The following is a 126095-nucleotide window of genomic DNA, read 5'->3' on the forward strand; positions in this document are numbered from 1 at the left end:
AACCAGTGTGCACCCAAGACTCGAAGATATAGTATCTAATCACATGAGAAGTTTGGATATTCTCTTGAAAAGTTTAGGTATTTTGTATATTGTATTGCATTATGCTTGGTTTAGGAATGTATTAAGAAAAATTATTTTTTCATATTAGGTTAATTTCATTTATCTCTCTTAAAGTTTTGACTAAATATATATAACTTTTATTAGTTTGAAATTTCATCAAATATCTTTCATATATTTTATATTTACTATTTTCATTCACCTCTCATTTCATCCAAAATAAGAAAGGTGTTTGGTAAAATTTCAAACCAATAAAGGTCAAGCGTATTTGATCAAATCTAAAGGAGAAATGAGTGAAATTAATCTTTCATGTTTGGTTTTATCATAAAAAATAAAAAAAATATAATTAAAATTAATTAAACATAAAAGGTATGTTTAATGTGGAATAAAGAGGTAAAAGAGGTAAAGAGAATAAACGAGAAGTATATTATGTATGAATTGGGATCTAAAAAAATAGTACATTGTATCTATCTTGCAAATGTAGTTTGTAAGTATCCTATATGCAATATAATTTGTTGAGTCAAATACAAAAACATGAACCCTAAATTAACATACGAGTATTTGAAATATTAAGGATGGCCAAGGATTGGTTTTACTTCATCATCTAATATTTGGAATTGCTCACTTAACCCAAGATGTGCATTAAGAAGGCAGACATGAGTGAGCAGCTCTCCACCTCGCCTAAGCTGATGGCTGTGTTGAACCTATTCACAATGAGTAGCCGCATAGAATAGCATCTCCATCCACACATGACTTATCATCTCCCATTTCTCCTCTGTCCCTGCCATTTCCGGTGATTCTAATATTTTGGCAAGCCTATATGCCTCGAATAATACGGACTTGCTTTTATCTCCTTTCACATCTCTAGGTAGTAGTTGCGTATCACTTTAAGCAACGATGTGCAAGCTTCATCTCTATTAGATATGGCCTCCCTTTTTTGGCTGAAAAAATCTTTTGGCCTCTGAGCGAGTGTCTCGGAATCTCCCCTATTCCTTTTGGAAGCATAAATGGTCATATGACTAGGAGATGGAACATGTAATTAGATAATAACTTGCTTATATTGTACCTTGATTTAGGATCAGGGTCTTTATGATCAAAAGAACTGCCATACATATCTGTAGCAATATGCCAGAGAAGGAGGCTGTGAACAAATTCCACATCAACTATACTCCAACCAAGTTCATTAATAAACCCCTTTTTTGTAATCACATAATTACCTCTGTGTTTGAGTAGCTGCTTGAGATTTCCACCTTCGTTTATCATCTCTAGAAGCCACCAGAAGATGGATTCCTTCATATCATCCACTTTCTCCCAAGTCATGTACCAGTACTTGTCCAAGAATTTGTTCAAGTCGATGAACTTGGGAACCCGATCAAACTTGGTTTTGTCTCTGAGGCAAGAATCAATTAAGTTGTTCTGTGCGATGCGTCTAGACCACCTCCTGTCACTGGATACAACTGATCGAAAAGAGGAGATGGCTCGACCAATGGAATCAGCCAGGGGGTTCCTCTTACTGCTCAACCAGAAAATGGTCCAGTGGGACAAAATCAGCATAATGAGAGCATATATAAATCTCAAGAACAATAGCTCCAAACAGTAACGTGTAAGTTATGCCGATGTCAATGTTTGGGAACTCGTGCTTATCATTGAAGAAGCAGAAGGCCACTAAAGTAAAAATTGTGGAGAAGAAGCTTGTGGAGCGGAGCAGAAGGCCTAGTTCAGAATAAGCCACTGCTGCCTTGGTGTGGAGCACATCATACATGCATAAAACCGAGCTCCATCTCTACCACTTCGAAGGCATCTTCAGATGGCAAGCACCTGATGATGCTGTCACTGATTTTTTGTTCATCCAAGCTGAGGATGAGGTCTGCATACAGATGCCTGAAGTGCCCCTCGAATAAGAAGTAAGCTTTATGAATATATTTTGCATCAGGAATATATAGTAATGTCATCACCGACAGTAGGTGGTGGAAGGGGACATTTAATCGCCACCTGAAATCCCACATCCTCTCGTTTTCTTGAACTATAATCCTCCATGAATTTATCATAATCAGGTCCAGGATCAGGGGGTCGGAGCAAGGAGTCTCTGAATTGCTTGCTGCTTGCAGACCTGAGAACCCAGGTCCTCTCTCCATACTTGATCATTCCAGCAATAAACATTAGAATGAACAGAAAAGTGAGTCCAGTTCCTATCCAGTACCTTAGAAACACAACCAGCCGCTCCAACTTGGACGACTAGTCCAAGCAAGTGCCTCCGCCCCAACTCGCTGTCCTGTAAGGAGTAGGCAGTGATGCTATCCAGCCCACCAAGGTGGAGGAGAAGGAAGGGTGCCCAAAATGCCATGAGCGAATAGTTTGGATCCGGGGAGCTTCTGGAGAGAGTACCAAGCGAAACAGTTTGCCATCAAGTCTGCTAACAAGTATGGCAGCCAAATTAGAATCCTGATCCAGCTTCCAGCTATACGTTTTCGTTGGTTGCCAGAGATGACGAGCATAATTTGTAGCAACAGACTGAATAAAACCATCACACGGATATCCCATTCGTCCCAAAGTTTTTGCACCTTTGAGAAAATCTCCATTGCCTGCCTCTTCTCACTACGTAATTATGAGATTAATTCACTTGCAGTTTTTTCAGATTCTCCAGTGCCATATTTATTCCCTAATCATTATTTAACTATCACAAACTTACAATAGTAGGCAGAGAAAAGATACGTGTGGCATATATATAATATATGAAGAAATGTGTTGTGATCAAATTCTATCTCATCTACACTCCAAACAAATTGGTAAACTTAATTACCTCAAACTATATGCTTCTGTGTGGCTGCATGTGTAATCGTCTCATATAATTCCCTTCAACCTTCAGAAATCACCTAGTTTTCCGTATGATCTACTCGAACTAGTGACCATTGGGGAGCAAACCCAAGGTCGGACCAACTGAGCTACCCTCAGGGTTAAAAGAGGAAGTTGAATTATACACGATTAAAAAAAAAATACGTGTCTTTCTAAATTATTTGTAAAAGGAAAACCATTGGGCATTATGGGCTTCTTTAATCATTTGGTTGAGAAACATATTGAAGAATAAGAATTGTCCTAAAAGAAAGAAAGGTGGCTTAGACAAATAGAAACGGACAAAAGTGGTGTTGTTAACAAATCTTTCCATATTTCCATAATTTATTTAAACCTATTATTTTAAGATGATCATGTGAGTAAAACATTTATAGATTTATATAGTTTAAGGTCTTTTTGGTAATTTTCTTTATTTTTTATTTGAAACAACTATATAAAAAAAGCAATTTTTAAGAATATTTCCTTGATATTTTCTAAAATAAAAATTTATTTGAGAACTTTAAATATTTTTAATTTATTTTGTATATTTTTAAATATTTTTTAAAATTAAGTTTTATCTGCCGGCTTTATTTTCAATTATTATCCATTTTTTAGAATTATTTTTAAAAAATATCATTTAAAAAACAAATAAAAATTATTAAAATATGTCATGAGAAAACGTCTCATTTTTTCAAGGAAAAAAAAAATAAAAAATTAACAAAATAAAATTCGGATTATGTTAAGAATAATGTGACTAAGATCGGAAGACTTTATAGTGGATTTGTATTGCCTAGGTTAAATCATTTTGAGAAAATTAGGCTAAAGAGACTTCACATGCATTATTTAGAAAGAGGTGTTAATTAACTTTTATTCATAAAAAAATAAAAAATAAAAATATGATTCTTTCTAAATTAATTGTGAAAGGAAGACCATTGAAAGTTGAAACACCACTGTGGGCCTTGATCCCACCATTGATAACTGTGGAGATCTGCCAAACTTAATTGGAGATGGTGAGGGGTTTTGAAAGTTGGAGTGATGGAGTTGAGTTCAAATTTTCGAGAGACAGACATACTCTGCTTCACCTATTATATATTCAATTTTTTTGTCACCTTCTTTCCTCAGTTTTCTTCTAATTTTCTCCTCTGTTTTTCTTACAATTTTGGTAACTACAATAACACTTAAACCCAATTTTTCAATTAAAATTTAAAATTTAAAATTTTTCTATGCAATTTAGATGAAAAATAATTTATCATATATTAGTAAAATTGTCACTAAAAAAAGAATGAGTATGACTAAGATAGACTAAGATAAATTGTTTTTTTCCCTCATTTTGTTCTCTTATTTTTGAAGTAAATTTAGAATTTATTTAATGAATTCTTACTAACAAAAAAAATCAAATAATAAAAAAAAAATCACTTAATTTGATAAGAAATGAATTTAAAATAAATCTACAAACTTCCAAAATGAAATTAAAATTGAGGTTTAATTACATGATATCATAACTCATCCAATTGTCAATAAAATTATAATTAATTTTTTTATAATTATAAAATTTTAAGTTTAGCTCATTATAATTCAATTAAAAAAAAATCAAAGTATCAATTAAAATTGTAGAGAATAATTCAAATTGGGCTAAATATCCACTAGAGTTAATAATTTTAATTAATTTTTAAAAATCCAAATTTAGGAGGTAGTTTTTTTCCCTAAATTAAAAAACCAAAAATTAAGGAATTAATTTGAATAATCAAATATACTTTCAATCACAAATTCATAAATTTAAAGATGTATGTGTCACATAAAAACCACTAAGTAATTAATACAACTTAGTCTAGAAAATTTTCAACACATTTGTTAGTAATCAAACATAATTAAAGAACCCCATGACCACTAGCTAATTATCCATTTCTTAACCAACTATATAATTAATTATTATGAACTTTTGTTTTTATAATAAATCTTGTTATTTTGAAGTATTTAGAAATATGTTAAATTATGAATTACATAAACTGTTAGATATGGACTACCTTATTTGGAATTTTCTCCTTCCTCTGTTTTGCTTGCATTTCATTTTTTGGGCAGTTGCAACCATCCGGTAACTACAATAACACTTACACCCACTTTCTCATTTAAAAATTTAAAATAAAATAAAATTTAATCTTAAAAATTTTGTATGCAATTTAGGTAAGAATTAATTTGTCATATATTAGTAAAATTGTCATTAAAAAAGATTGAATATGACTAAGATAAGTTGTTTTTTTGTCCCTATTTTGTTCTCTTATTTTCAAATAAATTTAAAATTTATTTAATGAATTCTTACTAAATAAAACAAATCAAATATTATAAAAATCTCTTGGTTTTATAAGAAAAGAATTTAAAATATATCCAGAAAGTTCCAAAATCAAAACCGAAATTTAACTACATGATGTCTAGCTCATCCAATTCTCAATAAAATTATAATAATAAAAATTATATTATAAGTGAATTTATTACAAAACTTCCAATTTAGTGAAATTTCTATAATTAAAATTCTAGACTATAATTCAAATGCATCTAAATATCCACTAGAGTTAATAATTGTAATTAATTTTGAAAAATCAAATGTTAGGTGGTGATGTTTTTCCCTAAATTAAAAATCCAAAAATTAAAGAATTAATCTAAATAATCAAACATTGGATTCAATTACAAATTCATAAATGTATCACATAAAAACCACTAAATAATTAATACGACTTAATCTAGATAATTTTCAACACTTTGTTAGTAATCAAACATATTTATTATAAACTTTTGTTATTATATTAAATCTTGTTATTTAGAGAAATATATTAAATTACTTTTTTTTTTGTCCAACTCCCTCTTTCCTTATAGGCGAGACGAAGGTTCTATCCTCATCATGTGAATCTGAAAATTCTCTAATCACACTTTAGGTAAAAAAAAAAAAAAAAAGAAGAAAAAAAAAGAAAAGAAAAGTAAAGAGTGTTTTATGGACCTAATCTGTTTTTAGAAACTTTTATTTAAAATAAATAAATAAAGCCTAAATTTCCAATTTAGTGATCGGGTTTAGTGCTTGAGGGAACATAAGGCCGAGGAAGTGTGGGCCATAGAATTGGGCCTTCTTTCTATATTCTTATTTTGGCATTTCTTCACCCTTCTTGAATCCCATCCCACATCGAGCAGTCACGAAAGAAATGAGATGTTCAATTTACAAGCTTCCTCGTGATCAAGAAGCGGCATCAAAGTCCCAGGGAAATAGGGGGTTGGGGAGGGGGAGCCGGGGGGAAAGGGTCCCAAAACTCCCAGTTGGAGTTGGAGTTGGAGTGAGGGGGAGGGGGAGGGGGGGACGGACAACGTAGGGCGGGGTCAAGAGGGTTTCACCTTCCAGTATTTGGAATTGCTCGCTTAAACCGAGGTGGGACATGAGAAGGCAGACATGAGTGAGTAGCTCCCCGCCTCGCCGGAGCTGCTGACCGTGTTGAATCCATCCACAATGACTGGCAGCATAGCACAACATCTCCACCCACACCTCACTCACCATCTTCCATTTCTCTCCCATCTCCATATTCAGTGATTTCAACTCCTTGGCAAGCCTACATGCCTCGAATAACACTGACTTGCTTTTATCTCCTTTCACCTCTTCGGGCTCAACTTGTGTGTCAACTTCAAGCAACAATCTGCAAGCTTCATTTCTGTCAGATATGGACTCGCTTCTTTGCTGGAAGAATCTTTTGGTCTCTGAATAAGTGTCTCGGAATCTAAACTCCCCTATCCCTTTTGGCAGCATAAATGGACACATGACTAGCAGATACAACATATACTCAGACAAGCATTTGCTTATTTTGCATCTTGATTTAGGATTGGGGTCATCATCAGAATAGCTACAGAGATCTGTTGCAACATGCCAAAGGAGGATGCTGTGATCAAATTCCACGTCAACTATACTCCAACCAAGTGTCTCAATAAACCCTCTTTTTGTAATCACATAATCACCTCTGTGTTTGAGTAGTGACCTGAGATCCCTGACATCATTTGTCATCTCTAGGAGCAAGCTGAAGATGGGTTCCTTCATGTCATCCACCTTCTCCCAAGTCATGTACCAGTACCTCTCTAAGAATTTGTTCATGTCAAGGAACCTGGGAACCTGATTGAACTTGGTTTTGTCTCTGAGGCAAGAATCAATTAAATTGTTCTGTGCCATGCGTCTAGACCATCTCTTGTCACTGGTTATAACTGATCTAAAAGAGGTAATGGCTCGGTAAATGAAATCTGCCAGGGAGTTCATCTTGCTGCTCAACCAGACAATGCTCCAGTCGGACAAAATCAGCTTAGTGAGGGCATAAACCTCAAGAAAAATAGCTCCAATGAGTAATAAGTAAGTAATGTCGATGTCAATGTTTGAGAACTCGTGCTTATCGATGAAGAAGTGGAAGGACGCTAAAGTAGAAATAGTGAAGGAGAAGCTGGTGGAACGGAGCAGAATGCCAAGTAGAGAATAAATCACTGTTGCCTTGGTGTATAGCACATCATACATAAAATTGAGCTCCATCTCCACCACTTTGAAGGCATCTTCGGATGACATGTACCTGATGATGCCCTCACTGGTTTTTTCGTCATCCAAGCTGAGGATGAGGTCTGCATATAGATGCTTGAATTGGTTCTTGAATAAGAAGTAAGCTTTGTCAATATATTTTCTACTAGGAACAGTAATGTCATCACCAACGGTAGATTGAAGTGGCTTTTGAACGATGTCTTCTTTGCTCATTTTAGCAACCTCCAGTTTGCCCTCCCAATATTCCTTCATGAAATCAGCATAATCAGGTCCAGGATTAGGAACTGAAAGCAAAGAATCTCTAAAGTGATTCTTGCTTGCAGACCTCAGAACGCAGGTCCTCTCTCCATACTTGATAATTCCAGCCACAAACATTGGGATGGATAGAAATGTGAGTGGAGTTCCTGCCCATGACCTCAGAAACACGTAGAAAGCCACTCCAACTTGGACAACTAGTCCAAGCAAGTGCCTTAACCACAACTCATTATCTTCTAAGGAATAAGCCGTGATAGTGTCCGGACCACCAAGGTGCAAGAGAAGGAATGGCGCCCAAAATGCCATGAGGGTATAGTTTGGATCCAGAAGTTTCCCTTCCGAATCTCCTTGGCTGTTTGAGAGGGTACCGAGGGATACTGTCGCCACCCAGTCTGCGGACAAGTAGGCCGACCAAATCAGGATTCTGATCCAAGGTGTGACTGTGTACTTTCGTCGTTTGCTAAAGATGATTAGGACGATTTGTAGGAAAAGGCTTAGTAGAACCATGAAGCGTAGCTCCCATTCATTCCAAAGTTTCCGCATACTTTCTGGGAATATCTGCATTGCTCTCGCGCCTGTTCTCTGTAAAAAGATCAAACTGAAAACAACTAAACATTCAAAAATATTAGAGCCAAAAATGAAGAGTAAAAGAATAAATTTGTGAAATAGAACTCTTAAATTCATACCAATCATTTTTCACTTTCATTCATTTGCCACTTGTAGCCTTCCAACATTTGTAACTCAGCATTAAAGTTTAGCACTTAATTTTTAATCTTCAATTTTATTAAACACCTTATGAATAGCTTCAATTTTCACTTAAAATTAGAAAGATAGGTTGTTTCACCATTTTTTTATACTTTTTTTTATAAACTATTTTTAAATTAAAGAATAAAAAAATAATTTTTAAAAATTTTATTAAAAGAAATAAGGGTGTTTGACAAGTTTTTAAAAAACAAAAAACAAAAACTTGTTTCCATAAATTATTTTTAAAAAATGATTTTTTTATTGAATTAATTAATTAAATGGACAAAATAATATTTTTGATATAAATGTCTTGTACTATTTCAAGTATTTATATATATATATATATATTGAAAAAAGGTTATTTTAATAAGAAAATAATAAGGGTATTTTTATCAAAATAAGGCCAAAAAAGGGTAAAGGGTTAGATTTCAAAAATTGAGCTTCAAATGATCCTTTTAACCAAATAACCCTTTTCTATTTTGATTTTATAAAAACATTGTAAATTTTAATTTATATAATATTAATTAAATTTAATTCAAGTCTTCTTAAAAATAAAATTGGTTTTTTAATTACAAATAAATTTAAAAAACTAATAGATTTTAGTAAAACAAGAAAGTAATATTATAATAAAATAATAAATTATATTTTTTTATAAAAAAAAATACTATGTTAATATGTATTAAAAAAATATGGATATTAACATTTTCGTAAAAGAGTCATTAATTTCTTTTTCTTTTTTGTTAAAAGTGAATAATAATAATATTTAATGATAAATTGTTAATAATATCATATTTAAAATGAATATAAAATAAAGTTTAGCTTTTTTAACATGTAAATGAACCAAAAATTTTCATTACACGCACACATTTAGTCATCAATTATAAGCACAATATTTTAGAATGTTTGGATTTAATATATAACTAATCAAATCAATTTTTTGAACTTCAAATTATTCTCAAAAATTAAAAGGTTCATCAAATAATTTAAATTATTAATTATGTGTTACTTAATTTAGAATCTATTTATGTAATAAAAAAATTAAAACATTATAGTTGTGTATAAAAAAGAAATAGTAAAGTCGTAATTCATGATATATCAATTTTCATCTCTTATTTTTTATAATAATTAGATCTATTTTTTGAGTTTCAATTATAACATTTTTAATACTTGAAAATTTTTATTATTCAAAGTGTTAAAAAATAGTAGAATCACATTAATAATTGTAAGGGAGAAGCCTAGAGTGTAGGACTTGATCACAAGTTGAGGAACACATGCTAATTTCGCCTTTGATTTTGTAGAACACTGTTATGGCTGCAATATTGATGGGTTGATATCTAACCCAAATTCAATTGGAATAAAAAACAATTGATCAAAATCTAACCCAAATTGACTTCATACCCAATGTTTTATTTTAGGTTAATCGAGTTATATAATTCAAAATCCTTCTACAATGTTTTATTTTCTTCTTTTTTTAAACAAAATTTCTATATATTTATATGAAAATTTAAATAATAAAATAAGACAATTTAGATATAAAAACAAATTTGTGTATATATATATATATAAATGAAAATGTATATTATATAATATTAATTTAACATTTTTCACAAAAACATAAAAAATGAATATTATTGTACAAGATAATATATATTATAAATATTAAAAAACATTAAATTGAATTCAAATTAGATTTATTTAAACCCAAGGAAATATAATAATTTTTTGAGTTATATAATTCAAAATTCATTTATAATTTTTTTTTAATAAAATTTTTATATATTTATATGAGAAATTAAATAGTAAATAAGAAAAAATTTATATATAACAACAAAAAGTAAAAATAAATTTATATATATATATATATATATATATATATATATATATATATATATATATATATATAATATTAATTGGATATTTTTTCTTAACAATCTAAAAAAACAAATATTACTATATAAATAATATACATTATAAATATTATAAAAACATAAAATTAGATTCAAATTAGGTTTATGTTATCCAAACCTTAATTTTAACCTGGGCACAAACCAAATTGAACTTGATTTGAAAACTTTAACTCAAGCTGAATCCTAATAATAAAAATGATTATCTAAACCCACCAAACATTTCAAGTTTAGATTGAGTCGAGCTCACCCATCGCAAATTGCACCCTAAGCACTATCCAATGCATAATGAACTTGTGTATTCACTTGAAAAGTTCCCTATCATCAGTGACAGAACAGTACTATATTCACTGAATATGGCTTAAACTTTCTTTTTCCTTTTTCACACCTCACTCGTTAATTTTCTTGTTTTTCAGATCCTCCTATGCCACATTTTATCTTCTAACCATTATTTCTTAACTTCGAAAAACTCACAAGACTAGACAGATGATTAGCACAGAAAGATGAAGCAGATTCTCCATGGCTTGCTCCTCTTTTTCTCCTTAGACTCAACTCATGTGTCATTGACCAACTCAAAGATCAAAGGGAAATAATAATTTGTTTAAAAATTAATATTGCATAATTTTATGTTTAAAAATGATATTGTAATTGCATATTTTTTAATTGATGGATAATTATGATATTTAAAAAAAAAAATCTATTATGGTATTATTGTCTTGATCATAATGAAGACATAGAGGATCATTACCTTGTTCATGGAAGCTAATATACAAATGTCGGTATCTTAGGTCTGCAACATAATATCTTTAGATCTTTGAAAATAATGTCTCAAATCCTTGGGATTGTAAGCTACATAAGGGGATTAGAGTGCTCAAAAGCCTCAGAATGGTAAGCCTGATTATAATGCCATGTCAAATGTTACAAAATGGTGAGACTATGATTGCTAAGGTGGTGGTTCACTGTGTCAATTTTTGGAAAAGGTTTTATTTTCTATAAAGATCTCGATGACCGCTTAATTCATCTGTCCTTTCCCGCTTCTGAATGAGAAGTGGTTTTTTTTATTCCCTGATCTACGAGCACCCTGAGAAAAGTGATCTATGAAACTTACAGGCTTTTGACTGAAAAGTGACCAATGGAATAGTAGCTCTTTCCAAACAGGTCGGGAAATGAAATTTTAAGGAGCTCTCTAATTGGGATTCATAAGTGTAAATAGAATTCAGGTGAAACATAGGAATTCCAGAGTAAGAATAATAGGCAGAATATCAGATCAGTTCACCTTAGGAGCTGATCTTAAGCCTATGTTATGATCTGGTTGGAATTCCAGAGTAAAGAGCTGGTCTTAAGCCCATGTTCGCACGGTTAGAAATAGAATTGTAAGGAGAATAAAAGTCAGGATTGTTTCAACCAGCCTAGACCTTGATACAATTTAAGCCGTTAAACGAACTCAATATCCTCCGAGTCAATCAATGCAATCTAACGTCTCGTGAATTTTCAACAATTTCTCAGAAGAATAAACAAATAAAGCATAATTAAAAAGAAGAAGAAGAAAGAAGTCGGTTTGAAAGCAAAATAAGAAGGGAAATGTACCAGAGTATGACGGTGGTGGGTTGGTTGGAGCTGTTCACGGTGTTCAGCTCTTGAAGATGGGAGTCGTGTACTGGTGAGAAGGTGGATGGCCGGAGATGGTGGTTGACGGCAGTGAGAACGGTGACTTTGTGACCCTTGGCTGGTTGCTGTAGTAGTTTTAACCCAAAGGAGAGAGAGTCGCCTTGTGGGCTAGCCGAAATATAGACTCTTATCTGGATTTTTCCCAGAGATTTTCCTGATTTTATCGGGGGGCTTTTAGATATTCCCCCCCTGCTAGCAGTTAAACTCCCGCCCCCTTCTAAATATTCCCCGCCTGCTAGCAGTTAAAATCCCGCCCCCTTCTAAATATTCCCCGCCTGCTCTCAGTCAAACTCCCGCCCCTTTTTATATGTTCCCCCCCCCTGCGCTCATTCAATCTCCCGCCCCCTTCTAAATATTTCCCGCCTGCTCTCAGTCAAACTCCCGCCCACTTTTAAATTTTTCCCGCGCTATTTCCCCTTAATTATATACGTACAAGTTTGTGGACCCCGCATTTCGGCTCATGCGTTTCCCACTCAATGGCGAACTCGATTTTTATTTATTAAGAAAATGATTTGGAGTCGCCACTTATTTTTGTTTTATTTTTTAAGGGTAAACAAAATAAGAAAGAAAAACCCTAAGTGTGACTCCTTGTTTTGGAAAAGGTGGTTAATGAAAAACCGGATCGGGTTCGGAGGTCAGGTTACTTATCAGGAAAGTACGGTAAAGATCGTAACACCCCTCTAAGTCCTTAAAGTCGGGTCTCTACTAACAAAATGAAGCTGACATGGCAATGGATGAATAAATCAATGAATACTTAGAGCGAAACATGCACATACAGGAGTCAGAAAATGCATATAGACTAAACAGAGTAGGAATGAGTGTGTACCTGAGCAGTGAACCACTATGCGCTATCAAGAGAGAGGGTTAGTGCAAAATAAAGAGCATAAACATAGTTCACATGTCACTAAATCGAGTACAAAATCATCAAAGGCACGCATGACACTCCACTCAAAATTCATTTTTATTTTAAAGAAATTTTTTTTTTGATAAGTAAAGGATATTCATTCAAAAGGCACAACGCCACAAGGTATACAGGGAGTATACAAGGCAGCTAAGGCCTCAAAAAATAGCAACAAGAACAAAAGAATCACCTCCCTTTAACTGGAAGCTATCCACTCCAGGAAACCTATAAGGGAGAACGCCTCCTCACCTACATACAATTTGACCCAGCTCCAAAGATTACAAACAAAAAAATTCTTTAACTTCTGCACATTCAACACACCTCCCCTAAAAGCTAATCTATTCCTCTCCTTCCACACCGTCCAAAAAATACACAACGGAATGGCGTCCCAAATCTTTTTCCTTTTCTTTCCCACAAACGAGCCCCTCCAGCTAGCTAAGACCTCCTTTACACTTTCTGGAAAAACCCATTTCACATCAACTAAACCAAAAACAATATCCCATAGAGCTCTAACCACTGTACAATGAATAAGGATATGATTTACACTTTCTTCCTCACCACCACATAGGAAGCAGCGATTTGGAAGTTGAAGCCCTCTTCTTTGAAGTCTATCCAAAGTGAGCACCTTACCCCAAGTCGCCTCCCACGCAAAAAAAAAGCAGCTTTAGTAGGCACCCGAGCCACCCAAATGCTCCTAGAAGGAAAATCTGTATCAGCAGACCTCGCCAACAAGCTATACGCTTCCTTGACCCTGAACTGACCTCTTTTTCCTTTCCTCCACAGGACTGAATCTTCCTCCAGAGAGGGCTTGTGACCCCTCAATATATGTAGAAAATCCCCAACCAACTCCATCTCCCAATCATTGAAATCCCTCACAAAGTTTAGATTCCAATTTCCTTGCCCCGAATTTTGATCCCACATTTCCTCAACCGTTGCATTCCTTTGCACCGTCATACCAAAGATATGAGGGAAACAATGGGACAGCGCTGACTCTGTACACCACACATCTATCCAAAATCTGATCTTGTTGCCCTTCCCTACTCTGAAAGTCATGTTATTCCAGCACCAATCTGATTCTTTCCAAATCTCTTTCCAAACCCCTACCCCCACTGCCCCATTAGCCTTCTTTGGCCTCCACCCAAACTCCTCCTGCCCATACTTCACCTTGATCACTTGTTTCCAAAGATTGTCTTTGTCACAAGCAAATCTCCATATCCACTTACCAAGCAAAACTTTGTTTAACATGACTAGCTTCCTAAGGCCTAGCCCACCTTTGTCCTTGTCTGTGCAAACCACCTCCCAATTAACCAAATGAATTTTCCCCTCCATATTTCCCCCTCCCCACAAGAAGTCCCTTTGCACTTTCTCAAGTCTTCTAGCAACAATCTTGGGCATTCTAAAGATGGACATTTGGTAGATTGGCATGCTAGCCAAAATACTCTTTATTAGAGTAACTCTTCCCCCTTTAGAGATATATTGCCGTTTCCAAAGAGCTAGTCTCCTCCTGACTCTCTCTTCCACCCCATCCCACATATAGGGCGCTTTATTAGGAGCCCCTAAGGGAAGACCCAAGTACTGAGAAGGTAAGGACCCCACCCTGCATCCTAGCTCAACAGCCAACTCCTCCATCTCCACCACTTCTCCAACTGGAATGATTTCACTCTTGGCTAGATTAATCCCTAGATTATTTCTCCAAGCCACAAGAAGTTCGAGGCAATGGCTAGATTATTTTAAAGAAATTTTATTTGATGTTGGGCCCCCATCAAAGCCCGTTTCATTTTAGCATGAATTAATTTTGTAAATTCCATTAATTAGAATTACAAAATTAAGTCATTGCTTATTTCAAAACCTTTTTTTTTAAAAAAAATAGAGAAAATGTGAAAGCGACTTGCCATGAAGAAAAATGGTGGCAAGATATTATTGGAAAATAGGCTTTTGGGAACTTAAAAATTCTAAGGAAGAAGAGAAACTTAGAGTTGGGGTTGTTTAAAGACTAAAACCCAGAAATTTATTTGAGGAAAAGGGTTTAAAAAAAATATTTTTAAGAAGTCAAAGATGATAAAATAGGGAAAGGCCCTTGGGTCAAAGGTGGCCATGCAGTGATACTGTACAACCTTGTCTAAGGCGGATGAATCCAGAGCATGAAACTCCTTAACAGCAGCAAGTCCAAGCTTCACGGCATCACCATGGCTTGGTGCCTCAATGTTAAGAAGAAGAACAGGGTCATGAAGCGAGAGTCTTAGAAGGAACCATCTTCCAAAGCCAGAAACTCGAACTTCTTCATAGTTAACTGGGGCTTTCTGTAACTTAGGATCTAAATCAGTCAAGTTCTCCAAGAGTTTCAACACTGCCTCTCCATATTCTCGGAAAGATCCTCCTTTAAGATCTTCATGGCTCTTATCAATCTTTAGCTCCAGTTCGACTGCAACAGCTGATTCCATGAGGTGCGCACCACCATCGAGCCACTGTATGTTAACAGATAGTTTTGGATGTAATGGAAGCTCGTTATAAGGGCCTGTGCTGACACTTCAACCACATTAAGACTAGGTGTAGTATTTGGAAACCCAGATATCAGAACAGGAGCGACAATCTGTTGAACGGATGAGGATCCCGTGCTATTGCTTCCAGCTATCATGAGTGCCTCTATCACAAAAGAAGACCGTCTCATGTGGACAGGAATTATAGTGACCTGCATTATCTGGTCCTTTAGCCCAAAATAGATGACCCATTGCCTCTACTGCCTTTGTCAGACTCTTTGATAAGCACTGGTCATAACGCTGGAATTCACCAATACCAGGATATTTCCAACCATGGTTTACAGGATAAGAGGGATATCGTAACTCCCCACATGGACCAAGTCCAATTTCAATCTCAGATATGTTTCCTTTTTCAACGAACTCATCAAATTCAACTCGAAAACTTCTCATGTAGTCAAAGTAAACCTCAACTGCAGTTCGGTCTTTTAAAACCCGCTCCTTGTCAGTTCCTTCGTTTGAGCTTCCTTTACATGACAGACTCCTCTCAAGTGGTTCAACTTCACCGAGCAAAACAACCTTTTCTGGTATTGCCCATACCTCTGTTTTTTTGTGAAATGCTGCTGGCGCTTGAGGTGGTCTGGCTCTGAATTCTTCCACATGCTGCCACAAAGTGTTTTGGACCAGCCAGGTGTCCAAGTCGCCAACCAGTCATTGCAAAAGTCTTTGAAAATCCATTGACAGTAAGTGTTCTCTCTCACTTCCAGCATCAAATTCGGTTGGATACTAGAAAAGTGTCCAATCAGACCCCGTTCTGAAGACTCCAGAAATATGAGAAGCAGGTGGCTTGCCTTCAAAACTGTTGAGACGGCTGTACCGATCTGTCCGTGGGCATCTTGCAAGCTGTTCACTGCATGGAAATATATACATCTGTACCCTGGCACTCTCTGGAACTCCTTAACATCCTGAGTGTTTCAGCCATGCATTCTTTTGAACATGGGTGAGTGGGATAGTGTGAGGGAGTGGTGTGGCGACGAGCATTAGAAGATGGGTAACATGGGTATGCAAATGAGAATGGGTGGTAAGAAAAAATGGGTAAGCTGATAGACATGATGAAGTGAAGACATTGGAGATGGTGGGCAAAAGAGAAACGAAACGGGGGTATGGATGTGGCCCCTTGATTAGGTATGATCTCTTGGCACTCTCCCATCATTTTATGTACTTTAATTGTTTCACTTGCAGTGTCTCTGACTTAACACCAGAACCATTCCCACCAAGCACTTTAGTTTGATCATCTTCAACTGCTGTCGTTGACCTTTGAACAGAAGATTCAGCATCAACAGACAAAAGCTTTGGCTCTTTTGTTGGCGAACTAATACCAGTGGCATCCCCAGCGAGCAATCCGGTACAATCATCCTTAACAGCAACTGAACACTAAACACAATATTCAGCATCTCCAGATGAAAGCATGGGCTCTTTCATTGATGAACTAATACCAGAAGCTTCCCCACCAAGCATTTGAGTATGGTCCTCTTCAACAGTGGTCGCACATTGAACAGAAGATTCAAAATCTCCAGTCTTCTGCATTGACAGGTTTTCTGCATTGTGTTAATCCCTCACCATCAAGATTTTGACTCAGCAACTCTAGAGACTGCACCCAAACATTGCACTTTTACCTCATCATGCTTACTGATACCAAGTCCTTGAGAACCTTTATCCTGGTTTTAAAGGCAAGAATGTGTTTCTGTTATATCGATTTCAACTCTGCTTGGATTTGAAACTTCATACAAATCCTTGTTTTCAGTTTCAGGTAAGTTCCTCACAGGCACATTCATGTCATCCTCTGCAGCAACCTGGGATTCAGATAGATTGCTTGCAAATTCAGGGACACTCATCATCATATTTTCCTTTCCTTCCCAGCTTTCCTTTTCTGTTATCTCACATTTTGTTATCTCAACCTTGTCATTGTCTCCTCAAGAGCTTCAGAACAGAGCTCCGTCCCAAGCTCATGTAGGTCGATGTGAGCATCTGGATCAATACCAACATGGGTTCTCAATAGTTGCGTAAACCCAAAGAGCCAATCATCCATCTCCACCTTCTTGGACTCAGGGTCCTCCGAAGCTCCAGCTTTCTCCTTTGGAGCTTCCTTCTCTGCACCTGCAGTGTCCAGCACTGAATCACCTAGTGAAGAATGAGAGCCGTTATCCTCTCCCTCAAGCCCCTCACTCTCAGGAGGCCTCTTCTTCTCTGTTAACACTCTCAGCTGAACATCCAAACCCTGTTCTCGAAATGACAGTATCTCATATCTGATGGGTAGGCAACAACTTCACCCTTGTTGAGGCTCGAATATGTATCCAGAATCTTCAACAGCTGAAAGATGGCATTAATGCTCTGATATGGCAGTCACTATTTCTGAGCAGAGCGACCGAGCAACTCCATGAGCAAAGCAACATTATCTACTTAAATCCAGAAACCGGGCTCATAAGAAAACCAATGACCATGCCAACCAAACCCTTGTTTTCAGTCCAAATAAGTTTGAGTGACAATCATCTTCCAGATTAGGGGCAGCCAAAGCTTCTCAAAGGGTGATACACAGTCCAAGGCATTCTCACAATTCAACACATGTGAGCACAAAAGTATGGGGAACGAAATAGCTAAAACAGAGCAAGAATGAAGGACTCAAGAAATCATCAGTCAAAACATCGTCTCATGAGTGACGAACGAAATACCAACTGGTGGGACGAACAGTAAGCTTTTCCGTGTTTAATCAAACATCAAGCTCAAAGAAAATAAACCAATAACCCAGTCATTTGAGAGAGAAAACAGAGAAACCAGAGAAAAAAGCAAAGCAGAACAGATATAATAACAAAACCCATCAAACTATGCTTAATATCGATGATGCCAAGTGTGGAAAACCAAGAAATGCAAAGTGAAAATGCTCATAATGGTCATACCTGAGTCCACAAGCGAAGATAATATGGCTTGCTTTCCGCTCCAACTCTTTTCGGACACCCCTGGTTTTCTCCTCAAGGAACCAGCCTGCAACCTCCAGCCAGCCCCCAAAACAGCCCCGCCTCCTCTGTCGATCTCCTTCTCCAGCTTGCTTCCTCCCCCCCAGCTCAAGAAATCCCCCTGAAGCTCTCTCCAAATCTCACCCTCACCCTCTATCTGAAAAAGCACCTCCCTTGACCTGCAGGAGACGCTCCTCTCATAACAAACTCTGAATCCTCTGCATATCCTCCAATAGGTGTCGCTTTCTCATTCGTCCATCAGCTCCACTAAGCTGATTCCACAATAAACAACCAGGAGGCAACACTTGGCTTTCAAAGAACCCTCCAGCTGGCAAGTGAGCTGCAAAAAAATGAAAGAAAAAACGTGCCCCAAATGGGGGTCTACAAAGTTATATTGAAAACCATTATTAAAAAAATATTTTAATAAATAAATTAATTATAATTCTTTTATTTTAAAATTTTTAAATTGATTACTAAAAGTACTAATTATCAAAAATATAAATAGACTTAAAACAATATATAATTTTGAATGTTTTTATTTAAAATATTAAAAATATAAATTTATTCAAAATTTGCTAAAATATAAAAAGAATAATAATAAATTTCTAATATTTTATAAATTAAAATTAATTTAATAAGTAAAATTATTAATATAATTTTTAATTACTTAAATAAATTAATGTTAATATAAAAAGTTATTACCACATATTTGTAATAAGATTTTAAAATTACATTTCAAATAAAATATTTTATATAAATTAATTTAATTTTTTATTTAAAATATAATAAAACATGTTTTTTTTTTATTTTTTTAAATAAATAAATTTAAACTAATTTTTTTTATAAAAATTTGATAAATATTATTTTTAATCATACTTATGTCAATTACACTTATAAAATAATTTTAATATATGTATTCTTACTTATTTTATTTTTTTTATTTTAAGTTTTTGGAATATTTTTATGAATTTTAAACAATTTCTATTTTATCCATATTTTTGTCAAAATATATATCAATATTTCTATGATATTTTCGATACATATGTATAATTTAAATACCAATATATTCATATTTATCAATATTTCAAACATTGTTTCTTATTTATTCAACTATGGAAATATACAAGAGTACAAGTAATAAAAAAAAGATTAGATTTAGGCGAACTAGTGTAACAATGCAGGCCAATCAACAATAGTGGTGTTGTCGGAATTAATGGATATTTAGGGTTGTAGGTTTCAAAAATTGTTTAGGCTAAATTGATTTTCCAAACCTCTTTGGGATATTTAGGGTTTTAAAATATAAGTAAAAACAATTATTATTACATAACTTTATGTTTAAATATGAGATTTTCAACTTTTTTTTTTTAATTTAAGGATAATTATGATATTTATTTTAAATTTTTTTGCTCCTATTAGAAAATACACTATTATTGTCTTGGTCATAAGTAAAAGTGCTCAACCTTTTTTGAGCTATAAGAGATCACCTTGAAAGCCAACAATGATATCCAAATATAAATGTTAGTATCTTAGGTTTGCGATATAATATTGTTCTTTGAAAATGATTATCTCAAGTCCTTAGGGATTACAAGGTACACAAAGGGATTTGTTAGGAATTTAAGGCTAATCCAAACTATGGTAATCACCCTAGAGCGGGGGGAGGGCGGGTAAATAGGGTGATAGTCCATTTTTCACAAATTTAAACTATGCAAAAATAAGAGACAATTATATGCAAATATATAATAAACACAATTGCATATAATTTAAAAGAGTTACGGAAGAGAGAGTGCAAACATGAGAGTTTATAGTGGTTCGATACTTCCTTGCCTACGTCCACTCTCCTCAACCTCCTAACTGGGTGAGGGTTCCACTATCTTGAAGCTTCAACCAAGCTTCCAATCTCTTTACAATTGGATTATGGTTCCAATTCACCCTCTTGGACTTTTGGCTCCAAGTACCCTTTACACTTCTTCAAGAGATATCCCTCTCTTGAACAACCTCTCAAGTGATACCCCTCACTTGAGAAAATTCCTTACAAAGATATACAAATAATGATCTCTCAAAATCCTAGTAATAGAACTTTAGGTTCAAAGATATAAGAAAAACTAGGATTGAATGGTGCACTAGATATGCAAGTTATGAAACAATGATGCACTAAAAAACACTCTTCCAAGGCTCAAATATAATCAAGAATGATTTAGGAAGGTTTAGCTTGTGAAACAATGAAGTTTGGAGCCTTTTTATAGAAGAAAAAAGTCATACTAGCCGTTGGGGGTTCGATTGGTCGAGCTAGGGGTCGACCGATTGACTAGCTGTTAGGAAAAGTGACCATTGGGCCTCAACCAGACCTCGACTGGACCTCAACCGGTTGTGGTTCAACCTTGACCGGGAAGAGAAGGCCATTGGGAGAGAGAGAAACTTTTTGGCCTCCCTCAACCGGTCCTCGACCGGACGAGCACAACCGGTCGACCGGTTGAGCCATATTTTTAGCTCAACACTCAACCTTTTTCAACTTAAAACCTTTTAACACAAGTTTGAAAATCATTTAACACAAGGTTTTAGTTGAAATCATGAAATCATCCAATTCTTAAGATATTTAAAACAATATTACTCTTGAATGATTTTGGTGCATAAATAAAGAATGAAATGCATGAAAGTCCTAGTGCACCAACAACCTTACAAAGAGATCTTAAGAAGCTTTGGTATTGAAAAACTCTTCTCTTTGAGGTGGTCTTCTTCTTCATGATTTCTCCTTGGCTTGATTTGTCTTTGGATTGCCACTTTGGAAGTCATCTTGCCTAATCACACTTGAAAAATGATCATTAGTTCTAAACCTTGTTTTGTTATCATCAAAATCAAGATTAACCAAACCTTGGTTTCACAGGATTGATGTGTAATAGAGTCTTAGGATGTTAAGTCTCGAAAGTTAAAATAATGCAAAATTGAATGTATAAAAAGGTTTTACCTCTCTACATTAATAATCAATTTGCTTTAAAATGAGATGACTAAACCCTTGAGCTTAGCAAGTGGTCTCAAGTTATGGATTCATGTCACCAAAAGCTCATGTTCTCAAATTTTAAATTTGTGATAATAGCGCTCATTGGATTAATATGATAGCATAAACATTGAGCCCCAAAATAAGCTTCAAGATGGTTGTGTTGTACCTGGTTTTCAATCATAGGATGGAAGTACTATAAAGCGCTAGCTAGGTAGTAAACTCCAAGTTTTCAACATTAGGATGGATGTGATGTAATTCTCAAAGATGGTAAACTCAACAACCTTATTGTAAGTTGTCTTAGGTTTTCATATCTATGATGGGTGTGTGGTAAAGTCTCAAGATGGGCGTGTTCCAAGCCTTTTAAAGTAAGCTTTGGAACGTAATCATGTCCTCCTCATAACGATAAGCCTTGAGATATTAGTATTATAAAGCATTAGGATGGTCGCTTGGCCTAGAATGGTTAAATTGCGAGATAGATGCACTACAAAACCTTAGAATAGGTATATTATAAGCATTTGGGGGTGTTATTGCTTATAGCCAATTGACTTGGGAAAGTGTGTTGTGAACCTTGAGATAGTAATATAAGGGTTCATTTGGTAATGATTTCAAAAAGCGTTTGTAATCTAAAAAATATTTAATAATAATAATAATTAGGTGTTTGTAAAAATTTAGGAAACATTTTTAACAACTTGAAAATCACTTATAGTATTAAAAAATTAGTGATAATATTTTCCGAAGATATATTTAATAGTGATTATTTTAAAAATACTTTCAAATAAAACACTCTCACTAAAAAACTTTAAATAGAAACATTGTCGAACACATTTTAAAGCATTGGAATGAATGAGGTGAAGGCAACCTTTGAGTTTAATGTGTATAAACATTAGGATGGTAAATCCTAGATTAAAGTAATATCAAATGTCATAAAAAAGTTTTCTTCTTTTATTGATACCTAATCAATGAATTCAACTATCATGATGAAAATCTTAAATCTGACAATAAAATAGGTCTTAAATGAGAAGTAAGTGTTATGTACACATTTTGGATTAGGAATAGTTGTACATGTTTCATTTACGAAGACTGTAGCAATGGTTTTTTTATGATTTTTTTTTTTTGAAGTACCATGCCTTTAAAATCTTTAATTATTGAATTTTTGAAAATCAATGTCAATAAGTGGACATTGCTGGTTTTGGACAATGTAAAACCAATGTGCACCCCAAGACTCAAAGCTATAGTATCTAATCAAAAGAAAAGTTCAGGTATTCTCTTGAAAAGTTTAGGTATTTTGTATATTGTATTGCATGATGCTTGGTTCAGGAATGTATTAAGAAAAATTATTTTTTCATATTAGGTTAATTTTATTTATCTCTTTTAAAGTTTTGATTAAATATTTATAATTTTTATTGGTTTGAAATTTCATCAAATATCTTTCATATATTTTATATTTACTATTTTCATTCATCTCTCATTTCATCCAAAATAAGAAAGGTGTTGGGTGAAATTTCAAGCCAATGGAGGTCAAGTGTATTTGATCAAATCCTGAGGAGAGATGAGTGAAATTAATCTTTCATGTTTGGTTTCATCATAACAAAAAAATAAAAAAAATAAAATTAATTAAACATAAAAGTTATGTTTAATGTGGAATAAAGAGGTAAAGAGAATAAGCGAGAAGTATATTATACATATCATACAACTTTGTAGAGAGAGATGTATGAATTGGCACCTAAAAAAATAGTACTTTGTATCTATCTTGCAAATGTAGTTTATAAGTATCCTATATGCAATATAATTTGTTGAGTCAAATACAAAAACATGAGTATTTGAAATATTAAGGATGGCCAAGGATTGGTTTTACTTCACCATCTAATATTTGGAATTGCTCACTTAAACCAAGATGTGCAATAAAAAGGCAGACATGAGTGAGCAACTCTCCACCTTGCGATGACCGTGTTGAACCCATTCACAATGAGTAGCCCCATAGAATAGCATATCCATCCACACATGACTTATCATCTCCCATTTCTCTTCTGTCCCTGCCATTTTCGGTGATTATAATACTTTAGCAAGTCTACATGCCTTGAATAACACCGACTTGCTTTTATCTCCTTTCACATCTCTAGATAGTGGTTGCGTATCAACTTTAAGCAACAATGTGCAAGCTTCATCTCTATTAGATATGACCTCCCTTTTTTTGCTAAGAAGCTTTTATCTCCCTTTTTGGTAGGCCACTTATTAAACAAAATTTAATGAGAAGCTTGACATTACCAAAATAAAAATCAAAATCAAAATTTCCCATAAAGTAGTGTAGGAAATCCATGGACAAAAGATTTTTTGAAAAAATTGTATTAGAAACTATAGCTTAAATTCTATAAAAATAGGGAGAAAAAAACAAAAAAATACAATTTAAGTCCTTAATCAAACTCAATATTCTCCGAACCAATCCATGCAATCCAAAATCTTATGAATTTTGAACAATTTCTCAGAAGAAAAAACAAATAATAATTATAAAAAATAAAAAAATAAAAAAGAAGAAGAAGAAAGAAATTGGTTTGAAAGCAAAATAAGAGGGGAAATATACTGGAGTATGACAGTGGGGGCTTGGTTGGAGCTGTTCACGGTGTTCAGCTCATGAAGGTGGAAGTAGTGTACTGGTAAAAAGGTGGATGGCCGGAGATGGTGGCGGACGCCAGTGAGAATGGTGACTTTGTGACTCTTGAATGGGTTGCATTAATAGTTTTAACCAGAGAAAAAGCCAGAAAAGAAAAAGAAAAAGAAAAAAGAAGAGACAGAGGAGCGTGACTGAGAGAGTCGTTGTGGGCCGGCCGGAGCGTGTGGCTATAGCAATAATTCAAAGAAAGGAATCCATCTCTTTTTCATTTTCCTTTCAATCTCTTTTTTGCCGCCATTAATCAATTTTCTGTCAATAGTTGGCAACAGTGCTTCTCAAATTATTCAACTATGGAAACTTACAAGAGTAAGAGTAATAGTGTAGAACTGTTTGATCATTGACCAAAGAGGAAAATAAGAGAGGGTGTGGAACACCATTAAAATAACGAAATGGGTGGGGGGTGGGTTGGCGGCGGTGGTTTTTTGGAAGAAACGATGGAGAGCCTATTGAAGTTGGTGGGGGTGGTGTGAATTTGGAAGATGTGATGTTATTAAGGTTTTTTTAAAAGCTATAAGAGAGTAGAAACATGGGTTTCTTAGTTTTTTCTTTGGGGTATTAACTTACTCATTTGTATATGTCACGGTGATGGAGATCTGCCAAGCTTGATTGGAGATGGTGAAGGGCGGCTTTGAATGTTGGAGACAGTGATGGGTTGGGTTGAGTTCGAATTTTCAAGAGACGACAATCTGCTTCACCAATTAAATATTTAAGCTTTTGTCACTTGTCGACTTCCTTCCCTGTTTTCTTGGAATCTTCTCCTTCCTCTGTTTTGCTTGCATTTCATTTTTTCGGCAGTTGCAGTCATCTAGTAAATACAATAGCACTTACACCCACTTTCTCATTTAAAATAAAATAAAATTCAATCTTAAAAATTTTATATGCAATTTAGATCAATGAGAAATAATTTATCATATATTAGTAAAATTGTCATTAAAAAAGATTGAGTATGATTAAGTGTTTGCTTTTTTTACTTAACATTAACATTAAGTGTTAAATTATTTGTTTTTATAATATTTTATTTTTATTCAATATTATAAAATTAAAAAAAATCAACATATTATTTTTTTTATTTAGAATTAACTAAAAAAATAAACAATTTAAAATCTGAAAACAAATTGTTTTAAGCCAAAAGCTAAAAAATAAACACCCTCTTAAGTGATAAGTTGTTTTTTGTCCTCATTTGCACTCTTATTTTGAAAGTAAATTTAGAATTTATTTAATGGATTCTTACAAATAAAAAAAAAAAATCAAATATTATAAAAATCAATTGATTTGTTAAGAAATGAATTTAAAATATATACACAAAGTTCCAAAATCAAAACCAAGATTTAACTACATCATGTCGTGACTCATCCAATTCTCAATAAAATTATAATTAAAAAAATTCTATTATAAAACTCCAACGATTAAAGAATTAATCTAAATAATCAAACATTCAATTCAATCACAAATTCATAAATTGAAAAATGTATCACATAAAAATCACTATATAATTACTATAACTTAATCTAGAAAATTTTCAACACTTTGTTAGTAATCATACATAATTAAAATACCCCCTAACCACTAGTCAATCATAAATTTCTTAACCAACTATGTAATTAATTATTATAAATTTGTGTTCTTATACAAATCTTGTTATTTTGAGGCATTTAAAAATATGTTAAATTACTTTTTTTTTTCAAATGATTAATTTTTGAATATTTTTATTTGAATTACATAAAATGAGAAGATACATAATCATTAAAATCTTCATATAACAATAAATAGATTTAACATTTAATTTTCAAATATATTAAATTACTACTTTTTTAAAATGATTAGTTTTCAAAATACCTTCATTTCAGTTGTATAAAATAAGAAGAAATATAATTATTAATATCATTTTGGGTGTTTTTAGCATATAAAAATAAACAAATTTAACATTTAATAACATTCAAATATTAATAAAATAAAAAAACTCTAGTGCCTAACAATATTTAAATATATAAAAGTTGTAATCTTCAAACGAACGCGAGGACTTTTCGATATTTTCAAAGCTAGATTGGTCATTGAATCATAAATGTTATCCCATCATATAGAATAATATTCACTCAATGTCATAAATATATGATTTTATATTTTATTAAAATAATTATAAGAAATTATATATATATATATATATATATATATATATATATATATATAATTATAATTATAAACTTAATAATATTTCTTCTTTTTATATTTAATATCATTTGATTAAATCACGGTAAAAATGAATATAAATATATTTAAAATATTATTAAATAAAATATTTATAATATTTAAGTGTAAAAATATATTGATGGAAAAAATTTTATTATTTAATTTTATTTAAGCGTCAAAAGTTATATACTTATTATTTTATACTTTTAAAAACGTGGTGTAACTTATGGAACAATTTCACCTCCCAATACTTGGAATTACTCGGTTAAGCCAAGGTGAGACATAAGAAGGCAGACATGAGTGAGTAGCTCCCCGCCTCGCCGGAGTTGCTGACGGTGGTGGAGTAGTTGACGGTGTTGAATCCATCCACAATGACTAGCAGCATAGCACAACATCTCCACCCACACGCCACTTATCATCTCCCATTTCTCTCCTGCAGCATCTATTTCCAATGATTCCAACATTTTGGCAAGCCTACATGCCTCAAATAACACCGACTTGCTTTTATCTTCTTTCGCATCTCTGGGCTCAACTTCCGTGTCAACTTCAAGCAACAATTTGCAAGCTTCATTTCTGTTAGATATGGAGTTGCTTCTTTCCTGAAAAAATCTTTTGGCCTCTGAACAAATGTCTCGGAACCGAAACTCCCCTATCCCTTTTGGCAGCATAAATGGACACATGACTAACAGATACAACATATACTCAGACAAGCATTTGCTTATTTTGCATCTTGACTTGAGATTGGTATCTGGGGATTTGTCCACATCACAAGGATAACAGAGATCTGTAGCGATATGCCAAAGGAGGATGCTGTGATCAAATTCCACATCAATTATACTCCAACGAAGCGTTTCAAAAAACCCTTTTTTTCTAGTCACATAATCACCTCTGTGTTTGAGTAGCTGCCTGCGATCCTGGCATCATTTGTCATCTCCAGGAGCCAGCAGAAGATGGGTTTGTTCATGTCATCCACCTTCTCCCAAGTCATGTACCAGTACCTCTCCAAGAATTTGTTCATGTCAAAGAACCTGGGAACCGGATTGAACTTGGTTTTGTCTCTGAGGCAAGAATCAATTAAATTGTTTTGTGCCATGCGTCTAGACCATCTCTGGTCACTGGTTACAACTGATTGAAAAGAGGCAATGGCTCGGCAAATGGAATCAGCTAGGGAGTTTCTCTTACTGCTCAACCAGACAATGCTCCAGTCAGACAAAATCAGCATAATGATAGAGTAAATCTCCAGAAAAATAGCTCCAAAGAGTAACGCGTAAGTAATGTTGATGTCAATGTTTGAGAACTCATGCCTATCGATGAAGAAGCAGAAGGCCGCTAAGGTAGAAATAGTGGACAAGAAGCTGGCAGTGCGGAGAATAATGCCTAATAGAGAATAGGCCACTGTTGCCTTGGTGTAGAGCGCGTCATACAAGAAACTAAGCTCCATCTCTACCACTTTGAAGGCCTCTTCGAAGGACATGCACCTGATGATGCCCTCACTGGTTTTTTGGTCATCCGGGCTGAGGATGAGGTCTGCATAAAGATGGCTCAATTGCTGCTTGAATAAGAAGTAAGCTATATGAAGATATTTTCCACCAGGAATTTCGATCTCTACTTTTGTGATTCTATTAATTAACCTGCCTTTCGTCTTTCCTTGAACTATATCCCTTCAAGAAATCAGCATAATCAGGTCCAGGAAGCAAAGAATCTCTAAAGCGATTCTTGCTTGCAAACCTGAGAACCCAGGTCCTCTCTCCATACTTGATAATTCCAGCCACAAACATTGGAATGGACAGAAATGTGAGTGGAGTCCCTGCCCATGACCTCAGAAACACGTAAAAAGCCACTCCAGCTTGGACAACTAGTCCAAGCAAGTGTCTTAACCACAACTCATTTTCTTCTATAGAGTAAGCTGTGACAGTATCCGGACCACCAAGGTGCAAGAGAAGGAATGGTGCCCAAAATGCCATGAGGGTATAGTTTGGATCCAGAAGTTTACCTTTAGAATCTCCTTGGCTGTTGGCGAGGGTACCAAGGGATAATGTTGCCACCCAGTCTGCGCACATGTACGCCGACCAAATCAGGATTCTGATCCAAGGTGTGGCTGTGTACTTTCGTCGGTTGCTAAAGATGCTGAGGACGATTTCTAGGAAGAGGCTTAGTGGAACTATCCAGCGTAGCTCCCATTCATTCCAAAGTTTCCGCACACTTTCTGGCAATATCTGCATTGCTCTCGGTCCTCTTCTCTGTAAAAAGATCGAACTGAAAAAAACAAAACATTCAAAAGTATAGCCAAAAATAGAATCAAAGAATAAATTTGTAAAATAAAATTCTTAAATCAAATTCATACCAAAAATTTCACTTTTATTCATTTACCACTCGTAACTTCCCAATAGTTTATAACTCAACATTAAAGTTTAGCACTTAATTTTTAATCTTTTATTAAAGACCATCTAAATGAGCTTCACTTTTCACTTAAAATTAGAAAGTTAGGGCATGTTTTTTTATATTTGTTTTAAATTAAAGAATAAAAAATGGATTTTTAGAATTTATTAAAATAAGGGTGTTTGAGAAGTTGTTCAAAAAAAAAAAAACTTATTTAGATAAATTATTTTTTAAAATAATTTTTTCTATTTTGATTTTATAAAAACATTGTAAATTTAATTTATATAATATTAATTAAATTTAATTTAAGTCTTATTAAAAATAAAATTAGTTCTATAATTATAAATAAATTAAAAAATAAATCATTTTTAGTAAAAGCATAATAGCAATATTATAATAAAAGCATAAATTTTATTTTTCTTATAAAAGAATATACTATTTTAGTATGTGTTAAAAAAATTATATCGGTACTAACATTTTCGTAAATGTGTCATTAATTTCTTTTTTGTTAAAAGTTTACAATAATAATAATTTAACAATAAATTATTAATAATATTTTATATAAAATTGAACAATAATAATAATTTAATAATAAATTATTAATAATATTTTATTTAAAATGAATATAGAATGAAGTTTAACTTTTTTAACATGCAAATAAACCAAAATTTATATTACATGTACACATTTAGTACTAAATTACAAACACAATATTCTAAAATGTTTTGATTTAATAAGTTTTTTTAATTACAAATTATTATTAAAAATTAAAAAACTCATCAAAGAATTTAAAAATTAATAAATTTTATGTATAAAGTATAGTTTGATTTGAAAATTATTTAATTAATGAAAAATTATTATAAAGTTAAAGAAAATTCATAAAAACACATATAATTTAAAGAAATATCATATTTAAAGATTTTTGATATCTGTATTGGATCGTGAAGAGAAAAACAATGATATCATGTTCTTTTTTTTTTAATTCTTCTATATTTTTATTTTTAAAAGAGAAATAAATGAAAACAACTTTTTCTTATTCATTGAAAACTATTCTTTATTTTACTTTATTTTAAAATCTACAAATAAAGATAATGGCCAAATAGTCTTATTAATTTTTAAAAACACTTTTTTATTTTTAAAAATAGAAAATCATTTTTTAATCACACGGCCAAATAGACTCCATGGTTTATAATTTCTATATTGTAATATTGTCTGATAAATTTTTAATATTGACACTTGTAATAGGCTTCACTGATGAATAATTTTTGTAGTTTTTAACATATATGGCTTAGAGTCAATAATAATTTTTTTACGTGTTTGGATTAATAAATTTTTTTTACGTGTTGGATTAATAATATTTTTTTTCCATGTTGGATTAAAATATTGTAGTAGATATTAATTATGTTTTTCTAAAGTGGGTTATGCATAAATTTATAATAAAATATTTTTTATTCATATTTGTAATTCTAAGTACAATTTCTAAAATAAATTGTTTTTAGACTTTTTTTCTTTTTCCAGTTTTATCAAATATTAAATTGAAGGTAGGACTTAAATGTCATAAGATACTTTTACAATACTTAGATCATGTTTGATAAAACTTATTACTTAATTATTTAAGTTGATTTTAAGTTCAATTATATTTAAATTTTAATTTAACACTTATTATTCAATTTTTACTTTAAGCATTGAAGTTATTTGTTAAAATTAGCTTAAAATTTATTTTAAATCATCCTATTGATATATTTATCCTTATAATATATAATTAGATATAAAAAAAATCAAATAATAGTGAAAATTGTGAAATAGTAAAAGAAATCATTGAGGTAATTATGATAAATAAAGATAAAAAGATAAAATAAAAATATTGACTTAAAAAAAAAGTTATTTGTTTTTATTTATTACTTTAAGTCATATCATTAGGTTATTTTACCCAACATACTTAATTTACTTAATAATTTAAATTAAACTATTAAATCACTTTAAGTTATTAAATTGATTTATTAAACACTTACTAACACTTAATTCATATACAAGGGAAAAGAATATAACAACAACAACAACCTCTACATGGGTTAGCGCAAAAAAAAAAAAAAAAGAATAAATAATTAATGGTTGATGGGAAAAGAATATCATATTACAGCAATAATAATAATAATAATTATTAATAAAATAAATAATAAATAAAAACCATAGAAACAGACTAGTGACTTTGGTAAACCATACATGAACTTACATTAATAATTGTAAGGAAGAAGCCCAGACTGTAGGACTTGGTCACAAGTCAAGAAACACATGCTAATTTGGCCTTTGATTTTGTGGAGCAATATTAAGGCTGCAGCTTTGACGGATTTAATTTGAAGTACTCAATTCAAGTCTAATATAATCTTATTTCTCAAAGACGAGTTGAGTTCAGTGTAGTTAAGGTTAGTCTTGGGTTAATTGAATTGCATAATTAATTCAAAATTTATTTATAATATTTTTTTAACAAAACTTTTATATATTTATATGAAAATTTAAATAATAAATAAGACAAAATTTAAAAATAACAACAAAAATAAAAATAAATTTATATTTTTTAAAATGAAAACACATTATATAGAATATTAATTTGATAATTTTTTCTTAAAAATGTGAAAAAATGAATATTATCATATAAGATATTATACATCGTAAAAATTATAGAAACATTAAATTGAATAGGTTCATAAAACAAAGTGAAGTCGATTTGAAAAAACTTAATCCAAATCCAACTCCAATAATAAAAATGATTATCCAAATTTGCCCAAGCGAGATGTTGGGTTTAGATTGAGTCGGGCTAACCCGCCCATATTGCACCCCTAAGTACTATCCAATAAATAATGAACTCGTGCATTCACTTGAAGAGTTCTTGATCATCAGTGAAAGAACAGTACTGTGTTCACTGTCTATGGCTTAAGCTTGTTGCCAACGAGAAAAGCACTCCAAATTAAATCAGTTTCTTTTTCTTTTTCCTTTTTCACACCTCACCCATTAATGTTCTTGTTTTTCAGATCCTCCTATGCTACATTTTAATTACTTTCTAACCATTATTTCTTAACTATGAAAAAACTCACAAGACTAGACAAAGAATTAGCACACAGAGAGATGCAGCAGATTCTCCATGGCTAGCTCCTCTTTTTCTCCTTAGACTCAACTCATGTACCATTGACCAACTCAAAGATCAAAGAGCAATAATAATTTGTTTTGTAATTTGGTGAATTTTTTGGTTGAAAAGAAATTTATATACATTTAAATTATTTAATATTTATATAAAAGAGTTAAAATAACTATAATGAGTTTAAAATAATATATAAAAATTGTTTTTTGATTTTAAATCTAACTTTATTTTTATTTTTATTTTTCAAATTTTCTTTTCATACTTTTTAACCTAGCATGAATGGAAAATTTTTGACAAAGAAAGAGAAAAATCAACCTCAAAATTTCTCCTCATGATTTGGCTTAAAATCCAACTAATGGTTTTGAAAATTTTGTAAAATTTAGCCAAATACAAGAAAGAAGCTTTGGTTGTCCAAAAGTCATCTCTTGCATTCAAATTCAGCTTCTGAATTCAAACCTGCAAATATGACAAATCAATACATCAACATTCACTAAGTATGATAATTGTATTCAAATCAACAAAATCTAAGAACATTTGATATTCGAGCTTCAATAAATCTCATAGTTTAAAATTTCCTAAATGTCAGTGTGCGAGTTCTTTTAAGAGAATAAAAAAAAAATTAATATTTTGAAGCCTATTTTTTAACAAATATTTAGTGTTTTATAAATTTTTAAAAACCATTTTTAAAGATTCAAAAAATTACTTTAAATGATATTTAGGCCATCATTCAAAGGGTAATTCTTCCAAAAATCGCTTTGACCAAAATCACTTCCAAAATGGCTCCATTGTCACCAAATACTAGGGGCTTGCTTAGATCTTCAGACTAGGATAAGAGCTAGGTAAAATATTATGTGGAGCAAATTGTAAAGAGAGTCAATTAAGCTATGACTTGAATGGGAAGATGCCAGCAGCCCAACTGGAAAAAGCCTCTAGGCCACAGTCATGGAAGTCTATGCTTGAATACCTTTGGGCTAACGCTACGTACCTTCATTGACCAGGGCGGCTGTTGACTGCTAATCTCTAGTCTCTACAGATGGTTTAACCTCAATTAGTCCCATACAGGCAGGAAAAGCTTGGTCAGAAATGCTTGAAGATTAATCTGACAATATGGGAATGGATAATGTTATGATGTTTGGTTGTGGCCTTTCCCTGATTGCTCCTTGAATTATGCCATTGCCGCAGTTTCTACGACTAATCAGCATAATTTTCCTTGTCGTTTCTTTTATAACCGATTCCCCTTTCTCCCTTCTGAATTATATTCACTCTTAGCTCTAATGGACATTAGGCCCATTTGGTGTAACTGGAGAAGTTTATTTCTTATAGTTTCTCGGGTCAAGGGCTCAAGTCTTCTATTGCTTAGAAAAATGACTTTTTGGATATTATCGAAAATTGTAAAGAAAATTAAATATAATTAAAATTAGTTAGAAACTTATTAAATGGTTAAAATATATGAAATAGGTCTAAAATAACATATAAAAATAATTTATTAACTTTTTTCCACGAGGTTGGTTTGACATCATTGGATGAACGTGAGTAGCTTTTATTAGCAATACTAGTACATAGTAATCTCACCCTGGAAATCAAATTTAGACTACATATACCATTGATCCAAAGAACCAATAGCTTGACAGACCTAGTCATGAGGTGAACGGACTGAAGTGATTGCAAAGTAAAGGAGCTGCATGGCCAAGCTTAGTTAGCTAGCCAGACCCCCCAAGAAGAGCCTTGAGCCTCTTCACTTCATCATCATCAAGAAAGGTGGTCTTCTCTATCAATTCAGAAGGCAAGCTGCTGCTAAACAGCGCATAGCTCATGATCTGCAGGCCGGGGTTCGAGCTACTGAAGCTAACCCAAATGAGTGCCGGCGTCCGGCCAGTATTCACCTCGAAATGCAGCAAGCCTTGAGGGAAAACCATGATATCTCCCTCTTTGAGTGTCTTCGAGTAGACAGTATTATCTGAAGAGACGAAAGCAGCAATGACAGAGCCCTTGGCCACAAGTAGCGTCTCCGAAGCACCAGGGTGGCTGTGCATTGGAATCGCACCGCCGGGGGCCAGGTCCACCCGAGCCATGGAGAGACCAAGACCATTTAGGCCTGGGAATTTATCAGCAAATGCTGTGTTTATGGAAGCTTTGATGAAGTTTGAGGTGTTTCCAGCCACACCTAGGCCTGAGTACACGAAGTCATCAACTGTTACTTTTGCAGGCGTCTTGCAGGAGTAGCCTGCAGGACCTTGTGGGGCTTTCAGGTCCGCCACGCAGAAGTCTTGGACTGCTGCATGAGAGGAGGACACAAGGAAATAAAAGAAGAGAAGAACGTGAAGCATTTTCACTGGTGACTTTGGTGTAAGGGCTGTGGTGGTCAGGCACATATGTAACAGTGGGGGGGGCTTTGGGTATAAATAGTAGTAGGCTTTGGTGCAATTGAAGTGGTTAGATCCATGCCTATATATACAATGAGCAAATGATAACCATTCGTTTCATGCCATGATGAATTTTAGTCCTGGGTGAGCCCCATCTTTTGACAAAAGAGCATGGAATACTTTTCCTATGGAAAACTCTCGTTAGGAAGGTGGTGGGACTTTGTGGGCATTTGGGAAGTCAATTTAATGAGGTAATATGATCTAATAACTTAATTTAAGTTGAGTGAGAATATTTGATAAAATAATTTAATTTTATAACTTAAAAGTAAAAAAAAAAAATTATTAATTAAGTAAAATAATTAACTTAATCTAAATCTTAAATTTCTTTTACCTTATATGCAAGCATATATTGAGTCTTTTTTACATCTATAATCCCTTATTATAATTCATTTCCTATTATAAATATTTTGTAGTCTTTTGTGAGCCCCATTTTTTTACAAAAGAAGACTAAATACTTTTCTTATGGAAAACCTCTAAATGATAGGGAAGTGATGAGACTTTATGGGTATTTAGTACATCAACTTAATTAATGATTTAACCCAATTTAATAATCTAATTTAAGTTAGTAAATTAATGCAGAACTTAAAATTAAAAATAACTTCAAGTATTAAATAAAAATAATTAATTAATTTATATAATCTGAATCTTAAATTTCTTTTATCCTATTTATCCTAATGAATGTTTCTTTTACAATCATGACTTTATATCTTTGACTCATTTTTTATAGCAAATATTTTATGTGTTTATTACACCTTTAATACAAATATTTAATAAAAAAATTATTATTTAAGATTAATGAAGATTAATATTAATTATAATTATTGAGGGTAAATATTAATTAAAATTAAATATATCAATTAAATAATTTAGATAAAATAAATAAATAAACTTTATCAAATAACCTTAATATAAAAAATAAAAGTTTCACAATCTTAAAGTACATTCGAATGGAAAATATATTATACAATGAGCAAATGATAACCATTCCTTCACGCTAGCTTTGAAGCATTTTAGTCCTTGTTGAGCCCCATTTTTCAAGAAAAGAACATGAAATACTTTTCTATGGAAAACTCTCACTGATTGTAACGTTGTGAGATTTTGTGAGTATTTGATAAGCCAATAAATTTTAAAATAATTTTAATTAATAAATCAAAATAATTAACTTAATATACATTGAGAGTCTCTTTTACATCCATGACCCATGGTACAACTTGTTGAGTATAAAAAAAAAACAGAAAATCAAGAAAGGGATGAACTTTTATTTTCCACTGTATTTTGTTGTATCTTCATATATTACGGATAAGAGGTTCGTTAATCGTGTGGAGCAAATTATGCAGAGAGTCAAGCAATGACTTTAGTTGGAAGATACCACCAGCCCATATGGAAAAGCCTCTAGGCCACTGTCATGGAAGTCTATGTCTGGGTGCCTTGAAGCCAATGCTATCTCCATCAACCCACTTCTAGAAATGTTTTTGGTCAAGGGTATGTATGTTAAGTTAACCAAATCACACGCACGAACGATTGGAAAATAAAGAAAAAAATAACATTTCTAACGTGTTTCTGGAATTAATGTGACCCTTATATATGTCTACAAAATGCGCATCAATACTCAAAAATTCATTAATTAAAATAAACGAGAAGAATTATAATAATGAAGCTCTCAAAAAAATAGTTCTCAATTACGATTGTATTCTTTAAAAACATGAAACTTTAAAATATAAAATGATTTAATATATAATAAGCTTAATGGAGTTGTATGAAGTGCAACTCAATCCCCATGAGCTTAACGGAAAGATCAACTCCCGACATCCTAAGTGAAGTACAATAAAATTAATTCAAACCTCACAATATAACACATTAATCTTCCCCAAAAAACAAAAAAAACAAAAAAAAAATTGATATACCCCTCATTGATTTTTGAATTATGGCAATATATAAGAAAGAAGAAAAACAGGTAACACTTATGCTCTACATTTGTCATTTGATGTTGCAAAGCAATATACAAACATTATTACAAGGTAATCTCACACTGGAAAACCAAATATAGAACTCCACACATGCCATTGATCCAAAGAATCAATAGCTTGAAAGACTAGTTAAAGTGATTACATACTTAATGGAGGGTGACAACAAATTAACAAGTTCTTGCCAAGCTTAATTACCCAGAACCACCAAGAAGAGCCTTGAGTCTCTTCACTTCATCATCATCAAGAAAAGTGGTCTTCTCTATCAATTCAGAAGGCAAGTTGTTGCTAAACAGCGCATTGCTGAGGATTTGGAGGCCAGGGTTCGAGCTACTGAAGCTAACCCAAAAAAGTGCCTGTGTCCGACCAGTGTTCACCTGGAAATGCAGCAACCCTTGAGGGAAAACCATGATATCTCCCTCCTTGAGTGTCTTCAAGTAGACGGTATTATCTGAAGAAATGAAACCAGCAGTGATAGAGCCCTTGGCTATAAGAATTGTCTCTGAAGCGCCGTGGTGAGTGTGCATTGGAACCACACCGCCAGGGGCTATGTCTGCTCGTGCCATGGAGAGGCCAAGGCCATTTAGGCCTGGGAATTTATCAACAAATGCTGTGTTGATGGCAGCATTGAAGAGGCTTGAGGTGTTTCCAGGCTGACTTAAGCCTGAATACACGAAATCGTCTGCTGTTACTTCTGCAGGCGTCTTGCAGGAGTAGCCTGCAGGGCCTTGTGGGGCTGTCAAGTCCGCCACACAGAAATCTTGGACTGCTGCATGGGAGGAGGAGACAAGGAGGAAGGAAAACAAGGCAAGAATGTGAAGCATTTTGTCTGGTGATTTTGGTATCTGAAGGATGTGGTACTCAGTACTTGATTCAATTCAATTGCACCAAACCTTAATTATTATTTATAGTACGAAGCATTTTAGTCTTGGGGGAGCGCCATTTTTGTATCAGTCAAAGAAAGGGGACTACTTATCGTGTGGAAAACCTCTTACTGATCAGAAGTTGGTGGGACTTCAAATTCAAAATGGTCTTCCCTTCTGATTATTTTCATGGATAAAGATGCAAACGAATGCTTAGTCATCGATCTTCATCATTCCAAAGAAGACATTTTTTTTTTTTTGGAGAGTTGATCAGGTAATTAAGATGACGACCAAGTCATGGCATAGCATTAATGTTGAAGAAGACAAACCATTTGTCCAACTTGTGGGATCACACGAAAGCTAGCATTCTACGTTTATCACAGATTTGTTTGGTCAAGCATGATCTTGCATGAGTGGCCTACAAGGCTTGTGTGGGGGGCCGTCAAGTCTATAATGCAGAAGTCCTGGATTGCGGTATGGGAGGATGATAGGATGAAGAAAAGAGGAGACGATGATCGGGTTTTGGGTCAGCAATGGCTTAATTACTTATTAATTACTTATTGCAGAAGTCCTGTCATGCCTAAGGGGAAGAAGGGGTTAACATTTGAGCCACTCAACCTTTCGACTTCACCTTCAAATATTTGGATTTGTTCACTAATTAAACCAAGACATACGGTAAGATCAAGCAAGTATGAACAAGGAATTCACCACCTCACGTAAACTACTGTCTTACCATGTTGAATTCACGCACACTATTACATTCCAATGAGAATAAACACATGTTTCCCATTTTATCTTATCATATGTTTAGATAACTTAAATGATAATAGGAATGAAATAAAAAATAATTTTGATAACGAACGAAATCTCAATGAGAAGTGGGATTTGAACTCATCTATATATGATAAGAGATATTTTAGTTCTTTTGGTATAAGAAATATATAACATTTTAAAATTATTATTTTATGATTAATTTTTTTCTTAAGCAAATATTATTTTTCTTAATTTTATTATTTAGCAAAAAAAAAACTCTTAAATAATGGTTTTTTAAATAAAAATAAATAATTATTTTAAACTATGTGTAAAAGTATTATTTTCATTTATTATCAAACAATAAAATATAAATAAATGATCATTCTAACATGACATTTCTAAGTGCATCCAAATACAAGAATAAAAATCACCAAATTCATTCTTATTTAAGAAAAAATTGGAACAAAAATAAAATATTCATTTCCACGTACCAAACATAGTCTTACACTTATCCTCAAAGATTTTATGGTGGTCAAGAATGTCACCTTATGATTTTGACCTTTAAGTTACTTATACTCTTACATGAATATAAGATAATTAAGGGATGGAAGTAACAAAGTAAGGAATGGTGCCCAAAACACCCTTATTGTATACCTTTGATTTAGAGATTTATAAGGTAAGGTCTTGTGTGAAGACTATTTTCTAAAACAGTTTTCTATTCTCCAAAATTAAAAATTAAAAAAACGTGTTTGACAATCAAAAAATTATTTTTAATTTTTCATTCTTAAAAATAGAAAATAAAATATTTTTAAATTGTTTTCTAAGAACTATTTAAAAAAATAATTATAAAAACATGTAAAATGATTAAAAATAAAATAGTAGATATAAAATTTATTTTTTAAAAATATTAAAAGTAGGTTAAAAACAAGCATCTAAATAAACTTTTATTTAAAAAACATCAAAAAAAATAATTTTCTGTTGTTTACAACTACCTTTTAAAACTATTTTGGAAAGCATTATCACACGAAGCCTAAATCTCCTTGGCTGTCGGAGAGGGTACCCCTAAATCTCCTTGGCTGTTGGAAAGGGTACCCGGTGAAACAGTTGCCACCCAATCTGCTGACGAGAATTAAACCAAACAAGGATTCTGATCCAGGGTTTAACTGTGTACTTTCGTCGGATGCCAAAGTTGATGACGACAATTTGTAGGAAGAGGCTAAGTAGAACTGTGGCACGACCTCCCATTCATTCCAAAGCTTGAGCATACTTTCTTGGAAAATCTGCATTACCCGCCTCGTCTCCATGAAAATCAAACTGCTGCCAGTTAAACATTCAAAAATATTGGAGCCAAAAATGAAGAACAAAAGATGGTATCTGGGAAAAGAATATCATATATACTAAAAACTTAAAAACACCAGTTACTTGGATGTCTATGAGCTTACATGTAAATTGTAAACAGCATTGTTGGCTCTCCTGGAACTGATTTTTGATGGCATTCTGATCTCAATGTCTAACAATTGTAACTCTTTATGCCCATTTATAAGGGAAAAGCAGAGAGAGCGAGAAATCAACATCCAGTTAAGATGGAAACGAAGTGTTACTTTGAATCTTTAAAGAACAGAAAGTGGCAGGAATCTTGTAAAGAAAGTACTTGGTTAAATTGGCATACAAGTAAGGCATCACCAGCAACAACATAATAAAGCAGAAGGCATATTTATGAGGGAAAAGCAGAGGGACCGAAAACCGACATCCAAGAAAGACGAGACCATGAAGTGTTGCACTCTTTTAAAGAATAGAGTTCTCCAGGAATCTGAGAATGGGAAGGAGTGAGGCCTTGGTCATAATATATGGCTTAGAGTAAAGGCCTGAACAGCAAGCCTCATAATTGGCAGAAGTGCAGAAACACTTTTTTCTTTCCATTTTATTCACAATGTTCCTCTGAGCATGCAGGCAGAAGATTCAGGTGACTAATTGAATGTATTTCTTTTCTAGTTAAAAGTACTGTTCTCTCTAAGCAACATCAGAGGAGACAGAGACAGGACTTGATGATGCAATGAAGAGTTGGGTATTCTAAAATTTGAATTAATATCTGAATTTAGACACATGTTACGAATAGCAAGAGAGAGATCTGTTGCATTATCTTAAGAATTGTGTTGTTCATACTACTAAGATTTTGATGTCAAAATCATCTGATAATATCAACTTATATTTTACTTTATATGGTCTAATCTCTACAAATGATTCACCTCAATATCACATTGGGCATCTACCCTTGTATAGGATAAAAACCCCACAGAGGCATTACAACTTTTCAGTTAGAAATGTTTGAGGGTCAATGACATGGAAATATATATGACAATGAAACACAATATGGTACAATAATCCAAAAAATACAACAGGTATCAATTCTGATCATATGTGAATGGATAATGGATAATGTTTAAATGTAGCTTGCCATGGTTTCTACTGCTAATCAGCAAAATTTTCCTTGTCAGTTTCTTTTTCAACATGTAGTTGGTTCTCCTTTCTCACTTCTTAATTATATGCTAAAATCATTTTTCAGTTCTATTCACTTTCTTAGCTCTAAGGGGCATTATGCCCACTTGGTATAACCTTTATTTCTCCTCTGAAACTTATGCCAAAGTCAAGTATATACTGAGGTTGGTTTCTGCAGTAGTTAATCATAGGATGAAACCCAAGTAGATTTTAATAGTTGTGATAGAAACTTTAGTACATTGTAATCTCACACTGGAAAACCAAATATAGGACTCCACACATGCCATTGTTCCAAAGAATCAATAGCTTGAAAGACTGCAGTAAGATGAACAGACTAAAGTGATTACATACTTAAGGAATGGAGGTGACAAGAAACAAGTTCTTGCCAAGCTTAATTACCCAGAACCACCAAAAAGAGCCTTAAGTCTCTTCACTTCAAGTTCATCAAGAAAGGTGACCTTCTCTATCAATTCAGAAGGCAAGTTGTTGCTAAACAGTGCATTGCTGAGGACTTGTAGGCCAGGGTTTGAGGTACTGAAACTAGACCTGAGTAGGCCAGGGTTTGAGGTACTGAAGCTAGACCTGAGAAGTGCTGGTACCGGACCAGAATTCACCTGGAAATGCAGCAACCCTTTAGGGAAAACCATAATATCCCCCTTTTTGAGTGTCTTCGTGTAGGCAATATCATTCGAAGAAATGAAACCAGCATTGATAGAGCCCTCAGAAATAAGTAATATCTCTGAAGCACCAGAGTGACTATGCATTGGAATCACACCACCACAGGACAGGTCCAATCGTGCCATGGTCTATTTAGGCCTGGCAATTGGTCAACAAATGCTGTGTTGAACGCAGATTTGGGGATGTCTGAGAAGTTTCCAGCCACATTTAGGCCTGAATACACAGAGTCATCAACTACTACTTCTTCAGGCACCTTGCACTGGTAGCCTGCAGGGCCTTGTGTGGCTTTGAAGTCTGCCACGCACAAGTCTTTGGCTGCTGCAAGAGAGGAGGACCAAAGGAAAGAAAATAAGAGAAGAATATGAAGCATTTTCACTCGTGATTTTGGTATCTGATGGCTTTGGCTATCAATACTAAGCTTTGGTGCAATTGAAGTACTTAGATCCAGGCTCATATATATACAATGAACAAATGAAAACCACTTGTCATTTCAGTTTTTGGTAACCCCCTTTTCACATCAGACAACAAAAACGATTTGTTTCGTATCCCTTACTGATCACAAGTTGGCGAGACTTCAACTTCAAAATGGCCTGATCCCCTTCTGATTAAGTTCATGGATGAGGATGACAACGAAAGCTTCGACTTCCTTCCAAAGAAGATTTTTTTTGGAAAGTTGATTATGTTAGAGTTAACATCACGACATAGCAATAGTAAAGAAGATAAACCATTTGGCAAAGTTGTAGGAGACTAGTATTAGTTTTACATGGCATCATTCCAAATCTAACACACAATTGTTGAATGCTGAGAAAATACAAATGTTTCACATGGCTATAGTACACTAGGGTAGAACTGAAAGGATATATCAGTGAGAAAATTATAGGACTTGTGGAGGAAGAGCACATGGGGGGAGAGTGAGAGTGTAACAGATAACAGTTTGACATCAAGAGCTTCAAGGAAAATAGAAATCAACATATTCAAATGCTGGTTCCCTTTGAATGGGAACCATGGAAAAAATCGAGTGAGCTATAGACATTCCCTTCTCCCTTTGCAGTACATGGGGCACTACTCAACATATTGTTTGGTCTCAGCATATTTAAAAAAGAAAAAAGTGTAGTCTATTTAGAAGGCTCACAGCAATTAGGCCAATTAAGGGTCCATCGAATACAACACTCATGAGACTGCAAATTCACTTCCTTTGATCACTCTTCTTCATCTCTTGAAACAGAATAGTTGATATGGATTAGGCTAATATCATGTGTTGATTTTGTTCCAGAAGTGTTGACCAACACAAAGTTCCTTTCTGTACACAAATCACAGGCATATTAATCTATTATGTATTATGAACCTTGAATCAGAAGTTTACATAGTACTTGATCTAGTTTGAATCACATGGATTTGGCTGGTGAGTAACTTCAAATTGAACATTGGATCCAACAGGGAAAAGACTCACTGATGGGATTACCTATGTGTTTCTGGATAATCAACAATATCAAGTAGGGCCAGAGAGCTCTTTGTCTACTTGAGTATTGAATGCTATGATCAACTATGCTGGTTCAATCCAAATTTTCTCATCCCATCTCAATTTTTCCATTCTGAAACCATGATCAATATTCAAATTCAAGGACAAGCTCTAAAGATAAACAAAGATCTGAAACTAATACATTCAACTATGAAGTGTATCCAGCAGGGGTTTTGGCTCTTGTGATCAATTCCCCAACCAAAGACTGCTATAGAATTTATGCCTTCAATTAGGAGGATAACAATGTGGTTGTAAAGGACATGGCATTGAATTTTTCAACAGATAACAAGTAACCAATTCATATCACTCAAATTTTCCCTAAATTATGCAGTAATGTTATTCAACTGAACCCGAAAAAAAAGACAAATCAGAAGAATTAGTCCTCCGTGTTAAGTTTCCAAGCACCATCCCCCCTAAAGCCTATCAGACAGTGAAGAGAATGAGCTCCAAAAATGATTGTTTCAAGAAAAACTTCAGCCAGGGGAACAATAAATTTTCCCTTTTTTACTTTATAAGTGCATCCAAACACAACAACTGAAATCATATTCATTCAGATTAAAAAAAAAAAATAGGAACAAAAACAAAATATTCATTTCCACATACCAAACATAGCCTTGCGCTTATCGTGAAGGTCTTAAGCTAGTCAGGGAATGTCACCCTTTGGTTTTGAGCTTTAAGTTACTTATATTCTTGCATGAATTTAAGATAATCAGGAGATGGAAGTAAGACGCTTCTGAAGTAAGGAATGGTGCCCAAAACGCCATTAGCATGTAGCTTGGATCTGGAGATTTGCAAGGTATATCTCCTTGGCTGTAGCAGAGGGTACCCGGTACAGAAACAGTTGCCACCCAATCTGCTGACAAGTATTATAACCAAACAAGGATTCTTATCCAGGGTTTAACTGTGTGCATTCGTCGGATGCCAAAGTTGACGAGGACAATTTGTAGGAAGAGGCTAAGTAGAATTGTTGCACGACCTCCCATTCATTCCGAAGCTTGAGCACACTTACTGGGAAAATCTGCATTACCCGCCTCTTCTCCAAGAAAATCAAACCGCTGGCAATTAATTAAACATTCAAAAATACTGGAGCCAAAAATGAAGAACAAAAGATGATATCAGGGACAAGAATATAATATATAATAATAACATAAAAACACTAGCTAGTTACTTGGATGACTATGAACTGATTTTTTATGGCATTCCAATCTTAATGTCTAACAATTGTGACTCTCTGCGCCCATTAATAAGGGAAAAGCAGAGAGAATGAGAAATCAACATCCAGTTAAGAAAGAAATGAAGTGTTACTTTGAATCTTTTAAAGAATAGTACTTGGGTCACATCGGCATACAAGGCATCACCAGCACTCTACATAATAAAGCAGAGGCATTACACTTTGCCTTCAATTTATTCTCAATTTTGGCTTGTGAAGAATCATTGGATAACTTGTGTGTACTCAGAAGGCATATTTACAAGGGAAAAGCAGAGAGACTGAGAAACCGACATCCCAGAAAGACAAGATCATGAAGTGTTGCACTGAATCTTTTAAAGAATAGAGTTCTCCAGGAATCTGAGCATGGGAAAGAGTGAGGCCTTGGTCATTTATGTGGCTTACAGTAAAGGCCTCACCAGCAAGCCTCATTACTGGCAGAAGTGCAGAAACACACAGATAGAAGTTTTGCTTTTCATTTTATTCAGGATGTTCCTTTCTGCATGCATGCAGGCAGAAGATTCATGTGAGTCATGTGACTAATTGAATGTATTTCTTTTCTGGTTAAAAGTACTGTTCTCTTTAACCAACATCAGAGAAGACAGACAGGACTTGATAATACAATGAAGAGTTGGGTATTCTAAAATTTGATGAATTAATACCTGAATTTAAAGACATGTTGTAGTATGTGGCTCATATTGAGTGAAAGACATATATGGAGAAGAAGGGGCAAATACCATAGTGGAGCGGGGTGGAATGAGGGAAGCATAGCACACCAAGTGGAACGACACATTTGTCATTCAAGCTTGTATTTTTATTATCAAGGACGAACGATAGGTTGGGGGGTGCGGGGGTAACACCCCCTCATGGTACAGTTCAAGGGCATTTTTGGAATTTTTCAATACACAAATACCCTTTCTTGTAACCCTAATTTTTGGTGTAGTAAAAGTCTTCAACCCTGCTTCCGTGGACATAGGCTTTCTACCAAACCATGTTAAACCTGTGTTTTATTTTTTTTCTTTGTGTTCTCTAATTTCTTCATTAGTAACTGCTGCAGGGATAACAACACATGTTAAGAACGGTAAGAGAGATCTGGAGCGATATATATCTTAAGAATTGTGTTGTTCATACTACTAAGACTTTGATGTCAAAATCATCTGATAATATCATCTTCTCTACAAATGATTCACCTCAATACAGAATACTAGAGCATACAGCAAAATTCTAGAGCACAATCATATACCATCACATTGAGCATCTACCCTTGTATAGGATACAAATTAGCCCCCACAGAGGCATTACAACTTTTCAGTTAGAAATGTTCGAGGGTCAATTATATGGATTTGTGACAATGAAATACAGTATGGTACAATCATCCAAAAAATAGAACAGGTATCAATTCTGATAATATGTGAATGAATGATGGATAATGTTTAAATGTAGCTTGCCATGGTTTCTACTGCTAATCAGCAAAATTTTCCTTGTCGGTTTCCTTTTCAACATGTAGTTGGTTCTCCTGTCTCCCTTCTAATTATTTGCTAAGTCATTTTTCAGTCCTATTCACTTTCCTAGATCTAAGGGACATTATGCCGATTTGGTATAACATTTATTTCTCCTCTGAAACTTATGCCACGATCAAGTATATACTGAGGTTGGTTTCTGCTGTAGTTGATCATAGGATGAAACCCAAGTAGATTTTAATAGCGGTGATCGAAACATTAGAACATGGTAATCTCACACTGGAAAACCAAATATAGAACTCCACACATGCCATTGATCCAAAGAATCAATAGCTTGAAAGACTGTAGTAAGATGAACAGACAAAAGTGACTACATACTTAAGGAAAGGAGGTGGCAAGAAACAAGTTTTTGCCAAGCTTAATTAATTACCCAGAACCACCAAAAAGAACTTTGAGTTTCTCAACTTCAAGTTCATCAAGAAAGGTGACCTTCTCTATCAATTCAGAAGGCAAGTTGTTGCTAAACAGTGCATTGCTGAGGACTTGTTGGCCGGGGTTTGAGCTACTGAAGCTAGACCAGAGAAGTGCTGGTACTGGACCAGATTTCACCTGGAAATGCAGCAAACCTTTAGGGAAAACCATAATATCTCCCTTTTTGAGTGTCTTCATGTAGGCAATATTATTCGAAGAAATGAAACCAGCAATAATAGAGCCCTGGGTAACAAGTAGCACCTCTGAACGGCCAGGGTGACTGTGCAGTGGAATCACCCCGCCAAGGGATAGGTCCAATCGTGCCATTGAAAGACCAAGACCATTTAGGCCTGGCAATTGGTCAACAAACACTGTGTTGATCGCAGATTTGGGGATGTCTGAGAAGTTTCCAGCCACATTTAGGCCTGAATACACAAGGTCATCTACTACTACTTCTTCAGGCACCTTGCACTGGTAGCCTGCTAGGCCTTGTGTGGCTTTGAAGTCTGCCACACAGAAGTCTTTGGCTGCTGCAGGAGAGGTGGACAAAAGGAAAGAAAATAAGAGAAGAATGTGAAGCATTTTCACTGGTGATTTTGGTATCTGATGGCTTTGGTGCAATTGAAGTACTTAGATCCATGCCCTTATATATGCAAGGAATAAATGAAAACCACTTGTTATTTCAGTCCTTGGTGACCCCCCTTTTCGCATCAGACAAAGAAAATGTACGTTTGTATCCCCTACTGATCACAAGTTGTTGGTAGCAGGGCAGGTTAACACACCAAGCAATAGAGAACAAAGTTGTGCTGCTACTGCTCTAATTTTTTTTATTGGATCATAAGGTAGGATTTATACATGATATTGTAACATATATGACCTCAAAAAAAGCAGCAAACCAAGCTACTTGTTGAACAAACAACTACCTCCTACAAAATAGCATCAGAATTTGCAGCAGCAAAACAGAAACATAAAAATAGCATCAACACTCTAGCAATCTCGTTGACTTCAACTGCATGTGGTTGATGATTGCAGCCTTTCTTTCAGTAGATACTAAGGCATAAGTCTCAACACTCCTCCTTGACTTAGGAGTTGAAAACTCCAAGTCTTTCTCGTAGAAACTCAAATCTTATTCTAGGAAGAGCTTTAGTCAGAATATTTGCATTCTGACTTTTTGTATTGCAGTAGACTAGCTGTATATCTCCTTCTTTCTATACTTCCCTCAGAAAATATAATTTAATCTTGAAGTGCTTTGTTTTACCATGAAAAACTAGATCATTTGCAATGGATATAGTGGCTTGGTTGTCTTCAAACACCTGTGTACTCACTTCTTGCTTTATATCCAAATCTGTCAACAACTTTCTAAGCCATAAGGTTTGATTTACAACTACAACAGCAGCAATATACTCTACCTTAGTTGTGGATTGAGCCACGACTTCTTGCTTCTTTGAACTCCATGAAAAAACACCAAAACCAAAGTTAAAACAATAGCCTGAAGTACTTCTCATATCGTCAACACAACCAGCCCAATCACTATCAGAAAATCCATGAAAATTGAAACTTTGAACTTGACTGAACTTAATGCCATAATCCACATTGTCTTTAACATATCTTATCACACTCTTTGTTGCCTAGAAATGAATTTCACTAGCACAATGCATGTATCTCGAAAGTAGACTTACAACATGCATTATATCTGGTCTTGTTGCAGTCAAGGCCCTTTCTCATGCAGAAGACATCTTGTCATCTCCATTATTGTTTTATTTTTTCTTTCCACTACCACATTTTGTTGTGGGGTGTATGGTGCAGTGAGCTGGTGATCTATGCCTGCATCTTCACAAAATTTGTTGAATTTTTTTTATGTATATTATGTACCATTATCTGTCCTTATAACCTTGATCCTATATTCACTTTGATTTTCAACCATGGCCTTATATCTCCAAAACACATCAGCAACCTCAGATTTGTAAGTGAGGAAATAAATCTAACAAAATCTTGTGAAGTCATCAATAAATGCAATATAGTACTTACTCCCTTTCAAGGATGGTGTCTTCTAAGGTCCACCAACATCTGTGTGAACCAATTGTAGTTTCTGTGTTGATTTCCACGCTACATTTTTTGGAAAAGAAAGTCTTGTTTGCTTCCCATATTGACAAGCTGCACATATAGAAAGTTCTTCTAAATCAGGGAATCCTTCTACAATCTGATTCTTCTTCATGTAGAGCATGACATTGTGATGGAAATGCCCTAATCTTTTATGCCAAAGCATTGTATTGTTCTCATGTTGTGTAGCAGCTACTTGCTCATCTTCTGACATATTCAAGGCAAAACTTTTGTCTTTCATTTTTATGTTAAACACCTCTCTACCTTCAACATCCTTAATTATGCAATTTATGTCTTCAAAACAAACTTTAAAACCTTTCTCAACAAGCTGTCCAATACTTCACAAATTTTGGTTAATGTTAGGCATAAACAAAACATCATAAATGAGTTTTAAACCTGTTAGGCTTTCAATAGCTACTGTTCATTTACCTTTCACTGGAATATACTCACCATTTCCAATTCTGACTTTGGAAATAGTTGTCCTATCAATCTCCTTGAAAAGATCTTGATCATATGTCATGTGGTTTGTACAACTACTGTCCATGAGGCAGCTTTCAAAGGTGCTTCCGTTTGCAAAACATGTTGCTGCAAACAGTTGCTCCTCCTAGTATTGTTCAGTTGTTGCATTGGTTTCTTCCTACTGCTGCTGAGTTCTACAGATCCTTTCTATGTGTCCCTATCTACCACATTTGTTGCATTTCACATCTGGTCTCCAACATTTTTGTTGAGGATGATTTGTTTTCTTGCAATGAGGACAAGGTGGATAGGTTCCAGTTTTTTTATTGTTGTTGTTGTTTGGCTTATTGTTGTTCTTTTTGTTCTTTTTCCTTCTTATGTTGCCTTCATTGGTCTGTGTCTTTGCTTGAAAAGCTCCTTCTACAGAACTTCCCTGCCTCATGAGTCTTCTTTGTTCCAAAGCCTATAAAGCATTTAGTAGTTCTGCCAAGGTGATACTTGACAAATCCTTTGAATTTTCCAAAGAAGAAATTGTAGCTTCATATTTTTCAAGAAGTGTGACAAAAAAATTTTGAACAACTCTTTCATCAAAAAACTCTTTACCTAGCAACCTCACCTTGTTTGCTATTGTAAGAAGTTGTTCTACATAGTCTTTTATGGTTTGAGACTCCTTCATCTTCACCATTTCAAATTCTCGAATCAAATTCATCACCTGCATATTTCTGACTCTTTCATTGCCTTGATATTCTTCCCGGAGATGCTCCCAGATTTCTGCGACAGATTCAAGTTGCATGATTCTGGTGAGAATCAATGGTGAGACTTAGAAAATAAGCAAGCCTTGGCTTTAGCCTTCCTCGTCTTTTTCTCTTTATGATTTTTCATCTGTGCCACAGTTTGGCTCCAAGTGGAGGAATTTCATAATATTCCTCTATTACTTCCCAGACATCAAGAGCCTGTAGATGAATAGTCATCCTGAGAGCCCAAGTTTGGTCATTTTCTCCATTGAAGACTAGTGGTGCAGTTGTGAAGCTTATTTGTTCCATTTCTGCAAGGTTTTCATATTCAGGTCTGGTATATGGTGTTTAGGCTCACTCACCTCAGTGGTCCTTAAAGACAAAAAAAAACTATGATACCACATTATTGGTAGCAGGGCAAAGTTAACACACCAAGCAACAGAGAACAAAGTTGTGTTGCTCTAATTTTTTTTATTGTATCATAAGGTAGGATTTATACACGATATTGTAACAGATATGACCTCAAAAAAGCAGCAAACCAAGCTACTTGTTGAACAAACAACTACCTCCTACAAAATAGCATCAGAATTTGACTTGAAAACAAAAAAAAAACAAAAAAAATAGCACCAACAAAACAAAAACATAAAAATAACATCAACACTCTTACTTCAACTGCATGTGGTTGATGATTGCAGCCTTTCTTTCAGCAGATACTAAGGCATAACTCTCAACACAAGTTGTTGAGACTTCAACATCAAAATGGCCTGATTATATTCATGGATAAAGATGACAATGAAAGCTTCGACTTCTTTCCAGAGAAGATTTTTTTGGAAAATTGATCATGTTAGAGTGAACACCAAGACCAAGTCATGACATAGCAATGGTGAAGAAGATAGACCATTTGGCCAAGTTGTGGGAACACAAAAGCATTCTATCAACAGTACTAACTCATTAATTTTCATGGAGAATTGTATCAGTTTTACATGGCATTATTCCAACTCTATCAAATCATTGTGGAATGTTGAGTACTTGGTGGAGGTCAAAATCAGGTTCATCACCTCGATGATTTGAGGAAACACAAATGTTTCACGTGGCAAATTACATTAGGGTAGATTTGAAAGGATATATACATATATATCAGTGAGAAATAGGACTTGTGGGGCAAGAGCACATGGGGGAGAGTGTGAAGTCTATCAGATGACAGTCTGACAGCAAGAGCCTCAAGGAAAATAGAAATCAACATATTCAAATGCTGGTGCCCTTTGAATGGGAACCATGGAAAAAATCAAGTGGCCTACAGACATTCCCTTCTCCCTAAGGCTTTTTCAGTATATGGGGCACTAATCAACATATTGTTTGATCTAGGCATATTTAGGAAAAAAAAAAAAATAGTCTATTTAGAAGGCTGATCTAGTGTCTCACAGCAATTAGGCCAATTAAGGGTCTTAGGACATTAAATACCACACTTCAAAGACTGCAAATCCGCTTCCTTTGATCACTCTTTTTCATCTCTTGAAACAGAATAGTTGATATGGGTTAGGCTAATATCATGTGTTGATTTTGTTCCAGCAGTGTCACCGACACACAGTTCCTTTCTGTACACACAAATCATAGGCATTTTAATCTGCTATGTATGAGCCTTCAATCAGAAGTTTACACGGTACCCCGTCTAGTTTGAATCACATGGCTTTGGCTGGTAACTTCAGATTGAATATTTAATGCAACAGGGAAAAGACTCACTGATGGGATTAACCAAGTGTTTCTAGATAATATTAACAATATCAAGTAGGGCCAGAGAGCTCTTGGTCTGCTTGTGACTACTGATTAGCAGAGCAAATACTTTAGTAATGATCAACTATACTGGTTCGATCCATATTTTCTCGTCCCATCTCAATTTTTCCATTCTGAAACCATGATCAATATTCAAATTCAAGGACAAGCTCTAAAGATATACGAAGATCTGAAACTAATACATTCAAATGTTAAGTGTATCCAGCAGGGGTTTCGGCTCTTGTGATCAATTCCCCAACGAAAGACTGCTATAAAATTTATGCCTTCAGTTAGGAACATAACAATGTGGTTGAAGAGGACATGGCATTGAATTTTTCGACAGATAACAAGTTACCAATTCATATCACTCAAATTTTCCCTAAATTATGCAGCAATGTTAATTCAACTGAACCCGAAAAAAGAGACAAATCAGAAGAATTAGTCCTCCATGTTAAGTAATTTCCAAGCACCACCCCCCCAAAGCCTATCAGACAGTGAAATTCTGAGCTCCAAAAATGATTGTTTCAAGCAAAACTTCAGACAGGGGAACGATAAATTTTCCCTTTTTTCACTTGCTAGTTCTACAGATAGAATGGAATTAATAACTGGGAAGAGGAATTATTCAGAGTTGGTGGGGTGGTAGGCTCCATTTACCAGGGACCTTTATTGCTACTAGTACTTTAGTCGAAAAGGGCATTGAAGGCTGCAGCTCTCCCTCCTTAGAAGTTACTCGACTCAAACTTATCATTTAATCATGTATATATACTTTTTTGGTATTTATTGAAAGGACTTCGCCGATCAGGTACTATCACCTATATATTTTCAACTCTCATTATTTGTACCTTACTCTCATTTGTTTGTATGTTCATTTGACGGTCAAGATCTCACCACACATCTTCAACGGTTTTGATTTGTTGTTCAGTAGGTACCACTTCAATATCTTAGCATTTTTCGTAAAAGATATGCCAAGTATCGGATTTTAAGTAAACTAGGGGCAGGCCTGTTGGCAATGCATGCTTCTGAAGGAGTATTTATCAGCACTGTCATGGTATAATGGTGAAGGCAGTTGAAGGGGCAGAGTGAAGTATGTGTCCTTGTGTTCGAAGGTTGGACCACATTATGAAGCTTTAGTGAAGGATTGTGCTGCCAAAACTCAGGAACCATGGGCTGAATTGAATACTGTGGTTGGTATGACCATTAAGCTTTCAAACCCTACCCAATAAAGGCTTGGGACATGATTTGGTAACAAAATTGTCTGTTCTCACCAGTGATTTTCAGCAATTATTTTCAATGTATTGACACAATGGAGTTGGATTGTTTGGGGAAGTTTAGAACAATAAATTATCATATCATAGAAAAGGCTAATTTATATATAATATGATAATCCTAAAGACTCCAAGACAAGCCTATAAATCGCCCCTTACAAATGTCTGCAACTTCTTCTCTAAGTACTATGATATATCACAAAGAACTCAAATGGATTAACAATTATAGAAGTCAAAACCTCTTTCTTAAACCTAACAAGAGTATGAATTTCTATTCAAATATTTTGTTTTAGTATTTCTCACTTAAAAGATAAATCTAAATGTCGGCCTTTTTTTTAGTTAAAACAAAGACAAATCTAAATTAAAGTATCTAAGTTCAAAAGTAAAGGGAAAAAAAAAACCACTTCATTCAAGAAAATCAATATTGTTCTAATTATAAAGATGACAATAAATATATACTTCATAGTAATTTGAATTAGGGTTGCAATTTGGATGAGTTAACGGCATTAGAAGGCTACTCCATATCAGACCCACCAATCAATATGTCCAACTCTCGTGAAACTTATGAGGAACTATGATTTTTACAAGTTTTGATGAGTTTTCACAATTTAAAATAATTATTTTAAAATAAATGTCTCATAATCATAAAATATATTTATAATTACTAATTTAACAAACAATAAATTTAAACCCTAGTTTCAATATTTAAAAAATATTATTATAATTAAACAAGAATACTAAATTTATTAGTCTAATATGACTAAAAATGGTAAAGCTTACCGTTACTTCATTTATTCTTTTTCTCATCCTGAAAATAAAATAACAACCATATAATAACATGGCGGTCAGAATTTCGACCCATGTCAATCCTAATATCTTCGATTTGATATTTTTCTAACCCAAACCCGAACCCACCCCTTTCATATCTTGTCTAGTTTAGATTCATCAGATGCCAAACCCATCCAAACTGGACCCTATTCCACCAATTCTCTCAAGAGTTATAATACAATACAATCCAAGTATGTGACACACACTGACTCACCAAGTCTGGGGTTTTCTCAGTCAAAAACATCCCATCCTCCCAGGTGAACTGTGAGCTGCACTAACTCTGCAAAGGAATGGCTTCTTAAGGAAAGATGACTATGACCAATATAGGAAAAGGGAGATAAGTGTTTGATGGCCAAAAAAAAATGCATTTGATAATGAATGAAGGGAAGGGAAGTGAAGTTAATTGAGTTTGAGTTTGAGTAGAGTTGAGTTGTTGGTTGAGGTACAATAAAGGTGAAAGGGCATGTGTTTTGGGCCAGAGCAACAGTGGAACAGAGCGAGTGAACAGTCCTCAGAGTGCGCTTCTCCTCCTGTCCTGCCCACTTGAACCAAAGAAAAAGAAAGAAAGAAAAAAAAAATGGGCTTTTTTAATTGCTAACAAACAAAACCAAACCTCCCTCTGACCTATAGTCTCTCCCTTGCTCTGTCCTACGCTCTCCTCACATCATCACTGACCCCTCTTACTCAAATGCCCTTTTCCTCCAAAACCCAATAATACTATCACTTCCTCCTTTTCTCCCCACCATCAATCATCAAAGATTCTACTCTATCCCTATATCCCTCTGCATCTGCCTAACTCCTCAACAAAAAAAACACAAAAAAAAATATATATGTATATATATTCTTGCGAAGTTTTTTTTTAAGTATATACACCTTTTCATGATTCTATTGACTATTGTGAGAGGAGATAATGTTTTTAGTATCTTTGTCACATTTTTCATAGCCTTAATCATATTCTTTTTTTCAAAATGGTTTTCAATATCCAGGAATTGTTATCATGTTCGAGCTTTGGGATGAGCCATTTGTGGGTTATACTTTGGTGAGCTTACTGATAAAAATGGCAAATGAAAGCAATATATTTTGACTGAAAACACTTTAAAATTTTCCAGAGTTGGAGAGGGGGTAGATGTGAAAAAAGGGGCTGAAGGGGGAAATGAAAAGTAAAAGAGGAAGTGGAGAGAACCGTACTATGAAGGCAGGGTCTCAGCTATGAGGCCTACACATAAATACACACTGTCTATTACTCCAAGTTTCAAAGACCTAAAACACAGAAGAGAAGGGATTGCTATATCCACTATGTATTTTGCATGTCAAGTGAGCCTTTTCTGAGGGTTTATGAGGTGTGGAGAGCACTATTCAAGGATGCAAAATAAGGAAGGTGATATTAAAGAAGTGTTTTTTTCTCTCTCTCTCTCTCCTTCCTGTCACTATACATTTGTTTATGGATTTCTGTAAAGGTGGCAGAGACAAGAGCAGCAACAAAGGCATCAGAGCAGAGGCAGAAGAAGCAGAAGCAACAGAGGTGCAGTCATTATAAGAGCAGAGTAAGGAGAGATAGGGGGAGAGAGAGAGAGAGAGGAAGCAGTAGTATCATCAGTATCATCAGAGCCATTAGTTTTATCCATGCACAGAAGATTCTGCAACCAATGGACCCTGAAAAAATACCCCTCAAAACTCTCAGCCCAACAACAGCAACAACCCCTCTTTCTCTGTGTCTCTGAGATCTTTTAAGCTGTTCTTCCTTCTTGTTCTTCATCTTGGGTCTTTTTTGTTTGGGGGTTGTTTTTCCTTTTGGGTTTTCTTTTTTCTTAAATGATGATGAGTGCAAGAAACAGGTCTCCTTTCACAGCATCACAGTGGCAAGAGCTTGAACATCAAGCTCTTATCTTCAAATATATAGTGTCAGGAGTACCAATCCCAGCTGATCTCATCTGCACTGTCAAAAGAAGCTTGGACTCTTCATTGTCTTCAAGGCTATTTCCTCACCAACCCAGTAAGCATGCAAGGACATTTTCATTTTCATGGTTTTTTAGTGTTTTTTTCTCTTGGTGGGTACTTTTAGAAACTGATGTTTTTGGTGAAAAATGGTCTGGGAACTCTGGGTTTTGTGTCTGTGTTTGCAGTTGGGTGGGGTTGTTTTCAGATGGGGTTTGGCAGGAAAGCAGACCCAGAGCCAGGGAGGTGCAGAAGAACTGATGGCAAGAAATGGAGGTGCTCCAAAGAAGCATACCCAGATTCAAAATACTGTGAGAGACACATGCACAGAGGCAAAAACCGTTCAAGAAAGCCTGTGGAAGTTATTTCAGCTACAAACCCTTCACCAACCATCTCATCAATCAACTCAAATCCTTCCTCCACCACCACCAATTCTTACTCTCTCTCTCCTCTCTCTCCTCTCTCTTCTTCAATGACTTCTGAAACCTCCCATCCCCATCACCATTCCTACCACAACACCTCTCTTTATCCCTTCCTCTACCCTCATCCCTCCTCTTCTAGACCTCCTGGTTCTTGCCTATCACCTCAAGCCACCAGCAGTTACAGCACCCATCATCTGTTTTTGGACTCTGGGTCTTATTCCCAGGCTGATAGGGATTACAGGTACAAAAACAATATCTAACTGTTGGTTTATTTTTATCAATATGTTTACTTCAACAAATGTTATGATTTTTGTTTATAATAGGCATCATCATGGAATGAGGGAGGGTGTGGATGAGAGAGCTTTCTTCCCAGAAGCTTCAGGGACTGTAAGGGGCCTACATGATTCATATACTCCATTAACAATGAGTTCCTCCAAGGGATACTCTCACTTTCAGTATCAAAGCCCCGCTGATAATCCCAAACAGCAGCAAGAACAGCAAGAGCAGCAGCACTGCTTTGTCTTGGGCACTGATTTCAAATCGTCAAGGCCAATTAAAGTAGAGAGAGATGATGAAGCCCAGAAGCCTCTCCACCATTTCTTTGGAGAGTGGCCTCTAAAGAACAGAGACTCCTGGCTTGACCTTGAGGAGGATCCACCAACCCATGCATCATTCTCCACCACCCAGCTCTCAATTTCAATCCCAATGTCCTCACACAAGCTTCTTGCATCGGATTCCAGAATCCAAACTGGTACTTAGACTTCACTTCAGATTTGGCCTTCTTGCCCTTTATTTTCCCTTTTCTGCTAAGTCTCATCTTCTACTTCATTTTTCCCCCTTGTGCAGATGGATGAGTTCTCAATACTGGTTCTTCTGATCATGGCCAAAAAAGTACTTGACTGGTGGTGGGTCAATGCCTTTCTTGTTGATTTTGTGACTGAAGGAAGTTTCTTTTGCCAAATGTGCGGATGAATAATGTAGGGCCTATAGGAGGATTCTTGTCTTTGTGCTTTCTGAGTTGCTAATTTTCATTCTTATCCTTAAAGAAACATGTTTGAATTTGTAGACTTGTTTGTTTGACAGGAAGCATCTTGATATGGTTTTTGAGTTTGAGTTTGAGTTGTTCTCTAATCTCTATGTTGTTTTGTGAGTTGTGGCCACCTTTTCTTTTCCCTTTGGCTTCTGCTTATTGTACTTCAGAAAGAGGGACCCAACAAGCTATAGTCATGCTCTTTTGTCACCATCAATGTTATTTCCCCAGATTATGCTGTAAAAGGGGATGAACCCCTTTTTTGTGTTTGGCAAACAAGACCTGCATTCTCTTCTCTTTCTGTGCTTCCCCCTCTGCTGGTCAGTGTTGCTTCTTTGGACTGGTTTCTATTAATGCTATTGAAAATTGAAGACTCTGTTTGGGTGTAAACTTTGCATGGGCACTTCATAATTACACCTTCATATACTGAAAAAAAAAAAAAACCATAGTTCCCATACTGCCTAAAAAACATTCCTAAAATCATCAAATTCATCATTTATAGGCAGATACAACAAACCATCTGTGCCACCACAAATGCCCTCTTTATATTTGAGTATGTCCTTATTTGCCCTAACTGACTACTACTCCTAGGCTCTCCATCTTGTGTCCTAGATGATGTTTTTTTCCTTTCATTGGAATCATCCTCGAGTGATTTCAAGACAATTAGTGTCATTTTCCATTAAATCTTATCTCAAAGTTCTCCCAATTTCAAAAGCATAATCCTACTATCCTCAAGTGAAATAAGGATAATTCTATCTCAAAGTTCAACTAAATTACTCATTGAATTCATTAATCTTAACGAACCTTCGCTCCCCATGAATCCCGGGATTTTCAATTTACCACCTTTTGTTGTTAGGGTGTAACAATGTCACTCTTAAAATCGAGCAAAGATCATCCAAAGGATGATTCTTAGAATGATATCAAATATCATAAAAAGATTGATCTACCCTTTTCTAATTTTTAGATGAAATGTTCAAAACCTGGATCAAGGCTTATTATTACCCACTAGTCAATCTCACCAATCTCAATTCACCCATGATCACCATTTCAGGTGCAGACCCTCCATTCTTAGGGGGGTAATGAATTCAAAATAAAACAAAAGTTAAGACTGAAAATGGCATAGTGATAGTACTAGTAGCTTCGGCTTTTCTTTTTCTCCTCCACAGCAAAGACACTGGGTGTAGCTTAGGACAAGATAAAAGCTCATGTTTCAGTGCTCTTAAAATGAGAGACCTACGGCCACAAAGCTGTCAAACACATAGCTGGAAAAACCTACCTCTCTCTCCTCACACTACCCCCTCCCCCCTAGTTGCCTTTCTCAAGTTTGATCCACTAATAATTGTTGCAGCTACCCTTTCTACTTCACCCACTCAAAGATGCTACTTGCTAAGTGCAAGTCTTGCCCCCCCCACATCACTCTTTGCATCCTTGACAGCTCAAAGCATGCTTTAAAGTAGAATAGATTTGAACCCAAAAAGCTCTTTGATTTGAGGTCGAATGTCTTTCCAAGGACCTTGACCTACACACGCATGCATGCCCACATACAATACACTGAAGGCAACATGTGCTGGTCGAATCAAATAGACAAATGTTTATCCAAAGTTTATCCAAAGTTAGGCTATAACTGTCATATCACACTCCCAAATAAGGAAAAAGTTCTTAAAACTATATATATGCATAGGTTTATTTTAACTATTAATGCGTTTTAAAATCTTTAAAGTTTTTCGAATCTATTTGATTGATTGTTACAAATGATATTAGAGTCATTAAAGCTGATTATAATCCCTATTTGATAACGAAACAACTTTTAAAGACGAAGACCTTCGATCCCAAAGTGGGAGAGCCCATGAGCCAAAAAGCCTTCTACTTCACTCACTCAAAGATGTTACTTCCCCCCGCCCACCCAATAACGTTGTTTGCATTCGTGACACCTCAAAATATGTTCTAAAGTATAATAGATTTGACCTACGCAAACATGCCCACACGCAATACAATGAAAGCAACATTTGGTAGTCAAATCAAATAAACAAATGTTTATTAAAGGTTAGGTTATGATTGTCATATCAGAAAAAAAGTTTTTAAAATTATATTTGCATAGGCTCATTTTAACCATAAACACGTTTTAAAGACTTTAAGACTCTTCAAATCTATTTAGTTGAGAGCAAATTATTATAAATGATATTAGAGTCATTAAAGTCGATGACAATATCTCTATTTGATTAGAAGATGAAGACCTTCGAATCCTAAAGTGAGAGAGCTCTCTCAACCAAAGCGCCTTCTACTTCACCCAATCAAAGATGTTACTTGCTAAGAGGTGAAGAGACTTGAGTGGACTCACCGAGTCACAATGAGTGGCAGTATCGTGGTTGTGAAAGAAAGAAAAGGGCAACTAGGGAATAATGAGAAGAGAGTACGTAGTCACGTACGATGTGACATAACTCCGACTGCTATATCTGGTGCGGGGCAGCTTCACCTGTACAAATTTCAAAAAAAACAATTCGTACGGTCAATAAGACATGTAGCAGCACCGCCCCTCGTAATCGTACGGTTCACAGGCACCCACCATCGACACGAATCTGCAGCTCCACTGTACATCTCTGCCTTCATCCCCCATCCATGTGCCACGTGGCAAATTCAGTTCAGATGCTGAACTGGAGATGATCTCAGCCCTCCAATGTGCGGGCTCTTCTGCCTGAGACACTTCCTCATTAAGGCACAAAAAAGAAAATTAAGAACAATAAAAATATATATATAATTTATTATTATTTTTTAAAAATTCTTATGATCAGGTGGATGGGTAGTGGGTCAAACCTCAGACACTGTTTCACTTCACTGAGTAGAGACACTGTTCATTTGATCTGTCATGACCTCATGATTGTGCAATTTTGGAAGGCCCACTTGAAATTCAGAAATTTCTTTTTTATTATTATTTTTTTTTTAATTATCAATTTTGCCAATAGACTTCATTGGTTGTCTGGGGTGAAATATCGGGTCCCCCATTGGCTGACCTATTCTGAATCCATTCAATGAATTTGAAAAACATTTTTAATATTTCAATTAAGTTTAAATTAAGCTTTTCATCCTAAACTTAATTTGGATTAACTTGAATCTAGAGCTTGAATGATTATAATTTAATCTAATTTAATATTTTATAATTTTTTATTTTAGTAATATTTTATTCAATGTTTTAAATAATTTTAAAAGAAAAATATCAATCTAATTACAACATATTATTTCATTTTTCTAAAAATAATTATTTTTATTTAGTATTAAATTGGTATAACAAATTTGACTCATATAACCCGAACAACCCAAATCTAACATCACTTAACCTAAGATAAATGAGAATGGGTTAAACTTGGATTGAGCAGTTTGGATTAGAAGTCGGATTGGGTTAAAGTTCAAGTTGAGTATGGGTTGGGCTCGGGTTGGGCTTGGATTGGAAGCAAACCCAACCCAACTCAGTAAAAAAATGTCTATAATTTTCATTTGAATATAGAAAATTTTCTGAGATGAAAGCTGTCCCAATTTCTAGAATGCAGATTCAACATCAGTAAAGAAGAATGCAGATCTCCTCCTGTTGGCAAGCAAATACCAGAACCCTAATCCATCTGCTTAATCACAAAATCAAAATACAGCTGCATGCCCTTAACCCTAATCCATCTGCTTGATCAGAAACTCCAAATGCATGACTGTCTTTCGCCCCGAGATAGCAATGAATCTGCATGTTTCCCAAATCTGGATCAGAGATTAGAGACAAAGCCAACATATAGGAATTTAGTGTGTATGATTTGCAGGGAATTAGGAGACAAACCTGGTACCCAGAACAGTTCCACAAGTCCCACACCTAATATTTGCAAGCAAGCGTAGTAAGATTCATATTTCTAAGAGTTTGAACACAAAGGGGACACACACATAAGATTCTAGAAGTTCTTTGTTTTCAGAATGTTCTTTGTATGGACGAGCCTGGCCCAGAGCCTTTTCTCAACAACCCTAACCAAAATTGTGTTTTCTTCGTCTTTTTGGGGTGCTGGGGCTGTATTACTGGTTCATAGCATGCATACACTTGAAAATGGAGACTAGGATACAGACTTTTCAACACTACAACCACCAAAAGGCAAGCTTTATTGAATTCAAATCCAAGAAATGTATCTTTTAATACTGAAAAAAAAAAAATGAACATAGCACAAAACTCTGATCCAAAGTTCATGATTCTGTTGTGTATCTCTTCTAAAGAAGATAAAAACCGAAACAATAGCACAATGTAGAACAATGATATTATCTGGCAACATCAGCGCATGATAATAAGAACAACCTAAGAACATGATATTATTAATTTTAAACATGAATTTGGGTCGTACCCGGTAACCATGAACATTCCAACTCAAGTTTGATAACATTTGAAATGGAATATGAGCAGGGAGCTGTGAAAATGCAACAGGTTGTTTAAGAGAATTGTGTGTGGATGAATTAGAAGCAAAGAGAAATCATATACCAAACATATAAACATAATAGTGAGATAAATGAACACAAGAACAAAAGACGAACAGAATCAAATGTAATAAAATGTAGCTTGCTCACATAAAATTAGCAATTACATGAATGTCATCCATGTGTGAAGAGTCAATATAGGGCAGGCTGGGTTAGGCAGCATCACATATAGCCTTAATAATTTTACAGAGGATTTAAGTGCTTCTTCTCTTCTAAAAATTTAATGCATAAGGCGTTTAAGAATAGTAGAGGAAACACACATTTAACTAAACACCCATTTGCTCTCATCTTCAAGTCATTCAGTCATGACAACGTACCTGGACCAATCTATTTTCCGAGAAACTGGAATAATTCTGACAAATCTGACCAAAACAAGTAGTAAATGGTACATTAAAAGTGCCCATTGAACAACAATGGTACAATGACTAAGAAATATATTCATTTACCTTTGTATTGAGGACTCCAGCATAGTGTGATACAGAACCATCAACCCAGAGAAATTAACATCAAACAAGGGAAATACCATGAAAAATGTTACAACCCAGAAACTATAACAAAGAAAACTTCAAGGTAGTTTTGCTTATATGAGATATACAACATAGTTCAAAAACCTCGGGTGAGCCGGATAAATGGAACACACTCTTTGTTCCTGTAGTTTTGAAGATCAGAAACAAGAGAGAGGTGTTAACAAAAAGTTTATAGTACCCCCATCTTTTTCCTTCGAGTCCTATAGCACATTAACTCATCATGTCAAGAGAAACACATTTCTCATCAGGAAACTTCATTGATTTGAGTACAGTTCATGTTTCTAAAATTTCCAAATCATAAACAATGTACCAAAATTCGTACGAAGACCATTTGAAAACTCTGATCGGGATGACAATTTGAAGTAAATTCATATCATTTGATATTGTTTAAAATAGAACACATTCACCTGTAATAATAGCATGAACACAGAGTAAACTAGAAGTCATATAAAGCTAATTACAGTTTAGAAAAGTAGAGATCATCATTGAAGAAAAAGGAAGGGATCTTTTCATGATTCCTAAGGTTAGCCAAAACCGAAAATGGAAGCAGCCACCATGTCTCAATAGGGAAAAGAAAGTTCTTCTGCTTTGAATTACAAATTATGTAAACAAAACAAAGAGAAACGAGTAGAAAATTCTGGGAGAATGAGAAAAGAAAATGCCAATCAACATTTACTCATTTACAGTGAAACTGAAAAGAAACCAATGCTACAATCAACCAATCACCGATTCCATTCGTATTCATCCGCCCACCAAAGAATCTCAGCTCAAAAGAATCAATGAGAAATGAGATACAGAAAATTAAAATTATAAAAATTAATTAAGAAGAAGAACAAGTTTCATATCTGTCCTTGAGCTTTAGAAGCTGTCTTCTCTTGAAAGTCAAGAACCCCACTACACAAATTTGCAAAATCCCTGCAATGCCGACAAACAACAGCCCAATCGTCTTCCCCAGATTGATTTTTTGGTCATGATGATGCTCTGCAGTGTCATTGTTCATTCGATTCGGATTGACGTTGGATGTAGGATCTGTAGCTGCATTTTTTGAATGACTAGTCGAATTCTTCTTGCTAGAGTGATGATTAGGGGTCGGCGGCGTTGGTGGTGTTAGTGGTCGTGGTCGTGGTCGTTGTGGCGGCGGCGGTGATGAAGGAGGAGGAGGTGATGGCGGCGGAGAAGGTGATGGCGGTGGAGGAGGAGATGGAGATGGTGGCGGAGGAGGAGATGGCGATGGCGGCGGAGGTGGTGGTGACAACGGTGTAGGAGGTGGTGGAACTGCCGGCGGAGGGGACGGAAGGGGCGGAGGTGGCGGAGAGGGCGGAGGGGGTGTTGTATTAGGTTTCGATTCAACTTTTGACTGAGCATCAACGAGAACAGCATAAATACAGAAACCAAACCCTAGAATTACAAACAACAATGTAGAAAACGGCTGTTCCATAAAACAACAATCCAAGATTCACACTTTTACAATCAATGAGTGGTTAAGGTTAGGCCCTCTAATCCTTTTCTCATCTGGATTCAGCCCAAAACTCTTTCTTCCCTCTGCAAATTCCAGAAAAACAAACACTCTAGGGTTTGATAATCATGATCATTCCCCGATCTGGGTCTTCGAGATTTCTGCCTCCAGCCAACAATTAACCAAATGGGTCAAATGGGCACCGCCCCAGATTCTCGATTTCCTCTTCAAAATCCAGATACACTGAACCTTCAAAGATTAGGAACTAGGGTTCTCTGGGTGGCGGAAATGGGGCGTGAATTTGGGGGCTGAAAATCTGGTCTTGGATTAGATAGAGGAGAAAGTCTACGCTGGATTCAACGGTTACCTAAATTGGGTCATGGATCGCCAGCAAAGAGTGTGAATACCTCTCATTAGGAGAGACAAAGTGGCGAGAAAATGAGAGAAAGAGAGAAAACTTGCCTCAATGCCTCACTCCATGTAGGATCATTTGGGTCCCATTATTTCCAGCTAAAATTATTGATGGTCCCAAATCTTCCTTTCAACTTCTTCTTCATCCATATTTTATCTAAATTCAAACACATTTTCTTTACAAATTCTCTCCAAAAATGAAGCTATTTCCATACTTTTCAGTCTGCTTTGCAGTATTTTCCCACTTGTAAGTGCTATTTATATATATAATTTTTTAATTAATTTTAATTATATTTTATTTTCCTTCAAATTTTTCATAATAAATAAATTCCTAATATTTTTTTTACTACTTTTGTTGAATCAAACATGGGAACTAAGAATAAAGGAATGAAACCTTATGTTTTAACAACATAGTCATGATTTGATATTTAAAAGAAAATTAAGATTGAAAAAATAAACTAAGATTTGTGGGCTTGAATCCATTGGGATGGGTGACACATGGTCAATCAAAGAAAGAAAATTATTTTTGTCATTAGAATATTCAAGTCATGTGGAATGACTACACATTGTTGGAATCCAATGAATAATAATTCAGAGTGATAAAGGAAAAAACAAAAAAAATATTAATTAACTAATTAATTAATTTCCCAGAAATACCACTTGTTTTTAAAATTTATTTTATAAATATGCAAACTAATAACCTATAAGTTTTCTAAATAATTGTTGGTTACAACTTTGACCAAAAAAAAATAGAAATAATTACTTTTATTATAGTAATTGATTTTATGTTAGAAGAATATATTTAGGAATATTTTAGAATAGCTTTTAAATTGTATGTTTAATAATTCAAGGAGTATAAATTACTACTAGAATAGTGCCATTAAATTTTGAGTTCATGAATTGTATTTTTCAATTATTTTATTATAAAAATAATTGTAATATTTTAAAATTTTTAATAAAATAAACATACATTTAAACATTTCTAGAAATTACATTTAACCTTGGAAAATTATTTTTAATATTTGAGAAGCTATATTAAATATGATTTATATTCTATTTATAGTGATTTTAAGAGTACTAAAAATACTTTTTTACAAAAACTAATTAGAAACTGTTTGGTAATGATTTTAAAAAACTAATTAGAACCGTCTAATATTAATTTTAAAAAACGTTTTTAGTAAAAAAAAAATGTTTTTTTAAAAAAATTAAATATTTGATATGTGCCACTAATTCAAAAAAAAAAGTTGCAATGATGAAACTTTTGGGCCTTAAGTTGGGTGGGCTTGTGCAATGTGAAGCATGGATTGGGCTTGGGGTTGAAAAATTGTAATAACATAAAGATGAATTCCCAAACTGGGTTTTAACTTTCCACTTTTAACCCATCCTTCTCTCTAAAGCTTTACATGCAAATAGGAAACACTAAAAGTATAGACAACTTTTAAAAGTAGTAAATAATGGATTGACTTTTCTCTAATAAAAAAATAATTTCATTGGATTGCTTTTCTAATTGATTTGATGGGATATTATATCATTCTTTTAGGCCAAATTTTGAGAGGAAGATTCAAAAAAATAATAAAAAATAAAAAATAATGATTTAGAGGAGAAAATATGGAAGTAATTGACCAAAAAAAAAGTTAAATTCAAAATTTTTTTTTGGTAAATACTCATTTAAATATATTTCTTTTATTTTCACCTCTTTAAATTATTTTTATTTTTATTGTATATATATTTATACTTTCAAGATAAATCAAATAAAGAAAATATGGATATTCAATGTGAAGAAAATAAAGATAAATAGAATTTATGATAGAATGAAAAAGTTTTGGAAAATAGAGAAAAAAGAGAAAAGAAAAATTATTATTTTTGTAAGAGTACAAAAAATGATGGTGGTTACTTTGGTGTGATTGGTGGATAATGATAGTAATAAGAAAACTAAATTATAAAGTGTAGAAGGGAGAAAAAAAAATTAATTAGGACAGTTGGAAAAAAAAATAATATATTGATATAATACTGCAAATTAGGAAAATTTATGAAATAAATAAATAAATACTTAAATATAAAATCAATTATTATAAGAGTAAATTAATAACATGGGATATAAAATAAATAGGTTTGTATTAATGAGATTTATCTTATTTTGCGTAAATTTTAAGTTTAATTAATTTCTTTATTTTACATTAAGTAAGAAAATATAAATTTTAAATATTTTCTAAAATATTATTTTTTTTAAAGGATAGGAAATTGTCGACTCTCATTGCTTAGTTGAATGAGGGTTGAAAAGCCTGGTTAATGGGATAGTCACTGACTCGACATATATTTAAAATATATATTCAAAAATATTTTAATAAAAGCACTTCAAATATAAATATTATTAAATATAATTTTAAAGAGTTATGTTCTTGTTCCCATTCAAAATAGTTTTAGGAGAAGCTTTTTCTTTAAAAGTGCTTTTAAAAAAAAAGTATATATCAAATATTGTTCGAGAAGTAATTTTCTTTTACTTTTGAAATTGTTTTTATAAGTTTTGTGAAAAGTTTGATTTTTGTTTTTCAAAAACACTTTTTGAAGTAGACTGCTTTTTAAAAACACTTTAGAATGGATAACTTTGATATATATTGTTATTTTATTATTGCATGATAAATTTTATTGTTGCCATCATAAATTGTTTAAAATTTGGAAAAAAAAAAAAGGGAAATGAAAAATAAATGGTCACATGGGGGGGGGAGGAGGTGAGAGGAGAGAGAAGTAGAACTGCAGAAGTGAAGGGTAGGGGGGAAGAGCAAGAGGCATGTTTGGCCGGATCTAGGGCCACAGCCGCAGCAGTGAGTGGACAGTGCAGTGTCCCAAAAATGTCAGCTCTGCAAATTTATACTAATCAACAAACAAAGGCATCTCTCTAGGGAACAATGCTGGTGTCCCATCAACACACCTCATCCCATCCCATCCCCCCTTCACCCCCACCACCCAAAAAATAATAAAAAATAAAAATAAAATAAAATAAAAAGGAAAAACCCATTTGACCCCAAGGTTCCAATGGGTTGGCATGATTTTAACCTTTAAGGGTCAAATGGGTTTTAGGAATTTTTTTTTTACAACCTAAAAACTTTCAGAAGAAAATGTAAAAAAAAAAAAAAAAAAAAAAAAAAAAACCAAGTGGACGAAGAAGTCCCCTTTCTCTGTCATCTTCCAAGTTTTATTTTCTTAATACTATTCTTTCAACTTTTTTTTTAAATTTAAATCTCTCTTTTCTTTTTTAGATTATTAGATTTTATTTTTTAATTTAATTTTTATTTATTTATATTTTTATTGAATGATCCAAATTGAACAATGGGTCCAAAGGTAGATATGATACCAGTAGAATATCCAAAAGGAAAAGAAAACAAAACCCATTTTCCCTTTCAATCCTACAATCATGGGTCACTTTGCAGCTTTTCCCCCCTCCTTTCAATAAAATAAAATAAAATCATAGAATAAAAAAGGTAATGATTTTTCCTTTTAATTAAATATTATTTGTTACCTCAATTTTATTTTTATATAAATATAATTTATTTTTATATTTTTATGTAGTGATGGGTGAGATTGGGATGGAAGTTGGACATGGTACCATTATAATCAAACAAAAAAAAATTAAATTAAAAAAGAAAAAAGAAAAACCCAAACAGACATTTGACCTTCTAAGGTTAGAATCATGGATTATCCTGCAACTTTTTCACCTTTTTTTAGATGTTGGAATTGAAGAGACAGAGAAAGGGAGTAAAAGTGAAGTAAATGAAGGTGTGGAATGTGATGGGGCCTCATCCACAAGGACATGGCCTTTTCATATTGATGCTCTCCCCCTCTTTTTCATCTTTCAACTTTGGATCTCCTACTCTCTCATCCCATACTATCATTGAGTACTTGAAATCAAGTTTAAGGTTTTATTATTATTATTATTATTATTATAAGTACAAAAAAATATATTATCAAAATTATCGAAAATACATAGATGGTTATTAGGATGGCAAGTTCGGTATTCAATTGAGTTGACATGAACAAGGTTTGAATGGATTAGAGTTGGACTTAGGTGGTGTTTGTTTTTTTAGCTTTTTACTGAAAGCAATTTATTTTCAGAAATTAGGTTATTTGTTTTTCTACTTTTTCATAACTTATTATAAACTTTTACTAAATAGAAAAAGTCAAAATATGTAACTTTTTCTAAATAGAAAAAATAACATATTGGTTTTTCTTTACTTTTTAATACTTAATAGAAATAAAATACTACAATAACAAACAACCTAATATTTAACACTATTAAGCATTAATCTTCTATTTAGAATTAAGTAAAAAAACAAAAACCACCTTAGATTATAAAAATATTAACCTAAAAATATTAGGGTTGACATGAATTAAATGTCAACTCAAATTTAAGGTAGTATTTGTTTTTTTACTTAATTCTAAATAGAACTTTAATGTTTAACAGTGTTAAATATTAGGTTATTTGTTTTTGTAGTATTTTATTTCTATTAAGTATTAAAAAGTAAAAAAAAAAAATCAATATGTTATTTTTTCTATTTATAAAAAACTACATATTCTAACTTTTTCTATTTAGTAAAAAGTTTATAATAAGTCATGAAAAAGTAGAAAAACAAACAACCTAAATTCTAAAACTAAATTGTTTTCAACAAAAAGCTAAAAAAACAAATACCACCTAAATCTATATATTATTATTTTTAAATTATATTATTTTAGTTTTAACTAAAAATAAAAAATAAAGAACCTCTTACCTTTCTCATTTTTAATTATGTTTGACAATGATTTATTACTTTTTAGTTATAAAAGCTTATCATATTTGTTTAATTATTAAAATATTGAAATTTGAGTTTGCAAGTTGTCATTTATATTAAATCAATAACTAATAAACATATTTTAAGGTTATGACACATTTAATTTTTAAAATTTTATTTTATAATATGGTATAATATGATAATTTTCAATCCAGATTTGGAGGTTAAACATATTAATATCGGGTTTGATATGGATTAGGGTTCTAATCCATCGTCCGTCCAATCCGCCCAAATTGCACTTTATAAGTTACTTGTAGTGACCCATGTTAAGTATATACCTTTAGCTTATATAATTAAACTTTTAAGAAAATTAGTTGCTCAACATGGTATCAAGTGATTGTTTGATAACAAGTGAGAAATACCCATCTTTATGCTAAATAGGATGTATTTAACTCATAATTCATTAGATATTTTTTATGAATGTCAATTAAGTATAGTAAGTAAATTGCTCCCGATTATTCAATCATTTGATAACTAGAGTCATTATTCGACAAATGATCATTATGAGTTAGACTCAACAAAATTTGATCAATCCTTTCTTTTTTTTGTCATTAAGGTGGAGGGCTGAACAAAGAACTCTCTTTCTTCATCATCAATCGAGCAACGGACAAAACCTGTGTCAACTATTTTAGCTAAACTTACAAGATTTGAACTCAAAATGCATTATTGTACGTATTAATTTAGGACTCATAAGATTTGAGTGCAAAATATATATCATACACTCTAATAAATACCAAAATGATATAATGTCTTTAATTTAAAAAGAAATTATAATAAATATCATTATTGATATAAAAATGCCCTTGATGTTCATAAAAATTTACAATACATGCCATTATGAACATGGGCCAATCAAAATGAAACATTTTCCAAAATGGAATCAAATAAAAGCACAAAAGAAGCAAAACCCTAAAGCTGGCAAGGGGTATGGTCGTTGAAAGGAGTACAAGGCAAAGGGTAGAACACCCATCCATGCAACAAACCCTAGCCCTAAGCTTGGGGGGCATAGGGCCCTACAAAGATTTCATCCAAATATACAATAGAAAGACAAACCATAAAAAGAGGTTGATAGAGAAATGTCCCTGTCCATAGTATCTCGTCCTCTAGATATCTTCTCTGTGCCCTTATGTTAAGAACTTTTATTTTATTTTATTTTTTATTAATTTATTTATTTTTTCTGGGTTTAATCAGATTTTCATCTGATTCCGAATCTACCTCTAAATTTTCTGTGAGCATCACTTTCACAGTCCGTACATATTCTCCAAACAGAGTTTGAAAATCAAAGCAAGAATTAAATAATAATAATAATAATAATTATTATTATTATTATTAATTTTTTTTAAAAGAAGAAATAGACACTGAATAAAGAGATGAGCTCATCCTTTGACCACTGTATAATTCTTGGTGCTGGCTTTTGTGGTCTCCACAATTTTTTTTATTTTTTATTTTTGGTATTAATGCATTATATAATTTTTTTTAATAAAAAAATAGAGATATTTACTGATTTTATTTATTAACATTTTTTTTTTATGATTTCTTGAATTGGTGTTTGATGTGGGCATTCACTCATCTACAAATTTTCTTAAAATTAAGAATTTAAAAATAAAATTAGAGCAAAAATTTAAAAATAAATCATGATAAAAAATACAAAATATTAAAAAAAAAATTTAGAAAATATAAAGGGATTCTTATTTCTAATAAAAGTATATTTAATTTTAAAAATAATTTTAATTATATATATTTAATAAAACTATTTACTTTTATTTCAATTTCTATTTTCTTCATTATGAAAAGCTAAAAAAAAAAGGAGGGTGGTGAAGTTCACGCGCCATAGAAAGTGTGGGCCTGGATATGGAAGGGAGACAACTGCAAGGCTTAAGGGCACGCAATTTAAGGCACCCGTTCAGACGGGCAGCGATGGATTCTCACATCCCTTCGCTCTCTTGTCTACAACCTAGAGAGAGTGGGAAAAAGTCAAAGGGGTAGCCCCAATTCTTGACTTTTTTGTAGGCTAGTGCGCCCGGACACCCCCGCGCACTTTAGCAGACCTTGATTCTACCACCTGGTTCCCTCTGCTGTTGCCTATTGGGGGGCACATCCGAGGTGCCATCCTCTGCGCCGGCGCTGCATCGGGCTCCGGTGTCCCGCCTCTCTCACACTTCTGATTTGATGTGATGCGATGTGATTAAACCGCTGCGATCGTGCCACATCACCATTGAACGGATTGCATCAGAAAGATAATATATTTCCTTTAGTAAAATTTATTTTTTGTTATTTATTTTATCAAAAAAGAAAATATATTTGAAATTAATTAGAAACTTTAATATTTTTTATTATTTAATTTCTCTAAAATAAGAAAAATAAATATGAAAATCCATATTATTTTATTCTTTCATTTTCCCCAGATTTTTCAGCAACAAACACAGCCTTAACAGTTGAGGGGCCAAGAATATGTATGTAAGCTTCATCTTCTTTGATCAATTTTAATACAACAGTCAAGAACAGTTATAACACAAGATTTTGATTTGAACTGTTAGAACTATTGATCAATTTTCCCTTGAAAATGTTAACACAACAGTCAAGAACAGTTATAACACAAGATTTTGATTTGAACTGTTAGAACCATTGAATCCAATATTTCTTCCTGTCAAAACATTTTCCATAGCTTTCTGTCACCAACACTATTGATGATCACTACTCAAAAGTTTTCTGCTTCTCAAAAAACTAAACCCTTATCCCCATTCCCCACTGGTTTCACTCATTCCAGAGTGCAAACATGGGCACCTGGTGATGAACCATGCCTAGATTCCTCAACCTGTCCGAACCAGGGTGATCACCGCCGGCGTTGCTGGTTTCATACTTGGAGCCATGCAATGAGAAGTATGCCTGAGGGTAATCAGCACCTCCAGCTCCAAACTGATCAGCCCCTGGTCCACCACTGCCACCGCCGGAGCATTTTGGGCTGTGCAGACTCGAGGAAGTCCGGCTAGTTGAAGCCACCAGCGCTGTATCAGTGGCTATGCTCGTGTTCTGCTGCTGCTGATGCTCTTCGGTGTTGGAACTCCACACCATGTCAGGCAATTCCTCCGAGGGCTCGCCATTGGTTATGGCCAGAAGGGGTTGGGGCGAGGTGGAGGATGCGCAAGAGTTGTAGTCCTCCAGGGCGGGGGGAGCCGAGTCTTTTGGTGACCGTTTGGCAAGGTCGCCCGCAATGAGGGTGGAGCTCGAGCAAATCCTCTTGACGTCGTACCTACTGATATCGAAATTGGTCACGGCACCTGTCCCTCTGAACTTTATCGCAGCAATATCATAGGCTTCAGCAGCCTCCTCTTGTGTGCCTAAACATCATCAACAATTCAATCTAAATTCATACTAATTAAACTTCTCGAACCAACCAGGATGATGATAGATACTGTTTTATTGGTTCGGCCTAGTCAAGCAACAAAGAATTACGGTTTTCCGCTTTTGCCCATAACCATAAAACTCAAATTACTGAACATAATCAATCTTAGTCTATGATCTAACTATTCAAAATACAAAGTTGTGGGTGTTAATTAAAACAAACTATATATTAAAACCAAATAAGATGCACATATAGTTAACTAAAGGGTTGAAAGAAAGTGGGAGTGGACTCACTGAATGTTCCTAAATACAAGTCCTTGTTGCCTGCAACTCTCCCTATTCGAGCTTGCCACCTTCCATGCTGATGGTGTCTGTCAAAACATAAGGAAAACCAACTAGACAGATAAGAGGAAAAGAGGATAGATACTTTGATGGGGGACCTTAAATTTTATGCCAAATATATATGGTCAATATCATATGCACATGTATCATAATGTTTTGCCTATTATTGAAAATGATAATAGCAAAAGCTGCAAACAGCAGTAAATAATGGAAAGCTTTATCATTAAAGCAATTTTTAATTTATTTTTTTTGGGTTCCTGCCACAACCTCGTCACTCCTCTGTACACAGACGCCCCTCTTGAAAACCCACTACTTTTCCTGTTCAAAAAACAATCAAACTTTAGATCAAAACCCACCATTTTCATTTCAGAAAGGATACAAAGTTTGAAAGATATGATTGTTTATTATTACCTTCTTAAGTTGGCTACAAACTCTTGCCTGGTCATGTTCTTCATCTCTTCAAGCTCTTTCTCATAACTACTAAGCTGATGGAGTTTTATGTGAGTGGTTCCTCATACTATTAAAATATCGGATTGGAACTTGAAACATTTTCTGAGTATCCAAACATATCTTACAGGGAAATTTATGTGAGTGGTTGGACCCCAATACTTGAGTGCCGCTAAATCATAAGCCCTAGCTGCTTTTTCTTCTTTATCATACCCACCTGATGAGCAAATACATTAACAACAAATAATTAAAAAGAATGAAAGAGAGATGCACACCATCCAATGCTTTTTCTTACAATTTCAGAAGAGAATTAACATGGAGGGAGACATGGAGATGGAAATGGAAATGGGAGAGATTCCACTTACCAAGATAAACTGTTTGAGAGTGGAATTGGTGAAAAGAGACCATGCACCACCAGAAATTGCATGAAATGTAACGGTTAGAATACTCTTCCAGAGATTGAAAAGAAAATTAATTTTGAGAAAGAGGAGTGGGTCATAAATATTGTTAGCATAAAAGGAGAGAACAGAAATTAAAATTCAGAACTCTGAGCTCTGAGCAGCTCTTCCCACCTTGCCTTCCTTTCCTTGTTTGTCCTTCTTTTCTGCAACTGTTGTCCCACAAATGGGCTTCATATCTTCCAGTCCATCTGTGCCTAAACCAAATTTCATCACCCACCCATCAAAATTTTCTCTTCAAAGAAAAGAAAAGAAAAGAAAAGAAAAGAAAAGAATTAAAGTTTGTTTCTTTCAATACCTAGTTACACCACGATATTGAGAAGTTCTTTGCCCAAAAGTATCAATTGATTTCCGAGGAACTGGTTCTCTGGTAAGAGCCTTCCCACCAACTTGCCTTTTCCGGCTCTCAGCAGCTTGCAATGGAGAAGAAACAGCAGTGACCCCCCCATGTTGAGAGCTGGGACTCATTGTGAGTGACAGTGATTGAAAGTTACAATTGTTTGGCTGATCAGCAGAAGCAGAAGAAGAAGATTTTTCCCCAGAAAATGGAGTTTGGCGCAACCATGACTTGAACCCAGAAACTGAAGTTGCACTATGATCAAAAGGTACATGATAAAAACAATTATTATGACCACTAGGGTTTGAACCACACTGCTGCTGAATCTGAGTTGTTGTGACTAGGGTTTGTGGGGTCTCGTTGTAGTGATGATGATAAGGTTGGATTTGTGGAGGTGGGTCTGCTTCAAGCTCTCCATTGGAGTTGAAGCTTGGTGGCGCATTCACATTCACTCTATCATCTGAAGAATTTGAGTAACAGCAACCCAAGAAATCTTCAAGCTTTGGAGCCTCTCCGCTTGGATCAGTGCCACCCATATCGTTCTCATATCTCCAATCTACAACACACCCAATAAACAATATCACATACCCATATCAAAAACATAAAAGAAAATATCAGAAAAGTCACCATAAATCGCACTTCAAATTTTCCCACTAACCAAACAGTAGATAACCAACCAAATAAGCAACAAAAACAGTGAAACAATAGCGTCATGCACACCTTCACTTCCACTTGGACGCCTGAAAGGATCGATAACACAGAGAGAGCCATCAGAGCGCAAAGGCATGACGAAACCTCCTTGTTGCTGGTGCTGCTCATCTCTCCCAAAACCCTCGTCGATTCTCAGGTGGGGAGTCAGAGAAAATCCCAGCCAATTACTCATATCAACCTCGCAAAAAAAACCCCTAACCAAAAAAATCCTCTTCTCTCTCTCTGTTCCTCACCTGGGGTTTTGGTTTCTGAGCTCAAACTTCAAAGCTTGTGCTGTAATTTATATAACAGCATCCCACCCACACAAACGGAGAAAACAAAGAAAACGAAACAAACCCTGCTTTTGCTGCAAGAAAACAAAGGAAACAGAGGTAAAATATTTCGAATCTCCCGTCCAAATTTTCTTCCGTCCGCCTCGGTCTTCGTTCCTCCTTTCATTTCTTCTCAGTGGCTGCAGAGGGTGGCCATAATCAGAGAGAGAAACGGAGGAAACCTACGTGTATCGCGGCCCACAACTTGGTTTTCCATCATCCGCACTCCCCCACCGTCCGATCAGCATACTAATCGGATGACTCTCTCTTTGGCGGCAGAGATGGGTAAGAATGGGAACTTTAGGGAGTGGTGCGAAACACAGGAGTGGGTTCAAGGGGTTTGGTCCACTTCACAGAAGAGGCATGGGAAGTGTACGCGCTCGTGTAGAGTAAAAGCGCCAACTCGCTCCCTGTGAAGAGTACAGAAATTACTGAATCACTGAGCATATTTATAATATATATATATATTTATATATATATATATATATATATATATAAATAAAATATAAATTCAGGGTATTTATGGTAAATATTTGTGAGTGGGGCAGTGGAAATTAGGGATTTTACCATAAATATTAAAGGACAAAGTGATCACGTGCTGCCACCCCTATTTTTCTGATCATGGGTGTGACTGCCATGCAAGCTGTTTTCTTCCTCTCTCTCTCTCTCTTATTTTTATTTTTCTATATAAATTTAAATTTGTTTATTTATTTTTATGTTGGACATTGAGAAAAAGTTGGAAAATTTTGGAATTGGGATAGGGGGAATTGAGAGTTTGAGGGGAATGTGTAAATAGTGAAAAAAATTTGTGTGGAAAGGGAAAGTGGGAAAATAAATGATAGGTTTAGATTCAACAAATAAAATTTTGTTACGTATATTTTTAAATTATTTTAAATATATGAATTTTTTATATTTTAAAAATAAATTAAATTTTTTTTTCATATTATTAAGAGTATGATATATATCTTGAATCAAAAGTGTATAAGTTTTTAAAATTTTTGATAATTTAACATGATATCATACTTTTATTTGATGGAATGTTTCATCTTTCCGCAATTTGCATTTTCCTCATTTGTTTCTTGGATATGGTATGCATATGTTCCCGGATTTAGAAAAATTGATAATTCAACACCTACTTATTTTCTTTCTTTTTAAAATAATTTTTAAGGAGTGTAAATAAAATTGCATGATATTTTCTGATTATGGTAATTGAATTACACAAAAAAATTTCATCTAATATATCACATCATCACTCATAAGATATTTTTTTTCTTGACAAAGAATGAAGAATTTATTTAAAAAAAAATGTTTAATTAAATTTATTTATTTTGTATATTTGGGAGACATTGTAAAAAAAAATGATAATAAATTCAAGAAAAAAAATTAAAAACGGAATATTTGATGGAATAATTTTAAAGTGTTTTTATAATTTATTGATAAAAGTATACTTCAAAAAATATAATTATTTTTTCTGCCTTTTGTAAATGAAGAAAATATTGCCTTAAAAATTCATTTGGGGCTGAAAACCGGGTCTAATTTATTGGGCCGGGCACAAAATTCAAGTCTGAATCCAATTAACATAAGACTGGCGTGGTTCATCTGAATCAGGTGACTTGCATGTGACGGAGGTGATGGTCACGTGACCACCATCTTTCCAATGCGTAGCCAAGGTTTTCATTGCTTTCACAATCCATTCACCTCTCCCAAGTCAAAACCACACCCATCCGATGGATTTTTTTTTTTTTTTTTTCATTTATTTATATTTTTTTAAGTTCCAAAATTACTTCAAAATATAAAATGATTTATTAGTGAAAAAAAATTAACTTTCGAGTTGACAACTAAAAAAATTAGTATGAAATATAATATTTTTGTTTCAAATTAAAGTTAAAAAAATCAAAATAATAATAAAGTAAAGTTTTAGAAAATAAAATAATTAACCTTTACTATTTAAAAAAAATTAAATATAACCCTTTTTCCAAAAAAAAAAAAAATTATCATTTTTCTATAAAAATGTAAAATATAACCCTTTTTCTGTGGTCATGTTTGGTTTTCGAAAAAAAAACGAGGAAAATATAATAAAAAGAAAAATTAGAAGAAGGAAAGGAAAGAAAATAAGAAAAAGTTAATAAACTATTTTTATATATTATCTTAATTTTTTTTCATTTATTTGACATAAGTTTTTTTTAATAATTTTAATTATATTTAATTTCCTTTTGTATTTTTCATGGTAAAGTCAAATGAGAAAATAATTTTCCAAGAATCAAACATAGCCTATATCAATTTCTCTATCATTTATTTTTTTATATATCTATCTTACATTAAAGTACTTTTAAAAAGAATAACATATTTATAAAAAAAAAAAAAAAAAAAAAAAAAGAGAGAAATTATTTTTTGCATAACTTCATTGAAGAACTTTCTAGTAATTTCTCCTTTGTTCTTATACAATTTGCTCAAGATTTGGACACACCATTTGGGTTTAGGCCCAACTCCCATCTGGGCTTCTACCAAACCTGGGATCTTGAAAATGGGCCTGATCCCAGGCCCAATTTTAGGCCCAAACCGGCATGGCCCATTCTAGGCATGCTAAATTGAACATTTGACTAAAATGTTGATCTCCCAAGTCCATGCTCAGTTGAAGACTAGTAAACACCATTCGGCTATAGGCCTAAATGACATCTGGGCTTTTACCTGACAGGGAGTATCGAAAGTGGGTCGGGCATCAGGCCCCAGGCCTAACCAACCTGCCCCATTTGCAGTGGCCCATACTGGGTATGCTAATTCAAGACTAAAACATACCATTCGGCTAGAAGCCCAAAGGCCAGATGGGCTCTAACCCGACCTCTCTTACCAAAAGTGGGCCAGATCTCAGCCCAAACCATCCTGGCCCATCTGAGTGTGTAGGTCAGTAGGTGTACCCTTCAAGGGAATAAGGCAATCAAGAAAAGATGACTTAATACAAGGCTATGAATAAAAAAAAAAAAAATTATTTTCAAAATAATTATTTTTGCAATTTATCTCTTTTCATTTTTTATATTTAAGATATACCAATTATCAAAAATTGGTATTAGGTGTAAAAATGAGTGCAATAATGTTTTAATTATTTTCATTTCTTCATAATTATAAACCAATTCAAAAAAATATCGTTATAATTATTTAAATGATGTTATCAAGGTACCTAAACACCTGTAAAGTAAGCAATCAATATCATGATTTTGAACCATGTTTTTTGTATGCCAAAAGGCTAAGATCGAGATTATCTTAAGACTTTTGAGAGTTGCTTTGAAAAAATAATCCACTTTTTAAACACTAGTCCATTGGTACTTCACGTGTGTATAGTTTCTTTCGTTAATATGCATATACCTTGTCACTTCACCTTACTTTTTATTTGATTCAAGATAACCACTCATCTCTTGGGAATGCTTTATAATAGAGATCAAGCATATAATGTTTCCCCATTGAACTTCATAATGGACCCAACGATGAAGAAGTTATAGATTTGCAAATCTCCAATAGTGTACTCAAAAGGACACTAGGGATTATTAGCAGTTAAACAACACTTCACACAACATATAGCATGAGATGTGCGCATACCCGATATATAAAAATTAGTGTTGCGGCATATTTCAAATTAATAAACATTCAACCTGAATCCTAACTCAATCTAACCTTAATGCTCAATTCAAATCTAACCTACTCTTATTATTAAGTTTGGATTAGATTCAAATTGATCAGGTTAAAATCAAGTTAGACGAAATATTTGAATTGGGTTATTTGGATTGTATAAATGAAATTCAAATTTGGATTGACTAACATACTTGTAATACTTTTTAGCTTTTGTACAATTACACTAAAATTTAGATACTAAATAACACATTATTTTGAGATAATAGCAAAAAAAAAAGTCTATTTATTTTTCTAAATTATAAAAAATATATAATATAATTAAATTTCACTTTGTTCTTTTAAAATTATTTGAAATGACATAAACCGATTTTTGTTCTGTATAAAAATATAAAATATAAATATTATAAAATATTAAATCACCCAAATTAAGTTTGGGGTTGAGTTTTCTCACCCCAGCCCAATTCAAATATTAAAAATACTTGTTCAAACCGATCCAATCCAATCCAAACATTGGGTTGGATTCGGTTCAACCCATCCAAGTTACAACCCTAATCACGAGACTATAATGCATGGAACAGTAGTCCCCTGCTAGAAGACTAGCACACTATGGTTTTCATTATTCTCCCAGGTTGTTCCTTCTCCTTGTTTCTTCCCTTTTCCAGCTCCTTATTCTTTATTCTCTCAAGGCTCTTTGCCCTTGCCCCACAGTTTGACATCACATGTTTATTTGAAGAGATGCAGATGAAAACTTTCCAAAGAAACCCACCATATTTCTTACCTAAAATGTTTCCTAAAACACATCACTTACACAAAAAAGTATCATATCCCCACTGGCCAATTTACATAATCTTGATACTAGGACACTGTCTTTCCCCCACTCTTTGCTATCGATTTTACCTAAGGATCAAAGGGTAAAGATTCCTTCTGCAGGGATTTATTCAGGTTCTCTGTGTTCGGCCTCAAACGATAAGGGAAAGAAACAAAAGAGATACAGAGATTGAAGTGAATTATATATGGTAGATGGAACCATTGTAGGCCAGTGGGGAAGGACCAAGTAAAAAAGAATGGGGTCGCTTTGTTGACATTCATGTTGTCTATGTTATACACTGCCACAGCCTCTGATCACCTCATCTGCAGGATTACAACTCAGATGTTAGCAAAAAGGGGGAGATTCACTGAAATTTTTTCTTGGATTATTGTGTTATAATTGCTACTATGTCTTGATGTATATGTTGATTTATGCATAGGGATGTTGGTGTACGATCTCTTAACTCAGGTTGATTGACGGGCGAGCCCAGCAATACCTCGCTTATCTTACTGGCAACCACATGTATCATTGCCTCCTCGAGGACGATTTCACAAGGATGGTAGGGCATGTTACAGGAAATAATTCATTTATCATAGAGATCCACATGCATCATTGCTTCCTCAAAAGGACGAATTCATGCACATAAGGATAGTAAGACATGTTAGTAGAAAATAATCCATTTGATCCCGAAGGTAGCCAAATCTTATAAATTTAAGTTTTTAAGAAAATTGGTAATTCAACAGAATATTAGAACTTGGTTTGGAGGGAGGTTTTAGGTTCGACCTCCTCCGTAATTTGCATTTTTTTTTTTGTTAGATATGAATAAGGGAGGATGTTAAGAAATCTTACAAGTTTAAGTTCTTAGAAAATTGGTAATTCAACAAAAATCAAGCAAAATCGATTCATGTACAAAAACACATGTAACCTTCTCAGAAACTCACAAGATTAAGGGTGCTTGAAAGATTTGTCAATGCTACACTGGCAATTAAAAACAAGCCATTGTCCTCGAATGATGATCCCTAATTGATCATTTTACTTATTTAAGCATTGTTGATGCTTCGTAATATTTAAATTTTAGAAGATCAAACATGTCGTTTATCGGATTCGCTAATATTTTAATAACCCTACTTCAGTACACAATATTTTGGCGTTTGTTACATATCTTTTCAAAGTCCCATTTCTCTCAAAGGTTCTACAGGTTGTCTTATTGCATTTCTTTGTATTAAGAAACAACAACCAAAATTTATTTGCTCTAGGTCAAGCAGGGTATCTTTCTATGTTGGCCTCAACTACACTTAAAATATCTTAGTTTATTTTTTATTTATCCCGAGACATTACTATATTACTTCCAAAGCCACCTCAATGATCACTTCGAAAATATAAATCAATTACCATTTTGCTTGATTTACCAATCGGGTATCTCGATGATCAAAACAATTGCCAAAGATGACCTATATCTTGAACACATTTTGAATGCGTGAGAGATCTGATCTGACTTTAAATTGAAGTATATGTGTGTGTGGGGTGAGTCCCAACTATATTGCTATACAACTTCATGGGTGCGACTCCCAACTATGTCGAGCCGCTCGATCGAGTGTTCGGACATCCCTTTTGGGCTCTCCTTAGGCTGAGGTGCTCCTGAATAATCTCGCTTAGGGTCCATTCCGGCCACAACGGGCTAGCCCCAAGGGTGGTGCCCACCTTGGGGGGCGGCCCTACGAGACTCCAACCAACTTCTCATGATCGATCTCCTCATGCAAGAATTCAATAAATAATTCACCATTCAAGCTTCAATGGCAAATTAGACACCAAGGCTGCCAAAAATGCAGGAGATTTGGGCTCAAAAGAAAGGTTGGGTTAGTCAAGCCAAGCCAGCCAGCCAAGCCAAGAAGCATTATTTCCTTCAATTTCCCAGCATACCCCGACAAAGATACACACACCTCGTGGTTCTGCTTTAGTCAGTCTTGAAAAACAAAATCTTGAAGATGGCCCTCCACTTTATCTCGATGGTACCTGTATCTTTTATTTAATCAATAGTGGGCGGTCTCTTTGCTTGGCCCTCTCATGCAGATTTCAGACTCATGCGTCATGGAGTTTTGTCCTCTCATCATATTCCCCACCTTTGTTAGTTAATCTTCAAATCCATTTTTTTTCTCTCTTAACTCATGTGATCTTTCTCTCCTTCAGTGTCAGTGGACTTGGAATTTACGCCTAAAACACATTAAATACTCCTTCCTGCAGTGTGAGCCTGACTCGTTGAAAATAGGTTGATTCTCAGCAGATGGATCAGTTTATATTAATATTTCACAGACATGTTGATCATGATTGCGATATCCCATTTCGGAGAAAAAGTTATATGTATGGGCTCTTCTTGTCTATGTATCCGATCCTTTGTTTGATCTACTAAAGAATATATTTATTTAACCCTATAATTTTATGAGATACAATAAGGATAAGAAAAAAAGTTTGACATTATATATGTACGAATTTCTCTGTGTTTAAAATCATTATGATTGAGCCCAAAACGGCCGAACTCTGTTCAATTGGGTGCAATCGTTGCAAAGATCATAAATGTTTTGTGGCATGGATGGTTAGATGAATGAGGAGACCCACCAATTTCTGTACTCGAATTTATGAAAGTTCAAACAGGCCATGCCATTCCAAGCTGCAAGTATCTGCAGAGATGCAACCATGGAATCCCCACAGATGAATACAGTCAGTTTGTCAGTGTGATTCTTGGCCCAACCAGTAGAACCCTTCTTTGTTTCCACCTAACCCATTAAATAAAACAAAGTTTTAAACCTAATTTGAAAGTTTCTCAACCCTTCCCACTTGTCTGCTTGATTCAAGACTAATTTATCAGCGAGAAACACAAATGTGGGGTGGGGGTGGGGCGGCGGGTACTGGTTTAGAGCCCATAATGACCAATCAAAACCATTTATGACGAATAGATTTGTCTGCTATAGTAATGGGGTTATGCAAATCATTTACACAAAAGTCTGATAAGAGTCATGTGAATCTACTATTGTAGACATCAGAATAATTCTTTATGGTCTATAAAACACTAATGGGGTTTCCTCTTTTCATGACTCTGAAAAGTATATTCTTTCAAGAGGAAGCCTACAAGTTATAAATACATGAAAGGCACTAGTACAGTATAGAGTTGAGCTACCCTGCTTGTCCCTTTTGCAATCCAACCTTTTAGCAACACAGACCTCCATTCCTTTCATTGTAAAAATTGGAGGACACTTCACTAAAAGACGAAGCCAATTCTCCCAGTCTTACTACACCCGTATGATCTCTGTAGTCCTTTTCTTTCAATGCCTTTTGTCATCTTTTCCTTTCTTTTTTGTCCAAAAACAGGTGTAAGCGCACTATAGTATTATTAAACCTTTTTTCTTTAGCAGCCTTTGGAGCATTTAAGTGTGTACACGCTTTATAGCCCTCTCATTGTTCAATCATGAAGCTGAAGAAAGTTTTTCTCTCTCTTTTGTGAGCATTATGCTGAGAGTATCCTCCTCTCATTCACTGTACATATATAAATATAGGGTAGTTGGGTTCTTATCCCCCATCAAGAAGGGTAGATGATACAGGGACCCATCACCATCCTAGCTCTTAAAAGTTAAAACCAAGCTGCCAAGCCTTAGAAAACTCTCTCTCTCTCTCTTCTCTCTCTCTCTCTCTCTCTCTCTCTCTCTCTCTCTCTCTCTCTCTCTCTCTCTCTCTCTGAGTTTGTTTTTCCCACACAAAAGGAAGAAGAAAATGGCTGAGAAGGAAGTGAAGTCAATTGGGTCTGTGAAAGATGTGAGGAAGGAAATGAATAGAGGAGCATGGACAGCAGAAGAAGATAGAAAACTGGCTGAGGTTATTGAAGTCCATGGTGCCAAGAGGTGGAAGATGATTGCAACCACAGCAGGTCTTTTTGTTTATGATGCCACTGAGATGAAACCAATCTCAATTATGCTATATCCAGTCTTGACCTTGATCTGGTTTTTTTTTGCAGGTTTGAATCGGTGTGGGAAGAGTTGCAGGCTTCGATGGATGAATTATCTAAGACCCAACATCAAGAGAGGCAACATATCAGACCAGGAAGAGGACTTGATACTCAGGCTTCACAAACTCTTGGGAAATAGGTTGTCAACTTAAAACAGTTTTGATTCATGTATCTTTTTTAGTTCAGGTTTTCCACAGTTTAAATCATGTCTAAATCTTTGATGTTTTCTTTCTCTTTAGGTGGTCTTTGATTGCTGGAAGATTGCCAGGTCGAACAGATAATGAGATAAAGAACTACTGGAATTCTCATTTGAGCAAGAAAATAAAGCAGGAGAAGCAAAGTGGAGGTTCAACAAGAGGCTGCTCCAAACTTCAGAGAACAAGAGTGGTAGAGGAGGTGAATGTTGCAGAGGTGAAACGAGAGGACACCTCTAATGGAGGTGATCAATGCTCGAAAGTGAACTTCAATGTCGACGAATTCTTTGATTTCTCCGAGGAGGGTCCTCTGAACTTAGAGTGGGTGAGCCAATTCCTTGAACTGGATGAGGGCTTATGCCATCCTTCATAAACTGTAAAGACTTTGTTATCTCTCCATGTATGTGGTGCAGCTCATGTTAATCAATCCATACTCTACACTTGATCACTCCCCCTCCTATGATTGCAGTTTATAGATTTTCTTTGCTTTTCTTTTCTTTTCTATTCACAATCAGGGAAGTCAGGCAACAGGAAAGAAGAAGTAGAAAACTATGGGCACCGATCCAAGACAATTGAACAGATGGAAACAGATGAACAGAAGGGGTTTAAGGACTGCAGTTTTGGCCTGTAGTTCTCACATAGTTAAGAAGAGATTCCTTTTCTTTCTGGGCAAGGGGCAAAGATGACAAAGAGGTGTAATAAAAGAAGAAAGCTTGTCACCATTGTTGTGGACATATAGGTTAAAATACTTATATCATGATGATAAGACAAAAAGCAAGGAAGTATTGAAATATACAGAGATTATCTAGGAAAGTGTCCTTTTTTTTCCTACAAACCATTCATCACGAGGCACAGTACCCACATTTTTCACTACACATTTTCACCTTCCAGCAAGATAGACCCAAGTCATTGACAAAGTAGCTAGCACATGATGCACATAAAGATACCAATAATGTGAAACATTACAGCACAAAGTGCCTTAAAAAAGACTATAAAGTTCATCAATGGATTGTCCATGGAGAATGGGTATGATGAACAATTATGATACTGAAAACCAACCTAGCTACCAGACCCTCTCTGCCATTTTCGTTAAGGTTTACAAGGTTATGGTAATGGGGCTGTTTCAGAAAGAAAACTTTCAACTAAGACTTTTGTCTTCCTCAGCTATACATTTACATGCTCCAAGACTAGTTGAAAAGTTCAGATTTTGCCATCACAAAAGCTTAACCTAACTCCAAAATGGGCTGCTCAGCTTTGTTTCCCGGGCACCCAAGTTGGGAAACTAGGGTGGCAGACTCTTTTCCATTGAATGCCAGTCCTGGGTTGCACAGCTGCTTTGGGAATTTCAAAGCATTGCCCCTCCTTTTTGTCTTGAACCCTTGGAAAATCCATGCCATGATGAACCCTGTAAAGTTCTGTGTTGTTTTGTGTGAGTTATTTCTCTTTGTTTTTAGAGAGCCTTGGTTGCTTAGATTTTGCGTATTCAAAGCATTAATACGAGAGAGAGAGAGAGAGAGAGATTCCAACAGAAGTCTTAAGGCCATTCTCATTGAATCAAAAGCAGTCCCTGCCTACAGAGCATATGGGAAGGGGATCCAACACCACAAAAACATTCATTTTTTCAGAACCTGTACAATCTGAATTCTCCACACATCCTCTGTTGTGAAATCTGAATCTCTCCTACTGAAAATGAAAGTAAAATGTACAAAAGACATTCCAAAGGGCATTAACCTTCAAGCTGATTTGATTTCGTAAGAAGCCAGTGCTTCAATTTAAAGGCAGTCACCTAACAGAACATCCATGGAGATAGGAGAATGCTCAAACTGCATCAACAATTTTTCCAGTACTTGATCCAGGTGTAAAGGGCATTCCACGTTGCTCACAAGCATGAATATTTTGATCTTATCACTATGATTCCATTTCATGAAAGGTCATTATCGACTTGTAATTAAACCATGAAAGGCAATAGCATGAACATTTGGTCATACCTCATATACTGAATTATACCATTTTGCCTTGGGAAGTATTTGACGGATGGCAAGGCCTAAAAGTCTTACTAGCTCGAAAGGGAATAAATGTTACAGCATGAGGAACTATAAAATGACTATGAAAAAGGGTTCTGGATTTCACATGATGTATTTCAACAGTTGGAAGCTAATCAACATCAAATCACGGGCATGCTTCCGAAACATGTGAATTTGTACAAGCCTTATCGAATCTTGTCACACAGGTTTGTTTTATTGTTGCATAACTTGAACATTGCAGTTTGAGGGGAAAAAGGGGGAAAAATCATGTAGTGATTGTACATGAACCTCTTGCTTTCAAATCCTCTCACTGTTTCCATCAGAATCTTTGATCTACAAGCTACATGTGCCCCTTTGTAAGGAAGTGAATTTGAGTCACTGACAGCATGCTGGCCCATCTATCAGTTTGCTTGTCACCTCTCGTAGACAGCCTAATGACTAGTCAAGAGACCTATGCCAGTACCAAGGTTGAAATCATGATCCATCACAGGAATGAATGTCATTAAACATAATCGAAAACCTACAACATACTTTAAGGTCATGAAGTAGGTAACAATGTACAAACTTTCACTTCTAATTCAATCACAAACTCCAAGATTTCAATACTGTTTAGCACATATGTACCAACTCTGAAGCAGCTCCAACAATTAAAACAGTGTTACCTCTTGGATAGACTATAACCAAACAACGGAAGGAACATATTCACTCAATATATGGTGTATTTCAATAGTGCTTATCTGCTATTTATTTTCATATCTAGGAGACGGCAAAAAGGGAAGGTATCAGTAAGTTCATTAAACTGCAAACTTGTTGTTCACAATTTTTGTAAATCAAGATACAGCCGCTAATGACAGTACAGGATAGCTGGCTAAGCTAATTCTTGAGAGGAAAATTGAAATAAATAAATAAACAAATAAAAACCATTCAAACATTTTATGGAGTTCCTTGCCATCCTTCAGAAGAAGACTAAAATAGCAATGACATATGTACCAATTCTGTGGAAAATTCTACAAATACAGCCGAGACTAGTTGCCAACAGTCAACCCCATGCCATCGAACAAGCATAATTTACCACCAGTTTACCATCAAAACCGAAATTCTGCAATGTCCATACAACAATGGTTCAATAATGGAGAAATATGGTCCACTTAATAAAAATAGAGAGAATCAAAGCTCTACATTGAGTTAAAGAAGATGTCAATCAACTAAAAGAATAGAGAGACCATGGTATGACTGAATGATTCTTACTAGAATGATGGGGAACCAAATATAGAGACCACATTGACAGCTATGCAAATGGACAAGATGGCTCCTCGTAAATAGACCTATCATATGTACTATGCCTAGATAAACGTTCTTGGTTTCCTAGTACATCATTACTCATCAACCAAATCATATTACTTGATTCAAGCTCCTATGATGTCTATGGATCCAATCATAGTTATATGCAAACACATTTGATTAGACATGAAAGGAAAACTATACTGAAAAGAGAAATTCTATTGAAATAGAGTACACTGACAAGATAAAAAAGAGATGATAAAAGTTATAGCAACTTACATTATACAAATCAATCACCAATTCATCTGGGTTTGGTGAGAATGCACTGTTGACATATACAAACTACCCAAAGAAAAAAAAAAGATTTAGATGAGCATCAATGGATCCCATTAGGAAATTTAAAGAAACCACAGTTGAAAAATCATCTACCAATGTGTCCCTGTGTAGTTGTCTGCGAAGAAATTCAATCACTTTAGCAAATTTGTCAGTTCCAGGAATCTGCCATTGGAAGAGTATTCAACACAATTAAATAAACCTTCAAACAGAAAAATTTTAACTTTTGAAGAGAATAAAAAATAAAAAAGTGTATAAATCCTTAAATAAAACCAGCAAAACTTGGAACTGCAGACTTGGTACAAATTTCATACATTACTGCATTCCTGAGAATTGGGTCATTGCCGAACAACAGTTTGCTCCCCCATTTCACACCACAACAGAATTTGTTTGCCCGGTTACACCATTGTATTCTATACCAACTAAAGAATAAAACTACAAGCACTGTAAATGTGCCTTGATTCACACAATTCTAAATGATAAATGGATTAGAATAATCAACCAGAAGGCTAAAAGCCCAAAATGCACCATACTAGACGTAAGATTTCCCAAAGCTGGTATCAGCTCTCTTCCTTCTCTACTACCCTTAAATCATAACAAGAAACCTATTAAAACCCAAACTCATTTTTGCCCAAATATACACATTCTTCTACTAAAATAGGAAGAGGGCTTTCATAGCTGGTCCAGAAATTTCCCAATGAATGAGAAAAAGAATCAACCTTCAGGCATCCAAAGAGACACCATCCATCATAGTCCCAAATCATGAAAAAAAAAAAAAAAAACACCCACAAAGATGACCTAGGGGTTCAGAATAGGATTCCTACGATCCGCAATTACAAGGGGCAATGCTGAAACTAAAACTAAAATCAAAGCACGGAGCTTTATTAATTAAACAACAAACCCTCATTCTCTGCTAGGTTGATTAGAAACCAAACGAAAATTTCACCCAGCAAAAAAAACCCTAACTTTAGGTTATTTTCCCACAGTTTCTCAACAACCATACAGACCCAAATAGCAATTGGCCCTAACCTTGAACTTGGCCTGCTTGAGTATAGGCGCATCACCAGTGGCTCTCAGATGAACAACAACTGCACCGACATTTGGGAAAAAAATAACTAAGTTAAATTAAATTAAATTAAAATTAAAAATTAAAATTGAAAAAACTAAACCAAACAGTTTAATTCAGAAAAACCCCAATTAAAGAGAAATAATTAAAGGGTTTTGTGGGTAACAAGAGCCAACCTTTACGTGCAGAGCTTGGAGATTCAGAAGCCATGGCTTTTCTGATGTGAAGCTCGGACCTTTGAGACCGTTTGGGTAATTGCTATATCCAGATACGTGGGACGAGTTTCTGCCTCATATAGCTCCGGCCGAAGACCGGGAGAAGTTTAGGAGAGATGGGGAGACCTCGCAGCCGCCGGCCGGGACGGGGATAAGCTTGTGCCGGTTTCTAAATTCCACCTATTGGGCTCCATGGGCCAGGCCTGGCCACATTATATAGTTGCTTAGGCCCACTTTTTTTTTTTTTCTAAGTTTTTTATTACTTTTGTTCCAAGAATTTATAAAAAAAATTAATAAAAAAACTAAAAAAAATTATTTTTTTTTATAATAACTCTATTTTAACTTATACAATATATATTTAATAAAAATTTTATAATATTAATATTTTCATTTAAAAATTTTAACTTTACCTTTAACATCAAACTTAATATTGCTCCCAAAATTCAACATGATCATGAAAACATATTTGCAAAGATTAAAAAATATTAAAATTCCAATTAAATGGTATCATATATAATCTTATAATTCTCTGGTAAATTTTAAAAAACAGAAAGTTTGATATCATATTAGGCTTGGAATTTGATCTAATAACTTAAACTATTAGGTAATTTTTGTATGTCTAAATCAAATACTCTTAATCAATCTTAATCAAAAGCGAGAAAAAACAACAAAAAGAGTGGTCAATTTTGATACGAAATGCTAAAATTATCTCATATAATAATTCATTTTTTGACCATAATCAACATCTATTTGATGTAACGGCATATATGATTCAAAAGTAAAATTATTGAATGTAAAATACAAAAATAAAGTGTACTACCATTTCACATGAATTGATTCTTTCTCTTTTCTTTCTTCTCAACAATAGTATGAACATTGGCATTATTAGACTTTAAGTCATAAAAGTTGGGCTAGTTACTTAACCAAGATTAAGAATATTAGATGTGAAAGAAAATAAATTAGAGCCTATAAAACTTTTTAAATTCAATCACTTTATAATTCCTTTTTTTTTTTTTAATTTAAACAATGAATTTTTTTATAAAAAAATTATATGATTTTTATTCTATTTTACTTCCCTTTACATTTTTTATAACAAATGATATGATATTTTTTGCAGTGAAAATAAATTATTTTAAATTTAATCTTTATTTTATTATCATCAAAACACGACAACATCTTTATCTCTCAACCTCTCAAAAGTATCACATGGTTGAAAGCTCCCCTTGCTTGCCACTATCCAAAGACAAGTTTTCTACCTCATGTTGAGGTCATCATTGCATGATGTAAGGATTTCATTGCAATCTAATGAAACTTAAGACTAATGACTTTTGGTTTCAATAATAACCATTTATCTAATTTGAGAACATTTGTCACAACTCAATCATAATCACAACATTGGAGCCATGTGGCCCCAAACCTCAATTTCGATCCACTTGGGCAATTGGGTCACCCCACCCTACAAAATGGAAAGTAGAATAATCATTTCAAATTTCAATTCATCCATCAATCCATCATGACCTAGGTACCTTAAGTCTATTTCAACTAAAGGTGGTCCCAAATATGCCAACCCAAAATGGAGCTTTAAAGTGAGTTGATTCCAACTTCCAACCTCCAAGAGGATGTGAAACATTTCTTTCAAAGAGAGACATTTGGTTTGAGGAAGGTGAATGCAAAATAAGATGTGGGTCATGTAATTATATTTTCGAATTAGAAAAAAAAAAAAAAGTTGGTTGAAAAACTCATCATTTTTATAAATAAGGGTTTTGTTTTTTTTTTTAAAAAAAAAAAAAACTTATACCTTGAAGTTTTTTTTTTTAAACTTAAGTCATTTTTAGAGTTATTTACTTTTTTAACTTACTATTTTTTAAAAAATAATTTAGTCTTAATAAAAAATTGATGAGAAATAAATTTTCTCAATCTCTATTGGTCTAACAAAACCAAAATAAATTAACTATCATTAATTCCAATATATTTTTTTAATTAAAACCCCAAAACATTCTTCATATTTATCTAAATGTTTGCTAGAATCAATAATTATAATTAATTTTTTTAAATAAAAAATAAGGATTTGACATTTTTTTTTCAAATTAAAATATTAAATTAATCCTAATAATAAAATATATATTTCAATTACAAATTCATAAATGTAAATGAACACTATATGAAAACAAGTGTTAAAAATTTGTAATATTTTCTTAACAATTAACTATTATCTAATTATCAATTTCAATGATAAATTCTAACGTTTAAAAATATATTAATAAAAATAAACAAAATTCAATTTTATCACATTTAATTAAAATAAACAAAAAAGCCAAGTTATTTTAGAACATTAACCACTATAACAACTAAAAATAATTTTAAAGACAATTCTTTTAATATATTCATTTTCCCATCTCCAAACATTTTTTTTCAAAGAAAATATTTCCATTTTATCAATAACCATTTTGATATTTCATGATAAGAACACACAATAATAGGAAATAATAGTACGTTTGTGAATTATTTTAGAAAGCGTTTCTAACATTTTTAACACTTAAATGTTAAAAAATTATAAGTATTAGAAATATTAAAAACGTTTCCTAAAATTACTACCAAAAAGGCTTTAAGGTGGTGTTTGTTTTTTTTTTTTGCTTTTTGCTAAAAGCAGTTTGTTTTCAGAATTTAAATTGTTTACTTTTCTACTTTTTCATGACTTATTATAAATTTTTTACTAAATAGAAAAACACAAAATATATAACTTTTTCTAAATAAAAAAAATAACATATTGATTTTTTTTTACTTTTTAATACTTAGTAGAAATAAAATACTATAAAAATAAATAACTTAATATTTAACACTATTAAGTATTAAGGTTATATTTAGAATTAAGTAAAAAAACAAACATTACCTAAATCTATTTTGGGGGTTTAGATGATTTTTTAGAAACAAGAACAAAAATAAAATATTAACTTTTATAAATTAAAAAAAAAAAGAGCAAAACTTACTTTTATTCTTATTTCAATATACAAATAATAACACCTTAGAAAAAAAATGGTCAAACAAATGCAAAATAAAAGTAAATTTATAGGGCAAAATAGAATGATGTAATGTGACCCAAATATTTCATTATAAAGAAAAAGTGAAAAAGGAAAAAATGTGGCTCCAAGGACTTGAAAGTGAACCAATAAAGAGAAGATTTGAAAACTGATGAATTATGGCCCCATGTTAGAATGTGTGAAGACTGAAGACTTAAAATTTTAGGAGTTTGATCTCTGAATGATTGTTTTAAAAGTATACATAAAGAGACTTTCTTGGTTCTAGGAATTTGGGTTACTTTCTGGTGTGGCAAGTGGGTGGTGCAAGTTGCAACCCCTTGGTGGCTCCCCATCATCAAGTAAATCAAGTAGAAGATTCAATAGAGAGACAGAGATTAATTAAGCCAACTACTTTCATCCACTAGACAAAGAGATACCCTCTAGAATAATTCAAAAAATTGTAATCTAATATGCAACAATTCTCTCTCTTAAAACATTGTAATATTGTAAAATATTATAATATTCTTCGATATGCATAAAGAGAGAGTGAGATAGTGATTAACTGCTTTCATCCACTAAGAATTATTAAAAAATTGTTCTCTAATATGTAAGGACTCTCCTTACCAAAACATTGGTCTTAGTTGAGATATGTCGGTAAGAGGATCCCATTCTTGGGTGGCCTTGATCTTGCTATTGTCCATCAAGAACTTGCCACTTGATCCCTCCTTAGGAGCAGGGTAGTGTAAAGGAGTCTCCCATCTTATATTGTATTAGGGATTCCACTATCTCCATGGTTGTGACAAGATCTTAGACACCATGTCGACAAGATCTTAGACACCATATCGTCTTACCTCTTGTTCCGCCCAAAAGCTTCCACACTTTTTCATTAGTAATTAAGTGTAGATGGTTATATACAGAAGATTTCATAAGTTTTCTACTCTCTTATATAAACTCAAAGAAGAGTCATTTGAGATTTAAGTATGTAACGACTCTTCCTCCCAAAACATCACAATATTTTAATATATAACGACTCTTTATTCCATTTAAATATTGTCTAATTTAAGCCTAATGAACTTTCAAGACTTTAAAACATGTTTTGAAAGTCAAAAACTTTAAAATAAACTTTAGTTAAGAGGAATTTATGCATTTATAGTATAAAAAACTTTTCATCCTTTTCGATGCAAAATATTACAAACATCATTTATACAGATATAATGTTTTTAGTATATTTCATAAAATTATATGGTTAAATAGATAAATATCTCTTTTGGAACTAGACAAACTTTTAAATCGGGGCGGAGATCTACCGTAATATAATTTGTAATGACTCATACCCAAATGATATGGTCTGAGCCAATTATGTAGATGATATCATCTACTATCAATCCAAAAATTCCTTATTGTTTACATGTTATATATATATATATATATAAAATCACATAATCTCTGCCTTTAGTAGTAGATGTCCAACTCTCATGGGCTCTTTCAAAGGATTCATGTCCCATTTAATCTTCATTACTAGTAATGGTATAAGAATAATTACTATATTGTATGAAGATCTAAAGGAGAAATTTGGAGGGCAATTTCAGTTGCGTCTTATCAAATCATTCACAAGAACTCCATTTTTCAGAGACATGATCCATGTTCATCGCAGTGCCATTAAAGCAATTCGATCCCTAGTGCTTAATGGCTGTGGGGGAGATGTGGGCATGGCAACCAGTCCTCCTTAATTGCCTCCCAATCATCAAATAATGTGGGGAGACAAGCAACATTTCCAACAGTGGGCACGTGGGAAACTTGGATATGAGTCATATGGCAAATTGCATGCCATGAATAATGAAGCTTAATTTCTGTGGAAGAGAGATGAGCGGCATGTGCTTTAGAAGTTGCGTCTCCTTGTCTGCGCTACTGTTGAAATGATCCGGACTCCTCCACGGCAAGCCATGACTAAAACACCTGGCATTTTCTTTAGTACAGACATTTACTAATGGACCAGCCCATGCTACACATGACTAAAGCATGTGGGGCAAGTTTAATTTGGTACAATGCAGAGATCTTAGGCACGTCCCATCCATATTAAAATTTTGGCTTTACACCAAATGATCTAGGTGATGTTTGGTTCCGGAGAATACGGGGGAAAATATCTTGAAAAGAAAATAAGAAAAACAAGTGGAAGGAAATAAACCATGGTAAAAAAATGAAAAATAAATTTAAAATTAATAAATTATTTTTATAGATTATTTCAAACTCATTGTTACTTATTTTAACTCTTCAATATAAAGATTAAGGGTTTGTTTGGTAATTGTTTTCAATGATAGTTATCTATTTTAAAGAAAAACAAATATAAAAACACGTTTAACAATCAAAAATTTTTTTTTTGTTTTTTATAGTTTTATGGAGAATACGGGGAAAATATCATGAAAAGAAAATAAGAAAAACAAGTGGAAAGAAATAAATCATGGTAAAAAAATGAAAAAAAAAATTAAAATTAATAAATTATTTTAAACTCTTTTTTACTTATATTAACTCTTTAAGGGTCTGTTTGGTAACAGTTTTCGATGATAGTTATCTATTTTTTAGAAGAAAAAAACACGTTAAACAATCAAATTTTTTTTTTTTTTTTTTTTTGCTTTTTATTTTTTATTAAAACAAAAAATTAAAGCTTATTTCATCAAATGTTTTTGTGTGATTCATGTGAATTTGAAGATAGTGAAAGACAACAATACGAGGGCCAATGTGTACCTATAATCAAACTTGAATAGTTTTCAAGTTTAAATCAAATCATTCAATCAATTCATAATCCCTAACACAATGACATGATGCATCATGCATGTTTCAGATTTGTACAATCAAATAATATAATTGGGAAAGAAAATTTATATCAAGAATGACAATATTTTTTGGGTTAATTTCATTTACCTTCTTTAAGGTTTTGATTAAATACATCTAGTTTTGAAATTTCATCATGCACCTTTTTTTTATTTTGAATAAGATGAGTGAAAATAAGAAATAAAAATGATGAGGTAAATATTTGATAAAATTTCAAATCTATAAGGACCAGATGTAGTGATGTAAGCAAAACCAAAAAAATCGACAAGCCGATCCAAACCAATCAAAATTGATCATATTGGTTCAATTTTCAAAAATAAAAAAGATTGATTCGATTTGAGAATTTTGAAAATCGATCTTGTTGATTCGGTTTTCGATTTTCTTGTCTCATAATCGATAAAAACTGAATCAAACCAATATTCTAAAACTTATATATAATTATTTGATATTTGATATTTTTTTATATTAGATTCTATTAAAATAATTTATTGTTTTTATATTATGGTTAAATTAATTCTAAATGCATTTAATATATTTTTAACATAAAATCCAAGTTGGTTTTAATTAATTTTAAAAACAAATTAAACTTAAGGCCTAATATAAACTCAAATTAATAGGATTAGAACTCAAAACAAAAACAAATCTATAACTAGGTTGAAGACTAAAAAAGATTATTAAGTTGGATGACACAAAAATTGAACCAAACTAACCTCAAAAGACTTGGTTTGGTTTGGTTTTTTCTTTCCAAATATGATCAATTTAGTTTTTATCACATATAAAACTAATGATATTGGTTTGATTCATTTTTTTATCCAAAAATCGATTAAATCGACTTTATTTACACTCTTAATTAGATGTATTTAGTCAAAACCTAAGGGGAAATAAATGAAATTGACCCTATTTTTTTCTCTCCTCATTTCAGATAAACATTCAAAACCAAACTGAGCATTAAATTTTAAAATTTTATGGAAAGATCATTTTTAAATTTTATGGAAAGATCTCACCTGTGGAAGGAAAACAAGTGGAAGGAAATAAACCATGGTAAAAAAATAAAAAAATAAATTATTTTAAACTCTTTTTTACTTATATTAACTCTTTAAGGGTATGTTTGGTAACGGTTTTAATGATAGTTATCTATTTTTCATAAGAAAAAAACACATTTAACAATCAAAAATTGTTTTTTTTTCTTTTTATAGTTATTTCTAATAACATAAAATATAGTATTTTCAAATAACATTTTTTTTTTCAGTTTTTTTAGAGTTGTTTTAAAAAATAATTATATAAATATGTAAAATGATTAAAAATAAAACATCATATATAAAATTTATTTTTAAAACATATGCAAAAAAATGTTAAAAACAATTTAAAAACATTTCAAGTTCTCAAGTAGGCTTTTGTTTTATAAAATATTAAATAATAATTTTTAAAAACTATTTTTTAGAAATGTTTTCGAAAACCATTATTAGGACCTAAATAATTTAAAAATATATAAGTTTCTAACTTATTTTAATTTTATTTTTTTTTCTTTTATATTTTATATAATATAACTAAATATGAAAAAAAATCATTTTTTAACATATTATTTTTCTTTTTCTTTTTAATACTTTTGGGAACTAAACATAATCTTAAAGATTTTTGCAACTAAATATCTTATGAAATTAATACAAATTAGTCAATGCAACTAACTTAGGTATAAAAATTGGTGAGTTTTTAAGAAAGATATGTTATACAAGTTCAAAGCGCATGAAATCAGCTTGGGAACTTTTTTTTTTTTTTTTTTTTTTTTTTTTTTTTTTTTTTTTATAGAGGGTTATTGTGAATAAGTCAATATTAGTTGGATTAAATGTAACACATCACTTTATGATGATTTTTTTTTTTTACATGGACTAAATAAATAAGGGGAAAAAAAAGTATGTTTGATAACTGCTTTCGAAAATAATTTTAAAATTTTGAATTTTGTAAAACAAAAATTTGTTTATAAACTTGAAATTTTTTTAACATTTTTAAATATATTTTAAAAATAATCTTTATATTTAATAATTTATTTTTAATTATTCTATATATAATTATTTCTTGAAACAATCCAAACAATAACTAAACAAGCCTAAATTTAAAAACTTATGACCTACCCTTTGTGCTCTTGGGATTGTAAAATAATGTATTTAAAGTCAAGTTAAACTCGAGGCCAAAAAGAAGCCAACAAAGAAGGATGCCATGAAAAACCAAAAATCTGACAAATTTTCAGTGTATTGTCAAACATCAAATCTCAAATTCAAAATATTGGAAAGGAGAAGAAAAAGGTGGTATTCTCTATTTTCTATGAGAAAAATACAATATTAAAAAGCTTTGACAATTGATTTCTAGCCAGATTCATTAACATTGTCACAAAGATTTCCTTAGGTTAATTTTCATTTAATAGAATATGACATTTGGATGATCAGTCTTTTTCATTTCTTCTCCTCCCTCCAAAGTACAAACCCCCAATATTGGATGATCAATCCCTTCACGAACATTTGACTTTCAGGATTCAAGCAAAATGGCTTAGATATAAAGGGAAATTAAATTAGCCTGCAGTTGAGCAGAAATTTTCCATCATATCCCACAAACCCCACCATTATCACCCACTTGTGGAGAAGAAAGTGAAATTTCCCACTGAGACAAGCCAGGAAAACAGCAAGAAACAAAGCATAAAGACCATTTATTTTTGCTTTGAAACATGGTCACCATGAGCCCATGACATCAGGAAATTTAGCTGAAAGACGCAGAAAAGAAAAAACACTAGTACACATCTTTGCGTTTAGAGCTGCAGCTGCCTATTGGAGTGATATTGCTTATGGACAGGCCAATTTACAACCATATACATGCAATGAACACACGCCAAAGTTTGGTTGGTTTAAGCACAACACTTTTGTTAGTCTAGCTAGTTTCTTCTTTCCCTTTTCATCAGCAGAACCAGTCCATTTCGCAATCAAGAAAAGAATCCAAGGAAAATAGATTAGAGTTTTGCAGTGTTTCTTCTTCATTCATCAGCAGTGGGGCTTCTGTGGCATTGGGAGATGAGTGCTGACTTGTGCTACTAGTGTTAGTGTTACTATCTGCTTCAACCCCATCATGGAAGTCACATAATTGTGAGAAATCAGAGTTGAGGAACTCAGATAGGAAGTTTGCATCCATCTCAAAGTCTATCATGAAATCAGAAGGATTGCTATCATTCTCATTCCCAGAACCGATCGCCGGTGAAGAATCCGGCTCCTCTGCCTTCTGATCATGCGCCATGGCCAATCCTTGAACCGTAGAGGGTCCTAATGACACTGGTCTAGTGTCAATTACTTGATCAATTTTTGGTGGCTCAGTGGCAATGAATACTTTAGTACACCTTGATGGCTTAGCATGGAGCACGGGCGGCGGTCCATTATTCAGCGAAGGTCGCGGGCTAATCGAGGTGGAATTCGGCCTCTCTTCAGATTGGATTCTTGGCTTATGATTGGGGGTGGAGCTTATTTTCTTCCCAATGTTGGTGTTCCAATAGTTCTTGATTTCATTGTCTGTTCGGCCCGGAAGCCTTCCAGCAATGAGAGACCATCTAGAAAGACCATACAATTTCATTATTATGCAATGTACATTGTTGGCTCATGCCAAAAGCGCTTACAAGGGAAAGTTGAAAATGAAGTACTTCTTGGATTAATTCACTTGCAAGTAGTGTACAAACAAGAGCAAGAAAAACAAAAATGAAAGAGAAGAAAGAAGAATGAAGAATGAAGCACACCTGTTCCCCAGGAGCTTGTGAAGCCTGATAATGAGCTCTTCTTCATCATGGGTTATGTTCCCTCTCTTGATATCAGGTCTCAGATAATTCAACCACCTCAGCCTGCAACTCTTCCCACATCTTTTGAGACCTGCAAAGCAGAACTGGGTTTTCAGAAGGAAAATTTTCACCACACCCCAAGAGCAAAACTCTCTGGTTTACCATCTCCCCTGGCTCACCTGCTTTCTTGGGAAGGTTCCTCCACTTCCCTTCCCCATGTACTTTAATGTATTCTGTGAGGATCTTATCTTCAGTAGCAGTCCATGCTCCCCTATTCAAACCTTCCTTGGCACAACAGGGGCTCCTACCCATCTTTGAATCTCCTCAATAAACCCAACTGATATTTCTTTACAGCACTCCTTTGGAGACCCTAAGAGTTAAGGACTCTCTGTAGTACTGAGAGTCTGAGAGGGTGTCACACATAGCTGACCATATTTATATTGTGGGGCTGGAGGGCAAGAGCTGTAGGTCTCTCTTCTCACATTCCATTAATGTGAATGGTTTCTAAAATTTTAAAATTGTAGGAAAAGAATTTCAGGAGGGTTTTTGATTCATATTACCTAGGGGACCATGCTTTGCCTAACAGTTTATAGTATTGATATATAGAAAGAAAGCCCTGGTTGGATGTGGGCAACAGGGGACCATGCCCTTGCCTAACACATTAGATAGTATGTATAATCAAATAATTGAAAGCAATCTCTGGTTCGCATAATGCATACACTAAAGTGGTATCCATGATGATGATGGCGACGGCGATGGCTATCTAAATAAGTATCATTTGTCCATTCACCTTTGTTATGATCTAGAAGGGTTAAAAAAATCGCTCTCTTAACCAAGTATAGATTTGTCCATCTGCCATTCTAAATCATGGCTGCCCACACCAGCTCCCTCAAGCTACCTTTCTCAGCATACTCTTGAAAGTTGGTTGAAACTACAGGACAGTGGAGAGGTAAAAGGACCCTAAAAGATGCCCCAACAGATAGACAAAAGTTCTCCTATATAACACGTATGGAGATGAAGGTGATCAGTTAAAAGTTAAAGAATCCACCACCCCTAGATGTCTGTCCATGTCTGTTTCCATGATCACATGGTGGCCTGTAACATTGAATCTCATGGCAGTACCAACTTCCCTATTCTCCATTGGCAAATCCTAACCATTACCGATTATCATTGATCATTAATTTAACCTAAAAGCTTAAACTATTAGGTAATAGAATAATAATATATGAATTAAGTGGATCGACAAGGGTTTGTCAAAACCCGGAAAATTAGCGGACATATGATACTTACTATTGATCAATAATTTGAACTAAAAGCTTAAACAGTTAGACAATAGAATGACAATATGCAAATTAAATCGATCCATAAAAGTTAAAATTCTAACAATTAGCAAACATCTATCCCTTATTATTGACCATCAATTTGACCTAATAGTATAAAAATTAGATTAAAAAAAATGACAAGAGCTAAAACCCTAACGATTAGTGTTATTTTTCCTCCGTACAAAATGAATGGACTGAGCCTTCTAGGAAAACTGGTGTGGATAGAAATCATTGATGACTCTGTACAAAAGCAATAAAGCACAGAACTGCTTTAATTTTAACTATGGTACTAGGGACGGAGGCCCCCAACTTGGTAGCATGATTGCAAGTGCCAGCCTCGCTCTCTTTATATTATATTGAGGCGGCTGCCACCACTTGCAACCCAAGAAAGACACAGGGCCATGCAGTCAAATTTTTTAATCCTATGGTTGATTATCAGTACATACATAGAACTATCCAATTCAATGGTTGGTTTGTAGAAGAAAGGAGATAGATAGTACTAGAGCTGACCCTTAATAGGGGCACTGACATGATACTTTAATTGCTAGCCACATGGTCCTGAGAGGCCTTAGGATCCCTTGTGTTGTAGTTTTTGACCAGTGTGTGTGTGTATAACTTTCACCTGCAGATTTCTCCATTGTTGCGTTGCCTGTTTTGTTGTCTACATTCATTATTCTCAGCTGTAACCATGGCCTTCTCCTAAAATAAGGGCATTAATTTCTTGGTTCAATTTGTCCTATTATACTTTGTCTTACCATATGTGCGGTTCCTAGAGTATCTATAACGATCATGGAGCAGGTTCCAAACTCTCATCCCTGTTGATATTCTGCTTTTCGAATTTGATAATACCTCATGATTTTAAAAATCCGGCTATAAAATTATGAAATTTAGAGTCTATTTAAGAATTATTTTTCAAAATATATATATATTCTTAAAAGTAAAAGGAAAAAAAAAAAAAAAAGTGGTTTTTCAAATTTAAAAACATATTTGGTCAATTTTTTTTTTTTACAAAAATGTTTTAATTATTTAATTGTGCGACCTTTTAACAAAACATCGTATTTTCAAAAAGCAGTTTTTCGAGATACATTAATTGGGTGACTTTTAAAAAAGTATCCACTGATCAAAGAGATTGTTTTTAAAAACAAAATATTTGTTCAAAACATATTTTAATTTTTGTTCGGAGACTATTTTTAGAAAATAATAGGACAAACATACAAAATAATTAAAAAAAAAATATTAAAAAATTATTTTTATCGTAATATTAAAAATAAGTTAAAATTTTTTAATAAATTTTTGTTATCCAAAATATAAAGGGTTATTTGATTGTTGTTTTTGAAAACTATTCTGAAAAACAGTTTTTTAGAACAATTTTTAAGAACAGTTTTTTGTGTTTTCAGGAAAAAATTGTCAGTTTTTGTTCTACAAAAAAAAAAACATATTTGGTTGAGTTAATAAAAAAAATTAGAATAAATAAAACAAAAAGCATGTTTGAAAGTTATTTTTTAAATTAATAAAGTGTTTTCTTTCATTAATTTGATATTATATATATAAATAATTTTCATATGTATAATTCATTTAAATTAAAAAAAATTATTTCATTTTAAAATTTTTACACTAGTTATAATTTTCTTAAACAAATGATGACTTTATAACAATGTGTAAGTATATTAATTTTAATAATTTAAGGAAGAAGAAAAAGTTTGCAGGTGGGGGTGTGGTGGTTAGGAATGGCAACGGGGTGGGTTCGGGACGGGTCGCCCCCATCCCAACCCCGCCCCATTTATTAAAAATAATTCTCATCCCCGTCCCGTTTAAAAAATTAAACGGGGCGGGGCGGGGCGGGGCGGGGCGGGTATGGAAATTCCTCGTACCCGCCCCGGCCCGTTTAGTTTTTTTCAACATACACCATTGGGAATCGTATTGATGGTACACCACGGCGATCTGAGCTGAGACTGTAGTGATGGTGAGCGGCTCTGTTCTGTACCAAAAGAACTGGTTCAGAAACGAGAGGAGCACGCACGAGACCGTTCCAAGAACCACATTCGGAAGGTGAGCACCGGCAGAGAAGGGTTGTCTGTGGTGGGCACGGTCAGAGCCACCTATTTGATCGGTGAGTTCTCTTCATCTGGGTCAGGTTTCAGCGAAGAAGACGATGGCTCCAAGCTCGAATCACCGCCCTTCGATACTGCAAAAAACAGAGAGATAGAGAATGTTAACTATCTTTTGCAAATATGTGAAGAAGAAGAAAAAGAACAGAGGACTTACTAAGAGGGAAGGTGATTTCGTTTAATTTTTGGGATTGAATCATGACCTGAGAATCTGATGGAATTGTTATGGTTATGGGGTGGACTTGTGCATTTTTGATCCTGGATCCTCATGTTCTTGGCTTGAAAAGTAGTTTTGGTTTTCTTTGTTCCTGATCTTGTTTCATTTTTCAATCTGGGTGTTTTTGTTGTTCGGTCTTCACTCCAATCCTTGCTTTTGTCATTTTGATGAAGTTCTGTTTGAGTTCATTGCTCAATCTGTTATCTTTATGTTTATTTTTAATTTTTTTTTCCTGTAATTTGATTATGGGTTGCTCTGAAAGCAGATGTATAGTTGAAGAATGAAACAAATCATATTGATGGTTACCCATTGGGAATTTTATATGTAAACGGGGCGGGGCGGGGCGGGATGGGGTAATACCCGAACCCGTCCCAAACCCGCCCCGGGTTTTAAAAAAAATCTCATGCTCGTCCCAAACCCGTTTATTAAATTTAAACCCCGTCCCATTAGGGGCGGAGCGGGGCGGGTACCCGAAAAAACCCGCCCCGTTGCCATCCCATTGGGTAGAGTTCACCTTTATGGAAACACAAAAAGCAGTTAAGAAAACAAAAAAAAAAAACACAAAAAATAATTTATTCTTTGAATAATGAAAACATCTTTTTATTATTCTCAAAAAAATAGTTTTTGAGAACACAAAAAATACAAAAAATAAAAACACACTCCCTTCATCAAACAAGTTTTTTATATTTTTTGTTTTCAAGAACAAAAAACAGTTTTTGAAAACAGAACCAAACATGCCCAAAACAACTGTTTTGGAAAATATTTATCATTAGCATACTTCCTTAGGTACCAAAAAGAAAAAGCACACGACAAACAAAGTTTTGAGGTTTGCCAACAACTTAGAAAGCTGAATGATTTTACCCCAACGCAATTCACTTTGGTGATTTATAGTGACAGCAACTTTACAGAGTACTAGTTGTCGTGCTCCTACTCGAAAACATTTTGGACATGGCTAGTTCGGCTATTCCAATCCATTCTGAAGAAGCAATGAACCAGCTCCTCATTCGAAGTGAAGCGTCGGACAGTGGAGGTCCCATTTCGGTGGAAAAGTGCAAGCTGTCTTATCTGATAATCGGCGTGCGCACCAACCACATCCACCGTGTTGCACATGGAGGGTAGATATGTACAGTTATGTATCCTCGTACACTACAAAAATCTCTTGGGGTTGAATTTGAAGATTTAATTAGGGTTATTGAGATTTTATTTTTCTACCATAGCAAAATTTAATTATTAGTGAGGATCGGACTACACAAATACATGTTGATTATCATCCTTTGAAAAACGTTAGGTGAATTGTACAAGAGATGATGTAACATGTGAGGTTCATTAGTGCAGTAATGATGTCACGCTATGTATGTAGACTATCTTTAAATGTGATCGACATATTATTTTTCCCTATTATCATTAGAGTGAGAAAAACTTTTTTTAATACAAAAGTTCAAAAACTTTTGCTTTAAATTAGGGCATTTATGATGATATAATTGAGTTCATACACTAAATTTTGATTAATTAGTACATATTGTGAGAGTCAAACCTGTTTTAAAAATCATCACTAGAATGATTCATACTTGAATTGAAGATAAGCATTGTCGCGTCTTAATACTTTGTTATTCGAACTCATGATAACCCTCAATTGGCGTCCAATAAAGATATATATAAAGAGAGAGAGAGAGAGAGAAATAGAGGGGGGTTGTATAAACCACCCATGTGCCTTTAAACACTTTGACTATGAAAAATTCTAAGTAAAGAGACAGAAAAAGAGTTTGTACGAACCATCCAAGTGCCTTCAATATTATGCAAATATACTAATTTGAAATGAAATGAGAAACCATTATTATCTAAAAATCACCTGAGCTATGATTATGAGAAATTTTAAGTAAAGAGAAAGGGGGAGAGAGAGAGAGAGGCGGGTTGTATAAGCCACCCATGTGCTTTTAAACACTTTAACTAAGAAAAATTCTAAGTAAAAGAGAGAAAAAAAGCTTGTACAAACCACCCAAGTGCCTTCAATATTATACAAATATACTAATTTGAAATTAAATGAGAAACCATTATTATCTAAAAATCATTAGAGTTATGATTATGATAAATGTTAAGTAAAGAGAGAGGGAGTGAGAGAAGAGGGGGCTTGTCTAAGCCATCCAAGTGTCTTCAATATTATGCAATTATGTGATAAATTTGAAATGAAAAGAGAAACCACCATTATTTAAAAATCATTAGATCTATGACTATGAGAAATTCTAAGTAAAGAGACGGAGGGAGGGAGAAGGGGCTTGTATAAGCCACTCAAGCGTGCCCTCAACACTATGCATACATGTGGTAAACCTGAAACGAAAAGAGAAACCGCTATTGTCATGTGGCTATGAGAAATTTTAATTAGACTTGTGTTCCCACACAATAATCATTTTCATGTGGCTAGCTATCTAGTACGTACGTGGTCTTTGATTTTCTGGTGCAGGTGCAGCTGAGAGAAAGAGAGATTAATGGTTGTCAAGTATATTTGAAAAGACCCAAACCAAACCCAACTGTCATTCACTTCGACACGTAAAGAGAAAGCACTGGTGGCAATCATTCATCATCTATGTGACTAATACTTAATTAACCCTTAATGAACTAATTATATTCATCATCATATATATAAATATACTATGCAATAAAGGCCCCTTACATTGGTCCACCATCAAAGAGTTTATATAAAAAATTTGAGGTAGACATGCACGAGGTCAACCAACACCACATCAAGTGAGGAAATGGCCCAGTATGTCTTGTCTCCACCCAAAATTTAATGTTAACTCATATATCAGTGGAAGACGAAGCCATCTATATGAAACCGACCTGACCAACAATTACCGGGGGATTGGGTAAGGGCTTTGTCATCTATCTGAGACCAACTTGACCAACAAAAAAAATATATATGAACAAAAAAAATAACATAATAAATAAATAAGATGATATACGACACAAGTTCTATATATGTTCTTAATATAAAGGTGGAAAGGAAGAAAGAAGAATATATTATCAAAATTTCTTAAGTGAACTTCCGTTTCAATTACGCAAAATCTTTTTGGAGTATAGTGATCAATAATTAATGAGGAAGCATGGTCAACAAAAGAGATGTTTTTCAATCAACAATTGAATTCTTAAATTGAATTCTTACTAGCTACGTGGGTCATGACCATGATTGTATTAGCTGAATTTCTAATGATTTGGGGTGCCTTGACCAAGTGTTAAATGAATTGTTACGTGGCCAAATTAATTAAGAAGAAAGGAAGAAAAAATTAATGTACTTCAGCAATGTATAGTACCATCTAACCTCTTAAGAAACTAGTTAGGTGAAAATTATGTATAGTGATAGAAATATTAATTAATGCTTAATTTTAGAAATGTTTAGTTAAAATGGATGAAATAATCCATAAATCGTGAATCTAACATTTCTCTTTTTTTTTTAAAAAAAGTAATCTATTTTTGACATAAATGTTCTTTTATCATTTCAAGTATTTACATATATATGTTTTAAAAGGGATGGTTATTTTTACAAGAAAATAATGAGGATATTTTTATCCAAATGAGACAAAAAAAAGGTAAAAGATCAAATTTTCAAAATTGGTTTTTAAAAATCCTTCTAATCATATAACCCTTATTTTTATATCTCACTATCCTTTTATGAATCAAAGCTGGACTTTTGACAAGAGTACGGTAATTTTAAAAAATTATTCTTAAATTACCGTAGGAGAAAAAGTAATTCCAAATGTATGGTAGTTTTTGCCAGGTAAGAAAAAGGGTCTGCGGATAAAAAAAAATTTAAGCAAAATCGTCTTTTGAAAAGACGATTTAAAAAAAGAAAAATTCAAAAGGGAGACAATAAAAAAAAATTAATATTACAAAAAATTGAAAATCCAAACTAATTTTTTAAAAAAATTCAAAAGGGAAATCGTCTCTTCAAGAGACGATTTCCCATTAAAAAAAGTTAATATTACAAAAAATTGGAAATCCAAACTAATTTAAAAAAAAAATCAAAAATCAAAAAGGAAATCGTCTCTTCAATTTGATGTATATTTTTTTATTTTATATCTTAAACTTTAATTTGTATTATTTATATACATAGATATTAATTAATTGATATATTAATAACTTATTAATTTATCAAGATATTCTTTTTTTTTTCAAAATATTGTATCTAATATAATTTTTTTTTCGATTAAGTGAATTAAATATTTCATTTTGCAAGCAAGTAAAATTCATAAATTTACTTATTTTAATGTATATATATATATATATATATATATATATATATATATATAACATTACAGTGTTTCAAAAAGTAACATTGGATACATATTTTGTTACAAGAAGCTTTGATGCAAAGCTATTTAATAAAAAACACAAAGATAAAATAATCAACACAAACGGTACATAAGGTTTTAACATGGTTTGACCAATCATGCCTACGTGCACGAATGAGAGAAAATCATTCTACTATACAATAGAAAATATTACAAATGATAGAACCAGAATATTACATAAAATATAACCAGATACAATTATTGGGTTCTCAAAACATCTCATATTTTCTCATTCTTCGTATCTCTATCCTATTATGAGCTCTCGGGGTCCACCAAGTACCTCCCATTTTTTCCTCACATCTCTATTCACCTCATGTAATCTTTACAAGCTCATCTCCATCTCATAATTTTTTTCTCTTTATAACTTAAAATATTTATAGAAATATTTCTAATAACCTTCCTTACTCTATAAGGAAGTCTAATATTACAATAATATATTAATCTAAAAATATTCTATATAATATTCTTTACAAAAAATGAATTTATACTAACTAGGAATTTAGCACGCTTCCTAACATATTTTACCACAACCTTTTAAATAAATTATATGAATTTAGTTAATTACATATTATGAAATCATTAATTTAATATAAAATTATACATATTTTTCTACAATGTATTATCTTATAAATTATTTATATAAAAAAAAAGTTAAGAGCATTATAAGTTCCTAAATATACTTTTATTATATAAAATATTAGAGATAATTTTTTAATATATATATATATATATCTTCTCAAATAGATCATCGTATTTTTTTCAATAAGATTTTTTTTAAAAAAAAAAGGATAAATCATGGGAAATTAAAACCCATGACCCATTTGGATCTTATTTTCTTTACCTAACAACATTAGTATCTCACTTATGAACACTAAAAAAATAATTAAAACTTAATAAAAAAATTATTGAAAAATGGTTTTTTCCCTCATCCTTTATAATTACCAAATATATATATAAAAGTGTATCCAACATGACCTAAGCTATAAAATTAACTTTCTTGCGTCCAAACTCATTTGGCTTACATGTGAAGCATGTATATTGTTACACACATCAAAGTAGATTAATTAAGGGTCATGAAAAGAAATATTCTTAATTTTTGGTATCGAGTTTCCTAATTAAATTAATTAAGTGGGCCTCGTGAAGTTAAGAAGTCATTCATTTTTTACATTAAGTTGGTAATCCCTAAATTTTTAATTAGCTTATGAAGCTTCTCTCCATGGTTAAGTAATTAATTAAATTACTAAATTCATTCGACCCACTCAGCACTCAACAATTGTTTAATGAGCTTTTCAAAAATAATTCTAAAGATTTCTTTATGCACAAATTTCATGAATTTCTGCACAATTAGCAAAATCATAAAAAAAAAAATTGTAAAACAAAAATTTTTATTAAAATTAATTATGAGGTACAAACTCAGTGATAATATTATTTGTAAAAGAATATTTTTCCTTTAATTTATTTACTTTGATCATAATTTGAAAAATGATGATGAACATTTTTTTTTAGATTTGAAGATGAATCAATGACTTAAAATGACTTGTTTTCGAATGAACTTGTTGAATGACGAAAAATACATGTGTAGTACTTTTACTAATTTTCTAACGTGAAGGAAGATTCTGTGAAACATTTTTCTTTATGTGAAGGTTCGTTTCCTATATAAAGTTGTTTTTTTAATCGATCTCTTCATTAAAAGAAGTCATTATAAATATAAATGAAATTAGGAAATTAAACTTAGAATCCTTAAAATTTGGTTACTTAATTCAAAGAATTTGGTTATTTGATTTTCACAACTTGTCTCATTTCTCTAGGAAACTTGTCAACAACATAATATTTATTTCTAATAATCTCTTGACTTCAATTGGTTGGAAATTTTCCAATAAAAAAATATTTATTTCCAATTCTCTTTTGATTTCAATTGTTTGATTTGTTTTTATTTGTAAAACTTAATTTTGTAGTTTTTCAAATTTGGTCATGTTTCATCCTTTTGAATGCATATCATGTGTCCAATATATATGACTCATTATTTATCTTGGTATTATATTATACATAATTTGAAATATTTTCAAAAATAAAATTTTACTTAAAAATTAATTAAATATGAAAAATAATTGTTTAACTTGGTATTATAGATTTATGTATAATATAAAAGAATTAAAGTATTCTTATATTTTTTATGGTTACTCGGAATGTTTTATAAAAAAAAGTAACTAAAAATATCTTAAATATATTCTTATAAATAAAATGTTTTCATACAAATTCCAAATTTTTTTTTCCAAAAGTTTATCAAATTTATCAAACCTGTCTCCCGCACTAGAAAATTGTTTTTAAGAGCAATTTCCATTGGCAAAGGTTGTTAAAAAATTTCTCAAAAACCAATTTTTGTAATTATTTTTATAAATAAAATTATGTTTAAAACTTCAAATATAAAAATTATTATTATTATTAATATTTATTTTCCTTGAAGATATAATGAGTTTTTGTGAAAAAAAAAAAAAAAGCACTTAAAAAACCTCTAATTTATTTTTAAAATAACCTATTTTCATAACTAATTTTTTTTTTTAAATAAAATAAAGAAAATACTTTTGAAATGTGTTTTGTAAAGTAGAAAATGAACTTCATACTCAAATGAGATCATCAAAGGTTAGATAAAAAATAATAATAATAATTTTCTCATATTTAATTATACAAAGAAAAACTCAAACAAAATTAAATTGTATAAAGAAAATTTAAAAAAAAAATTAAATATAATTAAAATTCGTTAAAATTTTATTAATTTTTAAATTATTTAATATTTATATATATGTATGTATGTCTCGGGTTTGATCGATGAATCGAGATTCATAAATTAGTTCATAGGCTTAAATTTCAATCTCCAATTCATTGGCACCGAATTATATTATGGATGTCAAAGCACAATAATCTACACATTAGCATTTCACAAGTTACAACAATTATGGATGAAATGGGAAGTTCCAAGGTAGACTTGTTGGGTTAATTTCTTTCCCTCAGGACTCCTTTCAGTCATCTTCCAAATCCAAGAATGAAGCCACCTTCTTCAGCTCCAAGGCCCAAGTGAGCTGAGGAGGTTCATAACTGATCCTGTTTTGAACCAAAAGTTCATCTTCTGACAAAAAACAATCAGAAAAAGAAGAAGAACTACCATTTTCTTGCATCTTATAGCTAGGAATCTGCAGGAAATATGGATCCAAAGCTGCTGGTACGTCATAAGAGTCCATCAGGAAGTTTATAGAACTGTCATGGAGCAAGGTTGAAGTAGAAGTACTTGGGAGATGGCCTGTTTCAGAGATGAAGTCTGAATCTTTATTCATCAAATGGCTTTCTTCTTTATGAGTTGAGATGATAACTCTTTGGCAACGAAAAGCCTTAGGTCGAATGGGTTGAGGACTGTCCAATGTTGCAGAATTATCCACCGGCTTCTTCTCTATTTTATGATCTCCTCGCAGCCTCTTACAAAGGGTGGTGTTCCAATAGTTCTTAATTTCGTTGTCGGTTCTCCCTGGAAGTCTTCCTGCAATCAAAGCCCACCTGCAAAATGTTGATGGGAATGGACCCAACACAAAAACATTAGGTTTAGGTAATAAACCAACAATGGTAGAGGTAGAGGTTGAGACAAAAGAGTGTGCATCCACAGAGGATAGGAGTAGAAGCTCTCTTAACTTTATAAACATGTTTTTCAAAATTACGAAAACCTATTGAATTCAAAACAAATAATATCTATACGGGAGGGAGTGGGTTGTCATAAAAGTGGTATCAAAGCCAAAGCTATGAGAATATATTGAGTTTGAAGTGGATGATATTTATATAGAAAAGAGCGGGTTTTCATAGAGTAGTATCAATGTCAATCTCATATCCTTATGTGGGTCTTTATTTGTTTGGTTCCCCATGTGATGTTTGTCTCTTTAATTTCACAATTTTGTAAGACAAAACGAGAATGTTATGTTTGTATAGAATGTCCATATCAAATAAAAGAATATAAGTTTCTTTTTAAACTTATAATCTTATAAACACATTTTAAAATCGTAAGCACTCATCGCCTGAAGCGGACAAGGGGTCGTTACAAAGGATGCCAATGAAATCAAACAGTAAGCAAATTCAACTAAATTTTTCCTATCTTGGAGAAGGTAGAGGATAAAGCTAAGCCCCAGTACCTGTTACCGAGAAGACGATGAAGTTTGATGATGAGCTCCTCTTCATCAGGAGAAAAGCTACCTCTCTTTAGCCCAGGCCTCAAGTAATTCAACCATCTAAGCCTGCAACTCTTTCCACATCTCTTCAAACCTTCAAAAACAAAACATATTCATAACTGATGAAGATCACTCAAGCAATAATACTTGTGTAGATCAATTGTCTTAATTATATCAATTAATATTTTACCTGATTTTTGAGCAAGACTTTTCCAGTTGCCTTCTCCATGGACTCTGATGTAGTTGATGAGAACTTCATCTTCTTGCATTGACCATGCTCCTCTAATGAGTCCCACATCGGCAAAAGATGGGCTCCTGCCCATTTTTCCTCTCTGCAGAAATAGAAGTACAAGAATTGATAGTAGAGTTCAATGGCTTTCCATCAGCAGCAATCAATATTTGCCTCAATTAATACTGAAATGAATTGATAGTCTACGACCCAAGAATTATTGTGCTGCTCCTCCATCTACATGTAACTTCATATGGCGCTTTAATGGATGCCGGTTTGAAGATATCAACCAAGGAGGGCTTAAAGCATAGTTTGATTATTTTATTTAAAAATTTAAATACAAAAATATGACAATTTTAAAGACCTTGGATGGAATACTTCCTCTACCTCCTACGTATGGTAATGCCTAATTGGCACGATTGGTATAAGCTAATTCTCATATCCATTTTATTAAATAAAAATAATAATAATAATAACACTACAAGGGCAAACAAAATCATACCCAAAACCACCCCGAAGTTAAAAATATATATATAAACTCATCTCAAATTAATTTATTTTAATCTAAAACTTATCCTCTTAGAGGGATTGATATGTATCCGAAAAAACTCACCTTACTTTCATTTATGTTACCTGTTCTATTCTTATTTTAAAAGCTCAATTCACCTTTTACACAATAAATTTTATATTAAAATCATGAAAATATAAGTTTTTTTTTTTTTGTACAATGAATTCATCTTTTTAATAATTGAGTTTATTTTTTGCAAATATTGTCCAAAAAAAATAATTTTTGAAAACTGTTATATGATTTTTTACAGAACAAAAATCTATTTGGAAATCTAAAATATTTTCAATATGTTTTTCATATTTATAAATATGTTTATGTATAATACTTTATTTTTAATCATTTTCCATTTTTCTGTAATTATTTTTTAAAACAATTCTTAGAAAAACAAGTGAAAATAACTAAAAATATTTTTAAAAGTGTTGTATTGTAATTTTATTTTTTATAAAACAAAAATATGTGAACTTGAAATATTTTTAATATATTTTTTATGTTTTTGAATATGTTTATATATAATAATTATTTTCATATTTATATAATTATTTTTTAAAATAAATTATTAAAAAAATAAGTTAAAACAGCTAAAAATATTTTTCAAATACACTTATTTCTTATTTTTAATAATAGAAAATTGTCAAATATGTTTTTTGGTATTTTCTTCTCAAAAATAAGGAATTGACAAACTTGAAACTTCTTTAAAACGTAGTGTAACACAAGGAATGAAAATTTTAAAATTACTTTTCAGGATGATTTTTTAAAAAGTTTTTAAAATATACTCCACTTGTGCATGAAGAATGGGCAGGTTCTTCGTCAGTCCAATGATGTGTACATTAATCATGTAAAAAAATGAAGGTCATTGTACGAATCTCTCCCACCAAAGAGCAAAGAGGAGGACAATAACCCAATGATTGAAACTTGATTGAGAGTGAAAGATTAACATCTCTATGCATGATAGGTCAATGCTACCTTACTTGCCCATGGCCACCCAAGTCCCTTCAACTCTTTGTAAATTAATATACAAATGCATCCAATTATTTTTGGGAATGCTTCTCTGGCCCTAGCAAATGAAGGCTTTTGACGTTGATGTCATACCAAAACTTGAATTATTGGAAAGAAGGAACTGTTCATTCAAACTATTGTTATAAGAATTTTCAAGGGTTTTTTTTTTAATGGTCCTACCATCATCAAATTTTGTTAGTGATCATTAGTGAAGTCAATATTAGATGCATTTTTTTTTTCTTTTTTTTTTTTGCTTTTTATTTTATATATATATATATATATATATATAATACATGCACACAATTCATAGGAACAATCAAAGCTTATAAAAAATTGTAAGGCAACTAATTAGTACGAGGTCAAGTCCAATCGAATATAAAGTTTAGATTTAATATTGATTTAGACTTTGTTTGGATTGGTTTCAAAGAAAGTCGAAATCTTTTTATTAATTAAACTAATTAGAGCTTCTAAATATTCAGGTTTAATTAAACTTTCATAATATTAAAATCATATTTTTAAAATTATAAATTTCAATTTCAACATCTATTTAAACAAATAAATAAATGAATAAATCACTAAACAAAGTTTAAAACTAAAGTCGTCGATAAGCAAGTTCAATGAAACTTTGGGTGGCAATTTAACATCCGACCAATCCTTGAAATAGCTTACAGAAGTTTTGATGAGACATTTTAATAACAAAGTCTATTAACCAATAGATATTAAACAAAAGACGGGCTAATTAATAACAAATTTGATCTAGGGGTACAATATTTTTTTATTTTTTTTGGTAGTTGTTCTTTTTACTATTAGTTAGTTAAGCACAAGTTTAATTATTTTAGCATTATTTCTAGAAAATCAAACATAATTAAAAAATGTATTGATATAATGTGACCAATGATATCAAAAGAGAACATACTAGACAATGTCAATGCACGAGAATGCCGGCACCCATATGATGCATATATTATACAAATCGTGAATTATAATCCAACTTGCAAAAATATATGTCATTAGGCACATCAACCCTTAATTAATCCAATTTTAAATGTAGTAGGGAATGATTAAACATATACTTAACTAGTTTATGCATATATTATAACTTTTAGATCTTGTATCGATGATTGAATAATTAAATTATTCAACTAAAGACATGTCTTTAGGGAAAGGGACAAATTTTGAAGTTATATACAATTGAGAAGGAACATACTAATAGTTACTTTTTTGTGCAATTATTAAGCTTTATTGGACTTGATTTGGTTCAATGAAATTCTTTAGTATAGTGGATGAGTCAACAAATTTGAAGGTTTTATGGGCCTAAATGGGCTTAGTAATGGGCTTGTGGTCCAATTTGATTTTAACCCACAATGGCCCAAATGAAGTGCAACATGAGTGATTCAATCTCCACTCGTGTGACATATGTCCAATATACTCCATACAAGCCCCACTATGGCACAATCACTTATGTGCCGTCACCTGCATGTCTTAGTACATGGTAGCACATGCTCAAAGCCACTATCCACTGATGTTACATATGGCGCATCTTTTCAATGCTTGGATGGATCCCTACATGACTGCTATACCTTAATGTTGTGTCATCTAGACACATGCTTATCCTCAAATATATTCTTGTATTGCGTAAGTGTTTTTGACTCTCATGGATTCTCTCCTTGATTCCGCTATCTCCCTCTCTAAACATGTGCTGACTTGACTGTCAATGAATAAGAACCCTACACAAAAACCCACCGGTGTTGCAAGAAAGTAAGAGGGAAACTTGTGTTTTGATGGGGTCATTTGATAAATATATGGTTTTTGAAACCCAATTTTATGAAATATGAGAATCAAATTTTAATATGAAAAATAATATTACCTTCATGCATTATGAGTCAACCCCCTTTTTTGTGCCAAGATTGCCCTTCCGATCTCCATCACCGATCAAAAAAAAAAAAGTTATAGTGGTATGGCAGCGATGGACTGATGTAGAGCTGCAGCGGCCTTGGCACTTTCAGATTTTTTTTCCACAACAGCATCCAAGCCTCCATATCAACACCGATCAAAATTTGAAGAGGTTTCTTGGCTCATCTTTTTTATTTCCCTTCTTCCTTCGTCATCTTCTTCGTTTTCAGGGTTTTTCCACTGAAAAAAAGAGAGTTGAAGTAGAGCCACCGCACAAGGTGAGCGCCAGCCATTGTCACCATTAATCACCACCAGCTTCCCCTCAATCGCGGCCAAAACCCACTATTGTCGTCGCAACTCAGTCCATCTCCGCCACCACCATTGAAGCTAAACCCATCTCCAGACATGGAAGCTTGGATGTTGTTGTGGAAGAAAAATCTGGAGGTGCCAAGGTTACCGCAGCTCCACATCAGTCCATTGCCGCCGCACCACTATAACTTTTTTTTTATTATTGATGATGGAGACCGAAGGGGCAATCTTGGCACAAAAAAGGGGATTGGCTCATAGTGCATGAAGGCAATATTATTTTCCATAATAAAATCTGATTCTCCTATTTCATAAAATTGGGTTTGAAAAATCATATATTTATCAAATGAACCGTCAAAACACAAGTTTCCCAAAATAAGGCCTATGGTGTGTCCGGATGGTAGGTAAACATGGTTCAGAGTCCTGACATCTGTAAATGAAAACAGTACCATATGCTAGTGGGAAACATATCAATCACCCCCAGCTTTTTTATCAGCTTTGGAGTTTGGCCTCTCTGCTGGCCTTTTCCAGTTTGAGCTAGGCCTCTGTGTTGTTTTTGTCCTTTCTTTTCTCCTCTGTGTCCCTGTCTGATTCATGTAGCCAAACATTTAGTACTGAATGGACCTTCTGGTACTTGTCTATTTATTCGGCTTCTATTTTAACAGTGACACTGGTGAAAGATATGGTTCGGTAGGGAGGGCAAGGCGAATGGGTATACAAAAATAAAATTATAATATTATAATTTTTTATAACTTATCTTATTTTATTGAAAAGTGTTTTATTATTATTAAAAAATAAAATTTAATTTAATTTAATTTTATATATAATTGAAGCGATGCAGAATAAAGTAATACTTAAACTTGTCTAGGTTTCAAAAAATATTTCAAACCTCTCCCCGGTTTATTTATTTAAATTTCAAACCCGTCTCATTATGAGCTAGATGAACACCTGAAAAAATGTGTCTTATTGTCATCCCTATTCTCAAATAACTTGTTTCCTCACATCAATGAGGTGAAGGTTTTCCATGACTTCGACCTGTTAGGTTGCAACATGCCACTGGGCCCACTGACAGATCCACTTAACACAAAATAGGCCCATTGATTGTGGGTAATGCCCCACACCAAACTTTCCACTGGACCTTATGTGGACATTATTGGGCCCTGGGTTCAGGGTTCTGGGCTTCTGGGTATTGATGGGAAACACAGCAGGCCCAAAGGAGGCCCAAAATGTATTGCCCACAGTATAGCATCGGTGAGATATAACCTAATCGCCCGGCTCAATCAAAACCCAACCCAATGGGCTTAGGCAACTCTTTTCTATTTCTCTAAGACTTTTTCCCATTTAATATTTTCATAATATTTATAATTTTATTATCTTATGCAATAATATTCAACTTACTATTTTAGTTTTAAAAAATAATATTAAAATATAATCATATCATATACTTTTTCATTTTTTATTTTACTTTATTAGGTAAATGAATTTTTTTTATTATTATTATTATATCGTAAAAAAAATGTTACATTCAGACCAACCAAATCAACTAAAGCTCAACCCGAGTGTCTTAGTTTGGGTTAGACTCGAATTAGCCACAAACCCAATTCAACCCACAATAGCAGCCCTAGAATTAATCAATCATATATGAGAAATAACAAAATCATATGAAATTATAGGATTTGGCTTTTATCGACCCAATACCTAAAAAATAGAGGTACCATACCCTCCATGATACAGAAGAAAATCACATGAAACCATCACAAAAGGAACAAGAAAATGGAAGAAAAAATTGAACTAGGCCAAAGTTGGCAGCCAACATAACAAAAAGAACAAATAATGGATTAATTATAGCATTCATTCAACTTTAAGGGGCTAAATTCTTTAGTTTACTATACAAACCCCAAGTGAACACCAGACCCTGACAGTATCTTAGCTGAAGATTGGTTGGATCCAAGGAAGACCCAAAACCGAGAAAAATTCGGTATTCAATATCCTATACAGTATTAACAAACCATCCATTTTTGAGCCAGATTCATGCCAAATACCTGCAATTTAACTAACATTTATACAAGAGCACTGTTGAAATGGTGGGGCAGTTCCAAGAGCAGAGCCCTCCTCTTTTTAAGTTCACTAAGCTACAAAGGGTCCAAGTCCAAAGCAAGAAAACCATCTGTTCATATAAGTATTATTAAAATTACAAGGCTCACTCAACCAAAATCTATGTTGCTGTTATGCTAAACGAGCTTGAAGCTAGCTAGGGGGTGTCCTATCAGTTTAGGGTATTTTCTGTTGCAGTGTCAGCCAAATGGAATGACTGTAATCAACTATAAATGAAATGGAAGATCGTCCACTGCTGTGTTTTTTTCCCTTTTCTTTTTTTCTTTTTCTTTTTTTTCCTCCATGTTTCGACTCCTCTGAAATACATACACCAACTAGTTACAGCTGCTGAACCTGCAATAAAAGGTTGAGGGTGAGTGGAGATTTACATTGAGGTTTGCAGGAATTGTAGTTAAAAGAATAGGATTCATGGCATGGTGGTCACTATAATTCAATCCAATAGTTTATTCCCCCAACACCACCCAAACTTCCGAACTACAATAATTACCCCCTTAGGCAGTGTTTGGAAAACTCTCATGAGCAAATCAGAAGCAATTACAAGTTTACAAAAGCACATTCTATTAGGTAAACAAACAGTTATTTCGAGAATGAACTACAAAATTAAACCATATGATGCTTGGTTAGTCGGACAGCATATGCAACCATGATCCTAAGAATTAAACCTACACCTTATTTTCAGAATTGTGCCTGCAATCATGTACTTCAATAATCACTTCCAGGAAAATGGATTGTATATGAAACCAAACAGCAATTTGAACTAAGAATTCAAAACTGGGTGTGTGTTAGTGTGTTAGTCCTGACCATGCAAATTCATCATATAAAACAAATGGGACGAGATAAAAAAAAAAAGGGACACAACTTCTAATGGCAGCATAAAATCTCCTCATAACCTACTTACAGATGGAATGTTTAGTCTACTACACTTATTATGGCTAAACCAATATATGAAGAAAGCATTAGTTAATTACTTCAAAGGTCAGAATGCTTACCAATATGGTCCAGTCAGTTAAACCCTATCAGGTAACAAGTGAGAAGTTGTTCATTAAAACCGGGTTATCTGCTGCAGCATTTGAGAACTGGTTGATTGTGAAACCAACGGCTCTGCACTTGGTGAAGGTGAAGGCCTCATCATTGGATTCGCACCAACTGGGTTGTTGCCAAGGCCCTGCCTCATCATCTCTTTTGCATTTGCATTTGTTTCAGAGTGTGAGGATTCCATCAATGCTCGTACCTGAGCCAGTGTTTAAAGTGAAAAGCAAGGTTTAGAACCCTATGAAATGCAATAGACCAAATGTATGTGCAGAAAATTTTGAGTTACCATATCAACACGCTTCTTGTGGAGCTCACTTGAAGACTGCATGTACATATTTCAAATTCAGACATCAAATAAGACCTCTTGAAATGCTAATTCATAGAAATAATCAGATATATTTGTTTACAATAAAGTTCAACCAAGAACAAACTAGAGGACGATATAATCACACACATTAAAGCAAGTACAAAAGGGCAATGAATTACAAGAATATCTACCATATGGCTGCATAAATTTTTAAAATAATTTGAAACATTAAAACAACGAATTTAAAAACATAAAATAGACAAAGTTCATAGATTGCTTAAAACATACTTTGCACTTTGAATTTCTAATTTGCATGATCATTTGTCAAATACAAATTTGAGTAAATTCCCCTTTAATTTCATTAAATGCATGCAGTTTTATCTCTGAACAGGCCTTTGATATAGAGAAACAATAAGAGAATGCCATATCCCATGGTACAAAATCTTGAAAAGAGAGTAAATTCTTACAGGTTTTGTTTGGTTCTTCTGCTCTTCACTCGAGTATCCTGGAATTTTTAAATCCCAATTTTTTTCTGCGATGATTTCCTTGCATTAGATTCATTAAGGCTCCATTCATTTTACAATGAAATAAAATCAGGAAAACAAACACATCAGTAAGTAAACTATAATATGACATTAAATGAAATGCATGTAACCAGACTTCTGTTCCAAAATTTTCCCTTTTTGATAGGTAGACTTCTGTTCCAGAATACAACTTTAAGCACAAAACAAAATCATTACTTTCATTTCAAAGAATTATACAATTTGCTTCAACATATATTTGATATCAGTGCTCTAAATAGGAGAGTAGTGGCAGTTTTCTGAAAACCATTTCCCAAATTTGCCTCCTTTGAGGTAACTCCCAGCTCAAATGAAAAATCTGAGGGAGATCCCCTCCAAGTTCGCTAAGAGGAACAACAAAACAAAAAATCATATTCTTTGATATTCCGGCAGCCAGCAGGTAAAATGAGACACCTACCAAAACTTTTTCCATTTTTTCAGTTTTTTTTATAGACAGACAGACACCCAATCAAATCACAGTAATAGGAAGGACAACCCAGTACTATTTTTGGGTCCAAAAAACTCAATACTTTAAACCCATGCTAGATTCATGCTATTCATGCTAGCATCTAGGAAAAGATATAGGCACATACCCCTACTATAGTCTCGCCATTGATACCTGTAATGCCTAAAACTGTCTATTCAGAAAATTTCATCAGAAACATCGCTTCAGAGGATTAGAAAAGGCAATATTGAACTGTTCATCAAGAGAAGATCCTATAAATGGGTCTGTTTTACTGAGAAGGGACCAAATCCTAGTCAAGGCCCAGGATTTCCCACTTATTCAGGAAATCATCACCCCAGGTTAATGGAGCAGTATATTCCTTTACACCAGGCCTTCAACACATCTAGCATACCATGAATATTAGCTTTGCTGTCCATGTGTATGCATAGTGCCAACACGCATACCCTTGATGATGGTGTCCATGGGTTAAATGAGCCCACATGGCCTATCAAAGAAAAAAAGAACCAGCATGAAAATCCTACAATTGCTCAGGAAACCTGCCTGACTCCAAGTTGCTCTGGGGCAGTGCACCTGACGTGCACACACCTAGCTTACGTACAAGCTTGGAAACATAACTACAAGTAGGCTGATTGTTCAATACAGCATCTCAAACACCTAGATGGCCCTTGTGCATATTGGATTGACATGTTAGAGGTTTGACACATGGCAGGGACCTAATGGAGACAACTGCCTTTCAGTGTATGCAGTGTCTATATGAGTGCAGATTTAATCACAAAAACAGATGATTGTATGAAGAATGCTGCTACATGTCATAACACTTGAGTCCACCAAAATTTCATCCATCTTTGGCCAATCATTATTTTGACCTTCTTTTTGCAGACATATATAATCATATCTCTTCCTAAAATTCAATCAACAAGTGAAAGTCACCCAACTCAGGTGATGCATATCATTTCCCTTATGCAAAACACAAAAAATACACTGATGAAATATGTTATAATGCAGCACAAACCTAGGTGTAGCAATAAATCCTTGGACTCTAAAGTGGAAGATTTCCGATGCTTTGCCAAGCTGCATGCAAATGTAGTTACCTGCAAACAGGTACAAACAGAGAAATTTTATTTGAAAAACCCCCCAAATCTAAAGCACAAGCATGAAACCATATACCAAAATATCTTAACAAAATATAAGGTACCCACTGGAAAGAATATAAAGTTAAGCTACAATGTTTTATAGCCTCACAACAGACAAAAATACCACAGTGACATAAAGAATGATAAGAAGATCCTTAATTCAGATCCCAATGAACTGTGGCCTATGGGCAGTTCTTAATTTCCCTAATCTAGAATATTTGACTAATCAAAATATGCTTTAATATCACATTTCACAGAAACATACTGATGTATGAAGAATTGTAACCACAGAAATGGAAATAGTAAGTATAAATCTCTATCACAGAGCATGGAAACAATAGGTGTGCACATGTATGGGCAGTAGGGGTAGGAGTCACATCTGTATAATGTTCATATGCAAGCACATACTTACCGAATCAATGAAGTCATCAGCAATCTCCAAAAGAAGATCTTCAACTTCAGGGTCCAGCTTTCCTTGTGAATCCACCTGAGCATGAGTCAAAGATGATCAGAATTACAAACTATTATTTTTGGGTGAAAATGAATAATAAAAAAAATAATAATAATAATAATAAAAAATAAATAATTCAGAACAGAACAAGCAACACAAACCAGAAGAAATTCAGAATCTCTTCTTAGAGGAAGACGAAAGAAAGTTGAAAGGCATATTAGTTTGGGGGATTTTTCAAAAGTTGATGCAAATGGCTGCATAGATTTTCAGTTTGAAATATCCAAGGCTTCTGATATAATACCAAAATTATGTCAGGGTATGGAAATCCAATGATTTTGACAAATTTTCCTTAAACAATGCAACCCCCCCCCGGGAAGGAGTTGAATTATACCCAATATATATTTGTAGCATACATGATTTCCCATATGATTCAATAATTCTCAAATGTTAATAAGAATATGACAAATTTCTCTCTCCTTTTTTTTTTTTTTTGATAGGCAAATGTGTAACAAAGTACACATAAAGCATGCACATGTCGCCAAAAACACGCAAATTTCTTGAATGGTTGTTGACTAATTTTTGCTTGTTTTTTTCCCCTTTTTGGTGTGGGGTAAGTGGGTGGGTGGTGGTGGTGGTGATACCAAAGTAGACTAGCATCAAAACAGAGCTACACAAGATCATCCAGGGTTTTTGTATTCCCACGCTTCTTTTGGGTTTTTGGTTCCTTTGTATACATTGTGTACACTTCTTTTTATTCTAATACACTTACACTTATCAAAAAAAAAAAAAGATCATCCAGGATCTAGCCAACCTCTACCAGACTTTCCTTAAGCTGGGGTCACAGATTAGGAGGAATCTCCAACACAATTAAATCTCCCAATGTAGATTGACAAGGGATCCCCAGCCAATCAACACAAAAATTAGCCTCCCTGTAAGTATTAACCACTCAACAATCCCAAATTCTTCTCAGAATTTACTTCTGCTTATTGATGATTCCCAAAAGAGAGTTTTACATCATGGTTCTCCCACAAAAGAGGTCCACCACCACCTGAGAATCCCCTTGGTTTTCCTTACATTTATTGACAATCCAAAAGGCAGATCACTCCTAATAATTTCAGATTGAAAAAAAAAGAAAAAAAAAACCCTTAATTGGTGCAGTTTCCCAAAATTAAAACTTGTTAAGATCCTCCAGTATTTCCTGATCTGTTCCTAATACAACTCCCAAGTGCAAAATTACATGGAAAAAGAAAAGTTTAATATCAAATTTTTCATTGATTTTCAGGACATGATAAAGACAAAAGAGGAATTGCGTAGTGAAAACACAAGAATACCTGTGAAACTAGATCTTGGATCTTTCTCTTCCCTAGAAGTTGATTGCTTGCTTCTGTTCCTTGGCTTGAACTCCCCCCTGGTGTAGTTGTCCCAGATGCCGTAGCATCTGGCTGGGATCCAGTCAAACTTAAAGATTTCTGGCCTGCAGGACCTGCCATCCTAGGAGAAGCCTGTTGCTGCTGTTGCTGATGCAAAGTTGGCTGCTGTTGCTGCTGCTGCTGCTGCTGTTGTTGTTGTTGTTGTTGTTGTGATTGTATTTGCTGCTGAAGCTGCTGATGTCCCATTTGTGGCTGTTGCTGCACCAGCTGGGATAGTTGCTGTGAGTTCAAGGCCATAGGGTTCTGGTGCAACTGAGGAGATGAAGCCAATTGTTGTTGATAGAGGACCTGTTGCCTCGGTTGAAGACGGTATGAAGGAGACCCAGGAGCAGACATAGCTGGCATTTGCTTCAACCACTGCTGTTGAGATAAAGAGTTCTGTAGCATACCTGGTTGTCCATTCTGGGTCAAGCCAGACAGCTGTGGGTTCATAAATGCGAGTGACGATGTCCTTGGCCGGGTTTGAGCCTGTATTTTCCAGAAATAAATTTATTGATAAAATAATGTGTGCAAAATTAAATGTAAGAAAAAATTAGCATAAAAAGTTAACACAACAGAAAAGGCAACTGATCCCTGGCCTCATAACCAAGTTGCTAGTTTAAACTTCAAGTCATCTAGGTAATTTGCCATGCATTACTTGAAAATAACAGAGATTGTGGTAAATTAGCATACACTAAAAGGCAACAACTTGATTACATGAAACACAGAAATTTGAAATTCAGTAAAACAATCAAATATAATAACTAGAAATAAGAAAAATGAAAACAAATTAAAAGATCAGCCTATTAGAAGGCATATAGACGGGCACACCCTGCACTAATAGAAAGTCTAACCAGATATCTAAGTTCCCACGAAAAAGTTTAATTCAAGCTAAGCTCAAATTTACTGTGCCTGAGCTTGCCCAGATTTACATATATTACATATGCTTTAGAAGGCATATAGACAGGCACACCCTGCACTAATAGAAAGTCTAACCAGATATCTAAGTTCCCACGAAAAAAGTTAAATTCAAGCTAAGCTCAAATTTACTGTGCCTGAGCTTGCCCAGATTTACATATATTACATATGCTTTAGAAGGCATATAGACAGGCACACCCTGACTAATAGAAAGTCTAACCAGGTATCTAAGTTCCCAAGAAAAAGTTAAATTCAAGCTAAGCTCAAATTTACTGTGCCTGAGCTTGCCCAGATTTACATATATTACATATGCTTTAAAACATAAGCAAATTCACAGATGTAGTCCCTCCTTAGAAAAACTAAATGTATTTTCTTGATGGCTATTGAATTGGGCCAGCAAAAACTATTCCCAATAAAAACTAACCACAATAGGTGGCTAATGTCCATGGTTGGGGCATGACATGCTGAAGCAGATCTTTTCTGGCTGAATGCAATTTGCACCCCTAGCCAGTGAATTTTAGAATCAAGATTAGACCAACTTAGTTGTGGAGTTGGGACTGCAAGAAATAACAACCTTAAGGACTAAAAATAAAGAACTCATGTTGGAGCATCAAAATAAGGAACTAATGCAAGTGCTAGTTACTATAGACTTGAAAATTGAACAGTGGAAAAATCATCCAGATTCCATCTAAACTAATATTTTGAAATCATTAAATTTGAACTTTACAAAAGCAATGCCTACTAACAACTTTTTGGAGATTGAATATCACAATTTAGAAATTTTTTATAGGCAACAATAAGATTTTATAAACAAGCACCAAAAAAACACCGAACCAAGGTACATAGGACACATACAATGAGCATCAAAGGTACAGAGAAAAAAAGAGAGAACACAAAAAATAACTCTCTCCCTTAGCAAGAACCCACACAATTTGGAAATGGTAAAAAGTTTATAGTAAATTTAAATTCATCCGATATGGTGATGCATTAAAATGGATAGATACTGGTATTCAGAGTAATCTGAGATTTGAAAATGGGAGCAAAATCACAGTTGTTTGGTGAACTGAAGTATAGCCAAAATATCTGTGTTATCAATGATTTCAATACCATACAGAAACTATAAATTTTTCCATTGCAAGAAGAGAAACAAAGTAACAACATGACCTAACAATTAGAACATCAGAGCTTGAAATGTTTCCGCTTTATCGGATCCAGAAACAGGAAATAGAGTAAATCAACATGAACACATGAATTTATACCTGAGAAGAGGTCAACTGAGATTGTTGTGTCAATTGCTGCCTCATCTGCCCCTGGTTTATCCGCTGCTGTGCATAAGTCAGGGTCCCATTTGGTCTTAATTGTGAACTCAAATTAAGGGGCCCCATCATCCCCATTGCTTGCATTCCTGACAAAGATTGCCCCGGAGCATTACCTGGATGAAATTGGGAACCCTGGACCAGTCCTGCTTTCTGTCTTGGCTGCACCCAGAAGATAACTTGTTTCAAAATATGAATATGAATATATAAGTTTTTCATCGTTTAAGGAAAAAAGAAGAAAATTAGTGCACAGCCAACACAGTCCCTAACATGTTAGTCCATTGACCAAGTAAATCAATAAAATCCAATAATCAGTTATTATATAAAAATGTTCAAAGCTATTAGGAAGTTTACAATTTGGCTAATATAGAACATGTCTTCATATTCTATCTTTTTGGTGATCAGGTAACTTCTATATTTTTCTATTATGTAATCCAGTGATCCACAATTTAGCCAAAAGGTAGTAAGCAGATACCCCTAGACAGCTAAACCAATATAACAGTATAGTTTAACTGTCACATGGTAACCATTTTCCAAAGTACTTTTCCCAAAGCAGTCGTATCAGCATAAAACTAGTATTTGACCATCATACAGTTAGCATTTCCAAAGTTCTCTCTTGCTCTTGCGACAAAAAAAAAAAAAAAAATTGCACAAACACAACAATGGGTCACTTTTCCTACACAATTTTTTGGCCTTTTACCATAGATACAACAATTGGAATCTGAAAGATATCTTCATACCATGCTAGCCCCACTTTCTACATCCAAATTTTCACTTGTTTTGGAAGGTCCTACGTGTGCCCACATTATATAATTCCGTTACAGATGCATCGAACTTATGAGTTTCCTTACATCTGACAGCAGAGTACATCAATGAACTAAGAATTCACACTTAGAAATTTCCATCCAATAAATATAACTTAGCCGTTTTCATCCTCACATTTTAGCTAGCATCTATAAATAACTTGATGCCACACTAACCCGACTTTCTACCTCTGAGGACTTCCAAAACTTCACTGGTTTTCTCAAAGGTTCTACCCATACTCGCATTATATAATCCCCAATACCAAGACATCAAGTTTGTGGTTTTTTTTTTCTTTTTCCCCTGTGTAAATGATAGCATAGTACATCAATGAAAGTAACAATTCACACTCAATCCAATCCAATAAACAAACTCCCAACAAAAAAAAAAAAAAAAAAAGGCGAATTCCAGCATCTACAAATCAACTCGTACCGACGTCAACAAACTGAACTGAGCAACAGCCGCCGCGGCCGCAGCCTGTCCTGACAGCATAGGTGACAAGTGCCCACTCTGCCCCATCAACGCTGACCGCGACAAATTCCCTCCCCCACCGCCACCAGCAGCACCACCCCCCAGCTGCTGCTGATTCTGAGCCTGCTGAATCGCGGACCCACCGAAGTTCATCTGCCCATAGATCCCCGTCTGCTGGCGCACCATCATCGGCTGCTGCTGCTGCTGCTGCTGCTGCTGCGTCTGAGACTGCATTGAATTGATCCTCGACATGGACGGCGACCGCTGTAGTGTCTGCTGGATAGGGTAATTCAACCCAGGCAGAATTTGCTGAGGCTGAGACTGGGATTGGTGCAGAGGAGGAAGAGGCGGAGAGGAAATTTGAGGGAGATCAATGGAGGGTGAAGGAGAGGGAATTGGGGGGTTTGAGGAGGAAGATTGGTTCTGGGGAATGGGGTCAATGGGGTTGGTGGGTTGCATGGGTTTTGGGGATGATGATGCACTCTCCGCCATTGTGACTCTAGGGTTTTGGGGACTCTAGGGCTAGGGTTTTGGCGGAGATGGAAGAATTGAAAGAAACAAAGAACCCTAATTCATTGTGGAATTGGGTCTCAGAGAGAGAGAGAGAGCTGTTGGAGAAAAAAGGGCACGGATTTTTTCTTTACTCTCTTCAAGCTTTCGTAATTTGCCATTCAAGGTAAACTCTCATTCCCGTACCGCGGCTTTGGTTTAAAACCTTAAAATAAATTCAAATCTTACTTATACAAAGAACATCTAATATATTTTTATAATTTTTTCCAATTATATTTTTTTATTTTTCCTTTAGAAATTCACAAAATACATTTCCAAAATTTTACCTTTTTCCCATGCCATAAGGCATTTAATTTGTATTTTTTTTTTTTGGAACAATAGTTCCATAAACTTTTTAGTAATGTTTTTTACTCTAGATAATATCTTTCACCATGTTAATAAGTAATTGTTTATAATATAAAAAGGTTTAGTAGCATATTTTTTACCAATTTTTTTTTTCTTCTCCTTTATCAAGCGTAGAAATTGACTTAAAATGGGTAAGGATCAGTTAGGCATAAAAAAAATCGTTCAGCACAAACTGCATCAAAATCTAATACCTTTCCAGATGAACATAAGTATCCAAAACTTAAGTTTTAACGAGCTATTTAGTTTGACATGGGCAGATCAAAACATATTTTTCCCTTTATTAAAAATAATCATATTATCAAATCAATCATAATCTTTTATATATTAACATCGAATGTCTTTTTTGTATCTTTATTTCATTTATTAACAACTCAAATTTAAATATACATATTACTAAAAGCTTAATATACCAAATCAATATTTTAAATCTTCTTTTTTAATTCATGGTCATAAAATAAAACCCATGTTTTCAAGCTTAGAATAATGGAAAATAGTTGGCTTATGTAATGAATAGTTTCAAGCCTTCTCTTCTGACAGATATGCCCTCACCTTCCTTTTATTTGCCACACTTAATGATAAATATTGTTAGTTTTTCCTATTATTCATCACACTTAATAACTCGTTATTATGAATTTAAATAATAAATATTGTTTCCTTTTTTATAAAATTTTGTAGAATCTATATTCATTTCAATGTTGTTATGGTAAAATTTTCGAACTCTCAACAAGGAGTGACATTGAAATAAAGTTGAATGCGATGGTATGATGCATGATGTGTCAGAGTAATTTAATGTTTATTAATATTAATCTAGTTCTATCAAAGATGCTAGTCATCATCCCTAAGCACTCTACTCCTCCAAGCAGAATGAGATGCGCCTTGCTTGAATCTTCTTTCCTTGGGTGAGTGTGTGTGTCCTGGTAAGGTAAGGGAATAGGTTTTTTTTTTTTAAGTACTTGCCCTCTAATAGCATGGTTTTCAAAGATTCTTAGGCCATATGATTTTACCGATCTAAAACAAGTGAAAGAAGATTTGACTCAGCA

At 33.7% G+C, this 126095-nt stretch overlaps 14 protein-coding genes and 1 pseudogene across 22 annotated transcripts; 2 read left to right on the forward strand and 13 right to left on the reverse strand.

Annotated features, from left to right (window-relative positions):
• Nucleotides 1-6106: 6106 nt before the first annotated feature.
• LOC117922386 lies at nt 6107-17273 on the reverse strand. Its single transcript, XM_034840525.1, has 10 exons — nt 17160-17273; nt 17055-17096; nt 16875-16976; nt 16615-16812; nt 16140-16343; nt 15594-16041; nt 15019-15419; nt 13666-13756; nt 11923-12157; nt 6107-8285 (listed from the first exon to the last, which is right to left on the reverse strand). The coding sequence occupies exons 1-10, from the start codon at nt 17271-17273 to the stop codon at nt 6107-6109; spliced, it is 4014 nt and encodes a 1337-aa protein (XP_034696416.1).
• A 9840-nt stretch (nt 17274-27113) lies between these two features.
• LOC117922387 lies at nt 27114-28461 on the reverse strand. The gene is made up of 2 exons (XM_034840526.1): nt 27968-28461; nt 27114-27900 (listed from the first exon to the last, which is right to left on the reverse strand). Exons 1-2 carry the CDS (start codon nt 28459-28461, stop codon nt 27114-27116), a joined length of 1281 nt encoding a protein of 426 aa, XP_034696417.1.
• A 4784-nt stretch (nt 28462-33245) lies between these two features.
• On the reverse strand, nt 33246-34141 carry LOC117922452 (auxin-binding protein ABP19a-like). Its single transcript, XM_034840583.1, has one exon. The coding sequence runs from the start codon at nt 34124-34126 to the stop codon at nt 33455-33457; it is 672 nt and encodes a 223-aa protein (XP_034696474.1). The 5' UTR covers nt 34127-34141; the 3' UTR covers nt 33246-33454.
• Nucleotides 34142-36087: 1946 nt separating this feature from the next.
• LOC117921634 (germin-like protein) lies at nt 36088-37011 on the reverse strand. The gene has a single exon (XM_034839584.1). It carries the CDS (start codon nt 36963-36965, stop codon nt 36336-36338), a length of 630 nt encoding a protein of 209 aa, XP_034695475.1. The 5' UTR covers nt 36966-37011; the 3' UTR covers nt 36088-36335.
• A 1689-nt stretch (nt 37012-38700) lies between these two features.
• LOC117922749 lies at nt 38701-39277 on the reverse strand. The gene is made up of 2 exons (XM_034840956.1): nt 39200-39277; nt 38701-39074 (listed from the first exon to the last, which is right to left on the reverse strand). The coding sequence occupies exons 1-2, from the start codon at nt 39217-39219 to the stop codon at nt 38777-38779; spliced, it is 318 nt and encodes a 105-aa protein (XP_034696847.1). The 5' UTR covers nt 39220-39277; the 3' UTR covers nt 38701-38776.
• Nucleotides 39278-40483: 1206 nt separating this feature from the next.
• LOC117922599 lies at nt 40484-43627 on the reverse strand (annotated as a pseudogene).
• A 1753-nt stretch (nt 43628-45380) lies between these two features.
• Nucleotides 45381-46170, reverse strand: LOC117922685 (auxin-binding protein ABP19a-like). The gene has a single exon (XM_034840865.1). It carries the CDS (start codon nt 46168-46170, stop codon nt 45544-45546), a length of 627 nt encoding a protein of 208 aa, XP_034696756.1. The 3' UTR covers nt 45381-45543.
• A 7754-nt stretch (nt 46171-53924) lies between these two features.
• LOC117921425 (growth-regulating factor 1-like) lies at nt 53925-56373 on the forward strand. 2 transcript variants are annotated; one of them, XM_034839266.1, is made up of 5 exons: nt 53925-54119; nt 54199-54734; nt 54865-55339; nt 55422-55849; nt 55945-56373. In XM_034839266.1, exons 2-5 carry the CDS (start codon nt 54554-54556, stop codon nt 55950-55952), a joined length of 1092 nt encoding a protein of 363 aa, XP_034695157.1. In that variant the 5' UTR covers nt 53925-54119; nt 54199-54553; the 3' UTR covers nt 55953-56373. The 2 variants fall into 2 exon arrangements, with proteins under 2 accessions (XP_034695157.1, XP_034695156.1); XM_034839265.1 differs by having other exon boundaries at nt 53925-54734.
• A 3220-nt stretch (nt 56374-59593) lies between these two features.
• On the reverse strand, nt 59594-63124 carry LOC117921517. 5 transcript variants are annotated; one of them, XM_034839409.1, is made up of 4 exons: nt 61066-61962; nt 60937-60981; nt 59943-59975; nt 59594-59849 (listed from the first exon to the last, which is right to left on the reverse strand). In XM_034839409.1, the coding sequence occupies exons 1-4, from the start codon at nt 61143-61145 to the stop codon at nt 59783-59785; spliced, it is 225 nt and encodes a 74-aa protein (XP_034695300.1). In that variant the 5' UTR covers nt 61146-61962; the 3' UTR covers nt 59594-59782. The 5 variants fall into 5 exon arrangements, 1 of the variants encoding a protein (XP_034695300.1); XR_004652365.1 differs by having other exon boundaries at nt 60937-63124; XR_004652362.1 differs by having other exon boundaries at nt 59594-60981; nt 61066-63124.
• A 7298-nt stretch (nt 63125-70422) lies between these two features.
• Nucleotides 70423-73829, reverse strand: LOC117921565 (AP2-like ethylene-responsive transcription factor AIL1). The gene is made up of 9 exons (XM_034839480.1): nt 73483-73829; nt 72724-73318; nt 72540-72622; nt 72333-72341; nt 72096-72184; nt 71932-72005; nt 71788-71838; nt 71473-71549; nt 70423-71174 (listed from the first exon to the last, which is right to left on the reverse strand). Exons 1-9 carry the CDS (start codon nt 73643-73645, stop codon nt 70591-70593), a joined length of 1725 nt encoding a protein of 574 aa, XP_034695371.1. The 5' UTR covers nt 73646-73829; the 3' UTR covers nt 70423-70590.
• Nucleotides 73830-81905: 8076 nt separating this feature from the next.
• LOC117922728 (transcription factor MYB4-like) lies at nt 81906-83217 on the forward strand. 2 transcript variants are annotated; one of them, XM_034840936.1, is made up of 4 exons: nt 81906-82132; nt 82220-82349; nt 82450-82804; nt 82920-83217. In XM_034840936.1, the coding sequence occupies exons 1-3, from the start codon at nt 81979-81981 to the stop codon at nt 82775-82777; spliced, it is 612 nt and encodes a 203-aa protein (XP_034696827.1). In that variant the 5' UTR covers nt 81906-81978; the 3' UTR covers nt 82778-82804; nt 82920-83217. The 2 variants fall into 2 exon arrangements, with proteins under 2 accessions (XP_034696827.1, XP_034696826.1); XM_034840935.1 differs by lacking the exon at nt 82920-83217 and having other exon boundaries at nt 82450-82858.
• Nucleotides 83218-84430: 1213 nt separating this feature from the next.
• LOC117922729 (ubiquitin-like protein ATG12) lies at nt 84431-87491 on the reverse strand. 2 transcript variants are annotated; one of them, XM_034840938.1, is made up of 6 exons: nt 87285-87491; nt 87072-87130; nt 86139-86207; nt 85989-86051; nt 85419-85527; nt 84431-84879 (listed from the first exon to the last, which is right to left on the reverse strand). In XM_034840938.1, the coding sequence occupies exons 1-5, from the start codon at nt 87316-87318 to the stop codon at nt 85468-85470; spliced, it is 285 nt and encodes a 94-aa protein (XP_034696829.1). In that variant the 5' UTR covers nt 87319-87491; the 3' UTR covers nt 84431-84879; nt 85419-85467. The 2 variants fall into 2 exon arrangements, with proteins under 2 accessions (XP_034696829.1, XP_034696828.1); XM_034840937.1 differs by lacking the exon at nt 84431-84879 and having other exon boundaries at nt 85188-85527.
• An 8345-nt stretch (nt 87492-95836) lies between these two features.
• LOC117921547 (transcription factor MYB1-like) lies at nt 95837-97536 on the reverse strand. The gene is made up of 3 exons (XM_034839458.1): nt 97154-97536; nt 96936-97065; nt 95837-96752 (listed from the first exon to the last, which is right to left on the reverse strand). The coding sequence occupies exons 1-3, from the start codon at nt 97284-97286 to the stop codon at nt 96113-96115; spliced, it is 903 nt and encodes a 300-aa protein (XP_034695349.1). The 5' UTR covers nt 97287-97536; the 3' UTR covers nt 95837-96112.
• Nucleotides 97537-107870: 10334 nt separating this feature from the next.
• LOC117922622 (transcription factor MYB1-like) lies at nt 107871-109651 on the reverse strand. The gene is made up of 3 exons (XM_034840787.1): nt 109360-109651; nt 109134-109263; nt 107871-108510 (listed from the first exon to the last, which is right to left on the reverse strand). Exons 1-3 carry the CDS (start codon nt 109490-109492, stop codon nt 107982-107984), a joined length of 792 nt encoding a protein of 263 aa, XP_034696678.1. The 5' UTR covers nt 109493-109651; the 3' UTR covers nt 107871-107981.
• A 5436-nt stretch (nt 109652-115087) lies between these two features.
• On the reverse strand, nt 115088-124798 carry LOC117922177 (transcription initiation factor TFIID subunit 12b). Of its 2 annotated transcripts, XM_034840215.1 has the most exons (9): nt 124102-124797; nt 122812-123030; nt 120557-121123; nt 119187-119261; nt 118654-118732; nt 117083-117147; nt 116595-116630; nt 116266-116507; nt 115088-115609 (listed from the first exon to the last, which is right to left on the reverse strand). In XM_034840215.1, the coding sequence occupies exons 1-8, from the start codon at nt 124630-124632 to the stop codon at nt 116319-116321; spliced, it is 1761 nt and encodes a 586-aa protein (XP_034696106.1). In that variant the 5' UTR covers nt 124633-124797; the 3' UTR covers nt 115088-115609; nt 116266-116318. The 2 variants fall into 2 exon arrangements, with proteins under 2 accessions (XP_034696106.1, XP_034696107.1); XM_034840216.1 differs by lacking the exon at nt 116595-116630 and having other exon boundaries at nt 124102-124798.
• Between the last annotated feature and the right edge of the window lie 1297 nt (nt 124799-126095).

This window comes from Vitis riparia, chromosome 9 (assembly GCF_004353265.1).
Source record: "Vitis riparia cultivar Riparia Gloire de Montpellier isolate 1030 chromosome 9, EGFV_Vit.rip_1.0, whole genome shotgun sequence".
Classification (NCBI taxonomy): domain Eukaryota; kingdom Viridiplantae; phylum Streptophyta; class Magnoliopsida; order Vitales; family Vitaceae; genus Vitis; species Vitis riparia.

Bases quoted from the DNA above. Each gene is read 5' to 3' on its own strand.
- LOC117922177 (XM_034840215.1), bottom strand. From the start codon at position 124,632: ATGGCGGAGAGTGCATCATCATCCCCAAAACCCATGCAACCCACCAAC. The intron at 118,733-119,186 runs GTAAGTATGTGC...ACCTGTTTGCAG, and splicing joins CTGATGACTTCATTGATTCG to GTAACTACATTTGCATGCAG. The intron at 117,148-118,653 runs GTTTGTGCTGCA...AAATCATCGCAG, and splicing joins GGATTTATTGCTACACCTAG to AAAAAAATTGGGATTTAAAA.
- LOC117922387 (XM_034840526.1), bottom strand. From the start codon at position 28,461: ATGCAGATATTGCCAGAAAGTGTGCGGAAACTTTGGAATGAATGGGAG. The intron at 27,901-27,967 runs GTTTGCAAGCAA...GATTTCTTGAAG, and splicing joins GAGAGGACCTGGGTTCTCAG to GGATATAGTTCAAGGAAAGA.
- LOC117922386 (XM_034840525.1), bottom strand. From the start codon at position 17,273: ATGAGTGTCCCTGAATTTGCAAGCAATCTATCTGAATCCCAGGTTGCT. The intron at 13,757-15,018 runs GTTGTACAGTAT...AATGATTGGGAG, and splicing joins ATTCATCCGCCTTAGACAAG to ATGGAGTTGGTTGGGGATTT. The intron at 8,286-11,922 runs GTACATTTCCCT...AGTTGTTTTCAG, and splicing joins CCCACCACCGTCATACTCTG to TTTGATCTTTTTACAGAGAA.
- LOC117922622 (XM_034840787.1), bottom strand. From the start codon at position 109,492: ATGGGCAGGAGCCCATCTTTTGCCGATGTGGGACTCATTAGAGGAGCA. The intron at 109,264-109,359 runs GTAAAATATTAA...TTGTTTTTGAAG, and splicing joins AAGTCTTGCTCAAAAATCAG to GTTTGAAGAGATGTGGAAAG. The intron at 108,511-109,133 runs GTACTGGGGCTT...AACATTTTGCAG, and splicing joins CATCGTCTTCTCGGTAACAG to GTGGGCTTTGATTGCAGGAA.
- LOC117922452 (XM_034840583.1), bottom strand. From the start codon at position 34,126: ATGTGCCTGACCACCACAGCCCTTACACCAAAGTCACCAGTGAAAATG.
- LOC117922749 (XM_034840956.1), bottom strand. From the start codon at position 39,219: ATGCTGTTTACAATTTACAT. The intron at 39,075-39,199 runs GTAAGCTCATAG...TTTAACTGGCAG, and splicing joins ATGCTGTTTACAATTTACAT to CAGTTTGATTTTCATGGAGA.
- LOC117921425 (XM_034839265.1), top strand. From the start codon at position 54,554: ATGATGATGAGTGCAAGAAACAGGTCTCCTTTCACAGCATCACAGTGG. The intron at 54,735-54,864 runs GTAAGCATGCAA...CTGTGTTTGCAG, and splicing joins GCTATTTCCTCACCAACCCA to TTGGGTGGGGTTGTTTTCAG. The intron at 55,340-55,421 runs GTACAAAAACAA...TGTTTATAATAG, and splicing joins CAGGCTGATAGGGATTACAG to GCATCATCATGGAATGAGGG.
- LOC117921517 (XM_034839409.1), bottom strand. From the start codon at position 61,145: ATGGTATTTCCCTTGTTTGATGTTAATTTCTCTGGGTTGATGGTTCTG. The intron at 60,982-61,065 runs GTAAATGAATAT...TGTTTTGGTCAG, and splicing joins CTGGAGTCCTCAATACAAAG to ATTTGTCAGAATTATTCCAG. The intron at 59,850-59,942 runs GTTTGTCTCCTA...GGAAACATGCAG, and splicing joins GGAACTGTTCTGGGTACCAG to ATTCATTGCTATCTCGGGGC.
- LOC117922685 (XM_034840865.1), bottom strand. From the start codon at position 46,170: ATGCTTCACATTCTTCTCTTATTTTCTTTCCTTTTGTCCACCTCTCCT.
- LOC117922729 (XM_034840938.1), bottom strand. From the start codon at position 87,318: ATGGCTTCTGAATCTCCAAGCTCTGCACGTAAAG. The intron at 86,208-87,071 runs GTTAGGGCCAAT...TTCCAATGGCAG, and splicing joins TCAAGCAGGCCAAGTTCAAG to ATTCCTGGAACTGACAAATT. The intron at 85,528-85,988 runs GTAAGTTGCTAT...TGGACATTGCAG, and splicing joins TGGTGATTGATTTGTATAAT to AATTTCGGTTTTGATGGTAA.
- LOC117922728 (XM_034840936.1), top strand. From the start codon at position 81,979: ATGGCTGAGAAGGAAGTGAAGTCAATTGGGTCTGTGAAAGATGTGAGG. The intron at 82,133-82,219 runs GTCTTTTTGTTT...TTTTTTTTGCAG, and splicing joins GATGATTGCAACCACAGCAG to GTTTGAATCGGTGTGGGAAG. The intron at 82,350-82,449 runs GTTGTCAACTTA...CTTTCTCTTTAG, and splicing joins CACAAACTCTTGGGAAATAG to GTGGTCTTTGATTGCTGGAA.
- LOC117921547 (XM_034839458.1), bottom strand. From the start codon at position 97,286: ATGGGTAGGAGCCCCTGTTGTGCCAAGGAAGGTTTGAATAGGGGAGCA. The intron at 97,066-97,153 runs GTGAGCCAGGGG...TCTGCTTTGCAG, and splicing joins GAACCTTCCCAAGAAAGCAG to GTCTCAAAAGATGTGGGAAG. The intron at 96,753-96,935 runs GTGTGCTTCATT...TGGTCTTTCTAG, and splicing joins CACAAGCTCCTGGGGAACAG to ATGGTCTCTCATTGCTGGAA.
- LOC117921634 (XM_034839584.1), bottom strand. From the start codon at position 36,965: ATGCTTCACATTCTTGCCTTGTTTTCCTTCCTCCTTGTCTCCTCCTCC.
- LOC117921565 (XM_034839480.1), bottom strand. From the start codon at position 73,645: ATGAGTAATTGGCTGGGATTTTCTCTGACTCCCCACCTGAGAATCGAC. The intron at 71,550-71,787 runs GTTGTGGCAGGA...ATGTTTTGACAG, and splicing joins GTGTACAGAGGAGTGACGAG to ACACCATCAGCATGGAAGGT. The intron at 71,175-71,472 runs GTGAGTCCACTC...GATGATGTTTAG, and splicing joins CTTGTATTTAGGAACATTCA to GCACACAAGAGGAGGCTGCT.